Below are 144,179 nucleotides of genomic sequence, written 5' to 3'. Positions count from 1 at the left end.
GTGCAGTTTGTAAATCCTGCCATGCGGTGATCAAATATTCAGGGACCACAAATCTCTATATTTATATTTAAAGAAAAAACACGACATCAAAGTTCAGTGTTAAAATAAGCACTTTGTAAACTACAATACTCTTGTAATTTCCTAAATAAAGAGTTTGCGATACCTTGTTGATTTTGCGTATGAATTGTTATAAATCAGGATATTGTTCTATATTTTTTATTTAAAAAAAACAAAACGATCGTAGAGCACTATATCGCGATGTATCGTGAATGAATCACAGCAGGCTTTAAGATATCGGCAAATATCGTATCGTGACAAAACCCGCGATTTACACCCCTAGTATATGGGCAAGGGTTTTATCTGGTTTTGCTCCTGGGTTCCACCAGGGGCTCACTTGTGTTCACCCACATGGTCTTACATGGGTTTCTGGGTCTTAGGTGGGTTCCAAACAGGCAATTATGTGTATAACCCACACAGTGTATTTGACTATATGGGATTGTACTGAGGATCCGAATGGTCCTTCTGTGGGTTCCCACTGGAAAACCTATATGCAACCCATGTAGACCCATTTGTGTTTGCCCATTTAGGGCATCAACTGGTTTTGGAGGCTTAGGTGTGGACATGGCAATGCCAGATGGCACACTCCCAGAGCAGACTTGATCCATTTGGAAAATACTTTTATTAAACAAGGCTCCATAAAAACAGATGTGAGATATAACAAATGGCGTTAGACAGTTCGACAAAAGGATAATATAAAGAGTTTCCACAAGTCAAATTAAAAGTCATATGTATTTGTTAGAATAGGCCTCATTGGCACATGTGATTAGCTCGGTAGCTTGATCTATGTCAGAGGTGGGCAAGCTACGGCCCGCGGGCCACATCCGGCCCACGGGACCGTTTAATCCGGCCCGCCAACCCTGAATAAATTGTATTAAACATTTTTTTTGGGTCATTTTGCCTGCAATGACTGCGTTTCCCCAGTAGATGGGGAACCACTCGCCTGCGCATATACTACCGGAAGCCGTGTCAGAAAGGTCATTGCACACTCACAAGTGCGTGCACGTACTCAGTAGTACGGACATGGCGCACTCGCGCTCTATTTGTATCAGTCCCGAATTTAGAGCGTGGGCTGTGACGACAGCATTCTTGTAATTCGCGCGCTGAGCTTTCAGATACAGTTTTACGCTAAAGCCACCCACAAACCTTCCCCTGGAATCCTTCTATTAAAATGAGTCGCCCAAGGAAAAGCAAGGTGGACACAGCGCCGAGTGTTTAAAAAAGAGTGGCCAATTTGGCTCGACGTACGCGACGTGACGTTCAGCCACATCAACATCAACCCGTCACAGATCGAGGTAAACGGACCAACACCTCGGATCTCTCCTAACAATCCATCCATCCATCCATCCATTTTCTGTACCGCTTAGTCCCCACTGGGGTCGCGGGCGTGCTGGAGCCTATCCCAGCCGTCATCGGGCAGTAGGCGGGGGACACCCTGAACCGGTTGCCAGCCAATCGCAGGGCACACAGAGACAAACAACAATTTGCACTCGCACTCACACCTAGGGACAATTTGGAGTCTTCAATCGGCCTACCAAGCATGTTTTTGGGATGTGGGAGGAAACCGGAGTGCCCGGAGAAAACCCACACGGGCCCGGGGAGAACATGCAAACTCCACACAGGGAGGGCCGGAGGTGGACTCGAACCCGCACCCTCCTAACTGTGAGGCGGACGTGCTACCCAAGTGCGCCACCGAGCCGCCCTCTCCTAAGAATCGCCACAACAAATTTTACTCCAGACTATGACGCACTAGCAAAAAAGGGAGACCAACAACACTGTTCCCACTGAAAATCACCGTGTTGCCGTTTTGATTACTTTATTTGGATGTATGCTTTCGCCGATTCGTCAAGATGATATATTTGGTCAGAATGTTTGCCGTTTGATGTGATCTCATAAGATAAACATCTTTCATTAATCTGACCTGCAGGCACTGAAGTGATGGAGACTGTTATTCATAATAACAGTGTCGTATTTTATGAGATAGCAGTTTTTTAGTGGGTTTTTTTTTTTTTTTTTAATGCTGTTAATAAATGCATTTGTTTTCAAAAAACTCGTTTGGAATATCCATGCTTTACTACCTACTAAAGGCCAAAATCTTTTATGCAATGGCCTTTACAGGTCGCTTTTATTACTTCACACAAACACTACGTCCATCTGTTCCTGGTTCGGCCCTCCGGTCCAAATTTAGAACCCAGTTCGGCCCGCGAGTCAAAAAGTTTGCCCACCCCTGATCTATGTTGTTATCTTGCTGTGACCTTTCGCTTGCTTTTCCTGGCTTTCCCTTCTCAATGACACTCTGCACACACACATTGTTGATCTCATTTAAGACTGCAAGATCACACATTATCATCCAGGCCAGGCAGAGTTGACCCCTTGCAGGAGAGCGGACAAGAGTAATATAAGGGTATATTCAGACCTGACTGTTTGGTCCGCTTTAAACGGACTAGGGTTCGATTGGAACGCTGGTCCGGACTTTTTGTGTAGGTGTGAATACACGCAAACGAATCTTGGTGCGGATTAAAGAAACGGACTAAGAAACACTTTTTCAAGTAGTCTCGGGTCGCTTCCAAACGAACTCTGGTGTGGTTCGCTTCAAGTGTGAATACAAACAGCAAAGATCTGCACCAAGAGTAGTTCACATTTCACAATTTAACTGGAAGGGCCCCAAATCATCATCATCGATTTAAAGTCCGTGTTCCAGGCGCCGCTGGGTTGGACTCGATTCTCAGTATGGCTTTCTTCCACCGGGGACAGTCCATGGCCATCTCGTGGTTGAGAGTCCTATACCAAGAAAATTTTTGGAGCAAAACTTTTTTACAGCCGGATGCCCTTCCTGACACCAACCCAAGGGGAAATTGATTTTCTGTAGGGGTTGACTCCCTTAGCCCATTCCTCTCCCGAGGAGCCCACTGGGCAGTGGTACTATTTAACCCATAGTTGGGGGCTGGTTCGTGGGCACCAGGGCGTGTCCGCACACCGGTGGGCCTGCGTGCCGCACGTCTAGGGGCCAGACCTCCTCCGAGTCCCTTGTAGTTTAGCCTGGGTCCGTGTTGTACCCAGTTACCATGTGTCGCCGCGTGGAGGCACTACATAGGGCTTGCTGTTAGAGAGGCTTTGTACTGGCAGGGAGAGACTTACGCACTTGGCTCTCCCGTTCGCATACTGCTAGCCAGCGGTGAGGGTTGACAGTGAGAAGTGACATGCACTGGGCACTCCACCAACACACTAGACGCATCATAACAACCCGACTTGGTCTTATGAAGTCAGGCACATAAACCGGAAATTACCTAAATTCGGACGGACGGAGATAGCTAGAGAGAGAGAGAGAGAGAGAGAGAGAGAGAGAGAGAGAGAGAGAGAGAGAGAGAGAGAGAGAGAGAGAGAGAGAGAGAGAGAGAGAGAGAGAGAAAGAGAGAGAGAGAGAGAGAGAGGTAGGTAGGTAGGTAGGTAGGTAGGTAGGTAGGTAGGTAGGTAGGTAGGTAGGTAGGTAGGTAGGTAGGTAGGTAGGTAGGTAGGTAGGTAGGTAGGTGGGTAGGTAGGTGGGTAGGTGGGTAGGTAGGTGGGTAGGTAGATACTTTATTAATCCCTGGGGCGAAATTCAGGTGCCAGCAGTTAAATACTAGGGGTGTAACGATACATCGATACACATCGATTAATCGATATAATGCTCTACGATTTATTGGCATCGATGCTAAAGGTAAACATCGATTTATATCGCCGTGTTTGACCTCGGACATTAGACGCGACTTTATTTTGAAATCCAGTTCATTGTTGCTTGCTTCCTCTTCCGGGAGCAGGGAGCAGTGCGCGGCGTTGTTGTGTTGTGAGCAGAGCAGGCACGTGAAAGGGGAGTCGACAACGCGGCTCCTGGGTTGGTGCTATGGCTAGTGTCCAAAAAGACGAGGAAATTTGCTCCCCTTTAGGCTTCAAGTCATTCGTTTGGAAGCACTTTGGATTCCAAAGAAAAGATGGCTCAACGGACAAGACACGTGCAGTTTGTAAATCCTGCCATGCGGTGATCAAATATTCAGGGAGCACAAATCTCGCCGCACATTTAAAGAAAAAACACGACATCAAAGTTCAGTGTTAAAGTAAGCAATTTGTATACTACAATACTCTTGTAATTTCCTAAATAAAGAGTTTGCAGTACCTTGTTGATTTTGCGTATGAATTGTTATAAATCAGGATATTGTTCTATATTTTTATTAAAAAAAAAAAATCGATCGTAGAGCACTATATCGCGATATATCGTGAATGAATCGCAGCAGGCTTTAAGATATCGGCAAATATCGTATCGTAGTTCTTTATATCGATATTATATCGTATCGTGACAAAACCCGCGATTTACACCCCTATTAAATACAGAAATAAACAGATAAATAAACAGATAGACAATATAGTAATATTGACACATTAATATAGACAAAATAGATAAGAAAAAGAGTAGCTTACATTAATAAATAATTAAACTGATAAAATAAATAAATTATTAATTAACAGATAAAAAAAAAGAAACAGTGTTACGACCGTGAGCGCGCCTGTATTTTAAAATTTACAGCGTACCTGCAATTATACTACCCTCTAGTGACTAGAGGGTAGTATAATTGCTTATTCTCAGAATATCTTGAGATTTTGAGGGGTTTTGTGATTTTTTTTCTGGTTTTGGGTCTTTAAAATAAAATTAAATTCACTGCCAATGGGAGTAAATACACTATAATCCACAACACCTACCCCATAGAAAAACGTTTGTTCGTTCTCAGTTGTTTTGTCTTGTTTTTTTGTTGTTTTGGGTCATTTGTGGGTGGGTTATGGTTATGGAAACTAATAAAAAATGAGGAAGGCTTCGCAAATTTGCATCTCATCATAGGAACATGATCCCCGCTTCCCTATAGTTAAGAGGAAATATTATTTGAAATGTAAAGTAAAATGTTCAAATTTGCATTTACCAGTTCCGCCGCTAGGCGGGAGCAGTTATCTACAAAAAGCTCCACAGAGCGTGCCATCCCTTTATTTTTTTACATCTTCATTTAACAAACGCCACAAATGAAAATTAAAATAACAAAGACGATAACTAAGCGGCTGAAAATGCAAAGGTGAGTCTGGATCGCTTTCTTTTACGCTGATACATTTTCAGCCACAGGGACTCCCATCCAAAACATTAGCCTAAAGGCATAATTATAGTACATAATAAAATAAATTAAAAAAAGCAAAAATAATATTATTAGGAAAAAAATAATAGAAGACAGTGAGAGTCAATTTTGATTTTGTGGATTAAATTAATCTGGACGAATGAAAGTTCAGACCTAATATAAAGAAAAAGCACATTGACATTTTTTTTTGTTGATCATTTTGGCAATAATGTCACGGAGAAAACGAAACAAGAAACAACTGTAATTTACGTCAGCGACTAAATAAAATGTATACATCCCATCATCACAGATAATAAATTACTGTATTTCACAATTCCTGACGACTTGATATGAAATGAGCACCGCAAACAGCCATTCGTGAGTATGTCGTTGGTTCGATATGTTCGTTGAATAGGTTGCAGCCACAGGCTCCTTTTTTTGAAACGACTTGTTTCGTCTTGGAATTGAGAATTTTTTTTTTAACTCATTTGACATGGGTTGATGCAAAACAGCTTCCTCGTACGTTATTTCCTAACGCAGGGGTGTCAAACTCATTTTTGTCGCGGGCCGCATTGTAGTCATAGTTTCCCTCGAAGGGCCATTATCAACCCAAATAAATAAAAGCCTCATAACAGTATAAGATACAAAACAGACAAATAATTGTTGTTGTTTTTTCAAATCAGACTAGTGGAAACTTTTCAAAAAATGTAAAAAGATGATTTTTAAAAGTTAAGACAATTTGCAATTTTTGTATGACGTAAATTTAACGCACAATTTGTCTTCGCGGGCCACAGACAATGATACGTTGGGCCCCCGGGCCTTGACTTTGACACCAGTGTCCTAACGTACCCTAGGTACACCAGCATGATGTAGCTACCAGGCTAACCACCCTGCCTCCGTGGCATCCATGTTTGGAGGGGCGGCTTTCCCACACAAACATAGACATTAAACTAAGGTTATAACTTGCTTATTTCTCAAACCATTTTCATGAAGTTGAATGATTTGTCAATGTCAAAGAGGAATTAAAAAATTGTCTTTTCCCGCGTGAGGCGTTGTTTCGATCCCAGTGGCTATAACGCATTATGCGCATGTTATTTATTCACTGAGATTGCCCCTCCTTGCTAAGTGTCGCCGTATGCACGCTTTTTAAAAGGGGTGTGGTGTATCTATGTGTACGTGTGAAATTCTACCTACTTCCGGATTCTCGTAAAGCGAGCAAAAAATACACAGACGTAGAAATGTCAACATTTACCCAAGAACTTTTAAAAAGGGACGAAGATGAGGCTTTTAAGGCATTTGTAATTTTGTACCACAACGCATTGCAAGGGTCAGGAATACCTAAAATCTACTGGAAGAGCCTCCACCTTAAACTCACCAACGAGGTAAGTGTTTTTGTCGCCATCGTGAAGCACCGTGATCGCACCGCATGTAGAAACGTCACCAATCAATCACGCACGGCACTAAACTTCGGGGTTCTTTCAGCTTAAAGTTTACAAAAGGAACCCGTCATCACTATCAACAAATTGTGAAATATTTGTGTTAGTTGTCGTGTATGTATATATGTGGAATTTACATTGTAGCTCAATACACCCAAATATTCAAATAGTGTGCTGTAACATTCCATAATGTGCTGAGCAACACCTCACTCTGGTTCAGTCTCTTGTTTGTCATCCAAAATACTTCAAAATAATTGCGGTTGAATTACATTTTTTTTTGTCACTAAACGTGACCAAATGTGACCTGCACTCTCACAGGAGTCAAACTCAAGGCCCAGGGGCCAGATATGGCCGCCACATCATTTTATGTGGCCCGCGAAGACAAATTGTGCATCAAATTCGTGTGTCATTACTATAATTGCAAATTGTCTTCACTTTTAATATCTTTTTTTTGTTTTGTTTTCAGAGTCAGCTTTATTGTCAATTCCTTCATGCCAATATTATATTTAATATTTGACCAGTTTTTACTCGTCTGATTTGAAAACGATTTATTTGTCAGTTTGTTTTGTCAGCTATTACTGTATATAACAGGGGTGGGCAATCCGGTCCTCGAGGGCAGATAATTAGCAAGGTCTGCAGAAGCTGGATACCAATCCTGATCATTTGAATCAGGTGTTTTGCAGCAGGGAGACCTATAAAACATGCAGGACACCGGCCTTCGAGGACCGGAATTGCCCACCCCTGGTATATAATATGAGGTGCTAATACTTTTATTTGGGTTGACAGTCATAATGGCCCTCCGGAAGAAGCTATGACTACAATGCGGCCCGTGAAAAAAATGAGTTTGACACCACTGTACTATATTGTGATAATCCTGTGATTGATTGCAGTCAAACCATCCATTGCTTTCCTGACAGATTTATGATGCTGGGGAGGTGTTTGGAATCATCCAAATTGAAGATAATACTGATGATAGCAAGAATGGTGGGCACATAGAGGAGGACAAGCTTGGAACAGTAATGCACAGCAAAGTGGTTGTTTCTTGCAAAAGTGGACTGCGAGCTTCAGACCCAACAAGGTAGGGCTGGCATGTCGATAAGGTCTGTATTATCCTGTATTTGTTTTCATATTATGATTTATGTTTCAAGGTTAGAAAATTAAACATAATGTCTTTTTTAAAGCATATCAGCATTTTTGTCCAGGCCTATTTCATTTATTTTTTGAAAGATCTCACAATTCAAAAGCAGTGTCAGATTTTTTTCAATGATTATTGTCATAATTCTAATAACTCCTATGACAGTTTGAAGTAAATTCAGTCGTCTTTCTGACTTTTTATTTTAATGCCGACAATTTTACGCTGGCTGCTATTTGCCGAAATCCAGAATTTGACCATTTATATTAATGTATGTTTAAATTGATTCATCTGGATTGCATCTACAGGAAATATTCAGGCAACTCTGGAGTTTTTAAATTGGCTTTTAATTTATTTTAATTGGTGTCTGCAGCATTTTTCTGGTGGATCATGCTTGGACATATCGTGTCGATCATGCTCGTGAGCAGCTGGAGCAGGTTCCTGGCCTATTGCCCAGAATGGCCTCCCTCATGGGTTTGGACTTGAGTGAGCAGAATAGCGACGCTGATGGAGTAGAGTTGGTGATGGAGCACATGTGGCTCTACAACCAGACTTACCAACTTTCTCAAGGGGTACATTGAAAATGACGCACACTGCAGTGTACCTAATCTCATTTGTGATGGTTATTCTTTCTTTTCCATTATTCCATTTTCAGGCTACGCTAAAGATAAAACAGAAAGTTACTCTAGCAGAAGACTGTGGATAAAATATTAAAGTGTTTTAAAATTTGTTTGAGGTCAGAAAGCTCCCAAATTTAAAATACAGTCAAATCCCAACTCAACGCTAATTTGTTTCAGAAGGAGCGTTGAGAAGCGAAATAGTTGTGTTCTGAAGTAATTACCGAAATTTTGTTTAAAACAGTACATAAAGCCACAACAAAAATACATTATAGCAATAGCTTGAAGCACCGCCCTACGCGATCCGTATGTAGTGGATGACATGTCGGACATTTAAAAGATAAATAATGACCTAAAAATAAATCAGACATCACAAAATAGCACTATTCAAACACGAAACGTACTTACCCATGGTACAAGTGCCAACGTCCTGGAAATAATGTCCCAAAACTGAACCAATGTGAACAATTTGATGGCTGTTGTTGACAAATAGTCACTTTCTTACCTCTCGTTTGTTATTGCATGAACTCAACTCTTCATCTGAACCCCCGTGATCTTATGGACTCCCAGGTGCAGCTTTCCGGAAGTGTGCCGTGTTCATCTGCAGTCAGGTGTCACAATGGTTTAAAATCCGCTAAACAATAGGGCCAACTAATGTTGGAGTTCCTGACAGTTTCCGTCAAAGTCAAGTACCGAGGCGTTCGACTTCTGGGGTTCCACTGGAAGCCTATGCAGCGACGTAAACTGAATTTCCGTGTGGGTCAGAACAGTAATAAAATGAAACAGTACAGTAATAAAACAAGAGAAAACAATTCCTTGCCTTTATTCCTGTGGTTGGCTTGCACACTGGACAGGGCGTTGCAAGAGAGAGATGATGCAATAGTCCAAAATGGCATATACCATGTGAATGGGTAACACCGTCTTCCTCGGTTCCCCAGTATATTCTTCTGCCGCGCACACCATTGATCCATCCATCCATCTTCTTCCGCTTATCCGGGTTCGGGTCACGGGGGCAGCAGCTTTAGGAGGACTCCCAGACTTCCCTCGCCCCAGCCACTTCATCCAGCTCATCCCGGGGATCCCAAGGCGTTCCCAGGCCAGCTGAGAGACAGTCTCTCTAGCGCGTCCTGAATTGTCCCCGGGGTGGGACATGCCCGGAACACCTCCCCAGGGAGGCGTCCACGAGGCATCCTGATGACATGCCTGAGCCACCTCATCTGGCTCATCTCAACGTGGAGGAGTAGCGACTCTATTCCGAGTCTCTCCCGGATGACCGAGCTTCTCACCCTATCTCGAAGGGAGAGCCCGGACATCCTGCGGAGAAAACTCATTTCGGCCGCTTGTATCCGGGATCTCGTTCTTTCGGTCACGACCCATAGCTCGTGACCATAGGTGAGGGTAGGAGCGTAAATCCACCGGTAAATTGAGAGCTTTGCCCCTTGGCTCAGCTCTCTCTTTACCACGACGGACCGGTACAGAGTCCGCATTGCAGCCGACACTCCACCGATCCGCCTGTCAATCCCACGCTCCATCCTCCCCTCACTCGTGAACAAGACTCCAAGATACTTGAACTCCTCCACTTGGGGCAGGATCTCATCCCCGATCCGGAGAGGGCATTCAATCCTTTTCCGACACCAACTAGTTACCGTGCATTACGAATTTCAGGAGGCCTTTACGACGCTTACAACGCAAAAGTACTCCGGTCGAATAAAGTCTTTCAATATATGTGATGAAATACAAAAAAATTATATAAAGATATGAGAGACACGTGTTGTAAACACCAAACAACGCAACTCGAGGCCATCGTAAACCTAGGACCCAATGTATAGTGAAATCTTTAAAGCTAAACATAATCCATGTAAATGTTTGTCTTTTGCAAAGCCATACTGTCGCGATTTGATGTTCTATAGGTTTTGTGGGAATCCTTTCAACATTGAAGTACATTATCACACACATCCTCAAATAGTAACAAACAACCAAATAAATAAATAAACAAACTGATGCCACCCCATATGGCCTATATTATTACTTTAAATCTTAAATGTTATATCTCAATGTATGATCCCGAACTGTTTAATATAATTTATTACCGTAATTTTCGGACTAAATGTCGCTCGGAATATAGGTCGCATTAGCCATAAAATGCACAATAACGTGAAAAAAAACATATAAGTCGCATTTTGGGGGAAATTTATTCGACAAAATCCAACACCAATAACAGACATGAACGAGCAACAACAGACTGAACGATAGGTATGCTAACGTGACATAAACACAAACGAAGAGCTGAGAACGGGCCTGACGTAACATTCACAGTTATTCAAATAACTATTGCATAAACGTTTATAAAACCATGTGTGTCTTAGACTTAGACTTGGACTTAGACAGACTTTATTGTCATTTTGTATACACTCAGTGCACACAAAACGAAATTACGTTGCATACGGCTCTCAACAAAGGAATGACATTTCGGCTGGATAAAAAGTGACATTTCTATATTAATATGAAATAAGATAGATAAATATAAAGTGCAGAATTATATATCTAACTATTATATAAGCAATAATGTTATCAAACCATCTGTATCACTCCAAATCATTAAATCCATAGATCAAATTTCTCGTCTTTTATCGATCGTCCTTTGTCAACAATGCCGTGTGCCGCGCCGCACTTCAAAATATTCCACAGGCCCATATAACGATATATAAATTAGATATCAAATAACTATTATATTAGCAATAATATTATCAAAGCATCTGTGTCACTCCAAATCATTAAATCCATCGATCAAATTCCTCGTCCTTTGTCAACAACGCTGCGCGTGCGCCCTGACGTCAGCAGTGTCGTTATTCTAGTATATCTAGTAGTATAAAACTATATTGTAGTGTCATCAAAGTACAAGGAAAGATGTGGGTTTGGTAAACGACTCTTCATTTAACAAAACAAACTTCCAGGCGTGTGGCGGCGTGGACTTCCAGCCACGGAGGTGGAAGTGAGCTCCATAGAATAGGACCGGGCGTGCGTAAAAGACGTGTCCGAGCCCCATCCACCGTCCCCGGACATCCACCGGGCCGAGCGCCGGCCCTGACTTCCATCCACGGAGGTGAAAGAGAGCTCCGTAGAGTAGTACCAGGCGTGCGTAAAAGCCATGTCCGAGCCCCATCCATCGTCTCCGGGCAGCCACCCGGCCGAGCGCCAGCCCCCGACTCCCATCCACGGAGGTGAAAGAGAGCTCCGTAGAGTAGGACCGGGCGTGCGTAAAAGCCAAATAGTTTTTCAAACCTTCTGTGTCACTCCAAATCCTTAAATCCTTCAAACTCTTCGTCCTCCGTGTCACTTACAAACAAAGCCGCTAATGATGCCGGTAGTAGCCATTCGTCATCTTTGTCATCCCGTGATTGAATCTTTGTGTTTCATGTAAACAACCGCCGCGCCGCGCTGCTGACGTCACTTGAAATTCAAATTACAGTAATCCCTTGCTACATCGCGGTTTATCACGTTTTTTTAAATTTTGAAAATTTGTGAAAAAATTTACATAGAAGTCGCTCCTCTGTATAAATCGATCCCCCCCCCCCCCCCCCAAACTATGAAAAAAACCCACGACTTATAGTCTGAAAAATATGGTATTATATCATATTATCCATCCACCCATTCATTCAGCCCTCCCTCCCTCTATACCTGCCTCCCGCCCTCCCTCTATATCGCTTGTCCCCATGCTGGAGCCTATCGCAGCAGTCATCAGGCAGTAGGCAGGGGACACCCTGAACCAGTTGCCAACCGATTGTAAGGCACACAGAGACGAACAACCATCCACACTCACACCTAGGGGCAATTTGGAGTGCTCAATCACCCTACCAAACATGTTTTTGGGATGTGGGAGGAAACCGGAGTGCCCGGAGAAAACCCACGCGGGCACGGGGAGAACATGCAAACTCCACACAGGGTTGGAGGTGGAATGGAACTGTGAGGCGGACGTGCTAACCAGTTGTCCACAGAGCCGCCCTATTATTATTATTATTTATTATTATTAACTTAAAAAGAAAATATCAAATCATTTTATTTTAAAGAATATTCACTGGAAGTGCAGGCAAATATACATATGGACATATAGCAAAAATCTCCCTAACTTGAATTAAATGCTAAGTTTAGTTTCTGAAACTTGTCTCTGTCAAGCAGTATCAAGTCAACTTAATACCAATTTGCATTTAGAAACCTGTCGTGAAATGTTCTCATATACCAGAAAGAGCATAAAAATACAAATAGGCAAGTGTTTTTTTTACTGATTTTACTATTATGTTCAGTGTGCAGAAGAGAAGATTCCAGTGTGGTACTTAATGGATGAGTTTGGTTCTCAAGTGCATCACTCTGACCAACCCAGCTGTGCCATGGCTCCTTTCTTCTTTGCCGAGGCGCAAGCGGCTTTCACTGTACTCTGGCCTCTTGGAGACCTGCAAGAGGGAGGTGATGGAAAACACGTATTCACGTACATCACAAATTAGCGATGGAAAATATGAATAAACCCCAAAACTGGTCCCAGACCATCAACAAGCATTTATCATATTTCCAGATCTGTATTTGACTTCTATTTTTAGCGCAATTGGGAGAGTTTCCTTGTTTTCCTCACAACACACCTGGCTTTTAAGATGTCTGAGCCCTGTTGCAAATAGTGAAAACAACAATGATGAAATCTTTACAAATGCTTAAATTCATAATTCGATCCGTAGATATAGCACACAGTGATCTCAAAAAGTTTAATATCATTTTAAAGCCGTCTACGTCATTATGCTGACTAATAAAATGATTAGCAAGGATTTGATTAAAAAAAAAAAAGATTTACAATTCAGATAGCGACCCTGTGAAAGTAAAAAAAAATAATATTGACTGTATCTTACCTCTCTATCAATTCAAACCATTTTATTTATTTTGAAATCACATAATGCATTTAGCATTTTTTTAAGACCCCAGGGCACATTTTAAGCTATGCCTGTCTAAAAATGACGGAGACAGCTAAAAAAAATGTCATAGTGTTTTCAAAAAATGCTTTACTCATTTTTAATAATTTAATTTTACAGATGTAATAACGCGTGACTTTGCATACGGTGAGACAGACCCTCTGGTTAGACGGTGCCGTTTGTTACCATGGTTACCTGCCGATCTTGAAGGCATTTCCCCCCAAAACACAGAGCCTGCAGATTCATACTATGAGGTGAGGACCATTAATGTGTTCATAGAAATCTTTTCGCCTCAAATTTCCTTTCCGTTGAATTGTTCAATGCATCCCATTTGCATGGCGTCTGTTGAGGCGGTATTGCACGAGAACAAAGAGCAACTTCCTGTGGACGTTCATCCCACCACACTACCCAGGGACAGAACACTCAAGTATGTATTTTCATATTAGGATTTGTTGATAATCTCACCCAACTTGTTTTCAACTTTGTCTCCAGGGTATACTCTGAAATGTCGCAAGTGACCAACAACTTGACGCATGCACGTTTTGAGGTGACAGAGAACAAGGAGGAAGCGGATATCATTTGGAGCTACAACCACATCAAAGACTACAGGCGAGGGGAATTGTTCATTTCATCATTTCTCATCAAAAAATTTACAGATATTGATGTGTTTTTTGCACTTTCAAGCAAAAGCTTTGGTCTTTGACGAGCTAGAAATGCAATTATTGAAAGTTCACGGTAGTCACAAAAATAATGTAAATCTGACAAAAATAATGATTTCAGAATTTGATCAAAATCAACTAAATTATTTATACAATGATAAACAAATAACAAAAATAATAAATTGTTTGAATTATGGACGGCTCGGTGTCGCACTGGTTAGCAACGTCTCCTCACAGTTAGGAGAATGTGGGTTTGATTCCACCTCCGGCCCTCTCTGTGTGAAGTTTGCCTGTTCTCCCCGTGCCCGCGTGGGTTTTCTCCGGGCACTCTGGTTTCCTCCCACATCCCAAAAATATGCTTGGTAGGCCGATTGAGCACTCCAAATTGCCCCTAGGTGTGAGTGCGAGTGTGGATGGTTGTTCGTCTCTGTGTGCCCTGCAATTGGCTGGCAACCAGTTCAGGGTGTCCTCTCCCTACTGCCCGATGACTGCTGGGATAGGGTCACGAGGGTCACAGGCATGTCTATCAGGCATACCGGTTGATAGACATCAAGCGGGATGGATGGATGGATGGATGGATGGATGGGTTTTAAGAATATAATTTAAAACAAATCATGAAACAGACCTGCCTTAATTTTGTATTTTTGAGGCACTCTTGGGTGAGCATTGCCCTTTGTACGGTGGAATTGACTAATGTATCACAATTTTACACACTGGTTTGTTTAACGAAAGCACGTAAATAAATAAATAAAACGAAAATGTTCAGGGTGTCCCCCGCCTAGTGCCCGATGACTGCTGGGACAGGCTCAAGCACGCCCGCGACCGCCTTGGGGACAAGCGGTTCAAATAATAGATAGATGGATGGATGTAGCCACAGTTGAAAGCCTTCGATCATCCCAAAAAACACGTTTCTCTGGAGTGTTAGTTACATTTCTAGGGGAAATTGATTTTACCAAAAAACGAGACCTCGAACAATCCCGAATCGTGTGTGCGTTTGGAAATGTCTTCCGGGTGCGCGCCGCTTCACTCCGCCCATCCACAAACTCAGTTATTGAATCAAACTTTAGCTTCAATCCTGTCCACAATGTGGCCAAAGGTCCTGTCGGATGTTGCGCTTTTCCATTGCTGTCAATCCAGGTTGTGCGAGAAGGAAACCACATGCTAAAATACCCTTTGCCACGACTACTACTCTGCCTACTTTTGGTGCTTGGAAAATAGTTTTAATCTGCGTTTTTTTTTTTTCAATGGCTCTAACAGTAAATCAGCAATTGCTTTTGAAAGTACATACTTAGCTCTGTGTGAATGTAATTGTGTGAACTTTCCGACAGAAAGTTCAGCACAGAGCGACCGAATGTTATGCTCAACCAGTTTCCCTGCGAGAACCTCATCACTGTGAAGGATTGCCTTGCTGCCGTGGCCCGCAGAGTGAAGGAGGCTTCAGATGTGATACCGAAGACTTTCAATCTCCAAACAGAGCTTCCACAATTCATAAAGCACTATCGAGACAGACAACAAAGGTTATAATCTTTTTTGTAGTAATGGGAAAATGAAACTTAATATTTGCTTCATGAACCAGTTGATGTATTTTTTAATTCCTCTAGATGGCACTGTTGGGTTCAAAGAAATTGTTCTAAGAAATGGCAAATCAGTTGGCTTTCAGCTCAATGTTAAACAGTGCCATATCGTGGAGGCAAACAATACAACTGGTTCATGAATCAAATTTGAAGCTTAATTTTCCCGCCAATGTTTGAAGCTGTTTTTTTTTTTTGTTTGTTTGCTTATTTGATTTGATTTTTGTATTTATTGCTATTCTTTAAATTCCACCTGAGATTTTTGTTTTTGTTTTTTAGGGGCCAAGATAACCACTGGATATGCAAGCCATGGAATTTGGCCCGTGGAATGGACATACACATCACCAACAATCTGAACTACATTATCCGACAGAGAGAGAGTACACCAAAGGTGATGTATATGTCGATGCTTTGATATTTAAAGTCAAAGTCAGCTTTATTGTCAATCCCTTCATATGTCAAGACACACGAAGAAACCGAAATTCCGTTTCCTCCATCCCACGGTGACGAGACACAGTACACGATAAACATACAAGTAGACGACACAAAATAAAAACAATAAGGCACAAAAAATAAATAATAAATAAATAATAAATAAATAAAATGAGTGATGAATAAATAATAAACAAATAACCCAATAAATAAGAGGAGCAAAACTGAGCCAGTGTGCGTACAGCAGACAATACGTAAGCATAGCGCAAAGTACAGGACGCTACGCAGAAAGGGGGGCCGAGTTCAGGATCCTAACAGCCTGGAGTATGAAGCTGTTGGAGAGTCTGGCGGTGCGGGAGCGCAGGCTCCTGTACCTCATCCCAGAGGGCAGAAGATCAAATAAAGAGTGAGCGGGGTGACTCACATCACTCACAATCGTGGTCGCCTTGCGGGTGAGATGGGAGGTGTAAATGTCCTTCAAGGAGGGGAGCGAAGCACCAATAATCTTACCAGCCGTGTTCACTATGCGCTGCAGGGCCTTCAAGTTGTAGTCAGTGCAGCCGCCAGCCCAAAGAGCAATACAGCTGGAGAGGACGCTCTCAATGGTGCCGCGGTAAAATGCAGTCATGACGGCCGGAGGACCGCTCGCTCGCCTGAGTTTCCGCAGGAAGTACAGGCGGCGCTGGGCTTTCTTCGCCAGTGATGCGGTGTTGGTGGACCAGGAGAGATCCTCACTGATGTGCACCCCCAGGAACTTGGCGCTGCTCACTCTCTCCACCACAGCACCGTCGATGGTCAGCAGCAGGTGTTGGGTGTGACCCTTCCGGAAGTCCACAACAATCTCCTTGGTCTTGTCGACGTTCAGCAGGAGGTTGTTGTCCCTGCACCACGTGGTCAGAAGGTCAACCTCCAGCCTGTATTGAGTCTCGTCTCCCTTGGTGATGAGACCCACCAGAGTCGTGTCGTCAGCAAACTTCACTATGCGGTTGTCGCTGTAGGTTGCAGGTTAGAACAATGACTAGAAATTTGATAATTGCTAGAACGAAAAAGTGTCGCTCCAAAATTTTTTTCACTTTACATTGCTTAACTGTTTACTTTTGAAGGAAATACTTAAAGTACAGAATGTCTACCAGACCAGTTGTCTGAGATTGTGAGTTTTATTTACCATATTTTCTGCACCATGAGGCGCACCTAAAAGCCTTGTTTTCTCAAGAAACGAAAGTGCACCTTTTAATAAGGTGCGCCTTTTGTGCGGACCGAATTCCAACATATGTAAAGTTGATTTGTGTGGCTTCCGTAATATACAGGCGTAATATGTAGACGCGATGAACCAGTCAGAGGACATTACGTTTTACGTAGATCGGTGCAATAAAACAATCAGAGGACTAAACGTAACGCGTGGAATAATAATAATAATAATAATGATAATTCATTCAATTTATACAGCGCTTTTCAAGTACCCAAAGACGCTTTCAGTTAGAAACAGGGCATCGGTCAGCAGTGCGAAGGAGATGGATGGAAGAGCTGGGGGGCGGGGGACGGTTGAGGTTGGCAGTACGGGAGGTGGAGGTGACGGGGGACGGGAGGTAGTCCAGAAAGAGGGGATGGGTGAGCCGTCGGAGAAGTGCCGGTTAAAGACAGTCCAGAGCCATGGTGGATGTAGCGCAGACGCCGAAGGATCCCAGCTTTGCTGACAGCGGAAGCAGCAGCAGCGGTGGTTATTGTTGAAACGGTGAAGATCAGCAACAGTGTAGATGAGTGAGCGAGAAGTTGGTGGAGTTAGGAGCCTGGAGGACCAGAAGTAATAGTCCACGGAGGAGATGAGACGTGACAGCTGTCGAAAATAGTCCAGGTAGTATGCTAGCAGTGGCTAGGAGCTGGTTAGCTAAGAGCTGGTGGGCAGTGAGATGTTTGTAAGCAGCAGTGGATAAATAGATCTTTATTGTCATTGGTACATGTACCACGAAATTAAAAGTGCCAACCGATCAGTGCATCTGCTAAAATAAAAAATACAAACTAAAAACAACACAAAACAGAACATACACCGTACTTCATGTAACTGTACATGCAAACAAGTGACATGCAATTCCACAACCCCATATTGTTGTTGAAGTAAGTTAACCTCCTGGACTAGCACATCACAAACATGGGTCCGAAGAAGGCACCAGCGGCTCCCCTCTCTTCGGTGGAGGAGGTCGATGATATTAAAAAGGCGTTGGACTTCTTCACTGAAGAAGTCTCGGCTGTCAGGCAGGAGCAGAAAGCTATCCTTAAGATGGTTGAGGAGGTTAAAGCTCTCCGCATCCAGAATGAGGAAAAGGAAAAGAGAATCACCTTCCTGGAAAGCAGGGTTGTCGAGCTGGAGCAGTACACCAGAATTAACGATGTGATCATCCTCGGAGTCAACATCAAAGCCCGGGCATTGGCTGCTGGGGAGGGAGGTGAACCCGGTGAACTGGATGTTAGCTCCACGGAGCAACAGGTGGCTACTTTCCTGCTGTCCAAGGGGATGCAGCTGCACTGCGACAACAACGAAGCTTGCCACCCTCTGCCCAAGAGGAGCCCCGGAGACAAATCCGCTGTCAACCAAAAACACAAGATTGCACTATGAAAACAAGGAAGAAAGTTGAGAGGAACCAATGTCTACATCAATTAGCACCTGACCAAGCGCAACACTGATATTGCCAAAAAAGCACGCTACCTGATGAAGCAGAAAAAAATTCAACACACCTGGACTACAAACTGTAAAATATTTATCAAGCTCAATGGAACACCGGAGGTAGCAAAAGCACTGATGGTAAGAAGTACAGAGGAGCTGGACAGATACCAATGATCATCATGCAGGACTGTAAAGTAAACTCTACTCACAACCATGACACACACCAAAAGAAGTCAAGCATCTACACTTGAAGACAATAGTAACATACCGTAATTTTCGGACTATAAGTCGCGGGTTTTTTTTTCGTAGTTTGGGTGGGGGGGCGACTTATACTCAGGAGCGACTTGTATGTTTTTTTTTTCAAAAGATTCCCCAAAAAAAAGTGGAACCGCAATGTAGCAAGGGATTACTGTAATTTGAATTTCAAGTGACGACAGCAGCGCAACGTCGCGTCATCATCAGCTCGTCGAGTCAATCTTTGTCCTTTATGTAAACAACCGCCGCGCTGCTGACGCAGCGTCGCAACAACAGGCTAAACGATAGGTATGCTAACGTGACATAAACACAAACTAAGAGCTGAGAACGGCCCTGACGTAAAATTCAGAGTTATTCAAAAAACTATTACATACAGAACGTTAATAAATCCATCTGCGTCGCTCCAAATCATTAAATCCGTCAATCGTTCTTTGTCAACAATGCGTGCGCGCCGCTGACGGCTCTTGCACTTCAAAATATTCCACAGGCCCATATAACGATATATAAATTATATATCAAATAACTATTATATAAGCAATAATGTTATCAAACCATCTGTGCACTCTAAATCATTAAATCCATCGATCAAATTCCTCGTCCTTTGTCAACATCGCCGCGTGTGCGCCCTGACGTCAGCCTCATCGTTATTCCACAAATCTACTATATTGTAGCGTTAAGAAAGTTCAAGGAAAGACGTGGGTTTGGTAAACGGCTCTTTATTTAACAAAACAAACTTACAGGCGTGTGGTGAAAGACAGCTCGGTAGAGTAGGACCAGGCGTGCGTAAAAGCATTGTCCGAGCCTCATCCACCGCCCCTCGACGAGTCGATCTTTGTCCTTTATGTAAACAACCGCCGAGCTGCTGACGCGACGTTGCGCTGCTGACACGACGTTGCGCTGCTGACGCGCGACCGCGACGTCGCGTCGCGCTGCTGACGGCAGCATGCCCATTTCCCGTGACTCACCCAAGATGGTGGACAGGTCTGCACGTCGTCAACCAGCTAAAGCGATCATCTAGTGTTTTTATGTATCTCTATGAAGCCAAATCCCAAAGTAGTAGTAGAAGAAGAAGGTGAGGCTGACGTCAGGGCGCACGCGCGGCGATGTTGACAAAGGACGAGGAATTTGATCGATGGATTTAATGATTTAGAGTGCACAGATGGTTTGATAACATTATTGCTTATATAATAGTTATTTGATATATAATTTATATATCGTTATGGGCCTGTGGAATATTTTGAAGTGCAAGAGCCGTCAGCGGCGCGCACGCATTGTTGACAAAGGACGATTGATGGATTTAATGAATTGGAGTGACGCAGATGGTTTTATTAACGTGTTATTTATGTAATAGTTTTTTGAATAACTCTGAATTTTACGTCAGGGCCGTTCTCAGCTCTTAGTTTGTGTTTATGTCACGTTAGCCTAACTATCGTTTAGCCTGTTGTTGCTCGTTCATGACTGTTCTTGGTGTTGGATTTTGTCGAATAAATTGCCCCCCAAAATGCGACATACTCTGGAGCGACTTATATATGGGTTTTTTTCGCTTTTTTGGGCATTTTATGGGTGGTGCGACTTATACTTTGGTGCGACTTTTAGTCCGAAAATTACCGTATATGTTTTTTATTCACTTTTTTGGGCATTTTGTGGCTGGTGCGACTTATACTCCGGTGCGACTTATAGTCCGAAAGTTACAGTAATTTATACTTATTCCTTTTCAGGCATGTGAACATGATTTATGGTTTCTTTGTGGTTATATCTTGATTGCTACTCTTTGTTTGTGTATGTATGTGTGTATAGTATGTATGTGTATGTGTGTATATGTATATACATGTATTTTGTCTTTTCATTTGTGTACAGTAATCATATTTTTTTCCACGTTTGAAATAAACGAAACGAAAAAGAAATGCAATTCCACACCCCAATATACCACAGTTGTATACATGTAAATGTAAACATGTAGATTCAGCTCGTTACAGCAGATGATCATTTTTTAGCGGCATTTAGTGTGACTACTGCTATGGGGTAGAAGCTGTTGGTGAATCTGCTGGTCCTTGATTTAATTGATCTTAGTGTCTGCCTGATGGCAACAGTTCGAAAAGGGAGTGGCCAGGGTGGGAAGTGTCCTTTAGAATGTTCAGTTTTTTTGAAACAGCGGGTTCTGTGTAGGTCTTCCAGTGTAGGGAGAGGGCAGCCCAAGATCTTCTGTGCTGTGTTGATGACCCTTTGTAGCTTTTTCCTCTGAGCTGCAGTGCAGCTGGTGTACCAAACACATACAGTATGTTAGAATGCTCTATATGGAGCACTGATAGAAAGACATCAGCAGTCTTTGTGTGATGCGGTACCTCCTGAGCACCCTAAGGAAGTAGACCAGGGGTCACCAACACGGTGCCCGCGGGCACCAGGTCGCCCGTGAGGACTGCATGAGTCGCCCGCAGGACTGCTCAAATAGCTCAAATAGTGGCACTTGTCAGTGAGCTGCATCTACCGTTTTTTTTCCGTGTATAGTGCGCCCCCATGTATAGTACGCACCCCTAAAAATGGCATGCTGATGCTGGAAAAAAGCTTGTACCCATGTATAATACGCACCCAATTTTTATGAATTTTTTAAAAAAAAAATTATTTTTTTTATTTTTTTATTTTTTTTAAGTCCCAATGATCGCCACACACGCAGGGAGGCAATGGGTCCCATTTTTATAGTCTTTGGTATGGTCTTAACTAGGCTGGATGTAAATTTTTTTGTTGGCATTGATTTCTCCGACTGCCCGTAAACGCACCACCGCGCTCCGTGCGCGCACGGGACAGCAAACAAGCAGGTGATCGAGCAAGCGTCTGATACGAGAGCATTGCGGTCGCATGGAGCGTGTTTGAAGTGAACAGCAGAGAAGAAAGGAACAAGGCAATTAAATAAAAAAAATGTTTGTACCCATGTATAATGCGCACTCCAGATTTTAGGACAATAAATTAGTTAAATTTTGCGCACTATACACGGAAAAAAACGGTATCTATTATGGGAAGAATAAGTACTTTAAAAATGATTATATTGCCAAAATTGTTATACTTATTTCAAAATATTGCTTTACCCCCTCCCACTGACTTGTTTACCTGGATAAGAAAAATTATTTTGAGTTTGATATGGAACAATGGAAGATCAAGGATTCGTCTCTCTCTTTTATACATGCCATTCGATGGTTAAGATGTCCCAATTTCTTGTGGTACTACTGGGCTGCACAACTGCGCTCCATGACTTTCTATTTCAATAACGATAACAATAACCCGCATTGGGTGGAAATGGAAGGTCAAAATTTAAAATTACCCCTGCACACATTTTTTTATTCTGACACAAAAAAAACAATTATTAGAACAAATAACAAATCCTCTTTTGAAACAAATGGTGCAAGTATGGTATGATGTTAGAAAGTATCTCAGAGATACACAAACATTATCGCAACTAAGTCCGATATGGGGTAACCAGTTGTTTACTCCTGGAAGAGCAGATGCCACTTTCAAAATATGGGCGACTAAGGGGCTGGGGACAGTTGGGAATCTCTACCCTCCACAGTCTGATGACTTTATGACCTTTGGAGAACTCGAGGTTGAGTTCAATCTTGACAAAAAACACTACTTTAAATACCTGCAACTGAAAAGTTTTGTAAAAGGGTATCAAAGTGACCTACGAAGGATCCCATTAACACGGCTGGAAAACTTGCTGTTAAAGAATAAATTAAGAAAAGGCATAATCTCAGAATTTTACATCCTACTACAAACAAATTCAAATGAAAATTCAAGAAGTAAATTATTATTCTGGAACAATGATCTAAATACTAAAATCAGTGAGCAAGAATGGGGAAAAGTTTGCAAAAAATCACAAGAAATATCTATTAATAGCCATCTAAGAGTAATACAATTTAAATGGTTACAGCGAGTGTACACGACACCTGTTAAATTGAATAAATACAATAAGAATATTCCAGATATCTGTGTAAAGTGTGGCTTAAAAGGAACGTTAATACATTGTATGTGGGAATGCAGTCAGATAAGACGTTTTTGGTTAGAAGTAAAGGATCAAATAGAGAAAATAATATCAAAAGAGCTTACTTTGGAGCCCTCGCTGTTTATACTGGCTCTATATCCAGAGAAACACAACTTCAGTAAAACAGACTCAATTTTTATTGATATAAGCTCGTTAATGGCCAAAAGATGTATTGCTCTGACCTGGAAAAATGTTACCGGACCGAACACCTCCCAGTGGCTAAAACAGATGCTCTCTTGTCTTCCATTGGAAAGAATAACATATATACGTAAAGCCAAACATTTGTTTGAAGGGATTTGGAGGCCTTTTATTGATTTCGTAAAAGACTTGGACTATTCTGATAACCTTGTTGGCTTTTGAGCCCCTGCAGGAAACACTCATTTTGCCAGTTGCAATATTACAAATAAAGAGAAGCTGTTTTGTTTTGTTCTTTTAAGTTAAATTAAACATATAATAGACAAAATGTTTGGGATACATGCTTTACTCATTCTAGATTTTGCTACTTCATTATTTCATTATTTGTATTTTTTGTAAAGAAATACCATGTAAGACGTATTTTGTGAAATTGTTTATGAATGTTGTACATGGAAAAAAATGTGAATAAAAACTGTATTGGGAAAAAAAAGTGAAGAAAATCTGCATTTTTAGTAATGACATGAATTTAATGCACAATTTGTCTTTTCGGGCCACATAAAATGATGTGGCGGGCCGTATCTGGACCCCGGGCCTTGAGTTTAACACCTGTGAACTAGACTGTGGCATACCAAACTATTTCCTTAAACTCATACGGGACACAAAAGGAGACAGGAAGTCTTTGTGGAGACACTTTGTCAAACTAATTGGCAAAGTTATCATTTACAAGAGTGGTCCCAACCTTTCCAGCGCCACGGACCGAATTACTGTCAGCCAATATTTTGTGTTTGATGATGTCACGATTTTGTAAAGAAAATTTCTACATTTTTACAACACCAAGCCATGTCAATATTGATGAAATGGTGGCCACGGACAATGTAAAAGTTGGGGAAGCTTTTAATCGCTACTTCAGGGGTCCCCAAACTTTTTCCTGTGAGGGCCACATAACTTTTCCCTTCTCTGATGGGGGGCCGGTGTCGGTTTGTAACAGAAAAAGTGTGACGATCGTAGGGGAGCTTAAATATTTTATTGTTTTCCAGAAAGCCACACATAACCAAATAACGGTTATTTAATAACCCTTTCCAGGTTCTTTACAGAAAAAAAGTCAGGGAACAAATAATAACACTATTAATGAAATAAATAATAACTAAATAACCCTCTCTGAGTTCTTCACAGAAAAAACAGGAAATAAATAATAACAAAATAACTCTCTCTGGGTTCTTCATAGAAAAAAAAGCCATGGAACATTAACTTTTTCTTAACAGATAAAAGTTCAGCTCAGTTGTCAAAGCAGAATCTCTCTGACACACATGAGCAGTCTCTTAAAGTTCTTGTGTTCCTTCCTTATAATCCTTTTGTAGGTTCCAGTAGGCTTGTAGACACCGCTGTCTTTTTTGTTAAAGTTTGCTAGTGCGTCATAGTCTGGAGTAAAATTTGTTGTGGCAATTCTTAGGCGAGATCTGAGGTGTTGGTCCGTTTACCTCGATCTGTGACGGGTTGATGTTGACGTTCATGTGGCTAAACGTCACGTCGCGTACGTCGAGCAAAATTGGCCACTCTCTTTTAAACGCTCGGCACTGTGTCCACCTTGCTTTTCCTTGGGCGACTCATTTTAATGGAAGGATTCCAGGGGAAGGTTTGTAAGTGGCTTAGCGCAAAACTGCATCTGAAAGCTCAGCGCGCGAATTACAAGAATGCTGTCGTCACAGCCCACGCTCTAAATTCGAGACTGATACAAATAGAGCCCGAGTGCGCCATGTCCGTACACGCACTTGTGAGTGTGCACCGAGCTTTCTGACACGGCCTCCGGTAGTAAAGGCGCAGGCGAGCGCTTCCCTATCTACTGGGGAAACGCAGTCATTGCAGGCAAAATGACCAAAAAAAAAAAGTTTAATAATACAATTTGTTCAGGGTTGGCGGGCCGGATTAAACGGTCCCGTGGGCCGTATCCGGCCCGCGGGCCGTAGTTTGGTGACCACTGCGCTACTTCTTTAATATGACAATAATGCCAATAACCAACAACCGACCTGAGCTGACAGGCCACAGAGCCCCACGAATCACCCCATTCATTCTTAACCCTGATAAATCATGCTACTACTCTGAAAATCAAACTCAGAAGCAAAGGACATTTATGGAAAAGACACCATCCTCCTATCGACCCATTACTATCTTCTCGTCACTTTCCAAAACAATTGAAAAAGCGCTAGCACAACAACTTATCCATCACCTAGAATCACAAAATCTTCTGCATGCCGCACAATTTGGTTTCCGCCCTGCGCACTCGACTAAAACAGCCTGCTGCTATTTGATAGAATACCTCAAAATGAGACTTGACCAGGGAGGCGGCGTAGGCACGGTCTTCCTGGACGTAATAAAGGCATTTGACATGGTCAACCATGACGTTCTCTTCGCCAAACTAACACAATTCAATCTGGCTCCCAGTGTCATATAGACTGGTTCAGATCAAGCAATGTGTAAAAATTGATGAAAATGAAACCCGCAACAGAAATCCGAATTGGCGTCCTGCAGGCGTCGATACTAGCACCTCTACTTTTCAGTCTCTGCATTAATGACTTAACCCTCAGCTCATAACAATACTAGCATACAGATGTAGGCCAACGACACTGACGTATATCCACGCGGCAAAGATGCTCCCACTGTGGCAGAGACCCTAACCAAGAGGATGGACAAAATCGCCAATTGGTTAGACTCCTCTCGACTAGTCCCAAGCGTTGCAAAAACAGTCTGTTTTCTCCTCAGAAACAAGACTACATCACCGGCCAGCATTCACAGTAAGAGGGGAGCCTAATAATGCAACAGTAGAAACTAAATACCTCAGTATTATTCTAAATGCCAACCTAAATTTAAAAAAATGACAAACAGTATCAATACAGCCTGTACGCCTAAAGTTCTACCATGCTATGATCCTATCCCGCTTCATATACTGTATAACGAGCTGGTCACAGGCAAATGTAACAACCAAACCCCTAAAATCAGTATACAAACGAGAAATACAACTACTAGCAAAAAAGCCCAAATCATATCACATCTGTCTCCTCCTAAATGAGTATGAGCTGCTAGACATCGACCATCGAATAAAGCTATCAATCCTGACCCTCATATTAAAAATACTACATGGAGCCGACCACCTCCACTCAGTTTATCCAGCCTGCCTCGGGACATACAAAAAGAGCACCCAAAAGAGCCACCCAGTGAAACTGCATCATCCCAAAAAGAAAAAGTACTTTTGCACAAAACTCCTTCTCATACATAGGAATAAAAGGATGGAATGAATTCCCCCAACACATAGTCTTGTCCATATTTAGGTTTTTAACGTAACAAAAAGCACCTGCAATCGGACATTCTTCGCTACTTCAATCAGGCTTTCAACCAAACAACAATGCACGATCAGACGTGCACCATGATTTTAATTGGACTTCTAAAACTTTTATCCTTGAAAAAAACTATACTCCCCATAATTTTCATTGGGCTATTAAAAGATTTATCTTTGAAAAAAAAACCTCGATGGTTATATGACAAACCCCCCGCCCCCGCATGAAAGACTACGGAAGAGAAATAGCACTCCTGATAAATTCGATGCAACCATCTTATTGTCGTTGTTCGTGAAATCACAATGATTTATGGCATTACATGCTGTTCTTTAAATAAATAATTCTTTCATTCAATCATTCATGTTTGCCCAAACTGGCGGGTAATTATTGTGCATACCTAATGTCTGGTTTTATAGCCACATAACTACAAAGGTAATAAATATATTTGTTTGCCTCAGGTTGTGTGTAAGTACATCAAGAACCCAGTACTGTTTGAGAGGGAGGATGTTGGACTGGTCAAGTTTGACATCCGCTACATGATGATGCTACGCTCTGTGAAGCCTCTACGTCTCTATGCCTACAATGTTTTCTGGTTGCGCTTTGCTAATAGGTATTGCATCATTACACCGTGATTATCAATTTGGAATATTTAATGTGGACAAATTTTTCTGAATTTCTTCAGACCTTTCTCCCTCGACCATTTTGATGACTACCAGAAACATTTTACAGTCATGAACTATACAGAGGGCGTGAAGCTGAAACAGGTACAATTAAATGCATTTCTTGATGAGTTAAATTTTCGTCATGGTCTGAAATAAGATTAATTGATATCTGAAACCGATGATCTCTGTCACCAGATTCACTGTGATGAGTTTATCTTGATGTTTGAGAAACAGTACCCACAATGCACATGGAAGGAAGTGGAAGTAAGTGATTCAAATATATTGGACCGATGATCTCATGATGGGATGTACATAGAAATCATTGTAATTTTCTATTTGACTCTTAAGAGTTTGGCGAGGGGAAAACAAGAGTCAATCGACTGTTTGAGAATCAGTTTTAGTTTGTACTAAAACAGTGTTTGTATCACCTAGCATGAAAAACACGCGTTATATGTGGGACTTGAAATCCTGATCAAAGACAGAGCTCGGAAGGGAGCGGCACAGGCCCCCCTACCAAAATGTCCTTGGACCCCAGGTGCCAGACCAGATATTGGCTATTTTCAGATTTTTAACTCTTCTATCATATCAAGATGGCGGCGCGTGCACACGCAGTGACCTCTCTCTGTCCCGCCCGAACGGTGTTTTGTTCGTTTAATGAGTGTCCGACAGTTTTATGTGTTCGTCTCGTTGTACTGAGTCGTGCTACAAGTACAGCAGGCAGGTTCTGCTCGACATCGGCGAAAGCGAGTTTTGTGGCGTTCTGGACTTTGAAGCGGGGACATTAAAGGAGCTCGGACTACTCTGTCCTGAAACGTCGCCGGACTCGCCTGCTATTCTTCCCCCGCTTAGGAAGCGTCGGAAGCGGTGTGCGAGGAGGCTGAAGAGGGGCAAGCGCGGAGGCGTCCGGGTCGGGCTGGCGGTCAACCCAGCTCGCCCGGCCGTGCCTCCCATTCTTTTGGCGAATATTCGATCGCTGGACAACAAAATGGATTACATTCGCCTGCTGAGATCTATGAACCGGACAGTGTGTAACTGCTGTGTGCTCGTGTTGACTGAGACTTGGTTGACTGTCAACATACCGGACTCTGCTGTACATCTGGAGCGGCTAGCGTGCTATCGGGCGGACCGGGCCATTGTAAAAGGGGGAAAATCGCGAGGAGGTGGTATATGCATCTACATCCGTGACGAATGGTGCCAGGACTCCAGTGGTATGCAAGCACTGCTCGCCACTGGCGGAGTTTGTGATCATTAAGTGCCGTCCTTTTTACCTGCCAAGGGATTCTGCTAGTCGCGGGATACATCCCGCCTTCCAACATCGAAGGCGACAGGATTGCGGCTCTTAGTGAACTGTACCAGGCTGTCAGTGAACAACAGACGGCGCACCCTGACGGTTTCACCATCTTCGCTGGGGATTTTAATCATGCTAACCTAAAGTCTGTTTTTCCGAGGCTTCGCCAGCATGTTAATTTTTCAAATAAAGGAGCTTTCAGAGCCGCCACCCTCCCCCATCTTTAACTTTCTGACCATATCACTGTTACTTTTACTGACACTGTTGGACAACGTCTCCCACCCTCTTCATGAGACTGACAGAGCCCTGGAGAGTTCCATCAGTGACCGGCTTCGTCACCCACGATGCACCACCGAGACGCATCGCAGGTCCTTCCTCCCTGCTGCAATCAGACTGTACAACCAGGCTAATCACTGTAGCTAACGGGCAATGATAACGTGCAATAACCGTATGTGCAATCGTATGTGCAATATCTGTCTACCTCATACTCTTTTTACCAGCTTTTTTTTTAACAGTTTTTTTCTTCCTTTGCACTATTTTTATTATCAAATATTTCATCATGAAGTGCTTTAGCGGCTTGTCATGGAGCACATCAGATCCATTCTCCGCACCACTATAGACCCCTTCCAGTTTGCGTACTGAGCCAAACGGTCCTCTGAGGATGCCATCTGCTCTGCCCTCACCCACCTGGAGAGTAGGGACTCGTATGTGAGATTGCTGTTTGTGGACTTCAGTTCTGCCTTCAACACCATTGTGCCACAACGACTCGTCTGCAAACTCGCCAAGCTTGGCCTCAGTACCTACCTCTGCAACTGGGTACTAGACTTCCTCTGTCAGAGGCCTCAGGTGGTACGTGTTGGCGACAATATCTCCGCCAGCATCACGCTGAGCACGGGGGCCCCCCAAGGCTGCTTGCTCAGTCCGCTGCGCTTCACCCTGCTGACGCATGACTGCGCTGCAACCTACAGCACCAACCGCATGGTGAAATTTGCTGACGACACAACTCTGGTGGGTCTCATTACCAAGGGCGACAAGACTCAATACAGGTTGGAGTTTGACCTTCTGACCACGTGGTGCAAGGACAACAACGTCCTGCTGAACGTCAACAAGACCAAGGAGATTGTTGTTGACTTCCGGAAGGGTCACACCAAACACCTGCCGCTGACCATCGACGGTGCTGTGGTGCAGAGAGTGAGCAGCACCAGGTTCCTGGGGGTGCACATCAGTGAGGATCTCTCCTGGTCCACCAACACCGTATAACGGGCGAAGAAGGACCAGCGCCGCCTGTACTTCCTGCGGAAACTCAGGCGAGCAAGTGCTCCTCCGGCCGTCATGACCACATTTTACAGTGGCACCATTGAGAGCGTCCTCTCCAGTTGTATCACTGGGGTGGTAGCTGCACTGAATACATGAAGGCCCTGCAGCGCATAGTGAACACGGCTGGTAAGAGGCTTGCCATTTCTGTCTTGTTTGCAATCCCGGTAGGTAATCCCTGATAAATCTTGACCAAAACTGGTCGCCAAGGACTTGGGAGTGCCGCCAGCGCCTCTGGCTGCGGATTTTGCTCTTCGGGTAGACAATTTGGGAGAGTGATCCATCAGGCCGCCCCAGTAGGAGGCTATTGGGGGTCACAGGGTCGACGTCAGCCAGATCAGCGGAAGCATAGCCCAAAGGTTTTGAGTTGAGAATGGCCTCCACTTCCAACGGGATGGTGGAGAGGACGTCCTCATGGATAGGCTCAGTACCTATACAGGTGCGGAGTGCAGACTTGACTGCTCGTACTTCTCACTCCCATACTCCACCAAAGTGAGGGGCTGCTGGGGGGTTGAAGTTGAATTTGATCTTATGTTGAGCGAGTTGACTTTGTAGGGTTGGACACGTACTTGTGAAGGCTTCCCGAAGCTCTTTCTCTCCTTCTTTGAAATTGGTCCCGTGGTCTGACCACAGTTCCGAGGGGGTTCCTCTTCTGGCAATGAATCGCCTCTAAGCCATCAGGAAAGCATCAGTGTCCATATTTCGTATGAGGTCCAGATGTACCGCTCTGGTGGTCAAGCACTTGAAGATGAGACCCCAGCGTTTCTCATGGCGTCGTCCAACCTTTACTAACATGGGAGCGAAACAGTCAATGCCAGTGGCGTGGAAGGCAGGTTTATGCAACTGGAGGCGTGCGGTTGGAAGGTCAGCCATTTTAGGTATGGAAGGCTTGGCCCGCCAGCGCTGACAATCTGCACAGGAACGTTGATAGCGACGAACTGCTTCACGGCCGTGAATGATCCAATAGGTCCTCCGCAGCTCTGCAAAGACTCGCTCTGGCCCCGGGTGTTTAAGGTCCTGGTCATATTTCTTTATGAGCAGGCGGGTCACAGGGTGTGAGGCGTCGAGGACGATAGGGTGTGGGGTGACCTCGTTCTGGCCCTCTAGACGGCGTAACCGGCCTCCTACTCTGATTAGGTCGATGGAGGTGTCTATGACTGGCGCTAAAGTAAGCAGTCGACTCGAAGTTTTCACGGGCTTCCCTGCTGACAGCTGAGCACAATCGTCTGGAAAGGATTGCTTCTGGGGTCGTTGAAGGATGAGTACCTCAGCTTGTCGGTATTCTTCAGCGATAGGTGAGTAAACCGAAGGGGCCTGGCCATGAAGCTCCCTTGCAGTAGCGTCCATGAGTTCCTGCCAGGTGTTGCATGTCTTGTTTTGTAGAATGGCAATGTCAGGTGAGGTGACGGTGGACCCACAGAAAGTACCTTTCCTTAATTCAGCGGCATCATCAGGTGAAATACAGTGTGGCATTTCTGGCCAGGTGGTTGGACCCTGTAGAAGGAAGGCGGGTCCTTGTGACCATCGATTGGGCTCCGACAGGGATATCAATGTCTTCCCTCTTGTCAGGTCGTCGGCAGGGTTGTTGTCTGAGTCTACATAGCGCCAAACAAAGCCTTCCGTAAGCTCCTGGATCTCAGCTACTCTTGACCCTACAAACACCTTGTATCGACAGGATTGTGAGTGTAGCCAGGTGAGTACAGTGGTAGAGTCAGACCACAATACTGTGCTGTGTACTGGGAGAGCAAGTTCTTTCTTAAGGGCGGAAGCCAACTGCGCTGCTACCGCACACAGCTCAAGGCGAGGTACAGAATGCACACACTTAGGGGCTATGCTGGAGCGAGCCAGAACAAAGGATAAATGTACCTTACCCTGGTTGTCTTCGATTCGGAGGAAGGCTACAGCCCCGTAGGCCTTTTCTGAGGCGTCAGCAAAGATGTGCACTTGCCGAGTGGTCCCTTCGCGGGGGCTATCAGCAGGCGCATACGGACGTGTCATGGCAATGTCCGGCAGATGCTTGAGCTCCGCCTCCCAACAGGACCAACCCTGTAGCAGGTCAGGAGGTAGTTTAGGATCCTCCCAACCTCGCTGCTTGTCCCACAGCTGTCTTAGGATGAGCTTGGCGCGAGTGGAGAATGGCAGCAGGTATCCCAATGGATCGTACTGTGAGGCTAGGATTCTATAAATGTTCCTCAAGGTTGGTACATCGTAAGGGACTAACTGCTGCTTGTAGCCTAGGGAGTCTGCCTGCCAGTTCCAGCTGAGGCCCAGGGTCGACTCAAACGGGTTGGACTTATCTTGGGCTAACCACAGGTCTAGACTGGTGGATCTGAGCTCTGAAGGTAGGTGGCTGAGAACATTTGGGTCGTTGCAAGCCCACTGTCGCAATTCAAAGCCGCCCGAGGCGAGGAGCTCCCTGAGCCGGTCCACCCGACCCTTTGCTTCGCTGGGTGTAGCCACACTCTGCAGGTAGTTGTCGACATAGAAACAGTGCTCCACGGAGAACCTCATGTCATCGTTTGACTTACTGGGATCCTTGACATGGGTTTGCAGGGCATATGTCGCACAACATGGGCTACAGGTGGTCCCAAAGGGGAGGACCTGCCATTCAAAGATCTTGGGTGGTTGTTCTACCTTTAGGTCTCTCCATAAGAATCTCAGAAGGGGGCGATCCTCAGGAAGGAGACAGACCTGGTGGAACATCCCTGTCCCCATGTCCCCACTAACTATACCAGCTCAGTTGGCTAGTGGTAGAGTGTCCGCCCTGAGACTGGAAGGTTGTGGGTTCAAACCCTGGCCGGGTCATACCAAAGACTATAAAAATGGGACCCATTGCCTCCCTGCTTGGCACTCAGCATTAAGGGTTGGAATTGGGGGGTTAGATCACCAACTGATTCCCGAGCGCGGCACCGCTGCTGCTCACTGCTCCCCTCTCCCCAAGGGGATGGATTAAAATCACATGGGGATGGGTTAAATGCAGAGGACAAATTTCACCACACCCAGATGTGTGTGTGACGATCATTGGGACTTTAACTTTAACTGCAATGGGACATTCTCGGAACCTCAATAGGACCGCTAGCAGGGAGGCACCTAGAGTTGGGCCTGGTAGGAGGAACTGATTAAGGGACTGGCCCAAAAATTGATGAGAACAGTTAAAGACGAGGCGGTTCTTCCCGTTATGGGTCACGAGGTGATGGGGGATAAACCAGCTCTCCGTTGATGAGGTATCCTCGCTAACTTCCTGCACTGCGCCTGACTCAATGAGTTTCTGCATCTCTGCTTGGTATGCTTGTCCCTGCTCAGGGTTCTTAAGGAGGCGTCTCTCAGTGCTGCGCAGCAGGGCCATAACTGATTCTTTAGGTGCTTGCAATAGGGGCATAGCCGCATGGCGTAACAGGGGAGTAGCGTATCTAAGGATGCCACTCACCTCGGTACGTACTGTCTTCGTCTCCAGCTTGCTGATCCTGCTTGGATCGTGTCACTTCCCTCTCTGGCCTGCAGGGGACTGTATCCACTTGCCAGAGCCTCTCCACATGCCTGTAGAGATCATCCATGGGTGGTGGAACAGAGGTGAACAGGCATTGAGCTGGGTGAGCTGGCCGCCCCGTCGACGGACACGGGCCCTGCAAGGTCCACCCCAGTCTAGTGTGGACAGCTGCTGGGCTACCATGAGGACCAAGCCTGAAAGGCTCGATGGGGGTTATGAGGTGGGGCTGGTCTGAACCCATGAGAAGCAAGGGCTTTACTTCTCGGAAGGTAGGAATAGGGATTCCACGCAGGTGCTTGAACTTCCTCTGTAGGTGGCTAACTGGGTAGCTATGTGGGGCTAGATTAAGATGGCTGGCTGTAAAGGCATCAGTGATCTTAAACATGACATTAGGGTAGGTGGGGGAGGAGACCCTGAATGACACTGTATGGCCATGCAAAACTTGGATGTCCGAGCGCACTAGGCGCAGTGGGAGGTCTTCGGGAGCGCCGTTAAGGGCTAGTGATTTAGCAGCGGTGGGGAGCAGCATAGTCCTCTCAGACCCATCATCCAGTATAGCAAAGGTGTCTAACATCTGACTACCATAGTGCACGTGTACTCGCACCACCTTCAACATGACTCGGTTCCCCACATGTGGTCGGTCAAGGTAGAAGGACTCGGAGGCACAGGTAGTCAGGCAGCTTTCAGCCTTTGGAGGTGAGTCATCCTTAACTTTCTCAGGTCTTATGTTAATCTCGTGGAGAGCGAGAAGGTGCTTGCCTTGACAAAGGTTACAGGGTTTCTTGAGGTTGCACTGAGCGGCGAAGTGTTGACTGGCACAGCGCCAACACCGCTTGTGCTCCTGGATCCACTCTTTCAGCTCGTCTTTGGTGAGCTGGGCTACACCACTACACTGGCTGAGGTAGTGGTCTGTACTCTCACAATAGGCACGGTATACCTTACACTTGTCTTTCCCTTTGACAGGTTTCTCTTTAACTAGTTTCACTGAGGGCTCCTGGCTACTATGCAGGACCGCTGTTTGCTTAGCCACAGGACGAATGTTCCCTTTAGTGCTCTGTTTCTCTTTGGAGCTCCGGCTACTGGTAGAATCGTCAAAGTCCTGACACCATGACTCGTGGCGAAGCCACTCTGACAGGTCCCTCAAGGTGGATGTGGCTCCAGATCGAGTGGGCTGGGAACGGCGGAAATCGGCCCGGTGTTCAGGAGGAAGCTTACTCAGTAGGCGAGCTACGTGAGAGCCACAACTCAGTTCAATTTCTCCTTCGTGGCCCAAGGTCTGGAGGAGACCCACCAGTGATTGAACTTGAAGGGCAAATTTCTGGAACGCCATTAGATCACCCCGCCTGACCTCTGGGCCATCCAGGACGCTCGATATCTTCTTTAGGGCAAGCTGATGAGGTTGACCATATTTGTCATAGAGAGCTGTCATGGTGTCCGTGTAGGGGGTTGGGGAGTTTAGATAGGCGTCATATATCAGTTTGGCCTCCTCTAACTTATGATGGTCTACTAGTACCTGATACTTGAAGAGTTCTGTAGCATTGGAGGGGAGGAGGTTCTCTAATGCTATACGTAGCCGGGCAAACTCACTAGGGTCCGGGAAAGTGAACTTGGGAATGGTCGGTTGGGGTCCTCTGTACACTGGCTCTGGGAATGGAGGTTGCATGTAAGGGGTGGTTCTGTGAGAGTGTGGCACTTGAAGATGTGATGGACCAGTTGGGGATGCCCTTAGAGGTAAGGGTAAGTTACATGGCGGTACAGGAGGAACATGGGAGGACTCAAGGCTAGAAGGAATGAACTGTGGATGACGGAATTGGGCTGGTTGTGGCTGAGGCCTGTAGTGTAGAGGCTTGGTCTTCGGTGGAGTCAGGTAAGGAGGTAACTGATGAGCTCCCAGATTAAAGGCACTGAGGTTGGCGTTTAGGGCTTCCTCGGGTTCAGGCCATGGCGGGGGATCAGGCCAATCCTCCTCTTCCTCTGACTCAGTGAATGTCGAGCTGTTGCTCGTGGTGACGGCCCCATCAGGTGGTTTGGGACTGGAACATGCTGGTAGAGGGATGTTCACTTGACTCGTGCCTGTTCTTAAAGAGTGGGCCACGTCAATCAGCTGCTGAAGGTCACTACGGGCTTAGCTCCTTCAGTCCGGCATGGATGGCTTCGTGAGTCTCACGCAGAACCGCATTCTCATCTTGTAAGGTTTGGCGGTTCGGGTGGTACATCGGGTCCTGGGTTGGCTGTTGTTGGTATGACTGGACAGGTGCAGATAAGGTTCTATCATCCGCATTCCTCCTCCGGGTGAAGCTTGAGGCTAGCTGAGGGGCTCTATACTGAGTAGCATCCTCGAACCTCTCCGGGTGAAGTTGAGGTGCATGCAAGGAGATCGTCTGGACTAGTCCCTTCTGTGGATATGACGGTCTGCCTGTTGGGGTCGGTGTAAACGAGTCCCACCGTGGTTGGCCGCTGTGGTCATATCCCACATCTCGAAGTCCTGCATCCAAGCTGGGGGTTGCGTCCGACGTTTTGGCCTGACATCCAGGTGTCTTTCTTGATCTTGCTCCATCCTGAACACTATATCCGGCTCGAAGGACCACAATGTTGGGGAGGTCTTTAACCCACTAAACCAAAAAGCACTCGCGGAGATAGTTCTTCAGTCCAAAAAAGGTATTTATTTACATTAAACATACATCTCCGGGTTGACTTTCATACAAGAAAAATAAAACAATAAAACATAATCTAGTAATGATTTTAGTGATCTTCGTGGTTGAAAAAACTGTATCACTACTTGTTGGGGAGGGTAATACGCTAGATCTTGGGTGTATATAGTGTACAAGATGGTGTATCGGTCAGAATACAGGAGGCCGCAAAGGACGCTGGACACAGGGAATGGCCAAAAAGGTAGATGGATGGATGGACAGGTTTATTGAGTTGCAGAATTGAAGGTTTATAGAATGGCGGACTTTTTTGGTCATGAACTCGGCTTTACTTTGCTTCAACTGTGACTAGCGAACTTCTACACCACCATACCGTGAACTGCTCTCTTCCGGACTGCCCTGCTCATGCGCGGAGAATGCCGCGTCAAGTCACGTGACATGTGGAGCGGGAACACAAGGCAGAGCCGCTGCCAACACAAACATGCACATAGAACAGCACAACATGCAAACAATGTTACAGCCTTTTGTACACTACTCTTCCTTCAACACCAAGAAAAGCCAAAAGGAAAGCACACCTGTCCCAACTCCGTCATTATAGGTAGGAGGTGGCTGCAAAGGAGGAGAAGACTTGACTGGCACTGGCCCTATCTGGCTTCACATATATGTAGAACAGAAATAATTCATAGGCCAGACCACAAACAATAATAATATTAATACAATCAATATAAGAAATTAACTAGGCTCTAACACCCCCACACCCCAAGGACAAAATCCTACCTCTTTCTCCCGTCATTGCCATTGGCATTTCTGGGTCATATACCAACCAATAGCTTAAAGCAACTCTTTTCAAAGCTGAAATTTCGACATTCATGTCGGATTTGGAGAACATGCTAAAACACATATTTTGAAGACACCCTCCAAGGTTTATAAAGATTGGATAAATGGTCAATGAGTACTTTAATCCTCATACCTCGATAATAAGATTTATGCAAAAAGATTTACTTCATCAACATTAAACCTTCAAAGATAATAGTGGTCTACAGTCAGACCCCTGTGGCATGTCATTGCTAAATTTTATATACATTATTATTATTATCATTATATTATTATTATTATTATTTACTATAGTCATTATTTACTTGTTAACCAACTGTAAAATATCTGAAAATACTTAGAATGAATATTTTACCAACACTTCAAATGACTGTGCTACATATCCTGTCAATCAAAACCTGTTGATTATTTTTGATCCAGCAATGGCCAACAATGGTAGTTGCCAAATCCGTTTTTTAAAGCATCATACATCTTTTCCTCTCTCAGGCACAATTGTTTGAAGCCTTTAAGAGGCTCTTCCAGGCCGCTTCATCTCGACCTGCCCCATATGGTATTTGTCCATACCCATCTTCTCGTGCAATCTATGCTGTAGACCTCATGCTGAAGTGGAGAACAGATGACAATGGCAAGTATTTGACTCAATTTTTGTAAAATTATCAGTCATAGAAACATCTATTAAAAACAAAGAGTATCGTATTTTCCGGACTAAAAGTCGCTCCGGAGTACAAGTCACACCAGCCATAAAATGCATAATAAAGAAGATAAAAACATAAGTCGCACCGGAGTACAAGTCGCATTTTTGGGGGAACTTTATTTGGCAAAATACAACACCAAGAACAAACATGAATGGGCAACAACAGGGTAAACGATACGGTATGCTAACGTTACATAAACTGAGAATGTGCCTGACGTCACATCCATCCATCCATTTTCTCTACCGCTTGTCCCCACAGGGGTCGCAGGCGTGCTGGAGCCTATCCCAGCAGTCATCATGTAGTAGGCGGGGGACCCTAAACTGGTTGCCAGCCACTCGCAGGGCACACAGAGACGAACAACCATTCGCGATCACACTTAGGGACAATTTGGGGTGCTCAATCGGCCTATCAAGCATGTTTTTAGGATGTGGGAGGAAACGGGAGTACCCGGAGAAAACCCACGCGGGCACGGGGAGAACATGCAGACTCCACACAGGGAGGGCCGGAGGTGGAATCGAACCCGCACCCTCCTAACCGTGAGGCGGACGTGCTAACCAGTTCGTCACCAAGCCGCCTCTAATGTAACATATTAACAGTTACTTAACTATGACATAAATAACAAAGATGCTCTTAAAGGAAGTGACGTTGCGAGAGGGGTGACTGTGCTTACCAACAAACCTTTGTTGTGTTTTTTCACAATTAAAAAAGATATCTTTTACTATTAGAATGAAACACACAAGCGAGTTCCTACCGATACGGCAATACATTCCCCAGCCTAGCCTACTCTATTAATTCAGTATATTATTTATATTATTTATTTATGCATTACCTACTCACTTATTTATGCATTCTGTGGTGTAAAATAATGAAAAAAAGCTTTAAAAAAGCGGGGGGGGTTTTGGCTTGAAACTGATTACATTTTTTTTCCATTATTTGTAATGGGAAGACATGATTCGGAATTCGAACGATTCACTTCTCAAACAGCCTTCTGGAACTGATTGTGGTCGAAAACCGAGGCTCCACTGTATATATAAAATAACTACAGCATAAATAAGTTTATCGAAGCATCTGTGGCACGCCAAATCATTAAATCCACCGAAATCTTCGTCATCTGTGTCACTTATAAACAACGCCGCTGCTTACTCCGGAAGTAGATGCGGCACTGACTTTAGTTGCTCATAGTCAGTTGTAGTTCCAATTATTCCACAGGCCTAGAGTGCCCTCATGCTGTTTAGTGTGAAAATAACATGTGACGTGATATCCAAGTAAGTAAGTAATGATCAAGTAATAATGTGTTAATAGTTTCACATATAAGTTGCTCCTGAGTATATGTCGCACCCCCGGCCAAACTATGAAAAAAACTGCGACTAATAGTCCATGATTCCAATGAATCCATGAGTTGGTCATTTGGCTTGATCATCGAGTTAGTTCATTCCACAATTTGTGCATTGAACTTTTGTAGAAGGTTTCAATTGTCCCCATAATTGACATCATTAGCGAGTCCCTCTTTTCTGCATACCAGGTTGTAGTAAAATCCTGTGACTCTTTGGCCAGTCAGACTACACCTAAATCTATGCTTGATCATATTGAAGCACAAATTGCTTTTATTTCATTATCTTCGGAAAGTTAAATCAGTTATTTTTATCAAACAGAGTTGTAACTACTTAAGTGTCATCAGATGACTTAATTTTTGAATTCTTACTACTTGTTGCATTTATGTATTCAATCTAGTGAGAGAAAAAAAATTGTCATTTAGTAAAATAAATAGCTGTCTTGTTTTTAATTCACGGCAGGTGAGCGTACCATGGTTCCTCAGATTCTTGAGTTCAACTTCAGCCCAGACTGCACCCGGGCCTGCCTCTACCACCCAGACTTCTACAACCACATGTTCCAGACGCTGTTCTTGGACCAGCCTGAGGCCTGCCCTGTTACACAGATTGCATAATCATGTGGAGCTGCAAAAAGTTTGTTTGTGCTTTATGGAAATAAACGTACCAACAAGGTTGTCAAAGTAGAAGTGTGTCGTTGATGCTTGTAAACTTTAGAATACTTTAGAATCTAAAGTATCAGACTGGAATGCTCTGAATGTCTTTCAAATAGAAAATGCCCAAATCCTGTTTGGAATACTTTGGCTTGCTGTTCCACATGCACCCTCAAAATCTTTTTCAAATTGCTTCAAAAACCCTTTATTATAAGGGAGTAGAATCAAAGCAATCACCATTCGAGATCTATTCACCACCTCTGCATTAAAGCGGCAAGAAGTAAATTATACAAGGCTCCCATCTAGTGAAAACCTATGAATGCATTTCCCTTGAGCACAGTGGAGGATTTAAAATAAATTCATATCATGAGAATTTAAATCAAATACAGATATTATATTAATATTTCCCTATAATCATTGCAAATGTAATTGACCCATTTCATAATACTTCTATTTTTTTATATTTACCGTATTTTGAGCCCTATTAGGCGCACCGGGGTATAAGGCGCACCTTCAATGAACGGCCCATTTTAAAACTTTGTCCATATATAAGGCGCACCGGACTATAAGGCGCATAAAATAGAAGCTTTACTGCAACAAACTGAGGTTGACTAGGGTTGCGGTATGCACCCACTAACCAATAACCAACGAACCCTCTGTAAACAATCGCGTTTCTCAAACGATCTCCTATAAAATGATTGGAACTGACTAAAGTTCGATCTCACGCATTGGTACTACTTACCTATGTTTCCCTTCCATATCGATCCGTAGATTTACTCGAAACATTAACAGAGCAGCCTATTTTGACATGAAATAGCCTCGCGGGTACAACAGCTATTCGGTGACGCCCCCTGACTACAGTTACCGTAATGTTGGGAAGCGATGCGACCTTGTAATTTACTATTCGTACTAAAACGTATTAAAACATTTTGGCAGAGCACTGTGTACAACCAGTATGGATAAACAAATTCATCACTTGATCCATATATAAGGTGCACCGGACTATAAGGCGCACTGTCGACTTTTGATAAAAATTTAGGATTTTAGGTGCACCTTATAGGGCGGAAAATACGGTAGTTAATAAATGAAATGTTTAATATTTTTAACATTTTATGATGCACTTATCCAATTTTAGCCTGACTCTGACTTTCAATCTCCTCCATAATTTCGTTCTCTTTGATTTTTTTTTTTTACACATTTTCATTCAACAATCTTAATTGAAACAAACCAACTCATGTCAAATATTCCTTTGAAAGAAAAAATATTTCATCCAAAACAGCTGATCCGATTGCAAACGTGGGAGCAAAATTTCTCCAACATTATCTCTGACTTTGAGACCATCTGCTTCATTTGTTACCCACGTTGAACTTGAGGTTGCCTACACGTTTGGCTTCATCGATAAGAGCTACTTTTCTTTTCTGGAGAACTATTAACTGTGTAGAGCACTGACAATTATCAAATAAACACAACCGTAAAATTGTTTTACAAATAGATTTTTCATGAGCAAACATTTTTTTATCTTCTTAGTAAATACAGCTAACACAATTTTAAAAAGGGTTTTTATTTCAATATTAAAGCAATTTTACAAGGTGTATTTGAATTAAAATAATTGGGTAATCAATTTATTGTAAACAAAAGCTCCAATTTTATGTATACAATACATTTGACTCGGTGACTAAAGCATGATTTACAGATACAAGTTTGGAAGATTATAAAAATCAGGGGTATCCAACTTTTCTTACACAGAGAGCTACTTCCTGGGTATTGATTAAGGCAAAGGGCTACCAGTGTGACACACACTTCTGAAATAGCCAATTTGCTCAATTTGGCTTTACTATGTGTTATTGTCATTTCCAGTTCACATGTGTGATTTTAACGAGAATAGCAAAAATACAGACAAACCTTAGTTTTTGACCACAATCCGTTCCAGAAGGTGGTTCGAGAAGCGAATCGGTCAAATTCCGAATCTATTTTTCCCATTACAAATACAGTGGAGCTTCGGTTTTCGACCACAATACGTTCCAGAAGGCTGTTCGGGAAGTGAATCGTTCAAATTACGAATCATGTTTTCCCATTACAAATAATGGAATAAAAATGAATCCGTTCCAAGCAAAAAAAAACAAAAAACGCCCATTTTAAGCATTTGTTCATTTGCGCATTTTTTGTCCGATCGCGCAACTGCAGCGCACCGCCGAACACGCAACCGTAGCGCGTCACTGACCGTGCAACTGCACCGCGCTGGTCGCATTATTGTGACAGAGCCGTCGCTGAAATTTAGAAAATATTTTTAAAGTCCTGATGTACTTTCCAAAACTTAAGTGGACCTCAGTGCACAGGGAGCTAAATTTTGTCCGATCACGCAACTGCAGCGCACCGCCGAATGCGCAACAGTAGCGCGCCCCCGACCGCGCAACTGCTCAGCACTGGTCGCATTATTGTGACAGAGCGATCACACCTGCGTGAAGCTGGCCCCCCACCCCACGCAAAATTTAAGCAAAATAGTCTGATTCGATTGTGCTTCGTTTGTGCTGGTTTGTGCAGCAAAAAAATTCGTTTGTTCTGCTATGGTTTTTCAGTTATGAAAGATTATTTTATAGCTCATCCAGAGTTCACCCAGCCCCCCATCTGCTCCAAATGAACCCAAAATGGTACAGTTTGTTTGTGCTTCGTTTGTGCAGCAAAAAGTTTCGTTTGTGCTGCTTCCGTTTCGTAGATATTACACATTTATTTTATAGCGATGACGTCAAGCCCCCCCCCCATTTTTCTCAAAATGGACCCAAAATGGTACCGTTCGTTTGTGCTGGTTTGTGCAGCAAAAATTTTCGTTTGTGCTGCTTCCGTTTCGTAGATATTACACATTTATTTTATAGCGATGACGTCATCCAGCCACCCATTTCTCTCCAAATGGACCGAAAATGGTACCGTTCGTTTGTACTTCGTTTGTGCTGGTTTGTGCAGCAAAATTTTTGTTTGTGCTGCTACGGTTTTGCAGATATTACACATTTAATTCATAGCGATGACGTCACCCAGCCCACGTCACTGTATTTTGTCGCGAATTTCAAGCTCCTGGAATGCTCGTGATGCAGGACTACAAGGTAAATATGTTCTTAGCCTTTTTCTTCTTTTCTTCTTAGCTTACAGAAAACTTTGACTGCTTTTAGCACGAGGATATTTCTGTAATTATGTTCGTGCCCATTGATTAATTTCCTTGTTTTCAATAAGCCTATATCATCATTTTTCTCAATTACTTCTGACATGCAAGAGGTTCACCGCAACCTAAATACCTGATGAGTCTGTCTGCTCCAAAACATTAATTAATGCAACAATTAATACATGTATGTGAAGTTGATGACAGCCAGAAAAAGAAACATGAAAACGTGAAAAAATAACTTTCTTTGTCAAAGGTAACATTATCAACATTTTTTTTTCCAACAAATCAAACAATGCAAACTGGACTGTGTAGAACACAGCATGTGGGAAGATCTTAGTATTTACAGATGCTGCTTTCACTCCACTTCCCAGGTCATCATAGATCTCCCAGGCATATGCAGTCCTCCTGCAGTATGCCACATAATGCCCAAGAGAATCCTGGGTCAGTCCAGGTTCAAAGGCAATGACTGCTCTCAAAAAAAAAGTCTTCTCTTTTCTGGAGGGAAATTCAAGCAAGGCAACTTCCTTGCAACTGCTACCAAGGCCAGTGTCAATCCACACAAACTCTCCCAGATTGTAGCTGTGAGTAACATTACCTGAACACAGAGCCTTGCCTGTATTGTTGTCCTGTGTTTTGAATGAAGACGGACACTGGGAAGGATTTTCAATTGGCCTGAGGCAGAGAGAGTCAGGAAGGCTGAGTCCCTCTTCAGCAGCAGTCTGAAGAGAAGCCATGCCACAGGTCTGCAGGACAGCAATGTTTGCACAAACAAGTGAAACTTGCCTTGTTACTTGTTGGCTTAAACTGCAGTACTGTGAGGAGCATTGTTTTATCAAATAAACACTCTGCATATTCCTCATTGCGCTCTCAATTACAGTGGAGATGTGGCATTGTGCATCAATTTGGAGAACACCAGAGGTCAGGAGGATAGGTTTGAATATTTCCCCCAGCAGTTCTGCCCTCTGTGAAAATACCTGTGGGTTCACAGGCTGTGTTGTGATGGTTTTCACCAGGTGGAGGAATTGGTTCCCACGTTCATAGTTCAGAACAATGTTTTCAAAGGAAAAACTTTCACAGAAAGAACAGCATAAGCATTGAAAGACAGAATCAAATGCACAAGTATTGAGCACAAACACTTTTGATGTGCGAAGTTTACAGGTAACAGGCTGTAGATGGTTCCCGTTTTTCAACAATGGTACCTTGACTTTTTTCCAGCCCACTTGTGTATCAATATGCAACCATTCAGGACAAGGATAGAGATATGAAGTTATCTTTCTTTTTTTCGGTGGGACCGCTAAACCTCTCCAGTTTTCAACTGCACTGTCAGTAGATGCATCTGGCTCCTCTCCAGGATGAGATTTTTTTTCCCCTTTTGTTTACTACTTCAGTTTGAGAAGTACTGCAGACATTGTCAGGCTCTTTGACAGTCGTGGCATCACACACATCCTTTTCACTTTTTTTTTTTGCAGAGCAAATCCGCATGTTTCCCTCAATGAAGGAAAGATGACGAGCAACAAACCGGTCCACACGAATGGGTAGGCTTTCATGCTTGAAAAGGCCTTTTTTTATGTTTTCGAACTTTGCTTCAACAGCTGCGGAACTTGCAGTGATGCTGGTGCTTTTGAAGCGAGGGACCATTATTGCTGTCCAGAGTGGCAAGTAACTTCCAAGTCTTGTTATTTGGGGAATAATCTCAGGGAGGAAGTGGATGTTGTCTCTATCCCCATCAGCCATGGCAAGTGACCTGCTCTCCTCACATATTTCTGTCACCCACTGTCGGACATTAGTCTGGATGTGCTGATTTGATGCATCACCTGGTTCTTGTCCCTCAACTTCCTCATCTGAAATGGGGACAAATTCCTCTGCGATTTGCGCGCTCAAGTATTTCTTGCATTTTTCTGATGGGATAGGGGCTCCAGAATTGTCATTACCCTCTGTTTCACTCAGTGGCACAATGGTGATGGCACGAAGAAGTTCTTTTGCATGTTGCAAACATTGTGACTTAAGAAGCTGTGCTATTGACCTGACAAAGAAATCCTTAACACGAGGTCTTTTGTTTTTCAGGCAGTCCCATCGGCAGATCATCTTAATACAGTGTGCTACAGCTACCCTGACAAAACATGGGGGTAGATGTCCACGTAAAATGTTAAAGCACTCATTGATGTAGCTCTTCAAATCAGGATGAGGGGTAAAAGCTTTGACTAGAGCTCCAAGAATCGCCAGAGAAAAGTCACTCACTGCTTCTTTAGGAACAGATGCACCTGCATGGATCCATTCCTTCAGCCACTGTGTGATAGGATCAACATCATGCTTCTCTGACAGCATCTGCACGACTGGGACACTGGAGCTGGTATGCCCTGTCATAACACCCTGATACAGGAAGATATGGCCAGACATGCCATTCGGCCTCATCAGTTTTTTAACTATTGAGCCAGAGTCATCAACACATAATATTGGGTGAGATTTCTTTAAGCTCTTGTACACATGCATTTGTGTTTGACTCCAATAGTGACAGAAAAACTCTTCAAGTCCAATGTCTTTGATGCTGTCACTGTGAGGTGCACTGTATTTCAACATCTGCAATGATAAAATTTGATTTTTGTCACCTAATGCCAAATCATTTTTCTCTTGCTTTGCCTTGCGCAGGGTGGCCAAATTTGGCAGGTGGCTTGGCTCAGGGTCTCCGAAGTCCATCAATTTATTTGCCTATGATGCTCGCCATACATGTGGTTCCATCCTGCCCTCACAAAGTTCCTTGGCTACCTGCACACGCAACTGTCCAGACAGAAACCGCTTTGAGCTACCAGTGTGTAGGGAGTCATCACTGTTCTTAATGAAACAGTTCAATATTATTGGACTGTTAATTTCTGGCTCTCCGCCACAATTAATGTTGAGAAGGCCATGACACTCCTTGCAGTATCCTCTGATTTCGATATAATTATTTGAGACCAATGGATAGACCTTGGCTCTTTTAAAAACGTGCAAGGAATTTTGACTGTTTTCCAGATTTGTTCATTTCTGATGTGGGTCCAGGTGCCAGGCTTCAAAATTGTATATTCTCTTTTTTGGGTTCGACAGTTCTTATCTTTGTATTCAGCCTTTTCCGGAATAAATTCCATCCACTTGTCAAATGGAATATGAAGCTGAAATGACCGTTGAGGGCCTGATTCCGAGCTTGCTTCACTGCTAGTTTCAGGATCAGTTTCATCATGACTGATTCCAAGAGCTGACCAGATATTGTGTCTGTTTGTTTTTACAAAGGTGTACAGAGCCTTTGCAGAAATCTTCTTTTCCAACTGGTCACTCAGATCTGTCCACACAGTAGCGCTTGGAGTGGCTATGTTACCATTTTCAAGTATGGCCTCTTAAACCATCGGAGATAGTTGTGCATTTGTCGCTTGAAAAAGTTGCACGTGTTTGTTTTTCGCCACCCTATTAAAGTTAAAGTTAAACTTAAACGATATGCGATATGTCTTACCGGCCTGCAGAGGTCAATTTACATAGTAATTAGTTGGATAATACATGTTTAAGAATTGAGGAGTTATCAGGATGTCAAGTGAAAAATTGTTAGAATAAAATACATGACAGGGGGTTAATGCATGATTTTAATAATGAAAGATTGCAATGGCACAAACAAATGTTTAATTAACGATCCATGGAGCAAGGATAAGACATCTCTAGAAAATAAATTAGTATTAAATAAATGACAAATTGAATGATTCACTGAACCCCAACTAATTTTTTTGCGGCACAATCGGTACCATTTTGGGTCCATTTGGAGTTAAATGGGGGCTGAGTGATGTCATCGCTATAAATTAAATGTGTAATATCTACGAAACCGTAGCAGCACAAACGAAACTTTTTGCAGCACAAACCAGCACAAACGAAACACAAACGAACGGCACTATTTTGGGTCCATTTGGAAATAAATAGGGGGGCGGGGCTACGTGACGTCATCGCTATAAAATAAACGTGTAATATCTACAAAACCGTAGCAGCACAAACAAAAGTTTTTGCTGCACAAACCAGCACAAACGAAGCACAAACGAACGGTACCATTTTGGGTCCATTTGGAGAGAAATCGGGGGCTGGGTGACGTCATCGCTATAAAATAAATGTGTAATATCTACGAAACGGAAGCAGCACAAACAAAAGTTTTTGCTGCACAAACCAGCACAAACGAAGCACAAACGAAACAGACCGTGTTTCTCCATGCATAATCAAGTCAAGTCAAGTCAAGTTTATTTGTATAGCCCTAAATCACAAGCAGTCTCAAAGGGCTAATGCGCAAAATTTAACTAATTTATTGTCCTAAAATCTGGGGTGCGCATTATGCATGGGTACAACAATTTTTGAAGAAAATCTCCCTCGAAATAAAACTTGAAATCACACCTTTCTTCTTGTTTGTTGTCAATCGCGCATCGCATTCAGCCATCCTCCCCAACACACTTAGTCAGTAAAATTCATAATTGACGACACATCGTTTGATGCGATGGTGCAATCCTTGATGGTGTGTTATTGTCAAATATTGTTTGTTTTTTAATCTCCCTCGCAAACCGGATATCATACGGAGGCCGCCATTACAGATCCGCAGTACGGATGCGCAAGACACATCAGCTATATAAAGAGCGAGAGTTCAGTTCTCTACCTAAATGCGTATTACAGGTAATATTTTATTTCACAACACTTTGCCTTGTTCCTTTCTTTTCTGCTGTTCACTGCAAACACGCTCCATACGAACACAATGCATCAGACGCTTGCTCGATCACCTGCTCGTTTGCTGTCACAATGTACCCTACACAAATCCGAAACATTTCTTTGCTATTGTGGTGAATTTTTATTCTGGTATCATGCAATGTTTATCTCACTAGTAAGCCTAAGTGTGACCGGGTCATGTTCGGGTCAGGTTTGTGTGGGATTGTTTGGGGCTTGGTCCAGGAAGGTAGACTCGTTGGCGCCAGACACATCTGGCTTCCATTAACAACTGCTAAGATACACACGATGTAGAGATGGGGAGGCAACTGCGGGGTCATAGATCAGCCAACAGCCCCATCTGCGCGCTCCCGCGTGGAGGGAAGCGCAAGAGTATAAGGTTTAGGACGAGAGTAGACAAAGGGACTCGACATCTTGGCTAGGGCGCGAGACACTTCTCTCTGACATCGGTTCAATAAAATCTTTCCCCAATCAACCGTGTGTGACTGAAGTTTTCCTTCCCCAAGCCAGCCACTTTTTCACCATTTTGTTTGGAAGACCAGCTGACCATCAAAGAGAATTCACCACACTATCGAGTTTGCTAGCGCATGCGCAGTGATCCTGACCGTCAGAATAACATCCGGTTGTTCCCAAAGATGAGCTTTTTTCTGAAATAATTTTACGTTTACGGACTTAAGAGTCAAAATTTGGGTGCGTATTATACATGGGTACAGGCTTTTTTCCAGCATCAACATGCCATTTTTAGGGTGCGTATTATGCACGGCGGCACATTATGCATGGAAAAACATGGTATTTTGCTTAGATTTTGCGTGGGTTGGGGGGCCAGCTTCACGCAGGTAGCGATCGCTAAAATTTAGAAAATTTAATTAAAGTCCTAATGGACTTTCCAAAAGTTAAGTGGACCTCAGTGCCCAGGGAGCTTAATTTTGTCCGATCGCGCAACCGCAGCGCGCCGGGCGCTCACTGTTGCATTGCTTTAGGAGCGTCGATGTGTTTTAGGATGGCTTTACTGCTCCCACTTGCTTCCTTTGGAGGCATGATTAGAGTTGATGCATTCCTCAGAGTAACAAGAATGTAAAAACGAACGGAGTCAGTTGGCATGCAGGTCCTCTCGGCTCATCTCGCGAGGTTCGACAACCGAATTTCGTCCGACATCCGAAGCAATAAAATCTCGAAGTTTTTGTTCGAATACCGATTTGTTCGAGAACCGGACGTTCTACTGCTGCAGCGCGCTGGTCGCATTATTGTGACAGAGCCTACGCTGAAATTTAGAAAACATTTTTAAAGTCCTGATGTACTGTCCAAAATTTAAGTGTACCTAAGTGCGCAGGGAGCTTAATTTGGTCCGATTGCGCAACTACAGCGCACCGCCGAACGCGCAACCGTAGCGCGTTGCTGACCGCGCAACTGCACCGCGCTGGTCACATTATTGTGAAAATTTAGAAAATATTTTTGAAGTCCTGATGTACTTTAAATTTTTTAAGTATACCTCAGTGCGCAGGGAGCTTAATTTGGTCCGATCGCGCAACCGCAACGCGCCGGGTGCTCACTGTCGCATCGCTTTAAGAGCCTCTTAGTGTTTTAGGATGGCTTTATTGCTCCCACTTGCTTTCTTTGGAGGCATGATTAGGGTTTGATACAATCCTCAAAGTAACAAAAATACAATAACAATGGAGTCAGTCGGCACCCAGGCCGCACGGTCGGGTTTTCTCAGGTCCTCCCGGCTCTTCTCACGAGGTTCAACCTCCGAATTTTGTTCGACAACCGGAGCAAAAAAATCTCGAATTTTTTGTTCGAATTCCGATTATTTCGAGAACCGGGACGTTCGAAAACCGAGGTTTGACTGTAAAATAAATAGATGCAGCTCACTGACAAGTGCCGCTATTTGAGCCAATTTTACAACAGTCCTGCGGGCGACTCATGCGGTCCTCACGGGCGACCTGGTGCCCGCGGGCAACGTGTTGGTGACCCCTGTTATAAATAAAAAGGCATATGAGAAATTTCTAAAAATGTTTAACTTTTTATAAAGCAAAAAATTGTTGAAAAATACAATCTGCTTTCAGACAGTCAATATGGATTAGAACAGATAGATCAACACACTTATAGAACTAATAGAAGAAATCACAAATTGTATAGATAACAAAAACAACAATCACCGGTAAGCAAATGGAGTATTTGTGGATCTGAAAAAGAAAGGCCATTGACACCATTGACTACAAAATATTATTCACCAGAGATGGGGACTCGAGTCACTGTGACTTGGGCTCGAGTTGACTCGAGTCGCTGTTTTGATGACTTGTGACTTGACTTGACAAAAAATGAAAAAAATTGAGACTCGACTTGGACTTGGAAGTTAAAGACTCGGGACTTGACTTGACTTGAGACACGATGACTTGAATGACTTCAGTGTTATTTAGTTTATGTTTTCAGTTTGAATATCAAATTAATAATACATTTAAATAAATAATATCGAAAACACAGGCTGAGAATGGCGTTGTCATGATTGGATCACTACCCTGTCAATCAATCAGTCGTGCCCTCTCTACATGCCGAATGTGTTTATTGGAGAGTCACGGCCCTTTAAATCAGACATGCGCAAACATGTCAGCGGGAGCGGTACCGGGAGTCATCACCTTTGGCTATCGCAATTACTTTTTTGACGGCTAAATCTCCCTCGAAATAAAACTTGAAATCACTTTTCTTGTTTGTTGTCAATCGCGCATCGCATTCAGCCAACACACTTAGTCAATAAAATTCATAATTGACGACACATCGTTTGTTGCGATGGTAAAATCCTTGATGGTGTGTTATTGTCAAATATTGTTGTTTTTTTAATCTCCATCGCAAACTGGATATCATACGGAGGCCGCCATTACAGATGCGCAGAACGGATGCGCAAGACACGTCAGCTAGTTAGGAGTGCTACCTCAGTAGAAACATTTAAGACACGTTTAAAGACACATTTCTATGATATGGCCTTTAACTAATCTGTAGTGGCCGATTCGGCTGGAGTTTGTTTTCTCTCCCTCTCCACCCCCTCCCCCCTCCCCGACCGGGGAGGTGGTTAGGTGGCACCCAAGCTGACAGCGGCTATCTGGATTCTCGTGGACCAATCCAGGATGGGGGAACTGCAGCTCAACCTCCTCGAAGACACTGCCAGGACAATTGAGGGCTCCTCCGGCAGTGCTTCGCTTTGACTTGGACATTCACTTTTTCATTGATTTTCATATTATGTATCATTTGTGCCCTCTCTGCATCCATTTCAACCTGGTGATCCTGAAAGGGGGATCCTTCCATCTGTGGTCCCTTCTCAAGGTTTCTCATTTTCCCCTGGCAGGTTTTTTTTTTAGTTTTTCCTTGCCCTTTTGGGAGCTTAAGATCAGGGGATGCTTTGAGAATAAGTGTCAATTTTTGTCTATGTGAAGCCCTTTGAGACTGCATGTGATTTAGGGGTATACAAATAAACTTGAGTTGACTTGACTTGAGACTTGAAAGTTAAGACTTGAGACTTGCACATGTGTGACTTGGTCCCATCTCTGTTATTCACTAAATTGGAATGGTATGGTTTAAGGTGAGTTGGGATGAGCTGACTGCAGAGCTAAATAGAAAACGGGCAACAGCTTGTCCAAATAGGTTGTTAGGATTGACAAATTATCTTGATCGTTTGATTATGTTGGAATGTAGACTAGAATTATTAACTTTGTTTAAACCAAATGGTGTGGAAACATTCTTGCTTAGTTAGTCATCTAAAATGCTCCACTAGTTTCTGTTTCTACGACCTTGTAAAACAATGAGCCGGGACCCTCCGCACTGATTAACCAACCTAACCAGAGTGACGGGAGAGGCACCATCCAGAAACGTGCTCAGCTCGTCGAGAAAATGCGATTTAAGCAATAAAATTAAAAATGCTTATAAAACATAAACCAAATGTTGCAGGTGGTCATTTCTTCATGTGGAGTGATAAACTCGGCACTCTGAAGCCCCCAAGAGAGCTTGTTACTAGAAAACGTGCTCAGCTCATCGAGAAAATGCGTTATAAGCAGTGGCGTAGCCAAGCCGGGGCGAGCCGGGGCGAGCCGGGGCGGCGCCCCGGTTAGGATTCCCTGCGCCCCGGTTGAAAAAAATTGAGCTTTTTCGATTCTTCACTTTCATGCCGTTTTTTTCTTTCGGTCCTGCGCGAATGTGCTTGCGCTATTCCATGTGCGCGATGTTATCAATTCACCGTTTACCTCCCGGACCCGGATGTTGTTTTAGCGATCAGCGAACGCCGTGGGTGATGTTTGATTTTTTTTCCTGTGGGCGCGCGCCCCTACTGGAAAAATTCCTGGCTACGCCTTTGGTTATAAGCAATACAATTAAAAATGCTTATAAAAACATAAACCAAACGTTGCTGAGGTGACCACCAAACATGTCCAATGTCACCCGCACCCTGCTTTTCTCAATAAATATGCTCTTGCAAGAATCCAAAGTCAGACTTCGTTCGAACATTGCTGTATGCACAGTGACGAACGAATTCTCCACTTGCAAGTGCTCAAAGGGCTTACTGTCTCCCGTGTGGTTCTTGCAAATAAGTTAGAGTGAGCACCACTCTAACATAGGTAACCAGAAATCTTAGTACAGGGACATTGGCGTACCACGGGGCTCAATAATAGGACAGAATTATTTCTATTATATATCAATGACGTATGGAGTATTGAATTGCTGAAAAATATTTTCTGTTCGGTGGGGGTGGGTCAACATATTTTAAAGATGATTACAACAGAAGTAAGAATATTAAAATGGTTTGACAGGAAAAAAAAGTATCTTTAAAACTATGTAAAACAAAGATTATGATCTTTGGATGACATAGAAGACCTGATAATGGATAACACACAAATAGAAAAAGTATATGAAATCAAATTTCTTTGCATCATCTTGCACGAAGTCTACAAGATTGCTGCGATCCTCACCAGCACACTTTTGTCTCAGAATGCGAGTGGAGAATTTTTTAGCGCAAACACTGTGACTGAATGGCTTGTCTCCACTCTGTGTTCTTGTGTGCCTTGTTAAATGTGACTTAACAGAGCACTTTTTACCACAAACTCTGCACTGTCTTCTGTTGTGTTCTACTAATCTGGACTTTTGTGTGTTCTGATGTTCTTATATTTGACTTTTGACAGAATCTTTGGACACAGCGTGTGCAGGAAAAGGGTTTTTCTCTGGGCGCAATTGGTTAGCGCGTTTTGCTGTTAACCGAAAGGTTGGTGGTTCAAGCCCACCCAGGAATGCTTATGTTTACTGATGGCAGTGATTGATCTTTGGATCATGGAGTCCAAGAGTCACCTCTGCCTATAAATCAGAAAAATACAAATGGCTACAGTATCCTTGCTTGAGAGCAGGGGTTTGGATGTTGAACGAGAATTGGCCTTCTTAACTAATTTTAGAGTACCACCCAAAATTCAGATTCATCGCTGTGAGGCCCACTTGGTTTGCATGTTTGGCTCTTAATCAAAAGGTTGGCGGTTGTTGCCCATCCTGTAACCTCTCTATTTTGACATCAGAACTTTGGCTTTGGATTTAATGAGCAGGTAACCGTGCATTGTTCTTTACAAGCTTCTGTGAATCAGAAAATTGATACCAATTTATACCCTGACGCTCTCTTGTGGCCATTCTTTGTCAGGAAGTAAATGGTCCGCATGCATGGCAGAACGCCTGTAACTATGTTTATGTTCATAAATCCTGAGTGTGTTATTACTCTGTAACCAAAAAGTATTTTTTTTTGCTGACTCAATTTGGTGATTACCGTAATTTTCGGACTATAAGTCGCGGTTTGTTTTTCATAGTTTGGGTGGGGGGGCGACTTATACATGTTTTTTTTCACAAATATTTACTTGATCATTAACACATCACTTACTTACAAGTATAGTTGACCACTTCACATATTATTTTTAGTATAGTTGATCACTTCACATGCTTTGATATCTTTAGCTTGAACATATTCAAAACATGAAAAATAGAGAGAAAAAATCAAATAAAGCAATTAACACTTTAAAGCGGCATATCCAAGTCCACTGTCCGCTGTATGCACACTTGCTCCATTTTTGCTCCTCTTATATTTATTATGTTATTTGTTTATTTATTATTTATTCATCACTCTTATTTATTCATTGTTTGTGCCTTCTTGTTTTTATTTTTTTGTGTTGTTTACTTGTATGCATATTGTGTACTATGTCTTGTCACCGTGGGATAGTGGGAACGTAATTTCGATCTCTTTGTGTGTCTTGGCATATGAAGAAATTAACAATAAAGCAGACTTTGATGAAACAACCAAATAAACAAAACAAAAAACTACAGCTGAAAAGAAAACCTGTTATTTTCAGACGAAACTGGAAGAGGGCGCTCTAACTTTCACCGTTGACCGTGACTCATCAACTGGGAAGGGCTTAACAAAAATGGCACGAAAAAGAAACTCATATTCTGCAGGTTACAAACTTCAAGTTGTAAAATATGCAGCCGAAAAAAGTAATCGAGCAGCAAAAAGAAAGTTTGGAGTTAGTGAGGAACTTGTAAGGGATTGGCGAAAATCGTAGCTTCTTCAGAGCGAACAAAGGTCTGCTTGTGATGGACAGCATGCGAGCGCATATCACGCCACAGATAAAAGAGAAATTAAAAAGCCTCAACTCCATACCTGGCATCATCCCTGGAGGCTATATATACTATACTATATACTATACTATAATACTTCAGCTACTTGACGTCTCCGTGAATAGGAGCTTTCAAGCAGTTCTGCGTAACCTGTGGGAGCAGTGGATGGTGGACGGAGAACACAGCTTCACGGGAACCGGGAAAATGCGACGTGCAACATTCCTGGACGTCGTTGGATCGATCGACAAAGTGTGGGCTTCGGTTACACCCAAAATCATTCTGTCAGGATTTAGAAAAACTGGAATAATTCCAACTGAAACTGACGAGGAGACTGACGAGGAGACTGACATCAGCGACGGAGATGTCGAAGGGCCCCACGTACTACCGGCATCAGTCGCGGCTTTGTTTGAAAGTGACACCGAGGACGAAGACTTTGAAGGATTTAATGATTAGGAGTAACGCAGAAGGTTAGGAAAAAATGTTATTTTTGTTATACCGTTTTTTTCCGTGTATAGTGCGCAAAATCTAACAAATTTATTGTCCTAAAATCTGGGGTGCGCATTATACATGGGTACAAAAAATTTTTTACCGTTTTTTTCCGTGTATAGTGCGCAAAATTTAACTAATTTATTGTCCTAAAATCTGGGGTGCGCATTATACATGGGTACAAAAAAAATTTTAATTTTTTTTTTTAATTTTTTTTTTTTTTTTTTTTTTTAAGTCCCAATGATCGTCACACACGCAGGGAGGCAATGGGTCCCATGTTTATAATCTTTGGTATGGTCTTAACTAGGCTGGATGTAATTTTTTTTGTTGGCGTTAATTTCTCCGACTGCCCGTAAACGCACCACCGCGCTTCGTGCGCGCACGGGAAAGAGGCGGCTCTGTATGGGAGAGACGTTGAAGAGGAATAAAAACACCCTTGGAAACCAAAACTTGCCCCTCGTCGTGACTCGGAGCTGCAACAAATGTTTCGGATTTGTGTAGGGTACATTGTGACAGACAGCAAACGAGCAGGTGATCGAGCAAGCGTCTGATACAAGAGCATTGCGGTCGCATGGAGCGTGTTTGAAGTGAACAGCAGAGAAGAAAGGAACTCTGAATGTTACGTCAAGCTCGTTCTCAGCTTCTCGTTTGTGTTTGTCACGTTAGCATACCGGATCGTTTAGCATGTTGTTGCTCGTTCATGTCTGTTCTTGGTGTTGGATTTTGTCGAATAAATTGCGACTTATACTCCGGAGCGACATATATATGGTTTTTTTTTTTCACTTTTTTGGGCATTTTATGGCTGGTGCAACTTGTACTCCGGAGCGACTTATAGTCCGAAAATTACGGTATAAGGATGTTCTGAATTATGTTTTTTAATGCTGATTTAAGTCCTGCTTTTATTGACCTAGAAAAATAGACCAATTTTCAAGTCATAGAAAATGAAGGATAAAAAGTAAAATATCCTGAAAATGTATTTTTCCTCCCTGCCTTCTGTGTGAATGTGACTTCAATGGGCAACATGGAGCTGTAGCGCTTTTCTGATTCATCTCTGCTTCTGGCTGGCACAGCTGTTGTCCGGTTTAATTTGCTGACTGAATAACTATTCAGAGAAGAGCAACAGCAAACAAACCACAAGTGAGACGGAAAATTAAGTCTTTTCTCGCGAGGAGTGCAGTATAGATAGCTTCACAACAATCTCACTACACTAATTATCTGTATGCACTCCTGCTCTTTTTATTTGGATTTGCCCTACCCACAAAATGAGACAAGCCCTCTAAAAGGGGAGGAGGGAAGCACGTGGGCTTTGTCTCGTAAGAAGAAAAATCACAAGGTGTTACATACTGATATGGAACAGTGTGAGAAAGAGTACGAGTGATCAGCAACCATTCTTTGTGTCTGTGATGAATTCAGGAAACATGAGTGATCAGCAATCATTCTTTGTGTCTGTGATGAAATCAGGAAACATGAGTGATCAGCAATCATTCTTTGTTGAAAAGGAACTGTCTTGGTAGATGTCTTTGTTAGGGTTTGCAGAATATCTTCATCGTATGATTATGTTGGAATGTAACCTGTAATAATTTAACTAGCTTGTCCTGTCTAGACAAAAGTAGTTGACCAAAGTGGTAAGATCTTTTCAACTTATTGACTAGCTGCAGAGGAAGCAATCAAAGTTGCTTTGTTTACAGAACGTCGTAAAAGGTCCCCTGCTATGCTTTGATCAGCAGGGGACCGTCTTCACCTTATCCTGTGTGTTCCCACACCCCCACTTTCAACCCCACTCTGTTTCTCTCAATAAATAAGCACCTGACGAGGCCTGAGTCAGACTTCATTCGACCATCGCTGTAAGCACAGCGACGAGTGAACTCTCCGCCTGCAGGTGTCTAAAATGACTTGCTTGACTCCAGTGTGGTTCTTGCAAAATAAGTTAGAGTGAGCAACACCCTAACATTTTGGTGCCGAAACCCGGGACCCTCATACCCGCCATCTGGCTGACGGAGGAGGATGTGCTGCATTGTCGACAAGCCAGCGTCCTTTAGTGGGACCTGGAAAAGAAAGTCCTGGGAAGGAAATTCTTCTCTGGGCCAGCATCTTAGGTCTGACTTCGTCTGACAGAGGTGGATTGACGGGAACTCGGCAGCGCAGCGGACCAAGGGAGACAAGTGAGTCATAGAAAAAAGCGCAGATACGGCTTTGGTTTGTCCGAGCTATGGATTACGGCTTTGGTTTGTCCGAGCTATGGATTACGGCTTTGGTTTGTCCGAGCTATGGATTACGGCTTTGGTTTGTCCGAGTTATGAGATACGGCTTTGGTGTTTCCAAGCTATGAAACAGCTGGGGTTCAAGTCCCAGTGGAAGGAACGGGCTAAGAGAAAGAACAGAGCTTGTTTTTCTTAATTGAAGAAGGGCGTAGATTATTTTTTTTTGTCCGTTGTTCCAAGCTGTTTGCATGAATGTTGTGTGGTTGAGAGAGTGACTGGTAGGATAAATTGACTGCAAAGAGAATTTGGTGGAAGGTCAATTTAAACCTGCATCTTCAAAGAAAAGAAAAAAAAATTGTAAAATTGTATAAACCTAAAATACCAAATTAAGATGGGAAATAAGAATGGGAGATCTCTAGCTCTTGAAGAAGATGAGAAGTTCATGGCGAGTAAATGTCTTAATTGTATGCAATACATGCCGAAGTGGAAGAAAAAGTATGGTGTAGAAGGGAAGTTGAAAGTTGAAGTGTGGAAGATAGTGGTTGATGTTTTGGAGGAGAGTGTAGATAGGACGACGAAGGGACAGAAAAAGAAAAGGAAAGAGAGAGAGTTGAATTGTGCTAGAATGTGGTTGAAAGCTTCACAGGAGAGAAGAGAACAAATTCAAGAGACAAAAAATGGAAAGATAAAAAGTGATGAGACCACCATTCAATTAAGATTTGGAAAAGAATTCTGGGTGCACAGTGGCATCCCATTCGATGATGCAGCTGAGAGTGCTTATCGGCAACATCTTAGAAATGTGCTCCTCACTGTTTCACCCCCCGACTTAGGCAACTGGGTGAGGAAACACTTGGTGGAAGCAGGCACTGCTTGCGTTGTGACGAATGAGAAAAGCAAATGTTCTGATGTATTTCATCTAGATGATGGTAGTGATCTAGATGAAGATACGACGGTCTTCTTCCGGAGTTCCCAAAAGGGCAGAGGAAGAGTTAGAGACCAACAAGGCCGCAGGCCGCCATTCAATTCAAACTCCAGCTCAAATTTGGACTGTTGGAACTGTGGGAAACGGGGCCACTTGGCGAGAGTGTGTCGTCGTGTAAAACAATACCAATCAAAGGGTGGAGGAAGAGGCAGAGGAAGAGCCAAATTTTCAACATGTCCAGCTTCCCCCCCCTTTTTTTGACGGCTCATGCTAATACAGAGACATTGTATGCTACATTTAATGGAAATTATTGATTGGTTGTGTTGTAGGATTATACAAACTTCTATATGCAAGCTAAATCTGAGAGATTGAGTTCTTTGAATTTGAAAACAAGGAGAAAATTCGGATTAATTTGCAAGCAGTTTTTTTTTTGTGTGTTGAGTTTTTTTGGATTGGTGGATTGTTCTATCAGGAACCTTGAGTTGAAAATGGTATGTGAATGTTGTGTGGAGTGCTTGGATGAATTGGGACCGATGTGATGGGAAGACTTCATTTTGGAGACCGTGTGTGAGATGCAAATGAGCATTGATGACTGAATGCCCGACTGAAGGAAAAATACAGGTTGAATGGTTGAAGTTGTTGGAGAATACTATGGAAAATGAGTTGAGCGACTTTGAGTAAGTTAGATGCTAGAAAGGAAAGAAGGAAAAACAAAACCCCAAATACAAGCAAAAGAAAAATAAAGGTTGCTTTTGACAAGAGTTGCAAAGGACAGACGAAGAACAGTCCTTGACCCGGCATTTGCGTTTGGCGGTCGTCAATGTGGTTCCAAGACCTGCGTCTTGTGGTTTGTCATTTGTAACGTTTGGCTGTTGTGAACTTCCCAAACAGACATAAGTGATTTGTGCTTTTGTTGTTTGTTGTACTTCGTTTGTGGGAGGACTGCTAGAGCTTGCTCCTTCTGTGTCTCACCTGTGCCTTCCTGCCTTCCATTGTCTCCGCTTAGACTGGACTGTGGAGGGGGGAGTTTGGTATTGTGGTGTGAAAAGGGTGTAGGAGCCGGCTCCTGTGGTGATTGATATTGTAATTTGATTGTGGAGGAGACTGATGTAGGTGTGGGGCTCTGGACTCTGCGGGTAGCTGTTTGTTGGGTTGGCGGGGGATGGGGGACGACGTCATTGGTTGTCCCAGTACTGGCCAGGCTGGGATAAATCAGTATGAAAATGGCGGGGCCCCCCCCCCTCTTGCTTCCCTTGCTGTGGCTGCGTGCGGAGTGGGGTCGTACCCACTCCAGGGGTGTGCTGAGTGCGTGGTGGCAAGTGATATTGAAGCAGGGTGATGCCTAGGGAAGGTGTGACAATAGTTGCACGAAGGATAAAAGGCACTGAGGAACGAAAAAAGAAAAAAAAAAAAGAAAAAGTACTACCAAAACGTCAAAAAAGGGGATGGCGTTTGCGCAGCGTTGTTTGTTGGTATTGTTTGTGAGCTGTGTCTCAGCTGTTTTTGTGTTGTCTGTGTGTTGTCTTATGTGTTAAAAGGATGAAATTCGCTAATATAGGTGCACTAAAGAATTTATTTATCTGTAGTCTATCTGATTTGCACCGCAAAACAAAACCGATTTTGTTAAGATAGGAAGGAAAAATAAAAAAGCGAGCAATTTGTTTATGGGCAGAAACTGGTCCACGCTCCTTTAATGCCTAGCCTTGGTTAGACAAAATTTGAGCGATGGAAAGAACTTGCTTTCTGGAATTAGATGATGTACAATTATGAAATACCAACATTTCAAAGCTAAATTTAAAATTTGAGAATAAGAGAGCGATTGAGTTAGTTAAAGTTATGAAACTACAACAGTTAACTATTATATTACTTTACCAGCAGTTATTTTTTTAATTTTTTATATATATATATATATTTTTTTATTCGATTGGTGGATTGGGTTGTTACGTTGAGAAAGGAAAGGAAACGATACAAATGGGCAGCTGTATTGAGCCATGGTGTTTTCACGTGCCGTTGACACCTGGCTCAACAGGGGTGATGGAAGGGCAGTTCAGTCAGCTTTATACAACATATGAATTTGATTCATATTCAAAACGTTTATAAAAACTTTTTTGTAGAGCTTGTTTAACATGTGCTAAAAACAATCCACAGGGTTATAATGCCTGGTCATAATAGATGCATTCTAAAAATGGATTGAATTGGCTTCAAAATAAACACTGAATGCCTTAACAGTGGCAGAAACGTTATGTAAAGAAATAATAGTTTGTCAACAACTGCTGTAGATGTTAAAGAATGGAATCAATATCTCGAAAATGAATGTGGATAGTTTGTCTACTGATTGTGAAATGTGCGACAGTGTTCTAAATAATATCCGTTGAAAAGAAAAAAAAAAGAAAAAAGAAAAGAAAACATTGCTTTTAGAGACCTTAGTGAACCAAAATTGTATATGTACCGACATGCCAAGATCTGGGAAAAAGCTGGAAAAAACAAAAACATAATATCTTTAAATTTGAGAGGTGACGATGATCTGACTGAAATTGATGCAATTAAGGTCCCCAGAGGAGTTCCTGATTAATAAGAATTAATTGACCAAATTGAAGCGGGATGGGAGTCCTCCATTTGCTGCTGGTGGACGATGAACGAGAACGTTGACAGGATAAATTACATCCATTGCAACATGCAGAAATTGGGCAAACGGACACAAGCGGGACTTGAGGCAGTGCACGAACAGCTAGCCATGCCTTCCCTAATGTCAATCCAGAACCGCATTGCTCTTGTTATGTTGTTGTCTGGGAAAGGAAGGGTCTGCGCAATGTTCAGGGAACAATGCTGCACCTTCATCCAGAATGACACCGCCCCTGATGGGAGCCTGACGAAGGTGATTGCAAGCTTGCAATCCCTCAACACGAGGATGAAAGAGCACAACAAGTGGATGACTGCTTTTGGGAAGTATAAAGCCCTTGTGTCCTCAATTACTGCTATACTCATCTTGTGTGGATGTTGTTGTATTCCATGTCTCTGTGCTCTGTTCAATCGTCTTATCACTACAGCAATCTCGCCCATGGACGACGAGATGGCCCGGGTATGCCTAATGTTTTTCCCAGATCTGTGTGTTTCCGAATAATGATGTTGCAACATTTATCCTCTTTGGTGGAAATATTTGTGCGCATACTTGTGATCCGACAACTGAAAATCAAGAGAAGTGGTTGTTTTTGGTAATGTAAAAATTTAGCAAATGTGTGATAAACAGGAGGGAAATGTTGGAATAATTTAAGTGAAGACTTGGCCTGCCAGTCCTGTAGGCCTTGTCTTTACGAGTTTATGGCTTTCCTTTTATCTACGTTCTTCCTCTTTAGTGACAGGGATGTCTTTTGATCCCTGTTAGCCATATGTATCCTTCCTGTCCTTATGTTAGCTGTGTGTTTTTGTTCCTGTAAGAGGTCTTCACTAACAATGAGCAGAGCTTATTTGCATAGGCAAAATTTCTTATTTGGTTGAAGGCAACTCCATTCCTTTTAGTTAACTGTAGGTTTGGTTCATAGATTGTTGTTGATCAGAACTGTTTTTCTTTGTTAAGTGTTAAACACAGTTTGGAGTAGTTGCGTACAAGTTATCCTATATTTACTCAATGTTTGTTTAAGGAACTGCATACCAGTTACCTTACATTTACTTAACATTTGTTTTAGTGTTTTGGACAAGTTACTTATTGTTATTGAGTGTTAATTTACTAAGTAGATAAAGTCTAGCAAAGGTCTAGTTGCATTGTTCCACAGGAAAGCGGCAATTGAAGTTATCTGATCTCACTCGCGGACGACTCGGCCAACAACTGGAGAAGAACAGATGGACAAACTCTGCGGGGGTCACGGGCCGACAATGAAGTGCTAGTTCACACCACACTACATTCCTTAGCTAATCAACGTTGCTACAGACACAATCTTCCCTCCCTTTGGTGTAGCAACGCCTCTGTAACCAGGGCAACCAAAACAGTGATGAGAGGAGCAGAAGAAACATCTCAAATGGATAATGCAAAGGAAATGCAGAAAAGGTGCTGTTTTTTGCTGTTTTCCGGACGTGCTGCTGTCCTTTCGGTGGCGGATCCAGGTCCAGATCATCCCAACGTTCTGGCTGAAGGTCCCAAGAAGGAGGGGGACGGAGCCTGCGTCGACTGGAGCCTATAAATTGGTGGAGCGCATCTCACATGCCGTCCGGCTGGCCGGCAAAGGAGATTCGTCGTCTGTCCCAGTGCGCCCCAGTGAAGGGTTCCTGCAAGGAACCAGATCAGCCATCGACAGTCCCCGCCCCAGTTCATACAGAGGCAGAATAATCCTCTTCCCCCTTGGTGGCCAGGTAGTCCACCCTGAGCCACTGAAGACAACGGCCACGCAGCAGACATTCCCAAGTTCTCCTCGGACGGAGCAGATCTGCGAAGGGGGTGAGAATCGTGCTCACCCTCCACCAGTGGGCGTGCCAAGCCCCCAACGACTGAACAATCGCGAGCAATTTTTATCTTGATTGATAACATTCTGGTCGCCTAAGGCAGAGGGACCGTGTAACTCTTTTCCTGCATTTAATCTGGCCGCAGGTATTTTAAATTACACACACAATTTGGACTGGAGTATTGAGGAAAAACCTCATCTTCACTGGAAGTTATTGCTTTCATTGTATTTTCTTACTTATGTTTGATTGATTGAGGTTGACATAATCATATGATAAAACAGGAGGGATATGTTAGGGTTTGCAGAATATCTTCATCATATGATTATGTTGGAATGTAACCTGTAATAATTTAACTAGCTTGTCCTGTCTAGACAAAAGTAGTTGACCAAAGTGGTAAGATCTTTTCAACTTATTGACTAGCTGCAGAGGAAGCAATCAAAGTTGCTTTGTTTACAGAACGTCGTAAAAGGTCCCCTGCTATGCTTTGATCAGCAGGGGACCGTCTTCACCTTATCCTGTGTGTTCCCACACCCCCACTTTCAATCCCACTCTGTTTCTCTCAATAAATAAGCACCTGACGAGGCCTGAGTCAGACTTCATTCGACCATCGCTGTAAGCACAGCGACGAGTGAACTCTCCGCCTGCAGGTGTCTAAAATGACTTGCTTGACTCCAGTGTGGTTCTTGCAAAATAAGTTAGAGTGAGCAACACCCTAACAGTCTTCATTTTGCTGAGTTGTCAGCTGCAACCTGTCTGACCCAGCTGTAATCTCTCTTTCTTCTGTGGTACAGCAAGGCCAAACAGCAAGCATATATTGCAGTAATATTGCGGTAATATTGCGGTAAAGCATCGACTAGAGAACGCATGATAACATATATATACATTTTTCTAACAGCTGTTGTTACATTTACTTTACTTTTCAGACCCTAGTTATTATTTATTTTCCCCATAGAAGCATCAAAACTAGAGACTTCAATCATCAAATCCCGGCCCAGAAAGTAAAAATACTACTGCCACAGTTTGGATTTAGCCACAGCACTTGTGGCCAAAGCCAGTCAGAATATAGCGCAAAAGTACAGGACGCTACGCAGAAGGGGTGAGAGTTCAGGATCCTAACAGCCTGATGTATGAAGCTGTTGGGGAGTCTGGGAGCACAGGCTCCTGTACCTCTTCCCAGAGGGCAGAAGATCAAACAAAGAGTGAGCGGGTGACTCATATCACTCAAAATCGTGGTCGCCTTGCGGGTGAGATGGGAGGTGTAAATATCCTTCAGGGAGCGGAGTGAAGCACCAATAATCTTACCAGCCGTGTTGACTATGCGCTGCAGGGCCTTCATGTTGTATTCAGTGCAGCTACCACCCCAAACAGCGATGCAACTGGACCGGACGCTCTCAATGGTGCCACGGTAGAATGTAATGACAGCCGGAGGAGCACTTGCTCGCCTAAGTTTCAGCAGGAAGTACAGGCGGCGCTGAGCTTTCTTCGCCAGTGATGCGGTGTTGGTGGACCAGGAGAGATCCTCACTGATGTGCACCCCCAGGAACCTGGTGCTGCTCACTCTCTCCACCACAGCACCGTCGATGGTCAGTGGCAGGTGTTGGGTGTGACCCTTCCGGAAGTCAACAACAATCCCCTTGGTCTTGTTGTCGTTCAGCAGGACGTTGTTGTCCTTGCACCACGTGGTCAAAAGGTCAACCTCCAACCTGGATTCAGTCTCGTCGCCCTTGGTGATGAGACCCACCAGAGTTGTGTTGTCAGCAAATTTCACCATGCGGTTGTTGCTGTAGGTTGCAGCGCAGTCATGCGTCAGCAGGCTGAAGAGTAGCGGACTGAGCATGCAGCCTTGGGGGGCCCCCGTGCTCAGCGTGATGCTGGTGGAGATATTGTCGCCAACACGTACCACCTGAGGCCTCTGACAGATGAAGTCTAGTACCCAGTTGCAGAGGTAGGTACTGAGGCCCAGCTTGGAGAGTTTGCAGATGAGTCGTTGTGGCACAATGGTGTTGAAAGCAGAACTGAAGTCCACAAACAGCAATCTCACATACGAGTCCCTACTCTCCAGGTGGGTGAGGGCAGAGCAGATGGCATCCTCAGAGGACCGTTTGGCTCGGTACGCAAACTGGAAGGGGTCTATAGTGGGGGAGAGAATGGATCTGATGTGCTCCATGACAAGCCGCTCAAAGCACTTCATGATGATGGGCGTCAGTGCCACGGGGCGGTAGTCATTGAAACAGGCACAGGTACGATGGTGGCAGCCTTGAAACACGGAGGGACGACTGCAGGGAAATGTTAAAGATGTCCGTGAAGACACCCGTCAGCTCCCTTCAGCGCTCGACCTGGGATGTTGTCAGGGCCCGCCGCCTTACGGGTGTTGATAGCGGCAAGCGCCCTCCTCACGCTATCAACAGAGAGGCACAGGGGCTGTTCTTGTGGAGGGGGAGGGGTCTTCAGCGGGCAAGTGCTGTCCTGAGCGTCAAAGCGAGCAAAGAAGCGGTTGAGATCGTTGAGCAGACGGATGTCGCCCTCACAGCTCTGCGGCGCGGGCTTGTAGTCCGTGATGGTCTGAATGCCCTGCCAAAGGCTCCATGCGTCCTTGCTGTCCTTGAAGTGGGCTGTAATCTTGCAAGAGAACGCTCTTTTCGCCTCCTTGATGCCCCGGGACAGGTCGCCCCTCGCTGTCCTCAAGCCAGCCTCATCCCCCGCTCTGAACTGAAGGCTTCGTCCCTGGCCCTCAGCAGCCTGACGACAGCCCGAGTCAGCCATAGCTTCCAGTTAGCCCGAGTGACGATGTATTTCGAGTGGGTCACATCATCAATGCACTTCGCGATATAAGAGGAAACAGAGTCAGTATACTCCTCTATGTCCGTCCGATCATTGCAAGTGGGCGCCTGCTTAAACATTTCCCAGTCAGTAGAGCCAAATCGATCTCGAAGCGCATCAGAGGCACCCTCAGGCCACACTCTAACCCGCTTGCGAACCGGCCTGGATGCTTTCACCATTTGTCTGTATGCAGGCAAAAGCATAAGATAAGATAAGATAAGATAAGATAAGATAATCCTTTATTATTCCCTCAATGGGGAAACTCCTGTGTAAGCAGCAGTACACTTAACATATACACACACACGCATGCATAAAAAGTATAAGATATATAATTTAAAAAAATATGGACCGTATGTACACAATACACAATATACAGTGGAGATAAAAAAAATATTAGATAAAAAAATAATGCAAAGGAAGAAAAAAACTGTTAAAAAAAATCTGGTAAAAAGAGTATGAGGTAGACAGATATTGCACATACGGTTATTGCACGTTATTATTGCACGTAATTATTGTCCATTAGCTACAGTGATTAGCCTGGTTGTACAGTCTGATGGCAGCAGGGAGGAAGGACCTGCGATGCCTCTCGGTGGTGATTCGTGGGTGACGAAGCCAGTCACTGATGGAGCTCTCCAGGGCTCTGACAGTCTCATGAAGGGGGTGGGAGACGTTGTCCAACAGTGTCAGTAACAGTAACAGTGATATGGTCAGAAAGTCCAAGATGGGGGAGGGGGGCGGCTCTGAAAGCTCCTTTATGTGAAGAGTAGACCAGGTCCAAGAAGCTGTCGCCACGTGTTGGAAAATTAACATGCTGGTGAAGCCTCGGAAAAACAGACTTTAGGTTAGCATAATTAAAATCCCCAGCAAAGATGGTGAAACCGTCAGGGTGCGCCGTCTGTAGTTCACTGACAGCCTGGTACAGTTCACTAAGAGCCGCAATCCTGTCGCCTTCGATGTTGGAAGGCGGGATGTATACCGCGACTAGCAGAATCGCAGTAAATTCCCTCGGCAGGTAAAAATGACGGCACTTAATGCTCACAAACTCCGACAGTGGCGAGGAGTGCTTGCATACCACTACAGAGTCCCGACACCATTCGTCACGGATGTAGACGCATATACCACCTCCTCGCAATTTTCCCCCTTTTACAATGGCCCAGTCCGCCCAATAGCACGCTAGCCGCTCCAGATGCACAGCAGAGTCCGGAATGTTGACAGTCAACCAAGTCTCAGTGAACACGAGCACACAGCAGTTACTCACTGTCCGGTTCGTGGATCTCAGCAGGCGAATGTAATCCATTTTGTTGTCCAGCGATCGAAGAGCTCTGACTTTTCTTGAACTTTTTAAGCTACTGATAAGGCCCCTGGGCTAGTCAACCTGGCTGTGGAAGTGATCGCACAGGCTTCTACAACCCATCAGCAGATCATCACTCAATCCGCAGTACAGTAATCCCTCGTTTATCGCGGATAATTGGTTTCAAAAATGACCCGCGATAAGTGAAATCCACGAAGTACGGTCACCAACAAGAAGTACTGGGCAGGCTAACGAGTTAGCGGAAAGATGCTAATTTGCGATTGTGTTAAACGAACATTTGGAGCAATACTACATTGTCCTAAAGGTTAGACACTAGGGGTGTAACGATACATCGATACACATCGATTAATCGATATAATGCTCTACGATTTATTGGCATCGATGCTAAAGGTAAACATCGATTTATATCGCCGTGTTTGACCTCGGACATTAGACGCGACTTTATTTTGAAATCCAGTTCATTGTTGCTTGCTTCCTCCCTCCGGGAGCAGTGCGCCCGGCGTTGTTGTGTTGTGAGCAGAGCACGCACGTGAAAGGGGGAGGCGACAACTAGTACGCGGCTCCTGGGCTGGTGCTATGGCTAGTGTCCAAAGAGACGAGGAAATTTGCTCCCCTTTAGGCTTCAAGTCATTCGTTTGGAAGCACTATGGATTCCAAAGAAAAGATGGCTCAACGGACAAGACACGTGCAGTTTGTAAATCCTGCCACGCGGTGATCAAATATTCAGGGAGCACAAATCTCGCCGCACATTTAAAGAAAAAACACGACATCAAAGTTCAGTGTTAAAGTAAGCAATTTGTATACTACAATACTCTTGTAATTTCCTAAATAAAGAGTTTGCAGTACCTTGTTGATTTTGCGTATGAATTGTTATAAATCAGGATATTGTTCTATATTTTTTTATTAAAAAAAAAAAAATCGATCGTAGAGCACTATATCGCGATATATCGTGAATGAATCGCAGCAGGCTTTAAGATATCGGCAAATATCGTATCGTAGTTCTTTATATCGATATTATATCGTATCGTGACGAAACCCGCGATTTACACCCCTAGTACCTTGTTGATTTTGTGTATGAATTGTTATAAATCAGGATATTGTTCTATATTTCTTATTTAAAAAAAAAAAAATCGATCGTAGAGCATTATATCGCGATATATCGTGAATGAATCGCAGCAGGCTTTAAGATATCGGCAAATATCGTATCGCAGTTCTTTATATCGATATTATATCGTATCGTGACAAAACCCGCGATTTACACCCCTATTAGACACTAGGGGTGTAACGATACATCGATACACATCGATTAATCGATATAATGCTCTACGATTTATTGGCATCGATGCTAAAGGTAAACATCGATTTATATCGCCGTGTTTGACCTCGGACATTAGACGCGACTTTATTTTGAAATCCAGTTCATTGTTGCTTGCTTCCTCTTTCCGGGAGCAGGGAGCAGTGCGCAGCGTTGCTGCACGTGAAAGGGGAGTCGACAACTAGTACGCGGCTCCTGGGCTGGTGCTATGGCTAGTGTCCAAAAAGACGAGGAAATTTGCTCCCCTTTAGGCTTCAAGTCATTCGTTTGGAAGCACTTTGGATTCCAAAGAAAAGATGGCTCAACGGACAAGACACGTTCAGTTTGTAAATCCTGCCATGCGGTGATCAAATATTCAGGGAGCACAAATCTCGCCGCACATTTAAAGAAAAAACACGACATCAAAGTTCAGTGTTAAAGTAAGCGATTTGTATACTACAATACTCTTGTAATTTCCTAAATAAAGAGTTTGCAGTACCTTGTTGATTTTGCGTTTGAATTGTTATAAATCAGGATATTGTTCTATATTTTTTATTAAAAAAAAAAAAAATCGATCGTAGAGCACTATATCGCGATATATCGTGAATGAATCGCAGCAGGCTTTAAGATATCGGCAAATATCGTATCGTAGTTCTTTATATCGATATTATATCGTATCGTGACAAAACCCGCGATTAGACACGTTTCCTCAATTTAGAAGTTTCATTTTGACTATAATTTTTTTTTTTTAATTTAGAAAAAAAATCCGCGATGTAGTGAAGCCGCGATAAACGAAACGCGAAGTAGTGAGGGATCACTGTATTCCATCGTCTTGATTTACTTAGTGACGAAAGTAATTTGAATGTCAACGTCCAATTGCGGTCTTATAATTTGTGTCGTGACGTTCACAATAGTCCTTTTGAACGTCTCTTTTGGGATTTTACAAAATATAAGGTACAATAGTAGGAAATAACACTTTTCCAAAGTATTAGTGGCTTAATTTGAAATGAAACTCTATTGCAGAGTAACTTTTTTTGCCTTTTGTCATGACTAAATGAAATAGCTTCAAATTATCTGACTTTGGTTTAACAATAACTTTTATAATTCAAAATTACTAGACCTATTGGGTAGTCGGTATCAGTTTAAGTGAGTTCTCAAAAGTTGAGTATTCTTCCCTGTACGGTACCGGTCTGAAGGAAAAATGTTGTCGAACATCTTTTATAAAAGGGTTTGTCAAGCACCTGTGTGTGTGTGTGTGTGTGCATGTGTGTGCGTGTGTGTGTGTGTACGTGTGACCAGTAAATTTGCTGGGGGGGCGGGGGGTTTGTACATACGAATATGTCTCTAAAAGTGTGGAACCCTGGCACAGTTCATTTTTGAACATTGTTGGATTTTGTCCACAATTTAGGGAGTGCGCCATCTGCGCCTTACGGCAAAAGCCATTGCCAATCACCTGTTATGCAATTTACTCACTGCATGCTCGTTTGATTTCTTCGAATTTAGGAAAATGCTAAGACACTGAAGCAGAAATTAGACTTACACAGGTTGGTTGAGTTCAGTCACAATTCTTGTTATGAAAGCTCTGTTTTCAGGAAAGTACAATACAGCGCTGGGCCTTTGGTGTGACCATGCTCAAGAGCAGAACGTCTCCATTCAGAAAAGGCAACGTTCAAAGTTCTTTGGTCAGCTTATATTCAGTTGCACATGTCAGTCTGGGCCGAGTTTGATGGGTGATGAGTCAGGGGGTGTGGCGAGTTCGCAGGAGATTTTGATTCCATGGGAGTGGGTGCTGGTTCGGTGAGAGCTGGCTCCATGGGGGTGGGTGCTGATTATGGGCGATTTGGTGTGTGTGGGGGCTGTTGTCTTCCATCCCGTCTTTCGGCCTTGGCGATCACCTTTGGACGGGTTTTTGGTTGTTTTTCCTCCTGCCGCTCTTCCTCTGGCACCTCTACCGGTTTTATCTCCTTCCATAAGTGTCCTTCCTGTAAACCAGTGCTTCTCAAATAGTGGGGCGCGCCCCCCTTGGGGTGCTATACCTGGGGGGGCGCGTGTGACCCTGGGGAACAGGCTTTTTTTTTGGCAGTACTAGAATAAAGTGTAATTGCGCATTTTCACAGCAGGGGGCAGTGGCGCTCTCATTGTTACTTCTGTTACGTTTGCGACAGTGCAACATTTTACGACTTACAGGACAAGTTAGGATAGTCACGGTGGGGAGGGGGGGCGCGAATAGTTTTCTTCTTGCTAGGGGGGGGCGTAACAGAAAATAATTGAGAAGCACTGCTGTAAACCATTCTTGCACATACATCCACTTCCAGAACGTTCAGTAGTACCGTTTTTTTCCGTGTATAATGCGCGAAATTTAACTAATTTATTGTCCTAAAATCTGGGGTGCGCATTATACATGGGTACAATTTTCTTTTTTTTTGAAGAAAATCATGGTACAACAAAACCAACAACAGGACTGACCGACAAAGACGTGGAACAAAAAGACAGGGTGACATTACCAAAGACAGGAACAGAAACCAAACAGACATCATGACAGTAACACATGCAATGATCCGACGGTGAGCGAGGGGCAGATAGGACTTAAATACAAAACACGTTACATTGATTGAGGTGACACAGGAAGGGAGGGGCGACGCAAACAGAAACTATGGCAACCTAGACACATAGCAAAACTGGGGACGAGACATGACAAATCTCCCTCGAAATAAAACTTGAAATCACCTTTCTTCTTGTTTGTTGTCAATCGCGCATCGCATTCAGCCATCCTGTCCAACACACTTAGTAAAATTCATAATTGACGACACATCGTTTGATGCGATGGTGCAATCCTTGATGGTGTGTTATTGTCAAATATTGTTTGTTTTTTAATCTCCATCGCGGACCGGACGTCATACGGAGGCAGTATCACTGCGCATGCGCACTATGGATCCGATGCGCAGAACGGATGCGCAAGACACGTCAGCTATATAAAGAGCGAGAGTTGTTTTCTTCCTATTAGTTTCAATCAGCAAATAAAATGCGTATTACAGGTAACATTTTATTTCACAACACTTTGCCTTGTTCCTTTCGTCTCTGCTGTTCACTTCAAACACGCTCCATACGACCGCAATGCTCTCGTATCAGACGCTTGCTCGATCACCTGCTCGTTTGCTGTCACAATGTACCCTACACAAATCCGAAACATTTGTTGCGGCTCCGAGTCACGACGAGGGGCAAGTTTTGGTTTCCAAGGGTGTTTTTATTCCTCTTCAACGTCTCTCCCATACAGAGCCGCCTTTTTCACGTCCGCACGCCTTTTTCACATGTCCGCACTGATCGCGGTGGTGCCTTTACGGGCAGTCGGAGAAATCAACGCCAACAAAAAAAATTACATCCAGCCTAGTTAAGACCATACCAAAGACTATAAAAATGGGACCCATTGCCTCCCTGCGTGTGTGACGATCATTGGGGAAAAAAAATAAAATAAATAAAAAAAAAAATTGGGTGCGTATTATACATGGGTACAGGCTTTTTTCCAGCATCAACATGCCATTTTTAGGGTGCGTATTATACATGGGGGCGCATTATACACGAAAAAAAACGTAATCGAAAACTGGCGTCTAGCATTAGTCAAAACATAAGATAAAATCAAGTACTGAACATTTTTAGACGACTTTGGCAGTGTCCGTGATTTAGAAAATCATCAGGCATGCATTAAACAGTTCCATAAGGGTCATTAAGCTCTCCAGGCATGATATCAAAAAACATTTATTTCAAAGTGCTCAGATATACATATCAGATCATAAAGTTATAAAAACCTTTGTCATTACCACCTATCAAAAATGTCTAGTTATGTCTTCTTTATTGATTTGGTGTGGTGGTGAAATATTTCTTTTATTGCTTTAATATGTGAATATAGTTGTCTGCTTATGTTCTTTATTCAATGAGGTTTGAGCATATCTGTTTTTGTAGCTAGGCAGGACTTTTTGTATTTTGACCCCATTCCTTCACTATGCCACCAATAATTAAAATAATTTATAATTATATTGATAAATAATTTAATAATTGAGTCATTCCTGCACTGGCAACACTATTAGCAAGTATTTCCCTTTTTTCAAACATTTCAAAGTTTTTCTATTTTCAAATATCTGCCTCCAAACGTGATGAACAAAAAAGACAAGGGCCACTTGTTCATACGCTTAAAAAAAGGTTAAAAAAAAAAAAAGTAGAACCGGAAGTATTCCAAAGGGAGTGCACTATAAATCAAAAGCAAACGAAATAGCGCCCTCTGCAAACTGACCACCTTGCAAAGTCTCAACGACTAGGAGTACTGGTGACTTCATTAACTCCCAAACTAGAGCCACGAGGTTGGTGGGTTTTTCTGATGTTGTTTGTTTTGCGACATGCTCGTCGTCATTCCTCTAATAAGAATTGAAGTGTCTTTAAAATAATTACAAGTATGGTTTGCGTTAGGAACGATGGCAACGTTTGATTGAAGTTTGCTCTTCAGTATTTAAATCGCATCAAATTGAAGACACATGCAGTCTTGCACATTAATTTAGTTTGTTTCATCGTCGTAGCTTGTGAGCAATTAACTGTCAAACGGTTTTCGTTTTCATTTAATGGGTAGGAATTGTTTCAGCATTGTCATAGAACGTCATTAAAAGTATATCTGAGTGTTAGACTTCAAGTAGCCATGCGGATGACCAAAATTATTTCTGGAGCAATGTTGGTGGTGCTCTAGGGCAGTGGTCCCCAACCTTTTTTGCGCCACGGACATGTCAGAAATATTTTCGCGGACCGGCATTTATATAAATAAATAATACATTTGCCGTTTTTTTCCGTGTATAGTGCGCCCCCATGTATAGTACGCACCCCTAAAAATGGCATGCTGATGCTGGAAAAAAGCTTGTACCCATGTATAATACGCACCCAATTTTTATGAATTTTTTAAATTTTTTTTTTTTTTTTTTTTTAAGTCCCAATGATCGTCACACACACAGGCAGGCAATGGGTCCCATTTTTATAGTCTTTGGTATGGTCTTAACTAGGCTGGATGTAATTTTTTTTTGTTGGCGTTGATTTCTCCGACTGCCCGTAAACGCACCACCGCGCACTGGAAAGAGGCGGCTCTGTATGGGAGAGACGTTGAAGAGGAAGAGCCTTTGTGTTTTAGTCTTAACACCAAAGGAACAAGGCAAAGTGTTGTGAAATAAAATATTACCTGTAATACGCATTTTGTTATTTGCTGATTGAAACTGCTAATTAAACTGTAAATTGAAACTAATAGGAAGAAAACAACTCTCGCTCTTTATATAGCTGACGTGTCTTGCGCATCCGTTCTGTGCATTTTATTTCACAACACTTTGCCTTGTTCCTTTCTTCTCTGCTGTTCACTTCAAACACGCTCCATGCGACCGCAATGCTCTCGTATCAGACAAGGCTTGCTCGATCACCTGCTCGTTTGCTGTCTCACAATGTACCCTACACAAATCCGAAACATTTGTTGCGGCTCCGAGTCACGACGAGGGGCAAGTTTTGGTTTCCAAGGGTGTTTTTATTCCTCTTCAACGTCTCTCCCATACAGAGCCGCCTCTTTCCCGTGCGCGGTGGTGCGTTTACGGGCAGTCGGAGAAATCAACGCCAACCAAAAAAATTACATCCAGCCTAGTTAAGACCATACCAAAGACTATAAAAATGGGACCCATTGCCTCCCTGCGTGTGTGACGATCATTGGGACTTAAAAAAAAAAAAAAAAAAAAAAAAAAAGATTTAAAAAAAAATTAAAAAAAAATTTTGTACCCATGTATAATGCGCACCCCAGATTTTAGGACAATAAATTAGTTAAATTTTGCGCACTATACACGGAAAAAAACGGTATATATATAAATAAATAAATAAAACATTTATAATAAATATATAAATACGATGAAATAAAATGATACGACTGACATAAAAACAAGTACAAATGACAAAAATAAAACTCACCATTACGTTGAATTAGTGGGAGCACTGAGTTTGTTTCTCAGAAACGAGCCGGTCCCATCTAGACGTAATCGGAGACACCCGAAGTGATTAAGGTTGGTCTTTTATTGCAGGATGCTTGGTCTCCATGTGTTGAATCAGTTTTGAATGCTTCATTGCCTGGTTAATTAGCCTGTCGCCACATATTAGCTTTGCGGGCTCGACTGGGGAAACATGTCACGTGACCGGGACGAGTGTCTTGACCTGAATTAATTGATCGTCGATTTAAAAAATAAATAAATAAATAAATTCGGTGCGGCTTGGCGGCCCGGTACCAAGTCATGATACGCTATGATTCAATACAGTTTTACACAATGCGATATGATGCAATAATATACCTTACTGCTTTTTGGTTTATGTTGAACACAACCATAAACTCAAAGTAAAAATGTGCATATATTTTGAATTTATTTGGGGGGAATCATGAGCTGTACAGACAGATGATTGAATGAATAGTTTTACTCACCCCTGCCTCCCCTACTGTATTGATACGAAGACCTAAAATATCGATACGATATTGGTTTAACACAGTGCTTCTCAATTATTTTCTGTTACGCCCCCCCCTAGCAAGAAGAAAACTATTCGCGCCCCCCCTCCCCACCGTGACTATCCTAACTTGTCTTGTAAGTCGTAAAATGTTGCACTGTCGCAAACGTGACAGAAGTAACAATGAGAGCGCCACTGCCCCCTGCTGTAGTAAACGCGCAATTACACTTTATTCTAGTACTGCCAAAAAAAAAGCCTGTTCCCCAGGGTCACACGCGCCCCCCCAGGAATAGCACCGTGCCCCCCTTGGGGGGCGCGCCCCACTATTTGAGAAGCACTGGTTTAACATCTGTATATATCTAGCCATCAATATTTTAAGCAAACCCACACAAGTGCCACTCACTTTCAGATCCTCTTTTACCCAACGCATACAAATATAAATGAATACATATATACATATTTACCTGGGTTTGAATGTCTGTATACTGATGTACAAATATTTTTCCCTCTTGTAGTTGTGGAGCCTAGCAATGGTGCAGCTCCCTCTTTCCCCAACGGTGGGTGTCACACTTGCTGATGAACAATCAGAAGAGAAGGACAAATTAGAAGGCAATGTGATTGTTGTGAGTCCAAAAGGAGATTCACCTGAAAGTCTCGGTGCCCTGCAGCGCTTTGATTTCCCCAATGCCTATTATGGGTATGAAAACTATATAGAAGATGGACTTATCTGCCTCAAAAACAAGGTCCGCAACTTGGAGAAAAAAAAGGTAGGAACATGAAAATGTGGCTAAAGAGTTTAAAAAGCATGCTGGGATGTGTGTTAGGCAAAATGCATAGGATTTTGTTTTTTCTTGCTTGTCATAGTTGAAACTGGAACACTATAAAAGATGCCTGGCCTGTGGTGAGACTTTAAATAAAGATCAGATGGTGAGTCCGTCGTTTCTAAATGACACCAAGTTATTGTGACTAAATTGTTTTTGTTTTTAGGCTGCTACTGAGAAATATGAGCAGGTGGTGCATAACCTGGAGTTTGCCAAGGAGCTCCATAAAACACTCGGAAGCTTGACTCAAAACGTAAGAGTTTAATAGCCAATTGCTACTACACTGACTTGAATATTGTCTCTTTCCAATAAAAATCAATTCACTCGAATTTTTTACTGGAACTTTACCTGAAAAATATGACTTGCATCCTAGGTGAGCTAATTTGTTGCACTTGTGCTACTTTGTCGTACTCTAGTTCAATAAATGAGCATCCTCAAATGCAATTTTATTCAAGTTAAAGTTTTGAATGACAATTTAAATGTAAAAGAAGAAATTTGTATACGGCGATTTGACACTTGAGTGACTTGATAGTAGCGTCCCGTCATTTACTCAACCGCTTCTTAAGCTAGTTTTGCCATGTTAGCTAAGCAGTGAGTGGTACTGTGTACATTTGCCTTTGGAATTCTGAGCAGAAAGGTACAATTGCTCTTCCCCATACTGCTTTTGCAAGCTATCGCGATTATCCAACAGCTCTAGTTGGCCTACGAACAGTAATTAAATACCAGAAAATGCAATTTCATAGAAATTGCGTGTGAAGGCGAAGAAGTTGAAAAAATACTTGGGGAATGCTACAGAATAATGTTAAATGACAAAAAAAAGTTGAAACGGGTTTAATCGGACAAAAATGTAGAAAATAGAACAGTTGGTGAATACGCCAAAGAGAATAAATGAGGAAAAAAAGTCCAAATTTGGAACAAAACAAAGACTACAGGTTAGTAACTTTGGGATTCTAAAGTTGAAACCGGTTGACTCGGAAAACAAACAAACAAGGAATTTGACTTCGGTAAGACACACCCTTTGTTCAACATTTAGGTGACTAACAACACTCAGGACATGTGAAAAATGGCAAAAACAGTGTAGACATATTCAAAAAGGTGTGAAGAGCAGGATGTTATTGCACAATAATGACTCTGAGACTCTGAGTGGTGTGAGTTCATCAGAGCAACAGCCTGGGGGAAGAAGCTGTCTCTGTGTCTGCTGGTTTTGGCGTACCGAGCTCTATAACGCCGTCCGGAGGGGAGTAGTTCAAACAGACTGCAACCTGGGTGAGAAGGGTCTGTAGAGATGTTCCTTGCACGTTTCCTGGTCCTGGACCGGTACAAGTCTTGGATAAATGGGAGGTTGATTCCAATAATCTTTTCTGCAGTCCTGATTGCCCGTTGCAGTCTGTGCTTGTCTTGTTTGGAGGCTGATCCAAACCAGACAGTGATGGAGGTGCAGAGGACAGACTGGATGATGGCAGTGTAGAAGGTCTTCAGAAGCTCTCGCAGCAGGTTGAACTTCTTGAGCTGTCAGGAAGTACAGCCTCTGCTGGGCCTTCTTCCGGACAGAGTCTATGTGGCCGGACCATTTCAGGTCCCGAGAGATTGTGGTTCCCAGGAACTTGAAGGTGTCTGTGGAGAGAATAGTATTACTGCGGATAGTGAGGGGTAAAATTGGTGAAGGGTCTCGCCTGAAATCCACTCTCATCTCCACGGTCTTGAGCGGGTTCAGCTCCATATGGTTTTGGCTGCACCAGTAGACCAGCGCGCTCCACCTCCTGTCTGTACGCAGTCTCATCACCGTCCTGGATCAGTCCGATGAGAGTGGTGTCGTCTGCATACTTCAGGAGCTTCACAGGAGAGTCACCTGAGGAGAAATCATTGGTGTAGAGAGAGAAGAGCAGAGGGGAGAGGACGCACCCCTGAGGTGCTCCAGCATTGGCTGTCCGGGTGTCAGATGTGATGCCCCCCAGCCTCATAGGCTGTCTCCTGTTAGTCACGAAGTTGGTGATCCACTGACAGGTGGAGGCAGGCACCGCGAGATGGATGAGCTTCTGTTGGAGGATGTCAGGAGCGATGGTGTTGAACGCCGAGCTGAAGTCCACGAACAGGATCCTGGCGTACGTTGCTGGGGTGTCCAGGTGGTGCAGGATGTATTGCAGTCCCATGTTGACCGCATCATCCACTGACCTGTTTGCCCGGTAGGCATACTGGAGGGGGTCAAGCAGGGGGCCCGTGACATCCTTCAGGTGGTTCAGCACTAACCTCTCGAAAGATTTCATGACCACAGATGTCAGTGTGACGGGTCTATAGTCATTCAAACCTGTGATGGCGGGCTTCTTGGCCACTGGAACGATGGTGGAGCTCTTGAAGCACGAGGGCACCTCACACAGCTCCAGAGAACTGTTGAAGATCCGTGCAAAGGTGGGCGCCAGCTGCTCAGGGCAGACTTTCAAGCAGGAAGGTGACACTCCGTCTGGGCCCGGTGCCTTCCTGGTCTTTTGTCTCCGGAACATCTGGCTCACTTCCTCCTCGCGGACCTGGAGTGCGGGTGCGGCCTTTGCAAGAGAAAGAGTGGGTGACAACGATGATAGAGGTGTGGGGAGAGGTGAGTATGTAGATTGTGCTGCAGGAAGTCCCGTTGTGTGGGAGGACCGATCAAACCTGCAGTAGAACTTGTTTAGCTGGTTAGCATGCCTTGGGCTCGTTGTACTAGGTTCATCTTGTTTTTTCTTTTTCAATTACTTCTCTGGTTCTTCTATATCAAACAAATTTGTTTTAGGTTCATTTACCTGACATGTTTCGGCGGAATCTTCCGCAGGCGGAAGATTCCGCCGAAACATGTCAGGTAAATGAACCTAAAACAAATTTGTTTGATATAGAAGAACCAGAGAAGTAATGCCTTGGGCTCTCCACAGGAAGGGGGGTTCGTTTCTTGTAGCCCGTGATGCTCTGCAGACCTTTCCACACTGTTGAGGGATCAGGATTGGCAGAGAGGTGTCTTTACAGGTTCTCCCCGTAACACCTGCTGGCTTTCCTGACCTCTCGGTTCAGTGTGTTTCTGGTCTGCCTGAACAGGTCGCGGTCGCCTCTCCTGTAGGCCTCCTTGACTTTGCGCAGCCTCCTGAGGTTCTGTGTAAACCAAGGTTTGTCGTCGTCGTTGTTGTACGTGCAGAAGGTCTTAGTCTGCACACACAGATCCTCACAAAAACTGATGTATGATGTGACAGTGTCAGTGAGTTCATGCAAGTCTGAAGTTGCAGCTTCGAAAGCTCCCCAATCGGTGCAGTCAAAGCAGGCTTGGAGGTCCTGCCTTGACTCCACTGTCCACTTCCTCAGTCCTCACCACAGGCTTAGAAGTTTTTAGTTTCTGCCTGTAGGCCGGGATCAGATGAACTACACAGTGGTCCGAGAGACCTAAAGCGGTGTAGCAGTGGTCCAGAGTCTGTGCCCCTCTGGTGGGACACGTTCCGTGCTGTCTGTATCTGGGGAGTTCGTGTGCGAGGTTCGCCCTGTTAAAATCACCCAGAACGATGATTCGTGAGTTTGGTAGAAGTTTCTCCATGTCTGTTACCTGGTCAGGCAGCATCTGCGTGGCTTCACTCGCACGTGCGTGTGGTGGGATGTAAACAGCCGCCATGACAATCGAGGAGAACTCCCGTGGTGAATAGAACGGCCGGCAGTTTATGAAAAGTGTTTCTAGGAGAGTGCTGCAAAACTCTTTCAACACCTTGACATCAGTACACCGACGTTCATTAATGTAGAAACACCTCCCTTTGATTTTCCGGAGAGCTCCGCACTGCGATCTGCTCGCGTTAGCCTGAACCCGGCTAGCTACACGGCGTGGTGGGGGGGTTCGTTCGCTGGGCCACGTTTCCACAAAGCACAGCGCAATGTTCCTTGAAGTGAGGAGCAGCAGTTCGTCCATCTTGTTCGCCAGGGAGCGGACATTCGCCAGATGAATTGACGGTAGGGCAGAACGGAACCCTCTCTGCCTCAGCCTTACGAGTGCTCCGGCTCGTTTTCTGCGCCGCCGTCGGCGCACTAGCTTGTGCAGCACCGCCGCCCCGGCTAGAATCTCCGACAAACAGTCTGAATCGGAGAGAATAGGAGAGAAAATACCAGAAGACTGTCCGATGTTTAACAGCGCTTCTCTGGTTAAAGTGATCTGGGATGGACAGCAGAGGACACAGAAAACACACAAAATAAGACAAATAAACAGAGAGCGACTCACCGTGGCTGCCATCCGCGGCGCCATCATATGACTAAATGAAAACTACATGTTTGTAACACATACTTTGGAATCCTAAAGTTGAAACCGGCTCAATGCAGGCCACTTCTGGTTTGTTTGTGGCATTTCTGGTTCAATTTAGAGCACTTTCCGTTTGTATGAGGTATTTCCGGTTTGATTTGTGGCACATCCGGTTCAGTTTAGGGCACTTCCGGTTCACTATAGGTTCCGGTTTATTTGCGGAACTTTTGGTTTGTTCGGGGTTACGTCCGGATAAATTTAGGTCACTTGCGGTTTGTTGGCACTTCCGGTTCAATTTGGGGCACTTCTGGTTCATTTCCTGTTAAATTTGGGACACTTTGGGTTCACTTCCTGATTATCTTGGGGCACTTCCTGTTCATTTCATCTTCCCCAATGTGATTTTAATGAGCTGAATGATGTGAATTTTAAACTGTAACAATGTAAATGTTGAATGTGCCATTAAGAATGAATGGAGAACATTTTGACGGAAATTTGTGAATTTTGCGAAAACGGAAATTTTTTGGAATGGAAAAAAAAATGGAAGCGCCCAATACCTGCATCTCACTGGTGTTCTTAACACTAGAACAGCGGCTGTTTTGATCTACCTCTAACAGCGGGGTGCATCAATTGACGCTCCATCGATGCGCCACGTTACCGTCGCACATCACATGTTGCGTACGTCATGTTATCGCGATCTTCTTGTTTGAGCGCACGCCCCGATAACGTAATTGTGTGAAGAAATTGTAGCGGAGTAACGAGTGTAATTGTATCATAATTTATGGAGAAAAACAATTTAAAAGGGACATTCGACGTGCTGTCAAATCATTCATATTTAAACTTGCGCAATGACGTCGGCATGCGGTCGCGGAGGAAAACGTAAGTTTTGGCGGGAATTTTTAGCAGCATGGTCGGTAATTAGAGGTATCAATGTTTTTTATTTGTCATCGCTAACGCACACTGGGTGATTATTAGAATATGGGTGATAATTAGATTAAATATGGTATTTAGAATATGTTGAAATTTGGAATGGGGTTAATCCAGGGGTGGGCAAACTTTTTGACTCGCGGGCCGAACTGGGTTCTAAATTTGGACCGGAGGGCCGAACCAGGAGCAGATGGACGTAGTGTTTGTGTGAAGTAATATAAGCGACCTGTAAAGGTCATTGCATAAAAGAGTTTGGCCTTTAGTAGGTAGTAAAGCATGGATATTCCAAACAAGTTTTTTTTTAAACCAAATGCATTTATTAACAGCATTAAAAATAATAATAATAATAATTCACTAAAAAACGGCTATCAGTGATTCTCATAAAATACGACAGATTAATGAAAGAAGTTTATCTTATCAGATCACATCAAACGGCAAACATTCTGACCAAATATATCATCTTGAAGAATCGGTGAAAGCATACATCCAAATAAAGTACCGTATTTTCCGCCCTATAAGGCGCACCTAAAAACCCAAATTTTCATCAAAAGTCGACAGTGTGCCTTATAGTCCGGTGCGCCGTATATATGGATCAAGTGATGAATTTGTTGATCCATACTGGTTGTACATAGTGCGCTGCCAAAATGTTTTAGTACGTTTTAGTACGACTAGTAAATTACAAGGTCGCAGCGCTTCCCAACATTACGGGAACTGTAGTCAGGGGGCGTCACCGAATAGCTGTTGTACCCGCGAGGCTATTTCATTTCTAAATAGGCTGCTCCGTTAATGTTTCGAGTAAATCTACGGATCGATACGGAAGGGAAACATAGGTAAGTAGTACCAATGCGTTAGATGGAACTTTAGTCAGTTTTGATCATTTTATAGGAGATCGTTTGAGAAATGCGATTGTTTACACTTTGCTGAGGCTCATGGGAAATTGCGGATGGCTAATGCTATAACGATAGCGGCTATACGCGCGAGGCTATTTCATGTCAAAATAGCCTGCTCTGTTAATGTTTCGAGTAAATCTACGGATCGATATGGAAGGGAAACATAGGTAAGTAGTACCAATGCGTTAGATCGAACTTTAGTCAGTTCTGATCATTTTATAGGAGATCGTTTGAGAAACGCGATTGTTTACACTTTGCTAAGGCTCATGGGAGATTGCGAGCTGAGGCTCATAGGAAATTGCGGATGGCTAATGCTATAACGATAGCTGCTATACGCGCGAGGCTATTTCATGTCAAAATAGGCTGCTCTGTTAATGTTTTGAGTAAATCTACGGATCGATATGGAAGGGAAACATAGGTAAGTAGTACCAATGCGTTAGATCGAACTTTAGTCAGTTCCAATCATTTTATAGGAGATCGTTTGAGAAACGCGATTGTTTAGAGAGCTCGTTGGTTATTGGCTAGTGGGTGCATACCGCAACCCTAGTCAACCTCAGTTTGTTGCAGTAAAGCTTCTATTTTATGCGACTTATAGTCCGGTGCGCCTTATATATGGACAAAGTTTTAAAATGGGCCGTTCATTGAAGGTGCGCCTTATACCCCGGTGCGCCTAATAGGGCGCAAAATACGGTAATCAAAATAGCAACACGGTGAGGGGTATCTGAAAATCAGAGCTGAGTTTTAACTCACAAACACCTGGTAACAGAGGTGAGGAGACGGGAAACATTTCCTTAAAGTAAGTCTTAAGAACTTTACAGGTTAAGATTAGTCGCAAACAGGTGGTGCATCAATGTCCTTGAGCATCCTGCATTGTTTGAAAATGAGAATGGTCGCTAGTTTCAATCCTTGCTATGTGTACAAATCATATTCAAAATGCATTTTTTTACAATAAACTTGAGAGCCTCCCCTTAATTTTCAGTGGGAACAGTGTTGTTGGTCTCCCTTTTTTGCTAGTGCGTCATAGTCTGGAGTAAAATTTGTTGTAGCAATTCTTAGAGATCCGAGGTGTTGGCCCGTTTACCTCGATCTGTGACGGGTTGATGTTGATGTTCGTGTGGCTGAACGTCACGTCGCGTACGTCGAGCCAAATTGGCCACTCTTTTTTAAACACTCGGCACTGTGTCCACCTTGCTTTTCCTTGGGTGACTCATTTTAATAGAAGGATTCCAGGGGAAGGTTTGTGGGTGGTTTTAGCATAAAACTGTATCTGAAAGCTCAGCGCGTGAGTTACAAGAATGCTGTCGTCACAGCCCACGCTCTAAATTCGGGACTGATACAAATAGAGCGCGAGTGCAGCATTTCCCTACTACTGAGTACGTACACGCACTTGTGAGTGTGCACCGAGGTTTCTGACACGGCTTCCGGTAGTAAATGCGCAGGCGAGCGGTTCCCCATCTACTGGGGAAACGCAGTCATTGCAGGCAAAATGACCCAAAAAAATGTTTAATAATAACATTTATTCAGGGTTGGCGGGCCGGATTAAACGGTCCCGTGGGCCGGATGTGGCCCGCGGGCCGTAGTTTTCCCACCCCTGGGTTAATCGGATGACGGAAGTAGTAGCAGTACAAAAACAAGTGCGAGAAATGAAAAAGTAGAATAACGTGTAGCCTTCACACACATAAGCATTTATCCAAATGTTACTGTCTTGGCTTTGCAGCTACTGAGGTCACAGAAGAAGGCAATAAAGAGGGAGAAACTGGCAAGAATGGAGGAGGAGAAGAAACGGCTCAGCATGGTGCTCCAAGTCCAACACCTTCTAAACAAAGTACAACAGGCCCATGTCAAGAAAGACCTGCTAACCGGACACAACCAGGCGCCGTACCTACCGGCAAAGCATCTCAACAGCTTGAGCCAGCTGGCCACCTTGCTCGGAGTAAGGCAGGATGACAGACTGAGGTGATTATTTTCTTGCCTATTAAATTTTTTTTTTCTACGCTTTATGGTTTTCAGTCTATCTTCCTTGGTTTGAGGAGCAGTTTAAATTTTATACTTTACGGTTACAAAGCACTGACCTCACAATAAAAAGGAAAAAAAAAATTTTTTTTACTGAATTATTTAGGCTTTCCTGTCCCTTATGGAATGAAATTAGTTTTACGGCCACAAGGGGTCGTCGTAGTCCTTTTCTTAAAATCGTTTGGAAGCCATTTATTTTGAACAGTGTTTTGGAATCATAGTAAGTGGTGTATTTGCTGTTGAAATTAGGGACAGACTGATTATCGTCGTAGATATTTGACGAATATTTGCATCAGCCCTTAAAAAGTAAATATATGAGGCCGATAAGAGATTACTTTTAAAAGTTTAAGGTTTAATTGTATGATATGCTGAAACTCACAGAACATTTTGTTCGGATTTTAAAACAAGGATTTATATTGTTAGACATTTCATCGAAGTAACATGGAGTCAGTATGTTTTTAAAGTTTTGACACCAGTATTTCCCCTTCACAGAAATGAATTTCCTAATCAAAACAGCAACACGTAATAAACTCATTTGTTTGAATTTTCTTTACTGCGTTTAAGTTTAGAGGAGTGGATGGAGGAAGCGTCTGTAATGTATATTGACCTTCTGGAAGGAGAAGAAAAAACAGTGGCTGGATCAACATGTACGTATCAGAGAATTTATTAATGTATTTGTGAGTGTGTGTGCGTGGACAGTAGATTATATTGATTAGCTTGGGTAAAATTCTGGTACAATAAACATTAGGGGTGTAACGATTCATCGATACACATCGATTAATCGATATAATGCTCTACGATTTATTGGCATCGATGCTAAACGTAAACATCGATTTATATCGTCGTGTTTGACCTCGGACATTAGACGCGACTTTATTTTGAAATCCAGTTCATTGTTGCTTGCTTCCTCTTTCCGGGAGCAGTGAGCGGCGTGTTGTGTTGTGAGCAGAGCAGGCACGTGAAAGGGGGGTCGACAACTAGTACGCGGCTCCTGGGCTGGTGCTATGGCTAGTGTCCTAAAAGACGAGGAAATTTGCTCCCCTTTAGGCTTCAAGTCATTCGTTTGGAAGCACTTTGGATTCCAAAGAAAAGATGGCTCAACGGGCAAGACACGTGCAGTTTGTAAATCCTGCCATGCGGTGATCAAATATTCAGGGACCACAAATCTCTATATTTATATTTAAAGAAAAAACACAACATCAAAGTTCAATGTTAAAATAAGCACTTTGTATACTACAATACTCTTGTAATTTCCTAAATAAAGAGCTTGCAGTACCTTGTTGATTTTGCGTATGAATTGTTATAAATCAGGATATTCTATATTTTTTATTTAAAAAAAATATATCGATCGTAGAGGACTATATCGCGATGTATCGTGAATGAATCACAGCAGGCTTTAAGATATCGGCAAATATAGTATCGAGGTTCTTTGTATTGATATGATATCTTATCGTGACAAAACCCGCGATTTACACCCCTAATAAACATGCATAAAACTGTCTGGTTTCTTTTTGGGTTTTTTTTTTCAGTTAAATTGCTGAAAGAGGAGGTTACCAGGTTATTGAAGTGCAAGTACTTCTCTTGTCTTGCTTCCAAAGCTACTCTAGGTATGTTTATGCAGTTATTGTGATGATACCTATGCTGTGCCGGTGGTAGCCCTATTAAAGCTAATTTATACCTTAAATCAAAGATGTATTGGTGGCCCTTATGATGACAAAAATTAATTACAAATACATTTGTGGTGTTTAATAAGAAATAAATTCAAGAGGTTTAAAAGTTACATCTGTAGATGTCTGATCATTTTATGTCTTTTGATAGCAAAACCCAAGTTGACACAGCCTGAAGTTTCGAAAGAGGTGAGGTTGCAGTTCACTTTTCTTTTTTTTTCCAAGGAGTTTTTTTAAGTCTGACTGAATGCTACAGTTTTTGGTTGCGCAGTTGTAGCTAGCAGTCGGTTACATTTCTACTTGACTTATCTTTTTTTCTTTTTTAGCCTTACTCCACCCAAAGACTACGTTTCAACCCAAACTAACACTTAGCAGCTGTAGCTAGTTGTGGGTTACTTCTCTATTTAACTTTTTCTTTCCTTTTTCTTTTTTTTTCTGAGCCTTACTACATCCAAAAGTTCTGTTTCGACCCAAGCTAACACCTTTATACGTCCTCAATCATCATACACATAATATTGATGAACATAAACAGTTGATTAACATATGTAACAGCAAACCTACTAAACTGTGATTATCTTAACACATGAATCATTAACACTTTATGATCATGGGCACCACTATGTTAACATATGTGACTATTCTGCAAAGCTGTTACAGGTTATATATTTTAGCGGAAAGCAAAAATAACTAAAAGTACCTTGGCTCCATGATTGTGTGCAAATATGGATAGGTCTCGTGTAAAGATTGGGCATCTTCTGCTGTCTAAATTTGGAATTACACTCTTTGGATCACACTCTAGTGCTGAAATATGGCGTCCTCGGCTGTCTGAATTTGGAATTACAACAAGGCCAATTTGATCACACTCTAGTGCCGAAATTTGGGATTACAACATTGCCAATCTGCCTGGAACAACCCAGCACACTTTATGGTTTATGCCAGGGGTCACCAATACGGTGCCCGCGGGCACCAGGTCTCCCGTGAGGACTGCATGAGTCGCCCGCAGGACTGTTCTAAAATTAGCTCAAATAGCGGCACTTGTCAGTGAGCTGCATCTATTTATTTTACAGTCAAACCTCGGTTTTCGAACGTCCCGGTTCTCGAAATAATCGGAATTCAAACAAAAAATTTGAGATTTTTTTGCTTCGGTTGTCTGATAAAATTCGGTTGTCGAAGCTCGCGAGATGGGCCAAGAGGACCCGCATGCCAACTGACTCCGTTCGTTATTACATTCTTGTTACTCTGAGGATTGCATCAACTCTAATCATGCCTCCAAAGGAAGCAAGTGGGAGCAGTAAAGCCATCCTAAAACACAAAGACGCTGCGGTTGCGCGATCCGGCCAAATTAAGCTCCCTGAACACTGAGGTCCACTTAAATTTTGGAAAGTCCATTAGGACTTTAAAAATATTTTCCAAATTTTAGCGACCGCTCTGTCACAATAATGCGATCAGCGCGGTGCAGTTGTGCGGTCGGCAACGGTTGCGCGTTCGGCGGTGCGCTGCAGTTGCGCGATCGGACAAAATGAAGCTTTCTGCGCACTGAGGTCCACTTAAGTTTTGGAAAGTACATCAGGCCTTTAAAAATATTTTCTAAATTTTAGCGCCGGCTCTGTCACAATAATGCGACCAGCGCGGTGCAGGTGCACGGTCGGTGACGCGCTGCAGTCGCGCGTTCGGCGGGGCGCTGCAGTTGCGCGATCGGACAGAAATGTGCAAATGAACAAATGCTTTGAATGAATGGATTAATTTTTATTTCATTATTTGTAATGGGAAAACATGAGTCGGAATTTGAACGCTTCTCTTCTCGAACAGCCTTCTGGAACGCATTATGGTCAAAAACCGAAGCTCCACTGTATTTGTAATGGGAAAAATAGATTCGGAATTCGACCGATTCGCTTCTCGAACCATTTTCTGGAACGGATTGTGGTCAAAAACCAAGGTTTGACTGTATTTTTGCTATTCTTGTTAAAATCACACATGTGAACTGGAAATGACAATAATAACATAGTGAAAGCCAAATTGAGCAAATTGGCTATTTCAGAAATGCGTGTCACACTGGTAGCCCTTTGCTTTAATCAGTACCCAGGAAGTAGCTCTTGGTTTAAGAAAGGTTGGTGACCGACCCCTGGTTTATGCCATTGCTTCAACACACATGGCTAAATGGATCTCATTGCATTACCGAATGTTACATCATCAATGATGGCATACATTCATCACTTGACAAGTTGAACCTCTGAGGTCAAATTCGACCTGTTTGGGTACTATGATTATTATTATTTTTTTTTAGGCACCGTGTTTTTCCTATTTCACTTTAATGTAGAATGTAACTTGAGGCTTTTCAGGCATGTGAATTTTCTCGCTCAGAATTATAAGGAAGAGAATGACTCTCCTGACTACTGGGATTTTGAGCTCTCCAATGAAGGCGTTTCACCTCAGGCTGCAGCCAAGACAGCATGGAAAGGAGCAGCCAATCTAATCCCTAAAGTTACCGGCAAGTGCAAATCAGCTGGTAGTAGACAGGTAACATTTCCAAAAATTGAAAAAAACTATTACTATTTTATTTTATTTGTTAAACTTGAAAACACAAAACTCAACATTAGACAACAAAAAAAATTGACTCGAAACAAAAAAATACATTTAGAACACTAAGGAATATTATAGCACATTGAAAACATAACATGACGTGTTTTTAGTGTGCTAAAATATTATTTAAATTTGTTAGATTTTTTTCATTTCCTGTAATTAATAATAATTTTCTAATTTAGGTATAGAGAGTTCTCTGTAGGGAAGGCTCTTGATTTTCATGTTCCATTATACAAGCCAGGGATGTGCAGTGCAATTTCATTAGCACTACTTCACACAGGACCACACAACTTTGTAACCCCATGTCTGACAAAAATACAATTTCATATATGGGAAAAATGGTCCGCAAATGGCAACCCCATCCCCAACCTCCAAAATCCTTCAAGTAAGGCTGATAAAATATGTATTTTTCATAAAATAAACAAGGGATTGACTCCACACACACACTCAAAAAAAAGAAATACATACACAAATTCATTTGGTTGGTTCATTGTAGTAGAGGAAAATATTATATTCATAAATATGCCCCCGCTCCCCCTCAGAATTTTTGTGGAAAATATAAAAGGCTAGAAAAGTACAAATAAAGGATATTAGCTGAGCAAAATTATGAAAAATGCAATCCTTTAAAAAAACAGGATGATGATGTGAATGACTTTATTTTCTTCAGGAAAAAGAGAAGAAAGTTAAAACAGAGCGAAATTCCAAGATTGTGAGTGCAAAAATATTAAAAAAAAAAAAAAAAAAGTCAGTGTTTGACTCATTATGTACCCCTTGTGATTCTTGGCAGGACCTTCACAAGGATTTACCTGCAATGATATTCAGCTCTCCGGCCTTTCCTAAAGATCCTATCTTGAGGAACAAATACTTGGAGGACCTGATGACCAAGATCCATGGCTCTTTCAGTTTCATGCAGGTGGAATGTAGCAAATGAAGACTTAGAGCAGTGTACTAAGAAATCAATACAAAACATAGCATTCTTATGATGGATATTAATAGTTTTGTTAAAGACTTTACCTTGCTGTCTAGGATTCTCTTATAGATTGCGAGTCCACTTCTGAAAATGGAATCTCCAGATTTAAAAAGGAGCAACCAGAATTGTCATCTCCTCTGGGTAATCTTGAACCATTGCAAATTGCAATTCTGTCAGATTTAGAATGAAAGCCAAATTAGGCTATAGTGTACTTTTACTAATTAGTCATACATCAAAATGCCACTAGGAGGCAATATTACTCTTCACCTTATTATATCTTGGAAATAGCGGTTTGCACACGTGAAAAAATAATTGTGACTACCTCTCTTAATAAATAATCTGCAGTGGTCACAGAAATAACTTCTGTCATAATATTTAAAAAAGACTAATAAAAACAAAAAAAAACATTAGTACCCCTTAAAATAAAAACGGATTGCCCAAAAAATATTTGTCTAGGCCTCTTACATGAAATTGTTTGTCAAAATGATTCAAATGTCTGCTTTTCATTTTTTTTTTTTTTTTGAATGACTGCAGTTATTTCTGACCATTTCTGTTTTTTGTTTTTGTTTTTTCCCCCCCATTAACTCATCCGTTGTCAACATACTGTGTGGATGTCAGTTTTGCTCTGATGAAATGCTCAACAGTGTTACAAACAAGATAAAATATATGAATGTAAATTACTTAATACTCAATGTACTTAATGTTTTTGTTGTCCCAACCAACAGCTTTGAAAAACTCAAGTGATCCCCTGCCCAAAGAAATGCATGTAAGCAGTCCTTTAGTTGTTGCTATTACAAGAAGTGTGACTAGTACACACCCCTTGATAAAATTTCCAAAAAAGCACACTAGCAAATGTTTTTGAAACATTTTCCATGTGACCTAAACCATGTACTTCTCAACTAGAAAGCAGCAGAAAAGGCTGTATTTTAAGAATGCTCAGAAAATGTATTTGGAAAATTCCTCAAGTGAACAGGTTAATTAAAACAGGTGACTTTTATGGTCTGGTCTGAAAGACTGGTTTTCAGTGTAGCAGTAAAACTGGTATAACTTTCTCTCTAGCTCTTGATCTAAACAGGGGTGTGTAGATTTTTTTTATTATTTTTTTTTTTTACACATTAATTATCCACTCTGTCATGGTCAAGTGTTAGCTAAAAAATCTTATTTAACCCCTTCATTTTCCATTCACAGTCCACCCCACTGCCTATCAGGCTTCTGGACCACAACACCAGACTGACAAATGGGGATCAGAGCCTAAAAAGCTATGAGCTGGAGATTTCCTCAAATGTAAGGTTGCCCTCAAAAATATGTTTTTATGGTATCCGTTTAAACTGCAATTCAACCACCCCCAATCCCCCAGACAGGAACCACTTAATGTGTCTGAATAGAAGGAATTTTCTTCACCCTTTGTTTTGCACGCCAGAGTCTACAATCTGTCAGTTTGAAGTTCATAAATATATGAGGGTGGGAAATCTAACGTAACTTAAAGTATGTTGCACTTGCAAAATGATTTAGGTGTCAATGCAATAGCACAGGGGTGGCCAACCAGTCAGAGACTAAGAGCCACATTTTCTATTGTCATCGCAAAGAGCCACATCATACACATGGGCACACATGAACACCCCCCCCCACGCACGCGCACGCGCACGCACGCGCACGCACGCACACCCACACACACACACCTCTGCTCAGCCAAATTTAGTGACATTATTATGTCACGCACCAACATAATGACAAATTGACTCCTACAGTACTAAAATCACAGACCACATTTTCAACAATGAACATTGTGTGCATTGTCTCACAGACAAACTCTCAGTTCAACAAATTCCACAAACAAAAACAAGTTTTTTCACTTACTATGTGTGGCGGGACAGACCATTCGTTTTAGTTTGTCGTTTTCAGGAGACAAGATTTCAGTAACGTCACTGAGGCATTTTTTTAACTAACTCCACTTCATTGTATGGCTTTTTAGCCCGTGCAATGTTATAAGCCAGTTGAAACGATGCAAGTGTGACAGTCTCTGAGTGCTTCGTAATTTCTTTGAAAAACTGTACCTACTTTTCTGCCTGACTTTTCAAAGTGTCCAAACTTGTGCTTATGGAATTCAGTCCCTTTTGCAAAGTCCTTATCAATATTGGCATGAAGTGAGCTGAAGTGGCGCTGAACATTTGAAGCTTTTAAATACGCTAATGACGTCCGACATATCAGGCAGAATGGCTTGCCGTTGCGTTCAACAAAAAACAACTTTAACTCTGTTAAAAACGTCCTGTGTTCATCGTCATATATTCGTTTAGCTGTGCATTTTTTCCTTGCCATTTTGGCCGGGTTGGCCACCCCTGGTTTAGCGTCTTGTCAGCTTTTCTGGACCTAATGGGCCCCTGTAGTCACAGTCGCCATTCATTAAAAACCCAGCAAAACCAATTGCTCTGCCCTGTGTTCATAGTCATATATTCTTTAACTGTGCATTTTTTCCTTGCCATTTTGAGAGCGAAATTGACACTCCTCAAATGGGTCTGTCCATCCTCCTTTGCAGGATTTCACCTCACGCGCATGCGCGTTTGACCAAAATACCATATTGAACTCAAGCGAAGCAAATACGCACGAAAAATAAACTCAAATGTTGATATGAACGTAAAAGAGCCGCATGAAACCAGCCAAAGAGCTGCATGCGGCTCGCGAGCCGCGGGTTGGCCATCCTTGCAATAGCACATTGATATTTTGCCCTGCCTCTAATATTTGGTTTGAGAATTTTCAAATAGCTGAGTCTTTTTTTTTGACATACTCAAACTCTATTCCTCAGACACTGGTGGCTGAATCCGGAAAGATTTCTCCCTGTAACAGGATGACACCAAGCATCTCTATTTCTGCTCCCGAGCATACATTTTCCACACCGCCTGCAAGGCAAACTGTCACTACTGTACAATTTCATGATATCCCATCAGTGAGTCTTTCAACTTTTTTCTTGCCTTTTATGACTGTCAAGAATGCTTGTGCTCATGTGGCATACATGTAGCTTAGTGTTCTACTTTTCCAATGTGCTATTCTGTTCTGAACAAGAACTTGGCTGTCCATTACATATCAGTAAAATGAAGATGGAATCATAGTAAAATTTAAATTATGAAAAATGTTGATCATAGTTTTCCAAATTAGAAGCTATTGGTTAATTTTGATTCAACACTAAGCTAATCTGTCCCATTTCATGAGGAACTACATAAATCTGAGTTACATGTAGAAAAGCTCAAATTCTGAACATATTGACAATTTTAAATGAAAAAAGAAAAGCAATTTATCAAAAAGAAAAATTGATTAATTTGATAATTTTTAGTTGTCGATTCATCGATTTGTTGCATTACTGTATGTACATTAGCAAACATTTTGCAACACTTGGTCACTGTAGTATTACTTAATTTCTTACACAATTTTCTTTTTACTGTAGGTCTTCAACGGGGATGCAAATGTAGAACCAATGTACATCAATTCCTGCACCCAAACACCACCAGAGTTTGCACCCACAGAAGATGACTCGCACACACTGGGTATGCCTCTGGTGGCTTTTAAAGGATAATTGAACGTAAAATGTTAAAGCTTTTTTCTATTAGTAAAAAGTGTGTAAATATAAGTTTTCTTTTTCTTTAAAAAACACCATATTTTTACTTTTGTGTGAAAAGATGTTAGCACGCAACTATCTGTCAATTGTGTGTTTACTGAGCAAATATTCAGCTATGACAAGCTACATATTCAATTGTATTCCATGTCCAAAAGAAACTAAATAAACCATGAACATAAATGTCATCATAAACTGCAATGCTGGTTTAATCAGATTCTGTCTAATATTTTAAGCGTAACACACATTTTGATACTGGACTTTCTGTTTGTCAGGGGGGACATGCATTTTCCAGTCTCATCTTAAGAACTACGGCCCTCTCTTTGGTGCTCCGAGAGTAAGTAGATAAATCTCTTAAGCTAAAGTGCTGCTACGTCGTGGTTTCTATCAGAAGGCTGTAATCGTGAACATCATTTAAATCAGTGCTTCTCAATTATTTTCTGTTACGCCCCCCCCTAGCAAGAAGAAAACTATTCGTGCCCCCCCCTCCCCACCGTGACTATCCTAACTTGTCTTGTAAGTCGTAAAATGTTGCACTGTCGCAAACGTCACAGAAGTAACAATGAGAGCGCCACTGCCCCCCTGCTGTGAAGATGCGCAATTACACTTTATTCTAGTACTGCCTAGTATACGCGCCCCCCCCCAGGGCGCGCCCCACTATTTGAGAAGCACTGATTTAAATGTACTATAATAGCCATATCATATTATATGTACACAACAGGCCCTGAATTTCCTTGTTTTTAGGCCGAATTGTTTAAAAAATTAGCTCAAATAGCGGGACTTGTCAGTGAGCTGCATCTACTGTTTTTTTTCCATGTAAAATGCGCTCCCATGTATAATACGCACCCTAAAAATGGCATGTCGCTGCTGGAAAAAACCCTGTGCCCATGTATAATACGCACTCAAATTTTGACTTTTTTTAATTTTTTTTTTAAAGTCCCGAGTGAAATTTGTCTTCTGCATTTGACCCATCCCCGTGTGATTTTGATCCATCCCCTGGGGGAGAGGGGAGCAGTGAGCAGCAGCGGCGCCGCGCTCGGGAATCATTTGGTGATCTAACCCCCCAATTCCAACCCTTAATGCTGAGTGCCAAGCAGGGAGGCAATGGGTCCCATTTTTATAGTCTTTGGTATGGTCTTAACTAGGCTGGATGTATTTTTTTTTTTGGCGTTGATTTCTCCGACTGCCCATAAAGGCACCACCGCAATCAGTTCGTTTAAAATGAAAAGGCCGGGTTACTTAAGTCCGTAAACGTAAAATTATTTCAGAAAAAAGATCATCATTGGGAACAACCGGATGTTATTCTGCCGGTCAGTATCACTGCGCATGCGCTAGCAAACTCAATAGCGAACAAATGTTTCGGATTTGTGTAGGGTACATTGTGAAAGCAAACGAGCAGGTGATCGAGCAAGCGTCTGATACGAGAGCATTGCGTTCGTATGGAGCGTGTTTGAAGTGAACAGCAGAGAAGAAAGGAACACGGCAAAGTGTTGTGAAATAAAATATTACCGTAATTTTCGGACTAAAAGTCGCACTGGAGTATACGTCGCACCAGCCATGAAATGCCCAAAAAAGCGAAAAAAATATATAAGTCGCTCCGGAGTATAAGTCTCATTTTGGGGGGCAATTTATTCGACAAAATCCAACACCAAGAACAGTCATGAACGAGCAACAACAGGCTAAACGATAGGTTTTGTTAAATAAAGAGCCGTTTACCAAACCCACGTCTTTCCTTGAACTTTGTTAACGCTACAATATAGTTATATAGTAGATCTGTGGTATAACGACGAGGCTGACGTCAAGGCGCACGCGTTGACGAAGGACGAGGAATTTGATCGATGGATTTAATGATTTAGAGTGCACAGATGGTTTGATAACATTATTGCTTATATAATAGTTATTTGATATATAAATTATATATCGTTATATGGGCCTGTGGAATATTTTGAAGTGCAAGAGCCGTCAGCGGCGCGCACGCATTGTTGACAAAGGACGATTGATGGATTTAATGAATTGGAGTGACGCAGATGGTTTTATTGGTGTTATTTATGTAATAGTTGTTTGAATAACTCTGAATTTTACGTCAGGGCCGTTCTCGGCTCTTAGTTTGTGTTTGTCACGCGACAGCAGCGCCGCGGTTGTTTACATAAAGGACAAAGATTGACTCGACGAGCTGCTGCTGACGCGACGTCGCGCTGCTGTCGTCACTTGAAATTCAAATTACAGTAATTCCTTGCTACATTGCGGTTCGTTTATCGCAGTTTCACCTTTTTTTTTTGGGAAAATTTTTGAAAAAAAAAAAACATAAGTCGCTCGCTCCTGAGTATAAGTCGCCCCCCCACCCAAACTATGAAAAAAAAACGCGACTTATAGTCCGAAAATTACGGTACCTGTAATACGCATTTTTTTATTTGTTGATTGAAACTGCTAATTAAACTGTGAATTGAAACTAATAGGAAGAAAACTGAACTCTCGCTCTTTATATAGCTGACGTGTGTTGCGCATCCGTTCTGCGCATCGGATCCATAGTGCGCATGCGCAGTGATACTGCCTCCGTATGACGTCCGGTCCACGATGGAGATTAAAAAACAAACAATATTTGACAATAACACACCATCAAGGATTGCACCATCGCATCAAACGGTGTGTCGTCAATTATGAATTTTACTAAGTGTGTCGGGCAGGATGGCGGAATGCGATGCGCGATTGACAACAAACAAGAAGAAAGGTGATTTTAAGTTTTAATTCGAGGGAGATTTGTCATGTTATGTCCCCAATTTTGCTATGTGTCTAGGTTGCCATAGTTTCTGTTCGCGTCGCCCCTCCCTTCCTGTGTCACCTCAATCAATGTAACCGCTGTCACCTGCCTCGTGTTTTGTATTCAAGTCCTGTCTGCCCCTCGCCCACCGTCGGATCATTGTATGTGTTACTGTCATGATGTCTGGTTGGTTTCTGTTCCTGTCTTTGGTAATGTCACCCTGTCTTTTTGTTCCACGTCTTTGTCGGTCAGTCCTGTTGTTGGTTTTGTTAGAGAGTTATGTTAGTTTACCAAGTCTGTGTTTTGTGTTCCTCCAATGAACCCTGGTCCAAGCTTCACTTGGTCGCCCTGCTCCTTTCCACACTCCATCCATGACAAGATTTTCTTCAAAAAAAAATTAAAAAGTTATAAAAAAATTGCATCCATGTATAATGCGCACCGCAGATTCTAGGACAATAAATTAGTTAAATTTTGCGCATTATACATGGAAAAAAAACTATTTATTTTACAGACAAACCTTGGTTTTCGAACGTCCCGGTTCTTGAAATAATCGGAATTCAAACAAAAAACTCGAGACTTTTTTGCTTCGGTTGTCAATCAAAATTCGGACGTCGAACCTCGCGTGATGAGCCGGGAGAACCCGAGAAAACCCGACCGCGCGGCCCGGATGCCGACTGACCAGTGGCCAGGGCGAGCTGGGGCGGCGCCCCGGTTAGGACTCCCTGCACCCCGGTTGAAAAAAATCTAGCTTTTTCGATTCTTCATTTTCATGCCGTTTTTTTCTTTCGATATTGCGTGAATGTGCTTGCGCTATTCTATGTGCGCGATGTTATCCATTCACCGTTTGCCTCCCGGACCCGGATGTTGTTTTAGCGATCAGTGAACGGCGTGAGTGATGTTCGATTTTCTTTCCTGTGGGCGCGCGCCCCTACTGGAAAAATTCCTGGCTACGCTACTGCGACTGACTCCGTTGTTATTGTATTTTCGTTACTTTGAGGATTGTATTAACCCCGAATCATGCCTCCAAAGAAAGCAAGTGGGAACAGTAAAGCCATCCTAAAACACAAAGACTCTCTTAAAGCAATGCGACAGTGAGCGCCCGGCGCGCTGAGGTCCACTTAAATTTTGGAAAGTACATCAGGACTTAAAAAATATTTTCTAAATTTTAGTGATTGCTCTGTCACGATGCGACCAGCGCGGTGCAGTTGCGCGATCCGCGACGCGCTACTGTTTCGCGTTCGGCGGTGCGCTGCGGTTGCGCGATCGGACCAAAGTGAGCTCCCTGCGCACTGAGGTCCACTTAAAGTTTTTAAAGTACATCAGGACTTTAAAATGTTTTCTAAATTTTAGCGACGGCTCTGTCACAATAATGCGACCACCGTGGTGCAGTTGCGCGTTCGGCGACGCGCTACGGTTGCGCGTTTGGTGGTGCGCTGCAGTTGCGCATTCGGACAAAATTAAGCTCCCTGCGCAGTTAGGTCCTCTTAAATTTTGAAAAGTACATCAGGACTTAAAAATAAATTCTAAATTTCAGCAACGGCTCTGTCGCAATAATGCGACCAGTGCGGTGCAGTTGCGTGGTCGGCGACCCGCTAAGGTTGCGGTGCGCTGCAGTTGCGCGATCGGACAAATATGCGCAAATGGTTAAAGATGTGTTGTTGCTTGGAACGGATTCATTTTTTTTCCATTATTTGTAATGGGAAAACATGCTTCGGAATTCGAATAATTCACTTCTCGAACAGCCTTCTATAACGTATTGTGGTCAAAAACCGACGCTCCACTGTATTTGTAATGGGAAAAATAGATTCGTAATTCGACCGATTCGCTTCTCGAACCGCCCTCTGGAACGGATTGTGGTCAAAAACCAAGATTTGACTGTATTTTTGCTATTCTTGTTAAAATCACATTTACATGTGAACTGGAAATGACAATAATAACATATAGTGAAAGCCAAATTGAGCAAATTGGTTATTTCAGAAGTGTGTGTCAAACTGGTAGCCCTTTGCCTTAATCAGTATCCAGGAAGTAGCTCTCGGTTTAAGAAGGGTTGGTGACCCCTGATATACATAGTGATTTGAAATAAATTACAGCATGCATAAATGAAAATATCCGTACCCCCTCCTTTACAATCTCCATGAATTCTACAGAAAATGCTGACTTTAAAAATTCGATAAATGGCAGATGGGAACATTTTGAAAAAATAAATTCAGGAGAAATTGGTAATACCCAATAGTCAATGATCTGGCATTTTTCAGGGGCAGTGCCCCGGTGGGCCCCACTCTAGCTCCGTTTGTGCTTTACTGTATTTATTCTAATTATCGGCCATATTCTAATATTCGCCCAGTGTGTGTTAGCAATGACATAAATAAAAAACATCGATACCTCTATCGCCCATGCTGCAAAAAATTCCCCCCAAAACGTATGTTTTCCTCCGCGACCGCATGCCGACGTCATTGCGCAGGTTTAAATATGACTGATTTCACAGCACATCGAATGCCCCTTTTAAATAGTTTTTCCTCCATAAACTATGATACAATTACACTCATCACTCGACTACAATATCCTCACACATTTACGTTATCGGGGCGTGCGCTCGAACAAGACGTGCGCGACATGTGATGTGCGACGGTAACGTGTCGCATCAATGGAGCGTCAATTGACGCACCCCGCTGTTAGAGGTAGATCAAAACAGCTGCTGTTCTAGTGTTAAGAACACCAGTGAGATGCAGGTATTGCATACTACACAAGGAAAATATACAAAATATCGCCCATTTCAGTGCCCCTTGGGGATCGGACAAAAAGTGTCTGTTAATCGCTCACCCCCCTGTTGGACATAAACCTTCTCTAATTATCGCCCTGGGCGATAATTAGAATAAATACGGTATTACTAGCTACGGACATTTGTCTGTATAATTGCTGTAAAATCTGTGCACACCCACCCTTATTCAAATGCTGTTTTTTTTTCTTTTGGGGCAAAAATAGAAATAACCAACTAAGATGTAATTGTACAAGTGCGCACACCCTCTCATAACTTCGTGTACTGCTAAAACAAGCGGGAAGGGACTTTCAATTAAATGCTGATGGGCTCCAGTTGTAAGAGAATGCTTAAATATCCTTATTTTCCTTTGTTCAGCATAAACTTTTGAGTTTACATGTAGCCTCTTTGCAATTACATAACATGCCAAGTTACACTAATCGCAGGTATTCAAGAAACATTTTAACAACCTTTGACGTCCTTGCAGGATTCTGGATCCCAACATGTCTGTGGATGTGGAGTACAGCATCATTCCAGTGGTAAGACACTATTATATTGTCAGACATTTTTACCATGAATGAAGGACCACCACCAATATCAGTTAGAGCCATGGACAAGGGGAAATTAAATAAATAATAGAAAAATTAAGCAAAGTTGATCAATAATTAGCATCACAGATGTTAAACTGGTGTTAAAGATGTTAAAGGCTCAATGTGCTGTTTGCTAACTTTGTGTACTACACTAGAGATGAACCTGAGACATTGAACCACTAGATGACATTGAACCACTAGAGACATTGAACCACTAGACATGAACCTGAGACATGAACGTGAGTTGTCTCGCGTATTAAATAACAAAATACATATAGCCAGGCATGTTAAAGAATTTTGAGAACTGAAACTATTTGACGAAGCATGTCGGTTCTATGTTCACAAAACAATTTCATCACAGCAGCCTGGTGTGAGTCGTCAAAGATGAGCAGCCCAGACCGTGCAGAATTCACAACGGTGGATTCTGGACATAGCGATTCCCTTCCGGTCTCCATCATTGAGGTCTCGCATAGTCCTCAAGGCCACCATCGCACTGCCCTTCTTCCCATGCAATTTTACCCTCTCTCCCAGCCACTGAGAGTTGCATTCACAGCCTCTCGCACTGTCAACTTTGCACCGAGCAACCTAGACCAGCCCATTGTTTTTGATCAGCTGCACAGCAACATGGGAGAGATGTTTGACACCCACATTGGACGCTTTACCTGTCCTGTTAATGGAATGTATGTTTTCATGTTCCACATCCTTAAGCTAGCAATTAATGTGCCACTTTACGTCAACCTCATGTGTAACGAAGAAGTAATGGTGTCAGCCTATGCTAATGATGGCGCACCGGATCATGAGACGGCTAGCAACCATGCCATTTTACCTCTCTTCCAAGGAGATCAGGTTTGGCTTAGATTACATCGTGGCGCTATTTATGGAAGCACTTGGAAGTATAGTACATTTTCTGGCTTTTTGCTTTACCAGGACTGAGCTCTGTGTGGACTCTTGGCTATGTAGCAAACATTGTCATCCAGGGTGCAGTAACCTTTTCACCCAAACTCCTACTGTTTTGTTGAGACAGTTCTTTAAAATGAGAAATAGGGATACTGGTCAATAATCAAACTTGCCATGAACTCAAACAATGGAAAGAAAACTGTTTTGGTGGTGGGGATGGTGTTGAACACAAATGGCCAATATGTTGACTTAAAATCCAAACTGAAGTGGTCAATTTGGTGTCTTGGTGTGGCTAAATAAAATGTGAGCAGTTATACTTGTGTGCTTGCATCTTCATTAAAAACAAACAAAGGAAATATGTGCGTAACGACCACGAAGGTATGATGTACATTTTGAGTGTTCTTTCCTAATTTCCAGATACTGGCGTTGTCATCGTAAAATATCCCTCACTTAAATTGTGAAATTAACTTGCGTAGGAACTTTGAAAGTTGTGCTAATCACCAGTGCACTTTTGCATTTGGAGCAAGGCTATAATATTTGGGAAACTTTCATTTCACCGATTCAAAAATCTAAAATCGGCCATTGGCGTAATGTAGTTTTCGTTCTTGAGGTAAATTAATTTCCAATGTGCAAGATTTTTTCTTTTAACACTGCAGTTCTGTGGTGCGAAAGGCCAATCTTTCAGGCTTTCTCTTTCACTCTTGTTCTCTGTTGTTGAATACTTATGAATGATCTAAAATTCAATAAATATGAATAAAAACACACAAAAACATTTTGTCACGAGGTGAAAACAAAGGGAGGGGAATGCCATTCCTATAACCAAAGAATGAGTTCCGGCAGTAACCACTTTAAGACTCAAGGTGGCAGCAATCATCCAGAACTACTCATGAAAGATGCCGTAAAGTGTCGTAAAGTGTTCTCATTTAGTTTACGTTTACGCCCTCCATCCGCTGCTCAGCGGCAGTCTTCGTTTTAAAAGATTGATGGAATTTGAAAACTGACCGATAATTCTTCCGCTGGAGAGCCTCTTTCACTGTCTGATATTCAGCAGTGGTCCTCACCAAAATAAGTATTTAATCTTTGATTTTGTGTCAAATTCAGTCACCGCCCGGGCGTCATTCATGTGCGTCCACAACGGCCTTAAAAAACAAGTGAGCAGTGTTAATGGTATTTGCATGTAGTGCATTTAGAGGGACACGTGAATTGGAGTAATGGATCCCAACAGGATAATTCAAGCTCTGAGAGGGACTATCGATCCTAATCTGAGAAGAGCGGCTGAAGATGAACTCAATCAGGTGGGTGCCAAAGACGTCGGTTCTTTACTTGTAATTGTGAGAGGGTACTGTTGGACCATCATGGCTAGGGGCAGGGGCGTGCAGAGATCTTTCACGAAGAAGCTACCCAAAGGTCATAAATCTCAAAGAGCTTCACAACCCCACAGGTGACAGATGAGCGACATCCGCTGATCCAAACCCCCACAACTAAGCAAAGAAAAGGGACCACAGTTGGAGGAAGCACCCCCTTCCTACGATGGTGGATTTATTCTCTGGAATCATTATTTTCAATTAAGCAGACAATTTGGGCAAGCTTGACGTTAAGACTGTACATATTTGATGAGAGGCTGAAATCCCGTCAGTATTTGTATCTGACAAGGCCTCAAAGAAAGTAATCGTTATTAAACTTTGATAATCTAATAGTTTTCAATTAACCATTGCAAATCCAAATCTTCAGTCAAATTTCAGATTATTATTTTTTATTTCCTTGGTACTCTGTGAAAGCAAACAAATTGCCTTTCTGTTTTAAGGACATTGACTTAAAGAAAAAGTTCCTATTTTCTGATGTGTTTTTAATCAAACATTTCCAATAAGTGCTAGAGCCCTTTTTAAAATCCCACTCTAACATTCAATTAAAACTCTGTGCAACATGAGACTAGCATCACTTGTTTTTCGTAAAAGAAATTACATAATGTGCAAAGCACTGAGTGGCTTTGTTTATTTCATTCACTAGCTAGCAATAAAGCTAATATACTGTAGTTAGCAATTTTGATTTGGAAGGGCTGAACTGGGGGTGGCTCAGTGGTGCACTGGTTAGCAGGTCCACCTCACAGCTAGGAGGGTGCCAGTTCAATTCCACCTCTGGCCCTCCCTGCATGTTCTCCCTGTGCCCGCATGGGTTTTCTCCGAGCACTCCGGTTTCCTCCCACATCCCAAAAACATGCTTGGTAGGCCAATTGAGCACAAATTGCCCCTAGGTGTGAGTGCGGGTGGTTGTTCATCTCTGTATGCCCTGCAATCGGCTGGCAACCGGTTCAGGGTGTACCCCACCTACTGCCTGATGACTGCTGGGATAGGCTCCAGCATGCCTGCAACCCCTGTGGGGACAAGCGGTATAGAAAATGAATGGATGGAGGGCTGAACTGTAGTCAAACATTGGACTTTTGTCAATAAATAATGACACACAATTATATAAATTTACATTTGTTAGGTTGAAGTTATTTTGGTGGCCATTCTGTTTTTATTTCATAAATGAACGTGTGTTCATTTTGTTTTTGGTTGTTTAACTCTAACCCTGCTCTGTCTGGTGTGTTTCAGTCCTACAAGATCATCAACTTTGCACCAACTCTGCTTCAGATCATTGCATCAGAGCAGGTGGAGTTTCCAGTTCGGCAGGCAGGTATGGTGTTGAGATCATTGGATATCTTGCAGATTTTGTTATTGTTTTTTTACCATGGCTAATTAAAATGTTGATTCACAGTAAAAGGCCATTCAAAAAGGTGTTGTTTTCCTCTACTGTATTGAAATAAAATTAAGAGAATTTGACTGCCAACGTCCTTGTTTCTTGTCTGATTCAAACTATTCCAACTTTAAAATGTTGAGCTCATACAGGATATCTTGGGAAATATTCATATTCCTCCAAATTCCCAAATTTTAAATATAAAATCCTCAAATCAGGACATATTTTATCTATTCTCTAACCCAGGGGTGGGCAAACTACGGCCCGCGGGCCACATCCGGCCCACGGGACCGTTTAATCCGGCCCGCCAACCCTGAAAAAAATTGTATTATTAAACTTTTTTTTTTTGGTCATTTTGCCTGCAATGACTGCGTTTCCCCAGTAGATGGGGGAAGCGCTCGCCTGCGCATTTACTACCGGAAGCCGTGTCAGAAAGCTCGGTGCACACTCAAGTGCGTATACGTACTCAGTAGTACGGAGTTGGCGCACTCGCGCTCTATTTGTATCAGTCCCGAATTTAGAGCGTGGGCTGTGACGACAGCATTCTTGTAATTCGCGCGCTGAGCTTTCAGATGCAGTTTTACGCTAAAGCCACCCACAAACCTTCCCCTGGAATCCTTCCATTAAAATGAGTCGCCCAAGGTGGACACAGTGCCGAGCATTTAAAAGAGAGTGGCCAATTTGGCTCGACGTACGCGACGTGACGTTCAGCCACATGAACGTCAACATCAACCCGTCACAGATCGAGGTAAACGGACCAACACCTCGGATCTCGCCTAAGAATTGCCACAACAAATTTTACTCCAGACTATGACGCACTAGCAAAAAAGGGAGACCAACAACACTGTTCCCACTGAAAATGAAGGGGAGGCATTTTGAATATGATTTGTACACATCGCAGGGATTGAAACTAGCGACCATTCTCGTTTTCAAACAATGCAGGATGCTCAAGGACATTGATGCACCACTTGTTTGCGACTAATCTTAACCTGTAAAGTTCTTAAGGCTTACTTTAAGGAAGTGTTTCTCGTTTCCTCACCTCTGTTACAAGGTGTTTGTGAGTTAAAACTCTGCTCTGATTTTCAGATACCCCTCACCGTGTTGCCGTTTTGATTACTTTATTTGGATGTATGCGTTCACCGATTCTTCAAGATAATATATTTGGTCAGAATGTTTGCCGTTTGATGTGATCTCATAAGATCTTTCATTAATCTGACCTGCAGGCACTGAAGTGATGGAGACTGTTATTCATAATAACAGTCTCGTATTTTATGAGAATCACTGATAGCAGTTTTTTAGTGAATTATTATTATTATTATTTTTTAATGCTGTTAATAAATGCATTTGTTTTCAAAAAACTTGTTTGGAATATCCATGCTTTACTACCTACTAAAGGCCAAAATCTTTTATGCAATGACCTTTACAGGTCGCTTATATTAATTCACACAAACACTACGTCCATCTGCTCCTGGTTCGGCCCTCCGGTCCAAATTTAGAACCCAGTTCGGCCCGCGAGTCAAAAAGTTTGCCCACCCCTGCTCTAACCATTAAGAACTTTCTTGACAGATTCAAACGTTTTTAAGTATTTCCCATTTCATCATTAATTCTACAGCATTTAGGTTCAGCTTCAGCTTTTCACCATTCAAATACAGTGTTTACAGAAACTGTATGCTAGTTAGATAGAGTTAGATAGTATACTAGAAAATGCATTCTAGTTAGAAATAGTACACAACCACAGAGGAAAATGTAAAATTGTTGCCTGTATGTCTCAGCGCATTCTTCACTCAACTAACTGTAATGTTAAATGTTAGCAGAACAAGCATTAACATGCTTAGTTAGCTCTATTCTTTTTCAGTTCTTTCTTGCCACGAACACAAAGATAAATCCAAAATTCTTTATCATTGTGTTTTCTGTACTCAGAAATATGCTATTTTCTTAAATGTTAGCATGACAACTGTTAGCATTTTAGCAACAATTATTCAAAATTTGCACCTTTGACTTTCCTTTTCTGAGGTCAAATTTGAAACGTGGGTGTCAGACTTTTTACAGTTATCAGGGATTTAGTGGGATTTTTTTTCTTAACAATACTTGGTCTTTATCATTCTGACACTTTTGTTGTTGTATATTATATATTGTGTTCAGCGGCTATCTATCTGAAGAACATGATTGGCCGGTATTGGCAGGACAGGGAGCCATCTCTGGGAAAAGTTGCCTTCCCTTTCAATATTCATGAAAACGACCGCCAACAGATACGAAACCACATTGTGGAGGGCGTCATCCGATGTCCTGACACCATACGGTACATCTATTCGCATCCCCCTACTTAAAAGCAATTAGCAAAGTTTCCTGTCAAGTCAGATTTAAATTTGACATGTTCGTGTATGGAGTTTTCCCGCTCAACTTTTTGTGCTTTGCAAATTACTTTTTATAATTACAACATTTAAAAGCATTTAAGAATTTTTTTAATAATTTGAGAAGAAGGCAAATATATTTTATTTCCATCACGGGGTTAATAATGTATCTATCTATTGTGTATATGTTTTTCCAGTAGATGAAACACCGGCCACTTACTGGGACACAATGTCTATTATAGATATAACCACTGTTTGTTTGTGATATAAAAATCAGCATTTTATTAATCAGAATCCGTAGTACATCTATCTGACCTTATGCCAGTAATAACTTCACTCACTCATTTCATTGTGTGCAGCGCCCAGCTGACGATGTGTCTTCGAATGATCATCAAACACGACTTCCCAGGACGTTGGACTGCAATAGTGGACAAGATAAATTTGTACTTACAGTCGAACAACAGTGGCAGCTGGTACGGCAGCCTGCTGGCTCTCTACCAACTCGTCAAAACCTACGAGTGAGTAAGCGTGACAGATGTCCTGCCCATTCCAACCAACTAGTTTGGAATTAATGTGGTTGTTTCTTTAAACGTCAAGAAACAAAACTGAGAGCTGCTGTCACATCTGTAATTGGGAAAATAGACATGTCTTTGCTGCCAACATTTTCTTTTGAGGTGTGAAGACAAAAGATGATTCTGTTTTTTCCTAATAATATTTATCATAATACATTTGCACTCCAGGTACAGGAAGGCAGATGAGAGGGAGCCATTGCTTGCAGCCATGCAAATATTTCTACCGAGGATTCAACAGCTTATCATCCAGTTGCTGAATGATGCCACAGTTTTCTCAGTCCTCATTCAAAAACAGATCCTTAAAATCTTCCATTCCCTCATACAGGTATGTTTTGCCCCTTTCATGCTACAGCATATGTTTCTGTTCTTTTTTTTTAACTTTGGTGTAATTTAGCGATAAATACTTTAACCCATAAATCCACTTTATATATTGGAGACTTTAAAGATGAGTATCGTATTGTTCGGACTAAAAGTCGCTCCGGAATATAGGTCGCATTAGCCATAAAATGCACAATAACGTGGAAAAAAAAAAAACATATGTAAGTCGCTCCGGAGTATAAATCGTATTTTGGGGAAATTTATTCGACAGCTATCGTTATAGCATTAGCCATCCGCAAAAACCCATGACCCTCAGCTCGCAATCTCCCATGAGCCTCAGCAAAGTGTAAACAATCGCGTTTCTCAAACGATCTCCTATAAAATGATCAGAACTGACTAAAGTTCGATCTAACGCATTGGTACTACTTACCTATGTTTCCCTTCCATATCGATCCGTAGATTTACTCGAAACATGAACAGAGCAGCCTATTGTGACATGAAATAGCCTCGCGCGTATAGCAGCTATCGTAATAGCATTAGCCATCCGCAAAAACCCATGACCCTCAGCTCGCAATCTCCCATGAGCCTCAGCAAAGTGTAAACAATCGCGTTTCTCAAACGATCTCCTATAAAATGATCAGAACTGACTAAAGTTCGATCTAACGCATTGGTACTACTTACCTATGTTTCCCTTCCATATCGATCCGTAGATTTACTCGAAACATGAACAGAGCAGCCTATTTTGACATGAAATAGCCTCGCGCGTATAGCAGCTATCGTTATAGCATTAGCCATCCGCAAAAACCCATGACCCTCAGCTCGCAATCTCCCATGAGCCTCAGCAAAGTGTAAACAATCGCGTTTCTCAAACGATCTCCTATAAAATGATCAGAACTGATTAAATTTCGATCTAACGCATTGGTACTACTTACCTATGTTTCCCTTCCATATCGATCCGTAGATTTACTCGAAACATTAACAGAGCAGCCTATTTTGACATGAAATAGCCTCGCGCGTATAGCAGCTATCGTTATAGCATTAGCCATCCGCAATTTCCCATGAGCCTCAGCAAAGTGTAAAAAATCGCGTTTCTCAAACGATCTCCTATAAAATGATCAGAACTGACTAAAGTTCGATCTAACGCATTGGTACTACTTACCTATGTTTCCCTTCCATATAGATCCGTAGATTTACGCGAAACATTAACGGAGCAACCTATTTTGAAATGAAATAGGCTCGCGGGTACAACAGCTATTCGGTGACGCCCCCTGACTACAGTTACTGTAATGTTGGGAAGCGATGCGATCTTGTAATTTACTAGTCGTACTAAAACGGACTAAAACATTTTGGCAGAGCACTGTGTACAACCAGTATGGATCAACAAATTCTTCACTTGATCCATATATAAGGCGCACCGGACTATAAGGCGCACTGTCGACTTTTGATAAAAATTTAGGTTTTTAGGTGCACCTTATAGGGCAGAAAATACGGTATTACGTAAATAACACGTTTACAAAACCATCTGTGTCACTCCTATTCATTAAATCCATCGATCGTCCTTTATGTCAACAATGCGCGCTGCTGACGGCGGTTGCACTTCGAAATATTCCACAGGCCCATATAACGATATATAAATTATATATCAAATAACTATTACATAAACAATAATATTATCAAACCATCTGTCACTCCAAAATCATTAAATATTTTCAGTTTTTTTATTAATTAAAAATTTTTAAATTATCCTATAAATTTTTTTCCACTTCACGATTGTGTCCCACTTGTTGATTCTTGACAAAAAATTAAAATTTTATATCTTTATGTTTGAAGCCTGAAATGTGGCGAAATGTTGAAAGGTTCAAGGGGGCCGAATACTTTCGCAAAGCACTGTAACTATATTGTAGCGTTAACTAAGTACAAGGAAAGACGTGGGTTTGGTAAACGGCTCTTTATTTAACAAAACAAGAGTTCAACGAGCCAACAGCTACTGAACTGTAATGATAAAAACATATACAAGTTGCTACACGAAATAAAATATATCAAATAACTATAACATAAATAGTTCCCTGCCACACGGCCCCATCCATGGAGGTGAAAGAGAGCTCCGTAGAGTAGGACCGGGCGTGCGTAAAAGCCATAATAGTTTTTCAAACCTTCTGTGTCACTCCAAATCATTAAATCCTCCAAACTCTTCGTCCTCCGTGTCACTTACAAACAAAGCCGCTAATGATGCCGGTAGTACGTGGGGCCCTTCGTCATCTTCGTCATCCCGTAATCGAATCCATGTCCTTTTTGTAAACAACCGCCGCGCCGCTGACGTCACTTGAAATTCAAATTACAGTAATCCCTTGCTACATCACAGTTCGTTTATCGCAGTTTCACTTTTTTATTTATTTTTTTTAATTTTGAAAATTTGTGAAAAAATTCACATAAGTCGCTCCTCAGTATAAGTCGCCCCCCCCCCACTCAAACTATGAAAAAAACGCAACTTGTAGTCTGAAAAATACAGTAAATCATTCTATGAATGAGTGAATGCTGATGATATTTATGCTAATCTTTTATCGGCAGAACTCGCTTCCTCTCCAGCTGATCAACAATACGGTGATGACTCAATGGATGGAAGTCCTTCGAGCCATAATGGACCGTGATGTTCCCGCTGTAAGACACATTACCCACTCATTGCACACTGTTGCGGTAGCCTGTAAAGGTATTATTGCGATGTGAACCTCGCATTAGGATGATTATCATGATATTGTGGGCTGGTTGGGGATATTAAAAAAATCTTGTATATTGGCGAGGGGGAAGCACAATATCGTTGACGGGTCTAAATACCATCAGACATTAATTCACACATTGAAAAATAGGGGAGAAGACAACCAGTATTCTTTTTACTCGCGATGAGAATTATGGCGAAAGCTCAGTTACAGTCCTCCACTAATTCTGAGTTTTTACTCTGTGTTCTCCTCTTTATGATGTTTTAGGTTTCCCTAAGTTTCACACAATACTAATATTGAGTAAATATGGGATAACTTATGTTAGAGTGGTGCTCACTCTAACTTATTTTTGCAAGAACCAAACGGGAGACTGTATGCCCTTTTTAAGCATTTGCAAATGGAGAGTCATTCGTCGCTGTGCGTACAGCGATGATCGAATGAGGTCCGACTCAGGCCTCTTGCAAGAGCATTTTTATTGAGAGAAACAGGGTGGGGGTGAGATTGGACAGAATGGAGGTCACCTCAGCAACTGGTTAATCAGTGCGGAGGGTCCCATCTTATTGTTTTACAAGGTCGTGGAAACAGGAATTAGTGGAGCATTCTAGATCAGTGGTCCCCAACCTTTTTTGCGCCACGGACCGGTTTTCGCGGACCGGCATTTATATAAATAAATAATACATTTACATAAATGAATACATTAAATAAATAAATAAATAAATAATACATTTATAAAAAATATATGAATACGATGAAATAAAATGATACGACTGACATAAAACCAAGTACAAATGACAAAAACAAAACTCACCATTACGTTGAATTAGTGGGAGCACTGAGTTTGTTTCTCAGAAACGAGCCGGTCCCATCTAGACGTAATCGGAGACAATGATACCCGAAGTGATTAAGGAAGTGATTAAGGTTTGTCTTTTATTGCAGGATGCTTGGTCTCCATGTGTTGAAGCAGTTTTGAATGCTTCATTGCCTGGTTAGTTAGCCTGTCGCCACATATTAGCTTTGCGGGCTCGACTGGGGAAACATGTCACGTGACCGGGACGAGTGTCTTGACCTGAATTAATTGATCGTCGATAATTTTTTTTTTTTTCTGTGCGGCTTGGCGGCCCGATACCAAGTGACCCACGGCCCGGTACCGGTCCGCGGCCCGGTGGTTGGGGACCACTGTTCTAGATGACTATCTAAGCAAGATTGTTTCCACACCGTTTGGAAAGTTTCAACAACCGAATGGTTAAACTTTTCATAGTCAAGGAAAGGTAAAAGGTTTAAACAAAGTTAATAATTCTAGTCTACATTCCAACATAATCATACGATCAAGATAATCTGTAAACCCTAACATAACCCTCCTGTTTATCATATGATTAGGCCAACCCTGATCAATCAAACATAAGTAAGAAAATATAATGAAGAAAGAAAAATAATAAAAATAATAATAAAAAAAGATCAATAAAACAGAGATGACAGGGGACGGGTTGGGATCGTGAAGGGTGATACATGATAAAAAAAAAAAACAATGACAGCAATAATTTCCCTCCTGTTTATCATATGATTATGCCAACCCTGATCAATCAAACATAAGTAAGAAAATATAATGAAGAAAGAAAAATAATAATAAAAAGAGATCAATAAAAACAGAGATGACAGGGGACGGGTTGGGGATCGTGAAGGGTGATACATGATAAAAACAACAAACAATGACAGCAATAATTTCCAGTGAAGAGGAGGTTTTTCCTCAATACTCCAGTCCAAATATAGCGTGTGAGTGAAAAACCTGCGACAAGATGTTTTAATGCAGGAAAAGTCTCACACGGTCCCTCTGCCTTAGGCGACCAGAATGCTATCAATAAAAAAATAACGAGAAAAACACAAACAGTACATCAATTTATCCATCACTTGCGAAGCATTTTTGATGGTCCAATCATTAGGTTTCCGTAAAATATGTATGGCTAAACAGTATCATCGCAATCATCTTTCCGCAGCGCGTCGTAGTCATTTGACATGTCTGATATGTTGTATTTGCACCTGTGCTATGGTAGAAGATAAAGCTCTTGATACAGCACACTTGTAACACGGGACAACACACGTCGCAAATACCAGCACAACAAGCACAGGAGTCACAAATTTCACCAGCAGTTGCCACCAGTTGCCAGAGAATAGCCATGAAAAGAAATCCCATTGATGTGGGACTTTGTGTTTTGACATGGCCCCCTGTAAGTTCTTCAGTGAATTCATGGCGTCGTTGACGTGTGTGTCATTTTCTCCTGGTATGTATGTGCAACAGGAAGTCTCAATGATGTGGTACACACCACCTTGTGCTGCCGTCAACAAGTCCAGAACCATCCTGTTTTGCAAGACCATCAGTCTAATAGCCTGAATCTCTCTATTTTGTCCATTGTTGACTTGCAGTGAGAGATTCACAAAGGATTGAAAACGATAGTTCAGTGTCTCAATGAAGAGTGATTGTTTTCCAACTCCGATTCAAGGAAAAAGCGCACCATGAACAACCTTGTCTCCGACGGACCATACTTTATGGTCGTCTGTAACATTTGCACCCCAGACAGGGTGATGAGGGTCAAAGGTTGCAACAGCCCTGCGTCGACCTCCAGAAGCGTTGTGTGCTGTCGTCAGCTGATGTTGTATCCTGTAGGTGTGGTCTGTAACCCACACTGGTGCACACACTCCTGTCCAGTTGGCGAGCAGCATCGGATAAACCTTGTGACCACAAAGCCACCAGCCATTCTGTATGAAGTACCGTAATTTTCGGACTATAAGTCGCGTTTTTTTTTCATAGTTTTTTTTTTCAAAGTCAAAGTCAGCTTTATTGTCAATCTCTCCACATGTCACAACACACAAAGAGACCGAAATTACGTTTTTCTCTATCCCACGGTGACGAGACACATAACACGATAGACATACATGTACGCGACACAATATAAAAACAAGAAGGCAAAAATTCAAACAATCAATAGTAAGAGTGATGAATAAATAATAAATAAACAGATAACACAATAAATAACGGAGCCAGCAAGCATAGCGCAAAAGTAAAAAACATCATAAACAAAAAGGCACAAACAATAAATAAGAGTAATAACAAATAATAAATAATAAGAGCCAGTGTGCATTCAGACAGTTCAGACAGTAAAAGTACAGGACGCTACGCAGAACGGGGGAGCGAGTTCAGGATCCTAACAGCCTGGAGTATGAAGCTGTTTGAGAGTCTGGAGGTGCGGGAGCGCAGGCTTCTGTACCTCTTCCCAGAGGGCAGAAGCTCGAACAAAGAGTGAGCGGGGTGACTCGCATCACTCACAATCGTGGTCGCCTTGCGGGTGAGATGGGAGGTGTAAATGTCCTTCAAGGAGGGGAGCGAAGCACCAGCAATCTTACCAGCAGTGTTCACTATGCGCTGCAGGGCCTTCAAGTTGTAGTCAGTGCAGCCGCCACCCCAAACAGCAATACAGCTGGAGAGGACGCTCTCAATGGTGCCGTGGTAAAATGCAGTCATGACGGCCGGAGGAGCGCTCGCTCGCCTGAGTTTCCGCAGGAAGTACAGGCGGCGCTGGGCTTTCTTTGCCAGTGACGCGGTGTTGGTGGACCAGGAGAGATCCTCACTGATGTGCACCCCCAGGAACTTGGCGCTGCTCACTCGCTCCACCACAGCACCGTCGATGGTCAGCGGCAGGTGTTGGGTGTGACCCTTCCGGAAGTCCACAACAATCTCCTTGGTCTTGTCGACGTTCAGCAGGAGGTTGTTGTCCCTGCACCACGTGGTCAGAAGGTCAACCTCCAGCCTGTATTGAGTCTCGTCTCCCTTGGTGATGAGACCCACCAGAGTCGTGTCGTCAGCAAACTTCACGATACGGTTGTCGCTGTAGGTTGCAGTGCAGTCATGCGTCAGGAGGGTGAAGAGCAGCGGACTGAGCACGCAGCCTTGGGGGGCCCCCGTGCTCAGCGTGATGCTGGCGGAGATTTTGTCGCCAACACTTACTACCTGTGGCCTCTGACAGAGGAAGTCCAGTAGCCAGTTGCAGAGGTAGGTACTGAGGCCCAGCGCGTCAAGTTTGCTGATGAGGCGTTGTGGCACAATGGTGTTGAAGGCAGAACTGAAGTCCACAAACAGCAATCTCACATACGAGTCCCTCCTCTCCAGGTGGGTGAGGGCCGAGTGGAGGGCAGAGCAGATGGCATCCTCAGAAGACCGCTTGGCTCGGTACGCAAACTGGAAGGGGTCAGTGGTGGGGGGGAGAACGGATCGGATGTGCTCCATGACAAGCCGCTCAAAGCACTTCATGATGATGGGCGTAAGTGCCACGGGGCGGTAGTCATTGAAGCAGGACGGAGCGGGTTTCTTCGGCACAGGTACGATGGTGGCAGCTTTGAAACACGACGGGACGATGGCCTGCTGCAGGGAAGTGTTAAAGATGTCCGTGAAGACATCCGTCAGCTCACCAGCGCAGTCCTTCAGCGCCCGACCCGGGATGTCGTCAGGGCCCGCCGCCTTACGGATGTTGATGGCGGCAAGCGCCCTCCTCACGCTGTCGGCGGAGAGGCACAGGGGCAGCTCGTGTGAAGGGGGAGTGGCCTTCAGCGGGCAAGTGCTGTTCTGAGCGTCGAAGCGAGCAAAGAAGCGGTTGAGGTCATTGAGCAGACGGACGTCGCCTTCACAGCTCTGCGGCGCGGGCTTGTAATCCGTGATGGTCTGAATGCCCTGCCAAAGGCTCCGTGCGTCCCTGCTGTCCTTGAAGTGGGCGGTAATTTTGCACGAGAACGCCCTCTTTGCTTCTTTGATGCCCCGGGACAGGTCGGCCCTCGCAGTCCTCAAGCCAGCCTCATCCCCTGCTCTAAAGGCTTTGTCCCTGGCCCTCAGCAGCCTGAAGACAGCCCCTGTCAGCCATGGCTTCCGGTTAGCCCGAGTGACGATGGATTTTGAGAGAGTCACATCATCAATACACTTCCTGATGTAGGAGGAAACAGAGTCAGTATACTCCTCAATGTCTGTCCGATCGACGCAAGTGGCAGCCCTCCTAAACATGTCCCAGTCAGTAGAGCCAAAGCAGTCACGGATTGCATCAGAGGCACCCTCAGGCCACACCCGTACCTGCTTGCGAACCGGCCTGGACGCTCTCACCATTTGTCTGTATGCGGGCAAAAGCATAACAGTGATATGGTCAGAAAGTCCAAGATGGGGGAGGGGGGCAGCTTTGAAAGCTCCTTTATGCGAAGAGTAGACCCGGTCCAGGAAGCTGTCGCCACGCGTAGGAAAATTAACATGCTGGTGAAGCCTCGGAAAAACAGACTTCAGGTTAGCATGATTAAAATCCCCAGCGAAGATGGTGAAACCGTCAGGGTGCGCTGTCTCTTGTTCACTGACAGCCTGGTACAGTTCACTAAGAGCCGCGACCCTGTCGCCTTCGATGTTGGAAGGCGGGATGTAAACCGCGACTAGCAGAATCGCGGTAACTTCCCTTGGCAGGTAAAAAGGACGGCACTTAATGATCACGAACTCCGCCAGTGGCGAGCAGTGCTTGCATACCACTACAGAGTCCCGGCACCATTCGTCACGGATGTAGACTCATATTCCACCTCCACGAGATTTCCCCCCTTGTACAATGGCCCGGTCCGCCCGATAGCACGCTAGCCGCTCCAGATGTACGGCAGAGTCCGGAATGTTGACAGTCAACCAAGTCTCAGTGAACACGAGCACACAGCAGTCCCGCACTGTCCGGTTTGTAGATTGCAGCAGGCGAATGTAATCCATTTTGTTGTCCAGCGATCGAACATTCGCCAGAAGAATGGAAGGCACGGCCGGGCGAGCAGGGCTGGCCGCCAGCCTGGCCCGGACGCCCCCGCGTTTGCCCCTCTTCAGCCTCCTCGCACACCGCTTTCGACGCTTCCCAACCGGGGGAGGAATAGCAGACGAGCCCGGCGACGCTTCAGGACGTAGCAGTCCGAGCTCCTTTGATGTTCCCGCATCAAAGTCCAGAACTCGACAAAACTCGCTTTTGCCGATGTCAAGCAGAACCTGCCTGCCGTACTTGTAGCACGACTCAGTACGACGAGACGAACAAGAAAAACTGCCGGACAAACACTCATTAGACGGACAAAACACCGTTTGGGCGGGACAGAGAGAGGTCGCTGCGTATGCACGCGCCGCCATCTTGAAAGTGGGTCTTGGGTGGGGGGGCGACTTATACTCAGGAGCGACTTATATATGGTTTTTTTTTCAAAAATCTTCCAAAAAAAAAAGTGAAACCGCGATAATCGAACCGCAATGTAGCAAAGGATTACTGTAACTTGAATTTCAAGTGACGACAGCAGCGCAACGTCGCGTCAGCAGCAGCTCGTCGAGTCAATCCTTTATGTAAACAACCGCCGCGCTGCAGACGCAGCGTCGCAACAACACGTGAGCAACAACAGGCTAAACGATAGGTATGCTAACGTGACATAAACACAAACTAAGAGCTGAGAACGGCCCTGACGTAAAATTCAGAGTTATTCAAACTATTACATAAATAACACGTTAATAAAACCATCTGCGTCACTCCAATTCATTAAATCCATCAATCGTCCTTTGTCAACAATGCGTGTGCGCCGCTGACGGCTCTTGCACTTCAAAATATTCCAGAGGCCCATATAACTATATATAAACTATATATCAAATAACTATTATACAAGCAATAATGTTATCAAACCATCTGTGCACTCTAAATCTTTAAATCCATCGATCGAATTCCTCGTCCTTTGTCAACATCGCCGCGCGTGCGCCCTGATGTCAGCCTCGTCGTTATTCCACAGATCTACTATATAACTATATTGTAGCGTTAACAAAGTTCAAGGAAAGACGTGGGTTTGGTAAACGGCTCTTTATTTAACAAAACAAACTTACAGGCGTGTGGCGGCATGGACTTCCAGCCACGGAAGTGGAAGAGAGCTCCATAGAATAGGACCGGGCGTGCGTAAAAGCCATGACCGAGCCCCATCCACCGTCCTCGGACAGCCACCCGGCTGAGCGCCGGCCCTCGACTTCCATCCACGGAGGTGAAAGACAGCTCGGTAGAGTAGGACCGGGCGTGCGTAAAAGCATTGTCCGAGCCCCATCCACCGTCCCTGGACAGCTACCCGGCCGAGCGCCGGCGCCTGACTTCAATCCCCGGAAGTGAAAGGGAGCTCCGTCGAGTGATGCGCGACGTCGCGCTGCTGATGTCAGCAGCCCTTCAGCAAAGCGCCAATCACATGTGCTTCTTCTTCTACTACTACTTTGGGATTTGGCTTCATAGAGATACATAGAAACACTAGATGATCGCTTTAGCTGGTTGACGACGTGCAAACCTGTCCACCATCTTGAACCGGGAGTCACGGGAAATGGTCATGCTGACGTCAGCAGCGCGACGCGACGTCGCAGTCGCGCCAGCATCGTGGCGGTTGTTTACTTAAAGGACAAAGATGGACTCGTCCAGGGACGAATTTGATCGATGGATTTAATGATTTAGAGTGCACAGATGGTTTGATAACATTATTGCTTATATAATAGTTATTTGATACATAATTTATATATCGTTATATGGTCCTGTGGAATGTTTTGAAGTGCAAGAGCCGTCAGCGGCGCGCACGCATTGTTGACAAAGGACGATTGATGGATTTAATGAATTGGAGTGACGCAGATGGTTTTAGTAACGTGTTATTTATGTAATAGTTTTTTGAATAACTCTGAATTTTACGTTAGGGCCGTTCTCAGCTCTTAGTTTGTGTTTACGTCACGTTAGCATACCTGTTGTTGCTCGTTCATGACTGTTCTTGGTGTTGGATTTTGTCTAATAAATTGCCCCCCAAAATGCGACTTGTACTCCGGAGCGACTTATATATGTTTTTTTTCGCTTTTTTGGGCATTTTATGGCTGGTGCGACTTATACTCCGGTGCGACTTTTAGACAGGAAATTACGGTAAATAGAGAGAAAAAATCAAATAAAGTAATTAACACTTTAAAGCGCCATATCCTCTGGACATGTCCTCTGTCACCAGGATGACATAAAGGATGAGAAATTTGATCGATGGATTTAATGATTTTGGGTGACACAAATGGTTTGATAATATTGTTGATAATGTGATAGTTACTTAAAATATAGTTTATATATCGTTGTATGGGCCTGTGGAATTATTTGAACTGCGGCGTGGCACACGGCATTGTTGACAAAGGACGATCGATAAAAGACGAGAAATTTGACCGATGGATTTAATGATTTGGAGTGACACAAATGGTTTGATAATATTGTTGTTTATGTGATAGTTATTTAAAATATAGTTTATATATTGTTGTATGGGCCTGTGGAATAATTTGAACTGCTGCGCGGCACACGGCATTGTTGACAAAGGACGATCGATGGATTTAATGAATTGGAGTGACGCAGATGGTTTTATAAACGTGGTATTTATGTAATAGTTTTTTTAAAATAACTGAACGTTACGTCAGGTCCATTCTCAGCTCTTCGTTTGTGTTTATGTCACGTTAGCATACCTATCGTTTAGCCTGTTGTTGCTCCTTCATGTCTGTTCTTGGTGTTGGATTTTGTCGAATAGATTTCCCCCCAAAATGCGATTTATACTCCGGACCGACTTATATATATATGTTTCTTTTTCACGTTATTGTGCATTTTATGGCTAATGCGACCTATATTCCGGAGTGACTTTTAGTCCGAAAATTACGGTAATATAACATAATCCAAAATTGTGTGTTGCTGTGCTTCAAAACAAGTCTTCATCTAATCGATAACTTTTTAAACTATTAATTTACTATGTGAGGTCAATCTGACTTTGGCACCATCTCTGTCAACCAACAAATTCCCCTTTACCAATTTAAAAATAGTTAATTTTGAAGAACTAACTTTTAAGTAACCCTTACTCAGGCCCCTTCTTCAGGGCTTCCATGTCAAGCTTTGAAATTTGGAATTTCATCTTAGCCAATTCGTCTGGGCCAAATCCAATACACACTCACACACCATCTTTTACCATCCTATCCGCCATGTAACTCGACAATGCATATGTTGCGAATTGAATGAATTAATTGAGGAACTCGCTTGTGCATGGGTCATAACGAAGGTGGCCAAAACATACCCAATTCAAATTAAACTGCATAATGAAGTAACCACCTGAGCCTGCTAGAACCACACAAATGCAAAAAAAGGCCTTTTTAACAGTTGCAATATTGTCACATGAGGACGACACAATATCACAGCAGTTTCAAAATAGCAATTTCATTATATTGCCTTTATTGTTGTCTCCCATTATAAAAAATCGTGTATATCTCACTGCTATCGTGTGTGAGTTAACTGCTTTAGAATTAAAAGTCACATTTCACTCAATTTGTTAGGAAACTTTGGAGCTGGATGAGGATGACCGTCCTGAGTTATCATGGTGGAAGTGCAAGAAATGGGCACTGCGTGCCATTACAAAGCTGTTCAAGCGGTGAGCAACGACCTCTTTTCGAAACACGTAGTCACATGTATTATATATTTTATTTAAATATGCGTGTATTGAATATATTTATACTCTGTGTGCATGGTTGTGGTTTTGTTCCAGATATGGAAGCCCAGGCAAAGTGGCAAAAGAGTACTTTGAATTTGCGGATTTTTTCTTGAAGACTTATGCTGTGGGTTTACAGCAAGTAAGTGTTTGTGAACTGAGTACAAAATTAATAGTAGTTTTGACTTACCTGTCTGTGTTGTCACTGTCTGCTCCAGGTCTTGTTGAAGGTTGTGGATCATTACAGACAGAAGGAGTATGTTACTCCTTGTGTTCTCCAGCAGTGTCTCAACTACCTCAACCAGGGACTTTCCCATTCTCTGACATGGAAACAGATGAAGCCTCACATGCAGGTGACAATTTTTTATTTTATGCTCTATATTTCAAGGGAATAGATAATTTAAGATTTAATCAACATTCAGATGCAAGGATTTATTGCAGGAAATTATAAGCATTACTAAAACAAAGAAATGCATTTAAAATTTTCGTTTTGAGTGATGTATGACTTTGATATACCGTTTTTTTCTATGTATAATGCGCCCCCATGTATAATACGCACCCTAAAAATGGCATGTCGATGCTGGAAAAAGCCTGTACCCATGTATAATACGCACCCAAATTTGTTTTTTTCCCAATGATCGTCACACACGCATCTGGGTGTGGTGAGATTTGTCCTCTGCATTTGACCCATCCCCGTGTGATTTTGATCCATCCCCTGGGGGAGAGGGGAGCAGTGAGCAGCAGCGGCGCCGCGCTCGGGAATCATTTGATGATCTAACCCCCCAATTCCAACCCTTAATGCTGAGAGCCAAGCAGGGAGGCAATGTGTCCCATTTTTATAGTCTTTGGTATGACCCGGCCGGGTTACTTAAGTCCGTAAACGTAAAGTTATTTCAGAAAAAAAGATCATCTTTGGGAACAACCGGATGTTATTCTGCCGGTCAGTATCACTGCGCATGCAGTAGCAAACTCGATAGCAAAGAAATATGTGAGACTCTCAACGGGATCACCAATATTTGAGTGATGTTACAGTTATTTATCACAATTAGTTTACCAAGTCTGTGTTTTGAGTTCCTCCAATAAACCCTGGTCCAAGCTGCACTTGGTCGCCCCACTCCTTTCCACACTCCATCCGTGACAAGATTTTCTTCAAAAATTGTTGTACCATGATTTTCTTAAAAAAAAAAATATTGTACCCATGTATAATGCGCACCCCAGATTTTAGGACAATAAATTAGTTAAATTTTGCGCATTATACAAAAAAGCGGTACCGTATTTGCGCAAATATAAGACGGTGTTTTTTGCATTGAAATAAGACTAAAAAAAGTGGGGGTCGTCTTACATTCGGGGTCTAGACATTATACCCATTCACAACGCTAGATGGCGCCAGATATCTTTAAACCGAATGCTGAACTTGACTCCCCAGGCAAAAGCGAACCCCTGTCACAAAGAATTTATTAAAAATAGCTATGTGATTGCACTTTAGTTTACATATTTAAATGTTCAAATATTAAGATGTGACAGACAGTTTTTGCCTAAATTGAATGAGGCAAAATAGCATACTTTTTCTCCCAAATATATTATTATAATCATTTGTTTCAGATGTACTGTAATTATTTTCTGTATAAAAATTAAATTTGGTGTTCTAAAAGTCTTTTTTCAAATTTGAGTCTTGAAAAAGAGGGGTCGTCTAATAATTAGGGTCGTCTTATATTCCGGCCAATGCGGTATATTTGATATTATAAGCATTACTAAAACAAAGAAATGCATTTGAATTTTCTGTTTTGAGTGGTGTATGACTTTGATCTCTTCCAGACTATTTGTCAGGAGGTGATCTTTCCTCTCATGTGTTACAAAGATGAGGACGAGCGGCTATGGCAAGAAGATCCATTTGAATACATCCGCATGAAGTTTTGTACGTACTTTGGACCTAGAAGTGTAAATTTATTCTTGAGATTCATAATGTTAGGCTTGAACTGCGTACGTTTGTTTTTGAATTACCGTAATTTTCGGACTATAAGTTGCTCCGGAGTATAAGTCGCACCAGCCATAAAATGCCCAAAAATGTGAAAAAAGTCACTCCGGAGTATAAATTGCATTTTGGGGGGCAATTTATTCAACAAAATCCAACACCAAGAACAGACATGAACGAGCAACTACAGGCTAAACGATACGGTATGCTAACGTGACAAACACAAACGAGGAGCTGAGAACGGGCCTGACGTAACATTCAGTTATTTAAAAAAAACTATTACATAAATAACACGTTTTTAAAACCATCTGTGTCACTCCAATTCATTAAATGCATTGATCGTCCTTTGTCAACAATGTCGTGTGCCGCGCCGCAGTTCAAATTGTTCCACAGGCCCATACAACGATATATAAACTATATTTTAAATAACTATCACATAAACAACAATATTATCAAACCATTTGTGTCACTCCAAATCATTAAATCCATCGGTCAAATTTCTCGTCTTTTATCGATCGTCCTTTGTCAACAATGCCGTGTGCCGCGCTGGAGTTCAAATTATTCCACAGGCCCATACAACGATATATAAACTATATTTTAAATAACTACCACATAAACAACAATACTATCAAACCATTTATGTCAGTCCAAATCATTAAATCCATCGATCAAATTTCTTGTCCTTTATGTCATCCTGGTGACAGAGGACATGTCCAGAGGATATGGCGCTTTAAAGTGTTAATTACTTTATTTGATTTTTCCTCTCTATTTTTCATGTTTTGAATATGTTCAAGATAAAGATATCAAAGCATGTGAAGTGATCAACTACCGTTTTTTTCCGTGTATAGTGCGCCCCCATGTATAATACGCACCCTAAAAATGGCATGCTGATGCTGGAAAAAAGCCTGTACCCATGTATAATACGCACCCAATTTTTATGAATTTTTTTTTATGAATTTCTTTTTTTTTTTTTTTTTTTTTTTTAAGTCCCAGTGATCGTCACACACGCAGGGAGGCAATGGGTCCCATTTTTATAGTCTTTGGTATGGTCTTAACTAGGCTGGATGTAATTTTTTTTGTTGGCGTTGATTTCTCCGACTGCCCATAAACGCACCACCGCGCTCCGTGCGCGCACGGGAAAGAGGCGTGCGGACGTGAAAAAGGCGGCTCTGTATGGGAGAGACGTTGAAGAGGAATAAAAACACCCTTGGAAACCAAAACTTGGTGATTTCAAGTTTCATTTCGAGGGACATTTGTCACGTCTCGGTTGTGTCTAGGTTGCCATAGTTTCTGTTCGCGTCGCCCCTCTCTTCCTGTGTCACCTCAATCGATGTAACGTGTTTTGTATTTAAGTCCTGTCTGCCCCTCGCTCACCGTCGATCATTGCATGTGTTACTGTCATGATGTCTGTTTGCTTTCTGTTCCTGTCTTTGGTAATGTCACCCTGTCTTTTTGTTCCACGACTTTGTCGGTCAGTCCTGTTGTTGGTTTTGTTTTCTTAAAAAAATAAAATAAAAAAATTAACATTTTTTTTGTACCCATGTATAATGCGCACCCCAGATTTTAGGACAATAAATTCGTTAAATTTTGCGCACTATACACGGAAAAAAACGGTATACTAAAAATAACATGTGAAGTGGTCAACTATACTTGTGATGTGTTAATGATCAAGTAAAAATTTGTGAAAAAAAACATATATAAGTCGCTCCTGAGTATAAGTCGCCCCCCCCAAACTATGAAAAAAACCTGCGACTTATAGTCCAAAAATTACGGTATATCAATTACACTTTTTCTGACTGATTTCTTTTTTTTCTTCTTCTTTTCTACAGACCTTTATGACGATAGTGCCCTTCCCACCACTGCTGCTCAGAGCCTTTTGTGCAATGCTGCACGGAAGAGAAAGGAGGTGAGGAATACTACAATTTGCTGCAGTAATGAACAACACATTTGTTACCTGTTTGCAACTGTTCCGCTTTGCAAACTAAGTCAAAGAACTGATTAATTGTGTTAACTCTCTACTTTGTTAACTCTACTACTTTACTTAACGCTCTACTTTTGTCTTAAAAGGTCCTGCCTCAAATGATGGCGTTCTGCCACCGGATTTTGATGGATCCCACATCTGACCCCCGAAGGACAGATGGAGCACTACACTGTATTGGAGCACTTGCTGAGCTACTACTTAAGGTCTATATGCTATAGTTTTTTTTTTTTATGCCAACACTAGTGAGACTACCAGAAAGGTGTAAGAAAATGCCTTCTGGAATACTTTGGTTTAGTGTTTATATTTAATGGTACGAAAGAGGTCATGTACACAGACTAATAACAGTACAGTTGTTTTAAGTTCCACAACAATTTATAATTGTGTAATGATTAAATAAGTCATTAAGGGTAAGCACAAATTTGTTATAAACAGAACGACTGGTTTAACACTGACACTTTGTACGAAAAGCATAACTGACTCAAATAGAACCTATTTGGCAAGAGGCTGGGTGACTGGTAAATTTTCAAGGGTAGCCATGGCCACCCCCTAGCGCAGACATGGGCAAACTACGGCCCGCGGGCCACATCCGGCCCACGGGGCCGTTTAATCCAGCCCGCAAACCTGAATGAATTGTATTATTAAATTCTTTTGGGTAATTTTCCCTGCAATTACTATGTTTCCCGAGTAGATGGGGAAGCACCCGCCCGCGCATTTACTCCCGGGAGTCGTGTCAAAAAGCTTGGTGCACACTCACAAGTGCGTTTGCATAATCAGTAGTACGTAGTAATTTCGCAATATTCTCGTAATTAGCACGCTGAGTTTTCAGATACAGTTTTACGCTAATGCCACCCACAAACCTTCCCCTGGAATCCTTCCATTAAAATGAATGGCACGAAGAAAAGAAAGGTGGACACTGAGTTGGACAATTTGGCTCGACCTACGTGTGTGAGAAGACGTTCATGTGGCTGAACGTCTTCTCACACACGTCACAGATCTCGGTTAACGGACCGACACCTCGGCTCTATCCTAAGAATTACCACAACAAATTTTACTCCAGACTATGATGCACTAGCAAAAAAGGAAAACCAACAATACAATTGATTTCTTTATTACTTTATTTAGATGTATTCTTTCACTGATTCTTCAAGATGATGTATTTGGTCAGAATGTTTGCCGTTGGATGTGATTTCGCCTCATTAGATAAACATATTTCATAAATCTGACCTGCAGGCGCTGAAGTGATGGAAAATGTTAATCATCATAACAGTGTCGTAATTAATAAGAATCCCTGATAGTAGTTTTTTGGTGAAATATTTTTTTTAATGCTGTTAATAAATGCATTTGTTTTCAAAAAGCTTTTTTTAATATCCATGCTTTAGTATCTACTAAAAGTAAAAACCTTTTATGCAATGACCTTTACATGTCATTTATATTACTTCACACAAACACTTCATCCATCTGCGCCTGGTCAAAATTTAGAACCCAATTCGGCCCGCAAGTCAAAAGGTTTGCCCACACCTGCCCTAGCGGCACCCCTGGTTGTTTTTATACTTTGCTGCTGTTTTTACATTATCAGTTTGTTGTTATGCGTCTTACAAGCTGTGGAATATTGAATGAAATTTTGTTGTGCAATGTACAATGAAAATGATGTACACACGCTAACAGATCTTCCAACTTTCTTCTCTTTCTTTGGGCTTTGCTGCGTGTTCTGCAGAAGCGTCTTTACGTGGATCAGATGGAGTTGATGCTACAAAACTATGTTTTCCCTTTGCTCAACTCTCGATTGTGTTACTTGCGAGCTAGGGTAAGTGAAGCATACATAAGACAAGTTACACACTCTGGGACTCTCTGAACTGGTTGCCAGCCAATCGCAAGGCACATACAGACAAACAACCATTCACACTCACACCTATGATCAATTTAGAATGCTCAATCGGTCTACCAGGCATGTTTTTGGGATGCGGGAGGAAACCTACGCAGCCATAGGGAGAACATGCAAACTCCACACAGGAAGGGCTGGAAGTGGAATTGAACCCACACCCTCTGAACTGTGAGATGGGCATGCTAACCAGTGCGGCACCGTGCCGCTAAAACAAGTTATATAATTAAAAGAAATAGCATATGTTTAAACAAACATGGCTGTTTTTTGTAAACAAGTGGTACTCGTGTAGAATGAGAAATAAACAAATGATAATAAATTAAGCTCAAGTCTGCGACTTATGTCATAAAAGATTCTACTTTTGTTCATTTGTGGTTTTGCCGTTTTTGTCAGTCATGCTGGGTCCTCCACTGCTTCAGTCAGCTGCATTTCCACAATGTGATGGCTTTGCGGAATGCCGTGGAGTTGGTCAAGAAGGACCTGGTTGATGACAATGAGATGCCAGTCAAGGTGGAGGCTGCCATTGCTTTACAAATGTTGGTCAGCAATCAGGAAGAGGGTACGTTGAGGAATGTGAGCTATGTAACTGGATATGTGATGATATGAGGGAGCAAATCAAGTGAAGTCTTGTAGCATTATGATTTACATTCTGACTGTGTGTTTGTGTGTTTCAAAACTGATCTTGTAGCATTATGATTTACTTTCTGTATGTGTGTTTTTTTTGTGTGTGTGTAGCAAAACTGTACATCCGGCCACACATTCGACCTGTTATGCAACAGCTGCTCCATGTGGTGAAAGAGACGGAGAATGATGATTTGACCAATGTCATTCAGAAGATGATCTGCGAGTACAATGAAGAAGTTGCAGTAATTGCTGTTGACATGACACGGAATCTGGTAAGACATGTTACTGTGTTGTCTGTCATATGTTCTGTAAAGCGCTTTGTGACTGTTTCCGACACTTAAGTGTACTCTATATGCGTATTTCCCAGGCAGAGATCTTTACCAGGGTTCTTCAGAGTGAGGAATACGAGGAGAATGAGGACAAGACAGTCATCGCCCTTGGAATTCTCAGCACCATCGACACCATTTTGACAGTTATGGAGGACCACAAGGAGGTTACTCTTGTGCCGTACTCACGAATATGCGCACACATTGTGTATATAGTGTAATATATATACGTGTGTGTGTGTGCGTGTGTGCATGCATGCGTGTGGCCCACACACGAGGCCCTGGGATGGTGGCATGGGGAACATTTGTGCTCAGTGTGAAAGGATTTATTTGAGCTGGGCAAACTGAGAGGTCAGAGTGATAAAGACAAAGAGCTCATGGAGAATGTAGATTGAGGTGTTGTGTAGTTGAACGGAAAATCTTTTTTCATCTTTAATATGGGCTGAAAGTCGCTATTGGGATCTGAAACCTTGCTGAGTGGAAATGGCTCTGATGTAGAGAGGGGCAGTAAATATGAACATACCGTTTTTTTCCGTGTATAGTGCGCCCCCATGTATAGTACGCACCCCTAAAAATGGCATGCTGATGCTGGAAAAAAGCTTGTACCCATGTATAATACGCACCCAATTTTTATGAATTTCTTTTAAAAAAAAATTAAATTTTTTTTTTTTTTTTTTTAAGTCCCAATGATCGTCACACACGCAGGGAGGCAATGGGTCCCATTTTGATAGTCTTTGGTGTGGTCTTAACTAGGCTGGATGTAATTTTTTTTGTTGGCGTTGATTTCTCCGACTGCCCATAAACGCACCACCGCGCTCCGTGCGCATGGAGCGTGTTTGAAGTGAACAGCAGAGAAGAAAGGAACAAGGCAAAGTGTTGTGAAATAAAATATTACCTGTAATACGGATTTAGGTAGAGAACTGAACTCTCGCTCTTTATATAGCTGACGTGTCTTGCTCATCCGTTCTGCGCATCTGTAATGGCGGCCTCCGTATGATATCCAGTTTGCGTGTGTGCGAGAGCGAGAGAACGCTCAACCGTAGTGCGCCGCCGACCGCCCAACTGCACCGGGCTGGTCGATTATTGTGACAGAGCCGTCGCTGAAATTTAGAAGATATTTTTAAAGTCCTGATGTACTTTCTAAAATTTAAGTGGACCTCAGTGCGCACTGCGCAGGGAGCTTAATTTGGTGCGGTCGCGCAACCGCAGCGCGCCGGGCGCTCACTGTCGCATTGCTTAAAGAGCGCCTTTGTGTTTTAGGATGAACAGCAGAGACCAAAGGAACAAGGCAAAGTGTTGTGAAATAAAATATTACCTGTAATACGCATTTTGTTATTTGCTGATTGAAACTGCTAATTAAACTGTGAATTGAAACTAATAGGAAGAAAACAACTCTCGCTCTTTATATAGCTGACGTGTCTTGCGCATCCGTTCTGTGCATTTTATTTCACAACACTTTGCCTTGTTCCTTTCTTCTCTGCTGTTCACTTCAAACACGCTCCATGCGACCGCAATGCTCTCGTATCAGACGCTTGCTCGATCACCTGCTCGTTTGCTGTCCCGTGCGCGCACGAAGCGCGGTGGTGCGTTTATGGGCAGTCGGAGAAATCAACGCCAACAAAAAAAATTACATCCAGCCTAGTTAAGACCATACCAAAGACTATAAAAATGGGACCCATTGCCTCCCTGCGTGTGTGACGATCATTGGGACTTAAAAAAAAAAAAAAATTAAAAAAAAAAATTAATTTTTTTTTTTTTTTGTACCCATGTATAATGCGCACCCCAGATTTTAGGACAATAAATTAGTTAAATTTTGCGCACTATACACGGAAAAAAACGGTAATTTCCATGCCAAGTGTAACACTTTGGAAATCCTAAAATGAAGTAATTAAGAATATTTTACTGTAAATATACAGATCATTCTTTTTTTTTGTTTTTTTTATCCTGCACCTCAGATCACTCAACAGCTGGAGGACATCTGTTTGCAAGTGATTGGCCTGGTCTTGCAGAAACCTATCATAGGTATGGCAGATGTGTCTGTGCAGGGGATGAATAGTGTTTTGTTTTTGTAAACTCACACATTTTATTTATCATGACCCATAGAATATGTTCACAATTAAAGAAGTCAGACTGATTACCGAATAGGAAAATATAAATTGAATAATAAACCTAATTATCAGTTACAATGTCAATTGTCAATGTCTCTATTTGTGGAAAAAAAAGTCCTGGATTATCATGTATGTGGTTTTGGAAGTATTAATGTGCATGAGCTTTATATCATTCACAGAGTTCTATGAGGAGATTCTGTCTTTGGCATTCGGACTCACCTGCCAGACCATCTCCCCGCAGATGTGGCAGCTGCTGAGCGTCTTGTATGAGGTCTTTCAGCATGACTGGTTTGACTACTTCACTGGTTGGTCTCACCTGACTCGACTGTTGTGGTCAGAAGTTTACATAGTCTTAACATGGGGCACGAATGTCGTATCGGTAATATTATTTGAACCGGGTAAAATGAGTATCCAACAAAATTTTCAGTGGTTTTAAAACATACCAAATTGTATTTGAAGTCAATAGGCCCCCTTGCTGCCACTTGCTGTCAATTGAAAATGTCACCTAAGTGCCTAAGCACTCCAGTAATATCATGTGACATTCTCAAATTGGTCGTTACCTGAGCAACTGTGATGTCATTTACAGTTTACAGCAGGGGTCACCAAGACGGTGCCCACGGGCACCAGGTCGCCCGTGAGGATCGCATGAGTCGCCCGCAGGACTGTTCTAAAATTAGCTCAAATAGCGGCACTTGTCAGTGAGCTGCATCTATTTATTTTACAGTCAAACCTCGGTTTTCGAACGTCCTGGTTCTCGAAATAATCGGAATTCGAACAAGAAATTCGAGATTTTTTTGCTTCGGTTGTCAAACAAAATTCGGAGGTCAAACCTTGCGAGATGAGCCGGGAGGACCTGAGAAAACCCGACGTCGCGGCCCGGATTCCGACTGACTCCGTTGTTATTGTATTTTCGTTACTTTGACGATTGTATTAACCCCTAATCATGCCTCCAAAGAAAGCAAGTAGGAGCAATAAAGCCATCCTCAAACACAAAGACGCTCTTAAAGCAATGCGACAGTGAGCGCCTGGCGCGCTGAGGTTGACCGATTGAACCAAATTAAGCTCCCTGCGCACAGAGGTCCACTTAAATTTTGGAAAGTACATCAAGACTTTAAACATATTTTCTAAATTTTAGCGACGGCTCTGTCACAATAATGTGACCAGCGCGGTGCAGTTGAGCGGTCGGCGACGCGCTCCTGTTGTACGTTCGTTGGTGCCCTGTAGTTGCGCGATCGGACAAAATTAAGCTCCCTGCGCACTTAGGTCCACTTAAATTTTGGAAAGTACATCAGGGCTTTAAAAATATTTTCTAAATTTCAGCGATGGCTCTGTCACAATAATGCGACCAGTGCGGTGCAGTTGCGCGCTGGGCGACGCGCTACGGTTGCGCATTCGGCGGTGCGCTGCAGTTGCGCTATTGGACAAATATGCGCAAATGAAAAAATGTTTAAAAAAGGCGGGGGTTTTTGTCTTGAAACGGATTAAAAATCTTTTCCATTACAGTGGAGCCTCGGTTTTCGAACGTCCCGGTTCTCGAACAAATCGGTATTCAAACAAAAACTTTTTTTGCTTCGGATGTCGGACGAAATTCAGTTTTCGAACCTCGCGAGATGAGCCGAGAGGACCCGCATGCCAACTGACTCTGTTCGTTTTTACATTCCTGTTACTCTGAGGAATGCATCAACTCTACCCATGCCTCCAAAGGAAGCAAGTGGGAGCAGTAAAGCCATCCTAAAACAGGACGACGCTCCTAAAAGCAATGCGACAGTGAGCTGCAGTTGCGCGATCGGACCAAATTAAGCTCCCTGTGCACTGAGGTCCACTTAAATTTTGGAAAGTCCATTAGGACTTTAAAAATATTTTCTAAATTTTAGCGACCGCTCTGTCACAATAATGCGACCAGTGCGGTCAGTTGCGCGGTCGGCGGCGCGCTACTGTTGCGCGGTCGGCGGTGCGCTGCAGTTGTGTGATCGGACAAAATTAAGCTCCCTGCGCACTGAGGTCCACTTACGTTTTGGAAAGTACATCAGGACTTTAAAAATGTTTTCTAAATTTCAGCGACGGCTCGGTCACAATAATGCAACCAGCGCGGCGCAGTTGCACGGTCAGCGACGCGCGGTGCGCTGAAGTTGCGCGATCGGACAAAAATCCGCCAATGAACAAATGCTTAAAAATCGCGGTTTTATTGCTTGGAACGGATTAATTTTTATTCCATTATTTGTAATGGAAAAACATGATTAGGAATTCAAACGATTCGCTTCTCGAACAGCCTTCTGGAACGCATTGTGGTCGAAAACCGAAGCTCCCCTGTATTTGTAATGGGTTAAATAGATTCGGAATTCGACCGATTTGCTTCTCAAACCACCTTCTTGAACGGATTGTGGTCAAAAACCAAGGTTTGACTGTATTTTTGCTATTCTTGTTAAAATCACACATGTGAACTGGAAATAACAATAATAACACATAGCGAAAGCAAAATTGAGGAAATTGGCTATTTCAGAAGTGTGTGTCACACTGGTAGCCCTTTGCCTTAATCAGTACCCAAGAAGTAGCTCTCGGTTTAAGAAAGGTTGGTGACCCCTGGTTTACAGCAAGTGGCAAAATGGCTTCACACTAAGATGGGTAAAACAAGTGAATTTTGATGCCTAATTATATTTGACAAATGGCAATTTTAGTCAGAAAACTGCATTTAGACTAGTGGGGGCGAGTTGAACATGTTATTATTAAGACATTCATGCTCATAAGTTTATCGTTTCTTAACTTCTATCCTCAAATTTATACTCTACTTAATGGGATATTGTTTTTATTCCACTTTAAACACTCAGAAATCATTGGTCATGTGATGCTCACAAGCTATGATTGAGCCTTCAACATAGGTGATGTCATTCAACAACAACTAGCAAAAATGTGTTTTTAAAAGTATTGAATGTACATGAAAAATCACAAAGTTATGTAATTTGGTATAGACAAAATGTTTACTTTTTTTGCTGCTGAAATCGGCTAAATAAGTTGACCATCTCTTTAAAAGGACCAAATCAGGGTCACACTTCCTTTTTGGCAAAAGAGAAATAAAATCCAGATGTGACTCCACAATGACCTTATGTAAAGACATCTTTACATGAGTCAAAAGAATAATTTTGAAAGAAAAACATAACTCACTATTGACATAACTGAAGAATCAAAACAACTTAACAAGATGCAATTAGTGTATACACATTTTTCTTAAACCACACTACAACTTGATATATTTATGGTACAGATATGATGCCACTTTTGCATAACTACGTCACCGTGGATACAGACGTCTTCCTATCCAACCCCAAGAACTTGGAAATCATCTACAGCATGTGCAAAAAGGTATATTTCTTACACGATGCAAAATGAACTGAATTGAGTTTCAGAGGTTTGTAATAGGGCCCGACCCAGATGAATTATTTCAGGCCAATGCCTATATTCGAAAGAAAATAAACATTACCGAATAATCAGAAGATTAAGTCTAAGAGTGTATACAGAATATCCCAGAATATATTAGAGGGTTTTTTTGTCACTTCAACAATTATATAAATTAAAGTTAAAACGTTTGACTCTTTTATAATACTTTGCCCTTCAGTATTAGTTTAATTTTTAAACCAAGAGACATTTAGGGACAAAACCATGCATAAAAGGTAAAGAAAGCATTTGGAAATAAACATAAAGCAATTTACAGCAATTAGCAATTTAAAGCAATGCATTAGTTTAGAAAAACCTGCAAAATGGTTATTGTACAGGTGAAATAACTTTAAAACCTTAGCAATCAAACGTAAACAAAAGCTGGACAAACGAAGCAGGCGTTGTCAGGCTCACATGATGCATGGCTAAAGTTGTCTCTGGTAGTTGACTGAGGAGACTTGAGGGTTTAATGAAGTCACAACCTCGCTCAGTGGAGAACAATGTAAGAACAACGTTCTGCACCACTAATATGCCATTTAGCATCAGAGACTAAGTCTTGATTATTTTGAAAAGCGCAATAGTCAATCAATTTCATCAGCTGACCAATTAATCCGTTAGGGCCGTTGTTTGCAGTTTAATTTGACTGGTTGGTGAGTTTTGAATCTCTCGTAGGTGTTGACCACAGATTCAGGTGAAGAAGCAGAGTGTCACGCTGCTAAACTGCTGGAGGTGATCATATTGCAATGTAAAGGCAGAGGGATTGATCAGGTCAGAAACAAATCTTTGCATCATGTGATTACCCAACATAAAAAAATGCTCACTTTCATATATGTGCAGTGTATCCCTCTGTTCGTGGAGGCTGCGCTGGAGCGTTTGACACGTGGCGTTAAGTCCAACAAGCTTCGGATCATGTGCCTGGAAGTGGCCATCGCTGCTCTTTACTATAGCCCGGCCATTCTTATGCACACTTTGGAAAACGCACACTTCTCCCAGAACCCACAGACGATTACTGCCCACTTCATCAACCAGTGGATGAACGACACTGAATACTTCCTTGGGTGAGAAACACCGCATACCAAACTGAGACTAGAACGATTTGATACAGGTACACATTACACGTACGAATGATTGTACATTTAATGAAGTTATTTATGTAAAGCTGATAGCTAGCTATTTTCCCTTGAAGACACAATTTTCTTAAACTAATCTCTCTCTTCTTCTCCACTATTCTGGGATTGGGGTGCATTGAGGAATGTCTGCCATCTTGTGGTGAACACTGTTATTACAACTAATGATATTGGTAGCTTGGTCAGGGTTAGGATTGTTCCTTAAAGCCCAAGTATCACGTTAATAAATTCTACTGTTTTACATTTTACTCATTCAGTTGTGGTCGATGTAAAGTGGAACAGCAAATTTTCTGTCTGAAATCCTCGTCATCCTAGCACAGGGGTGCGCAAACTTTTTGACTCGCGGGCCGAACTGGGTTCTAAATTTGGACCGGAGGGCCGAACCAGGAGCAGATGGACGTGGTGTTTGTGTGAAGTAATATAAGCGACCTGTAAAGGTCATTGCATGAAAGATTTTGGCCTTTAGTATAGGTAATAAAGCATAGATATTCCAAACAAGTTTTTTGAAAACAAATGCATTTATTAACAGCATTAAAAAAAAAAAAAATCACTAAAAAACTGGTATCAGTGATTCTCATAAAATATGACACTGTTATTATGAATAACAGTCTCCATCAGTGCCTGCAGGTCAGATTAATGAGAGATTTTTATCTTATGAGATCACATCAAACGGCAAACATTGTGACCAAATATATCATCTTGAAGAATCGGTGAAAGCATACATCCAAATAAAGTAATCAAAACGGCAACACGGTGAGGGGTATCTGAACATCAGAGCAGAGTTTTAACTCACCTGGTAACAGAGGTGAGGAAACGGGAAACACTTCCTTAAAGTAAGCCTGAAGAACTTTACAGGTTAAGATTAGTCGCAAACAGGTGGTGCATCAATGTCCTTGAGCATCCTGCATTGTTTGAAAATGAGAATGGTCGCTAGTTTCAATCCCTGCTATGTGTACAAATTATATCCAAAATGCATTTTTTTACAACCAACTTGAGAGGCTCCCCTTCATTTTCAGTGGGAACAGTGAAACTCCCTTTTTTGCTAGTGCGTCATAGTCTGGAGTAAAATTTGTTGTGGCAATTCTTAGGAGAGATCCGAGGTGTTGGTCCGTTTACCTCGATCTGTGACGGCTTGATGTTGACGTTCATGTGGCTGAACGTCACGTCGCGTACGTCGAGCCAAATTGGCCACTCTTTTTTAAACACTCGGCACTGTGTCCACCTTGCTTTTCATTGGGCGACTCATTTTAATAGAAGCATTCCAGGGGAAGGTTTGTAGGTGGCTTTAGCGTAAAACTGTATCTGAAAGCTCAGCGCGCGAATTACAAGAAGGCTGTCGTCACAGCCCACGCTCTAAATTCGGGACTGATACAAATAGAGCGCGAGTGTGCCATGTCCGTACTACTGAGTACGTACACGCACTTGTGAGTGTGCACCGAGCTTTCTGACACGGCTTCCGGTAGTAAATGCGCAGGCGAGCGCTTCCCCATCTACTGGGGAAACGCAGTCATTGCATGCAAAATGACCAAAAAAAATGGCGGGCCGGATTAAACGGTCCCGTGGGCCAGATGTGGCCCGCGGGCCGTAGTTTGCCCACCCCTGTCCTAGCATCACAGGGCCCTCTTTTACCCCTGTTCTGAGGAGCGGCTCAGAGTAAGCCGTTTTGGTGTGGTCTCTTTAAATGCAAATGAGATACTTCATACCCCACTCCCTTCAGGCCGCAAGACGTGTGCCTCCTTTTCCGGTCGGGCATTTTTGTAATTTCTTAGCCGAAGTAGAGTTTACTTGCAAACTTTTTGATTGATTAAAAGTTGCCAACAGCAGAAGACATGTGCATACAACAATACAAAACACGTAACAAAATAAATCCCCTCACAGTATTGATAAACACGTCTTGTAAACAAGCACTGCAGTCAAGTTAAGCAGTAAGCTAATGCTAGTGTTAGCGAGAAGCTAACAAATGCATTGAACACATTATGTTACCCAAGAATAATACAGCACCTTTGATGCTATCCATTTGATACAACTACTCAAAATACACCTACAAGAAGTCAAAACAGAACGCACAGTGCTAAAATCCGCAGAAAGACTGATGCTAATGCTCTGAAAATAAGGCCATCATAGACACGCAATAATATGAAAGTTAAATACAGTTAATTATTTTTGTGTCATTTCAAGCTTATCGCTTTATTGTGTCCATCGTTTCCATAGATTGAAGGAACTGAACTCAATAAAATGAGGTCTTTCGGAGAATCCCTCTCTATATTGACAAGAGATTTCAAGCAGGACTTTGCCCACAAATGTTGGAAATTCATCCTGAAATTTTAAATTTAACCAGGCACTTCTTTGAGGTTCTGAGGCTGGGGGACAGTGTAATGAGTTGTGTGAGCAATCTCTCCATTTTGGCATCCTTGAGTTGTTTGGATTACAAAAGTCTCTCCGAGTAATAGGGATGGCAGATTTGCAAAACCATTTGGCCACACCCATTTTGCATATTGCTGCCCCAAAGACATTGACGTAATAGATAAAGATACGTGATAGGAAATGGATAAAATTGAACGGAGTAAAAAAATATCCCCCAAACACATTATAAAAGTATCTCTGCATCACCCGGAGGGATACATTACACTTTTCTACAATTCTGAAGACTCGAAGTGCACAATAAAATGTATTTAATAAAAGTTGAATTTCCATGATATGATATTTTTCGATATATAGAGATAGTAGGTTCACCATTAGCGCTTCTGCTTCACTCGTAGGATCCATGACCGTAAGATGTGCATCATTGGCCTGACAGTGCTGATGGAGCTTCCGAGCCGTCCGGCGGCTCTGGAGGCTGTTGCCACTCAAATCCTTCCTTCTGTACTGCTCCTCTTCTTGGGCCTCAAGCACCTTTCTGCTTCCCATCACATCAACAAACCTGACCTGCTGGCAAACACGAGGACTTTGGATGAAGATAAAAATGGTGAGTGGCATTTATTGACCAACAACTGTATCCAATGCAATTTTCTACACTACTTATCCTGTTGTTTTATTTGTTGCTATGTCTATGTCAAAATGTGACGAAATGTGAACCTGGTCCATGACGCAATGTAGGTTGGAGTCTTGGAGATCATAACTATGAAGCAAACGTGGGCAAAATACAGCCCGCAGGCCACAACTGGCTTATCCACTGCCTGTATTCAAAATAGAATTGGGGGGGAGGGGGTGTTAATTGCAAATATGCAGAGATGCTGACAAAGTCTCGCGTCAAGTTTCGAGCAGGTCTCAAGTTATTTTTCTTTTATTTTTTATTTAAAATCAAGCGTCAGGTCAAGTCACCACCAAATTGTAAGGAAGTTGAATTAATTCTTTGCACGTCTTAAGTCAAGTCATATAATCTTGCTGAGTCGTAACATAGTGGAGCAATTATAAAATCTGTTTCCATGAGTGTTTACAGCTATCAACATCACAAGCATTGGGCAGGCCACACGTGTGAACTGACAAATAGTCGATTTCTGAAAATATTAAATTTACCAAATTGTGACATAGGACGTTTCAGCCCAACGGAAGCAATATGTAACACACCTACTACTACCGTTTTTTTCCATGTATAATGCGCCCCCATGTATAATACGCACCCTAAAAATGGCATGTCGATGCTGGAAAAATGCCTGTACCCATGTATAATACGCACCCCAATTTATTATTATTATTATTATTTTATTTTTATTATTTTTTATTTATTTGTTTTTTTTAAGTCCCAATGATCGTCACACACGCATCTGGGTGTGGTGAAATTTGTCCTCTGCATTTGACCCATCCCCGTGTGATTTTGATCCATCCCCTGGGGGAGAGGGGAGCAGTAAGCAGCAGCGGCGCCGCGCTCGGGAATCATTTGGTGATCTAACTCCCCAATTCAAACCCTTAATGCTGAGTGCCAAGCAGGGAGGCAATGGGTCCCATTTTTATAGTCTTTGGTATGGTCTTAAATATGCTGGATGTATTTTTTTTGTTGGCGTTGATTTCTCCGACTGCCCGTAAAGGCACCACCGCGATCAGTTAGGTTCAAATGAAAAGAGAGGAAAGTGACGTGCGGACATGTGAAACAGGCGGCTCTGTATGGGAGAGAAGTTGAAGAGGAATAAAAACACCTTTGGAAACCAAAACTTGCCCCTCGTCGTGACTCGGAGCCGCAACAAATGTTTCAGATTTGTGTAGGGTACATTGTGACAGCAAACGAGCAGGTGATCGCGCAAGCGTCTGATACGAGAGCATTGCGTTCGTATGGAGCGTGTTTGACGTGAACAGCAGAGACGAAAGGAACAAGGCAAAGTGTTGTGAAATAAAATATTACCTGTAGTACGCATTTTGTTTTTTGCTGATTGTATTAAACTATCACATTCATTGTCAGTCAAGAAGAGAAGAGGACTATTCGCATCGGATCCATAGTGCGCATGCGCAGTGATACTGCCTCCGTATGACGTCCAGTCCGCAATGGAGATTAAAAAACAAACAATATTGCAGTACAATTAGTATTACAATAACACAGGTTTCTGTTCCTGTCTTTGGTAATGTCACCCTGTCTTTTTGTTCCACGTCTTTGTCGGTCAGTCCTGTTGTTGGTTTTGTTAGAGAGTTATGTTAGTTTACCAAGTCTGTGTTTTGAGTTCCTCCAATGAACCCTGGTCCAAGCTGCACTTGGTCGCCCTGCTCCTTTCCACACTCCATCCGTGACAAGATTTTCTTCAAAAATGGGTGTACCATGATTTTCTTAAAAAAAAAAAAAAAAATTAAAAAAAAGATTGTACCCATGTATAATGCACACCCCAGATTTTAGGACAATAAATTAGTTAAATTTTGCGCATTATACATGGGAAAAAACGGTACTACTAATAACGATACATTTAATTTGTAACCACCTTTTGAGACCCAAACCCTAATCGACAAAATAATTGACAGATTAATCGATAATTAAAATAATCTTGAATTGCAGTCAGAACAATTTGAAACACAGTTTCTCACTTTGAACAAGGTTTGCTCAAGAGCAACAAATTGGACTTTGACTCTGCTATTTGGCTCTTGAACTTGGATTTGCCTGGCACACTTTATCACAATCTTGATGATTCCAACTAGTCCTTAACCTGTCGGGTTGGTTAGTAGTACGTTTTTAGTTGAATATTATTATTATTAAGACTGTTTAGATTTTTAATTTTGAGCCACAGCAAATTAGCAAACTCCACAAAGTTATTTTAATTCAATAATTTTAATTATTATTATTATTTTTATTATTTGATTGTAATAATTGTTCATTTTAATTTCACCTTTTTGAGGATACAATATACAATGTAACCTGGAATGTTTCAAGATAGAGCTATCGAATTTAATCGAATAATCGACAAGCAATCGATCTAATTAATTACTATTTCAATGATAGGGTAACTATTTTGAATATTTTTTCAACTGAGAATGTTAGCCTCTAACCTTTGTCATAAAAAACAAACTGATTATCTTTTGTGTTTAATCAAAGCAAGAACATTTGCAACTGTCTGCTTTTACGACAGAAAACAATAACCGCACCAGTAACTGAATTTCAAAAAGCTTGAGTACACGTTAATGCCTCGTGCGTGATAATTGTTTGCTTGTATTCATCACTAAACAATACCAAATAAACAAGAAATAGAGGTACCGTATTTTCCGCACAATTAGGCACACTTAAAAACTTAAAATATTCTCAAAAAAACACAGTGCGTCTTATAATGCAGAGTGCCTTATATATGGATCAATTGATGAGTTTGTTGATCCATAATGTACACAGCGCTCTGCGAAAATGGTTCAGTACGTTTTACAAACCGGATTGGGTTGAAGTTGGGAAATTGTGTAAAATCTAAATAAAAACAAAATACAATGATTTGAAAATCCTTTTCAACCTATATTCAATTGAATCCACTACAAAGACAACATATTTAATGCTCACTCATAAACTTTATTTTATTTTTCAAATAATAATTAACTTAGAATTTCATGGCTGTAACACAAAAGATCAAAGTCAAAGATCAAAGTCTGCTTTATTGTCAATCCCTTCATAGACACACAAAGAAACCGAAATTCCGTTTCCTCTATGCCACGGTGACGAGACACGGCACACGATAGACACACAAGTAGACGACACAAAATAAAAACAAGAAGGCGCAAACAATAAATAATAAATAAATAATGAGTGATGAATAAATAATAAACAAATAACACAATAAATAAGAGGAGCAAAACTGAGCCAGTGTGCATACAGCAGACAGTAAGCATAGCGCAAAGTACAGGACGCTACGCAGAAAGGGGGAGAGAGTTCAGGATCCTAACAGCCTGGAGTATGAAGCTGTTGGTGAGTCTGGTGGTGCGGGAGCGTGCAGTAGAAGTTGGGAAAGGGTATGTTTACCACTTCGTTACATCACCTTTTCTTTTAATAACACTCAAACATTTTGGAAGAGAGGAGACTCATTCTCTTAGCTTCTCGTGTGGAATTCTTTCCCATTCTTGCTTGATGAACCGCTTCAGTTCTTCAACGGACCGGGGTCTTCCCTGTCGTATTTTACGCTTCAAAATGCGCCACACATTTTCAATGGGAGACAGGTCTGGACTGCAAGCGGGCCAGGGGAGAACCTGGACTCTTACTTTGAAGCCACGCTGTTGTAACACGTGCAGAATGTGGCTTGGCATTATCTTGCTGAAATAAGCAGCGGCCTCCATGAAAACGACTTCGCTTGGACGGCAGCATATGTGTACTTTTCAGCATTTATGTTGCCTTCACAGAAATGTAAGTCACCCATGCCATGGGAACTAATGCACCCCCATACCATCACAGATGCCAGCTTTTGAACTTGCGTTGATAACAGTCCGGATGGTCCGCTTCCTCTTTGGTCCGGAGGACACGACGTCTAGTGTTTCCAAAAATAATTAGAAAAGCGGACTCATCAAAACCACAATTTTTGGGGACAAGACCACAAAACACTTTTCCATTGTGCATCAGTCCATTTTACATGAGCTCGGGCCCAGAGAACCCGGCGGCGTTTCAAGAGAGTTCAAGAGTTCAAGAGTTTTTTTTATTCGCCATGTTTGAGCGTGCCAAACAAGGAATTTGACTTCGGTAGAAACACACCCTCTGTTCAACATTTAGGTGACTAACAACATTCAGGACATGTGAATAATGCAAAAACAGTGTAGACAAATTCAAGAAGGTGTGAGGAGCAGGATGTTATTGCACAGTAATGTCTCTGAGACTCTATGAGTGGTGTGAGTTCATCAGAGCAACAGCCTGGGGGAAGAAGCTGTCTCTGTGTCTGCTGGTTTTGGCGTACCGAGCTCTATAACGCCGTCCGGAGGGGAGTAGTTCAAACAGACTGCAACCCGGGTGAGAAGGGTCTGTAGAGATGTTCCTTGCCCGATTCCTGGTCCTGGACAGGTACAAGTCTTGGATAGATGGGAGGTTGATTCCAATGATCTTTTCTGCAGTTCTGATTGTCCGTTGTAGTCTGTGCTTGTCTTGTTTGGAGGCCGATCCAAACCAGACAGTGATGGAGGTGCAGAGGACAGACTGGATGATGGCAGTGTAGAAGGTCTTCAGAAGCTCTCGCGGCAGGTTGAACTTCTTGAGCTGTCTCAGGAAGTACAGCCTCTGCTGGGCCTTCTTCCGGACAGAGTCTATGTGGCCGGTCCATTTCAGGTCCCGAGAGATTGTGGTTCCCAGGAACTTGAAGGTGTCTGTGGAAAGAATAGTATTACTGCGGATAGTGAGGGGTAAAAGTGGTGAAGGGTCTCGCCTGAAATCCACTGTCATCTCCACGGTCTTGAGCGGGTTCAGCTCCAGATGGTTTTGACTGCACCAGTGGACCAGCCGCTCCACCTCCTGTCTGTACGCAGTCTCATCACCGTCCTGGATCAGTCCGATGAGAGTGGTGTCGTCTGCATACTTCAGGAGCTTCACACGAGAGTCACCTGAGGAGAAATCATTGGTGTAGAGGGAGAAGAGCAGTGGGGAGAGGACGCACCCCTGAGGGGCTCCAGTGTTGGTGGTCCGGGTGTCAGATGTGATGCCCCCCAGCCTCACACGCTGTCTCCTGTTGGTCAGGAAGCTGGTGATCCACTGACAGGTGGAGGCAGGCACCGCAAGCTGGATGAGCTTCTGTTGGAGGATGTCAGGGGCGATGGTGTTGAACGCCGAGCTGAAGTCCACGAACAGGATCCTGGCGTACGTTCCTGGGGTGTCCAGGTGGTGCAGGATGTAGTGCAGTCCCATGTTGACCGCATCATCCACTGACCTGTTTGCCCGGTAGGCAAACTGGAGGGGGTCAAGCAGGGGGCCCGTGACCTCCTTCAGGTGGTTCAGCACTAGCCTCTCGAACGATTTCATGACCACAGATGTCAGTGCGACGGGTCTATAGTCATTCAGACCTGTGATGGCGGGCTTCTTGGCTACTGGAACGATGGTGGAGCTCTTGAAGCACGAGGGCACCTCACACAGCTCCAGAGAACGGTTGAAGATCCGTGCAAAGGTGGGCGCCAGCTGCTCAGCGCAGACTTTCAAGCAGGAAGGTGACACGCCGTCTGGGCCCGGTGCCTTCCTGGTCTTTTGTCTCCGGAACATCTGGCGCACTTCCTCCTCGCGGACCTGGAGTGCGGGCGCGGCCTCTGCAAGAGAGTGAGTGGGTGACAACGATGATAGAGGTGTGGAGAGAGCAGTTGTGGGGAGAGGTGAGTATGTAGATTGTGTTGCAGGAGGTCCCGTTGTGTGGGAGGACCGATCAAACCTGCAGTAGAACTTGTTTAGCTGGTTAGCAAGTCTTGGGCTCTCTAAAGGACGGGTGGTTCGTTTCTTGTAGCCCGTGATGCTCTGCAGACCTTTCCACACCGTTGAGGGATCAGGATTGGCAGAGAGGTGTCTCTTCAGGTTCTCCCCGTAACACCTCCTGGCTTTCCTGACCTCTTGGTTCAGCGCGTTTCTGGTCTGCCTGAACAGCTCGCGGTCGCCACTCCTGTAGGCCTCCTCCTTGACTTTGCGCAGCCTCCTGAGGTTCGGTGTAAACCAAGGTTTGTCGTTGTTGTACGTGCAGAAGGTCTTAGTCTGCACACACAGATCCTCACAAAAACTGATGTATGATGTGACAGTGTCAGTGAGTTCATGCAAGTCTGAAGTTGCAGCTTCGAAAGCTCCCCAATCGGTGCAGTCAAAGCAGGCTTGGAGGTCCTGCCTTGACTCCACTGTCCACTTCCTCACAGTCCTCACCACAGGCTTAGAAGTTTTTAGTTTCTGCCTGTAGGCCGGGATCAGATGAATTAGACAGTGGTCCGATAGTCCTAAAGCTGCACGAGCCGCAGAGTGGTATGCATCCTTGATCACGGTGTAGCAGTGGTCCAGAGTCTGTGCCCCTCTGGTGGGACACGTTACGTGCTGTCTGTATCTGGGGAGTTCGTGTGCGAGGTTCGCCCTGTTGAGATCACCTAGAACAATGTTCTGGATGTTGTTCGGCTTTTGCTTTGCATGGTAGAGTTTTAACCCGCACTTACTGATGTAGTGATGAACTGTATTTACTGACAGTGGTTTTCCTGAGCCCATTTGGTGATATCCTTTACACACCCATGTCGGTTTTTAAGGCAGTGAGGGTCTGAGGGATCAAAGGTTACGGTCATTCAGTCTTGGTTTCCGGCCATGACGCTTACGTGTAATGATTTCACCAGATTCTCTGAACCTTTTGATCATATTATGGACTGTAGATGTTGAAAACCCTAAATTCCTTGCAATTTTGCTTTGAGAAATGTTGTTCTTAAACTGTTCAACTATTTTGTCACAGAGTTTTGGACTAATTGGTGAACCTCGCCCCGTCCTTGCTTGTGAATGACTGAGCATGTTTGGGGAGGCTCCTTTTAAATGCAATCATGGTACCCAATTAGCCTGATCACATGTGGGATGTTCCAAATACCGTTTTTTTCCGTGTATAATGCGCAAAATTTAACTAATTTATTGTCCTAAAATCTGGGGTGCGCATTATACATAGGTACAAAATTTTTTAATGTTTTATTTTTTTTTATTTTATATATTTTTTTATTTTTATTATTTAATTTTTTTTAAGAAAACAAAACCAACAACAGGACTGACCGACAAAGTGTTTTATTTTTTTTTTAATTTTTTTATTTTTATTATTATTTTTTTTTTTAAGAAAATCATGGTACAACAAAACCAACAACAGGACTGACCGACAAAGTCGTGGAACAAAAAGACAGGGTGACATTACCAAAGACAGGAACAGAAACCAAACAGACAGTAACACATGCAATGATCCGATGCCATTTTTAGGGTGCGTATTATACATGGGGGCGCATTATACACGGAAAAAAAACGGTAATCGATTCTAAAAAATATTCAATAGTGACAGCCCTATCCCAAGAGCACGGCGATTGGATGAACCAGGAGGTCACACTGGAACTCAGGACACCATCAAAAGAACCGCAAGTTCTTAACTTAACGATAAGGAAGCAATTGGACAAAATCTGCATCAATGTCAACGTTCCAATTAAGATGAATCGCTCGCTGGCTAATCAGTTTCATATCACATGTCTTTATGTTCTTTATGTGCAGAGGAGATTCCCAGTGATGAGGATGAAGTGAATGAAAAATGCAGTATGATGCCGCTGGAGTCTAGTGTGCCAATGGGCCTAGGAGACGAGAGTAATGATGAAGATGACTACTGGGATGATGATGATTGCTTCGAAGGAACGCCTCTCGAAGAATACAGCACACCGCTTGACTATGACAATGGAGAAGATGAATATCTGTTCTTTGCATCTTCCCTGCTAAGTAAGTCAAGTCTTTTTAGCTGAATATTTTTTTTAACTTGCAGCTAATATTTCAAAATGTTACCTATACTGTGTCGGCATTCTGTTAGGAATCCAGAATACAGATATGGCTTGGTACCAGTGTTTGACTGCACCCCTCAGTGATGACCAGAAAACACAGCTCCAGGAGATTTACAGCATCTCACAGCAGAGGAGGAGTACCGCATCCAAAGGCCAGTGGTAAGGAACAACATGATGAGCCAAGCTTCGCAAAATTAAATCACCTTTAATGCACGCAGGAGCGAATACATTCAACGAGGGCTGCAACCACTATTTTAATAATCGATCAATGAATCAGATATTTAGTTCAATGTTTTCATTTACAAATTATCCAAAACAAAACATTTTTTTTAAATTGACGGTGCAAAAAAATGCACCAACATGATTTTTTTTCATAAGATTCACAATTCATTTACTGATTTGGTCAGTAACACAACACAAAAGTTGCTAAATCATGGATCCTTGCTTTCCAAAGTTTAACGAGACGTTTGTAAATGTATTAAAAATGTTTTAATCCAACACGATATTGATTGTCATGAGGCTGAATATTGGAGGATTTGGACAGTATTAGTTTTCAAAATGATTGATCAATTATCACAAATAATTATCAATTAATTTCAATTATCTATTAGTTGTCGATTAATTGGTGCGCCTCAACATTCAAGTATAGAATGGCACTTGAGAAGTAACTGTTGTCATTTTTTGTTTGTTTTCTGCAGCTAAATGTATTTTTTTTCCAATTTTAGAGTGCCAATGAGGATTCTAAAGAAGATATTATATGAACTGACTAAATGAATTGGAACTTTGACCCCCCCCCCATTTGAGACATTGTGCAATTCTTATAGTCCCTACTATAGTATCCACTACGGCAGACTGTTTTTAAATTTCTTGACATAAAAAGTAGTGGTAAAATTCTTACTGTTAGTAAACTGCAACGTGTGCCTGTTAGTGGTTCTCTAAGAAAAAACATACCATATTGGCCCGAATATAAGACGACCCCGATTCTAAGACGACTCCCTCTTTTTCATGACTCAAGTTTGAAAAAAGACATTTTGAACACCAAATTTAATTTTTATACAGAAAATAATTACATCTGAAACAAATAATTATAACAATATATTCGAGAGAAAAAGCTTGTTATTTTGCCTCATTCAAATCATGCAAAAACTGTCTATCACATCTTAATATCTGAACATTTAAATATGTAAACTAAAGTGCAATCGCATTTGTAAATGTCTGGCTTCTGGTTTTTGAAACTGCTGCTCACTGCTCCCCTCTCCCCCAGGGGATGGATCAAAATCACACGGGGATGGGTTAAATGCAGAGGACAAATTTCACAACACCCAGATGTGTGTGTGACGATCATTGGGACTTTAACTTTAACTTTTAAATAAACCAATCTACTGTGATAAAACAACAACATTGCAATAACTGCATTACCCTTCAAAGTGAAGTCTTGAAACAAATCTGAATAAGGAAAAACATTGCAATAAAATAATGCAAATTGCTACCGCTATTGTTGGGAAGCCTGAGGACTGTATCGGGGGTTGGCTCGGATGGTTATGCCACCGGGTGTCGGTCAGAACACAGGAGGGAAGACGTGGTTCAGTTTTGATTGCTTTACTGAATTATTGCCAAAAAACATAAAATAAATAACCATAAATTAAATACTCTCGGCAACACACCAAACATAAGTCATCGATCGAGACAACAAAATACATTTGCTGCCGACCGTTAGTCGCCGTCCCGCTGCGTAACAGCTACTTGTACGATGCGAGGTAAACTTAAAGGAGCGCGCCGGAGCTGTCAATCAAACGGCGCACACGAAGCAAACCGCGATCGGACAAACGGCACAACAGTGGATAGTAGTAACAATAAAATGTATGTACTCATTTTGTGTCAAACACGCGCACGATCACAGCAAGATACTCAGTCGATACCAGCAACGTTTAACTTACCGCTGCGCACAAGTGAAAATAGGTATAATGCCTAGACCCCGAATATAAGACGACCCCCACTTCTTAGTCTTATTTCAATGCAAAAAACATTGTCTTGTATTCGGGCCAAAACGGTATGTGTTTTGTGTAATATGTGTAATATAATCTCTAATTCACTGTCGTAGCAAAGAATTTCATCAGATGGAGTTCGAGCTATACATTTTTTGGTCCAGGTGCTGGGTTTAGAACAAGCTCAATTGTCATTTACTTTTGATATACTGTCTACAATCCAACAATTGTGTCACAAAGAAGAAAAAAAAGCTTGGCTTGGATTTCCTTGTTTTATGTCCTGAAATGTTTTACTGAAACGATTTTGAGAATCATAAAAATCATAACATCTCACAGCTTGGTTTTGGTTTTGTTTCCATTTTGAATTGTTTAAATGGTTGGCAGTCTATAATGACAACGTGAATAAAAACGAGGGGGTTTTATCTTCCCCTAAAGACCCACTCGACATCCCACTAGGACGGATGTGTCAAACTCTTTTTTTTTTTTTTTTTTTTCCCGAGTCGCATTGTAGGCATAGTTTACTTCGGAGGGCCATTATGACTGTCTACCCAAATAAATGTATCATTTTATATACAAGCTCAGAACAAGCTCCAAAACAAACTGACAAATAACTCGTTTTCAAATTAAGCTAGTAAAAAATGTTCAAATATTTTAAAAAGATAAAATGATACATGAAATTGATGCACAATTTGTCTTCACGGGCCACAGAAAATGACGTGGCAGTCCGTATCTGGCCCCCAGGCCTTGAGTTTGATACCTGTGCACTTGGAGGATTGTCTTGGGGTGTTGCCTTCTCTGGAGAGGGATCATGTGTGCAGGGGAGAACATGATGGCTGAACATGACAGGAGCCCGGGCGAAATGACAGAGAAAGTAAAGCGCCCTCGAGACAAGACTCTACCAGCCTGACAGGGATTTAGGTGCTTGACGGATTCTGTGATTATTTTGTTCTGTTACTACTAGAAAGGGGATCTCAGCTCCCTCAAGTAGTGATGAAAAATGAAGCTTCAAATTTGCATCATGAACCAGTCGTTGCTATTACCTGTAGATAGCAGTCTCTGTTCTACATTGGGCTGAAATTACACTGACTTGCCATTTCTTAAACCCCTTTATTTAAACCAACAGTTTTATCTAGAGTACTATAAAAATACAAGTGTTTCACAAAGCAAATTTGATGTTTTATTTTTCCCTTCAAC

General features: G+C 42.6%; 3 protein-coding genes across 5 annotated transcripts; all 3 read left to right on the top strand.

Moving 5' to 3' along the window:
* Positions 1 to 6,358: 6,358 nt before the first annotated feature.
* Positions 6,359 to 39,338, top strand: ttll12 (tubulin tyrosine ligase-like family, member 12). The gene is made up of 14 exons (XM_061268376.1): positions 6,359 to 6,568; positions 7,540 to 7,700; positions 8,128 to 8,326; positions 12,673 to 12,832; positions 13,444 to 13,577; positions 13,674 to 13,750; positions 13,816 to 13,932; positions 15,311 to 15,499; positions 15,833 to 15,944; positions 26,852 to 27,003; positions 27,076 to 27,157; positions 27,251 to 27,319; positions 37,113 to 37,251; positions 39,115 to 39,338. Exons 1-14 carry the CDS (start codon positions 6,425 to 6,427, stop codon positions 39,264 to 39,266), a joined length of 1,887 nt encoding a protein of 628 aa, XP_061124360.1. The 5' UTR covers positions 6,359 to 6,424; the 3' UTR covers positions 39,267 to 39,338.
* A 32,173-nt stretch (positions 39,339 to 71,511) lies between these two features.
* caprin2 (caprin family member 2) lies at positions 71,512 to 98,771 on the top strand. Its single transcript, XM_061269184.1, has 19 exons — positions 71,512 to 71,611; positions 74,270 to 74,521; positions 74,619 to 74,681; positions 74,742 to 74,828; positions 82,341 to 82,579; positions 83,201 to 83,283; positions 84,166 to 84,243; positions 84,455 to 84,492; positions 86,665 to 86,820; positions 87,551 to 87,592; positions 87,671 to 87,796; positions 87,910 to 87,994; positions 88,579 to 88,619; positions 89,042 to 89,137; positions 90,654 to 90,794; positions 91,290 to 91,389; positions 91,733 to 91,794; positions 97,458 to 97,509; positions 97,922 to 98,771. The coding sequence occupies exons 2-19, from the start codon at positions 74,285 to 74,287 to the stop codon at positions 98,491 to 98,493; spliced, it is 2,298 nt and encodes a 765-aa protein (XP_061125168.1). The 5' UTR covers positions 71,512 to 71,611; positions 74,270 to 74,284; the 3' UTR covers positions 98,494 to 98,771.
* Positions 98,772 to 99,375: 604 nt separating this feature from the next.
* ipo8 (importin 8) lies at positions 99,376 to 143,318 on the top strand. Of its 3 annotated transcripts, XM_061269186.1 has the most exons (25): positions 99,376 to 99,752; positions 101,049 to 101,130; positions 103,333 to 103,489; positions 103,901 to 104,059; positions 104,282 to 104,438; positions 107,000 to 107,089; positions 116,519 to 116,613; positions 116,728 to 116,812; positions 116,889 to 117,023; positions 118,486 to 118,585; positions 120,472 to 120,548; positions 120,710 to 120,826; positions 122,338 to 122,427; positions 122,896 to 123,061; positions 123,238 to 123,398; positions 123,494 to 123,619; positions 125,408 to 125,474; positions 125,740 to 125,865; positions 128,820 to 128,917; positions 129,662 to 129,757; positions 129,827 to 130,047; positions 132,876 to 133,081; positions 140,723 to 140,941; positions 141,030 to 141,159; positions 141,726 to 143,318. In XM_061269186.1, coding segments are annotated over exons 1-25 (3,045 nt in total). In that variant the 5' UTR covers positions 99,376 to 99,668; the 3' UTR covers positions 141,727 to 143,318. The 3 variants fall into 3 exon arrangements, with proteins under 3 accessions (XP_061125170.1, XP_061125172.1, XP_061125171.1); XM_061269187.1 differs by lacking the exons at positions 99,376 to 99,752; positions 103,333 to 103,489 and having other exon boundaries at positions 101,052 to 101,130; XM_061269188.1 differs by lacking the exons at positions 140,723 to 140,941; positions 141,030 to 141,159; positions 141,726 to 143,318 and having other exon boundaries at positions 129,827 to 130,094; positions 132,876 to 133,015.
* The last annotated feature ends 861 nt before the right edge of the window (positions 143,319 to 144,179 follow it).

The sequence above is a fragment of the Syngnathus typhle genome, linkage group LG21, assembly GCF_033458585.1.
Source record: "Syngnathus typhle isolate RoL2023-S1 ecotype Sweden linkage group LG21, RoL_Styp_1.0, whole genome shotgun sequence".
Taxonomy (NCBI): domain Eukaryota; kingdom Metazoa; phylum Chordata; class Actinopteri; order Syngnathiformes; family Syngnathidae; genus Syngnathus; species Syngnathus typhle.
Note: the sequence above shows the minus strand (reverse complement) of the source record. Positions and strands in the feature narration are given on the sequence as shown.

Excerpts from the sequence above, each read along its gene's own strand:
- ttll12 (XM_061268376.1), top strand. The coding sequence starts at position 6,425 with ATGTCAACATTTACCCAAGAACTTTTAAAAAGGGACGAAGATGAGGCT. Across the intron at positions 8,327-12,672 it reads CTTACCAACTTTCTCAAGGG|TGTGCAGAAGAGAAGATTCC; the intron begins GTACATTGAAAA and ends TATTATGTTCAG. Across the intron at positions 12,833-13,443 it reads TGGAGACCTGCAAGAGGGAG|ATGTAATAACGCGTGACTTT; the intron begins GTGATGGAAAAC and ends TTAATTTTACAG.
- caprin2 (XM_061269184.1), top strand. The coding sequence starts at position 74,285 with ATGGTGCAGCTCCCTCTTTCCCCAACGGTGGGTGTCACACTTGCTGAT. Across the intron at positions 84,493-86,664 it reads AGCCTGAAGTTTCGAAAGAG|AATTATAAGGAAGAGAATGA; the intron begins GTGAGGTTGCAG and ends TTTCTCGCTCAG. Across the intron at positions 86,821-87,550 it reads AATCAGCTGGTAGTAGACAG|GAAAAAGAGAAGAAAGTTAA; the intron begins GTAACATTTCCA and ends TATTTTCTTCAG.
- ipo8 (XM_061269186.1), top strand. The coding sequence starts at position 99,669 with ATGGATCCCAACAGGATAATTCAAGCTCTGAGAGGGACTATCGATCCT. Across the intron at positions 103,490-103,900 it reads CGATGTCCTGACACCATACG|CGCCCAGCTGACGATGTGTC; the intron begins GTACATCTATTC and ends CATTGTGTGCAG. Across the intron at positions 116,614-116,727 it reads ATTACAAAGCTGTTCAAGCG|ATATGGAAGCCCAGGCAAAG; the intron begins GTGAGCAACGAC and ends GTTTTGTTCCAG.